This window comes from Hippichthys cyanospilos, chromosome 22 (genome assembly GCF_059441005.1).
Source record: "Hippichthys cyanospilos isolate Australia breed blue-spotted pipefish chromosome 22, RoL_Hcya_1.0, whole genome shotgun sequence".
Lineage (NCBI taxonomy): Eukaryota > Metazoa > Chordata > Actinopteri > Syngnathiformes > Syngnathidae > Hippichthys > Hippichthys cyanospilos.
In genome coordinates, this window is record NC_142390.1 from 3,706,255 (window position 1) to 3,850,433 (window position 144,179).

Genomic DNA, 144,179 nt, shown 5'->3' on the forward strand with positions numbered 1-144,179 from the left:
TGGCAAAAACATGGTTCCGGAGAGACTGGAGGCAGATTTTCAGTCCACCTATCTTAAAGTCAACTTACCCAAATGTTGGTCCTAGCCCAAAAAGACGCCTACAAATGTTCATCGACAGCTGTTGGGGCTCACAACGAGTTGTCGGTAAAGTTGTGGAATAGTTGTACGCATGCATTCGAAAGATTCCAATTCAGTTATTGTCAATTTGAGCCAATTTGGGCATTTGATCTCGTCAAAGACAAAGCATTCAAAGAAAAACACCGGAAAGCTAAAAACGTCTAAAACGGCACCATGCGTCCGTTTTATGTGAGGAACCGTGCAATCGCCGGGTTAAAGGAGCAGCATCCAGACCCCGATTATGCTGAAAACCGAATATTATACCTGTTGGCTCTGAGGCAGCTCCTCTTCATCTTAAGGCCGAGGCCGTCCTCCGGCACTTGTTGCTTGGCAGGACCTTTCTGGTGGCAGAACAGGACATAGTTCATCTCCCGGTTGTTAGCCCAAAAAGTGCCAAGCGACGTTTCGTAGCGCAGGCAAAACTCGACCCGGGTCCCCTCTTTCTCTAGTGGCGGAACCACCGTGTACTGGAAGGTAAACCGATCTGTTTTCCTATCACTCGATCCAGGTACGTAGTCAGCCAGCAGATCAAAGTAGCTCTTCCAGCTGTCCAGGGTTATCCGGGCGTAGACGGACTTGCTGAAGCAGAGGTTGAGGACCCGGACGCTCCCTCGGAGGGTACTGGTTCCCGGGAGGAGTTCCACCCTCTCCAGCTCCACCATCTGCGCCTCCAACCGCCGCACCAGCTCCTCCTCTGACGAGGGCACGGCAAAGAGGCGCGACAGGAAGAACTCTTCCTGGGGCGGAATCTCCCCGTCGGCGACCTCTTCGTCCTCGGCCGCTCTGGCGTCGTCGTATTCCTTGACGGACACCAGGTCCAGGCCGAAGGCGTCCGCAAAGGAGACTTTTCTCCGGACGACCGGATTGACTTCCCATTCGGGTTCTTCCTCATCCGCGGTGGAACCCCAAGTAGGGAAGGCCTCCATCCTGACGCCCTCCTGTGCACGTTGTCGCCTTCCTAAAGACAACCCGTCCTCTTCCGGGAGTCGAACGGACAGAGCCTCCATGCTGCGCGAGGGTCCGGGAGCCGGCCGCGGGCCCGTCCTGCCGTCCGTCCGTCCGTCCGTCCGTCCGCCTCGGAGGGTGGCGCGGCGCACAGTGCCCTCAGCCTGGCCGCGGGGACACTGGAGAAGGGGCGAGCAAGGGAGAGGGGACGTGACTGGACAGATGGAGTTGAGTTGCAGCTGAGTCCGGGCCAGGACTATTAATAGGCCACATGCAGCTCAAGCGAGGGCCCGCATTGGTCGTTCGCTCCTTTATCCATCCACAATGTGTTTTGCTCGCGACTAGAATAAATAAATCCAAACGCGGCTTATGTAACGCCACTCTGGACATGACAAAGCGCACGTCCGCAGGGCCGATGCAAGCGTTCCTCCGAAATCCAAACAAAAAGACATCTCCCAGTCCTATTATTAGCGAGACACGGGCAACTTTTGACCTCGAGCCCCCTCGAGTGACAGGATCCTACATTTCCCATGATTCCCCGAGTCTGATTGTTCTTCTGCTAGTGCCAATGTTTCACCTCATTCCTGGGGCAAAAAGGGGAGATTATTCTTTTCTTTGTGCAGCAGATTAAGCTCTGAATGTGTTCAACCATGTGAAGTTTAATTCACCTAATCCTTGATATGCAGTGCGACCATCATCCCCTTACGGTTACAGTAAATCTTGTCTGTAGACTTCAATGCGATTCGCACAATCCCTCGCAGGTGGCCTCAGTCCACAAAGAAGACTTTGTTCCCCAGCCAAGTATTTCTCTCTAATGAGACTTTTAATGGCGCGTTGGGACTTCGGCAATTATTGAGCATCGTTCCTTTTCTCTTGCGCGAATGGCTGCAAAAAGGTTTGCGATCAGTAATTGCGTCGTTTTAATAACGATGTGACGGCGTTTCTTTTCAAAACTTGTCGTTTTAACTTAACACCAAAAGATGGTGCTGTTTGATCACAAGAAAACTGTCGGGGGTTCTCGGATGGGTTGTTTATATTTGCGCTTGTTTATATCTGGTTTGTTTGTTTGTTTGTTTGCTTATTTATTTATACCTCCGATCATTTGAAGTTAAGTGTTTTCAAACTTTTGACTGGTACTATAGTCCATTCAATTTTCTGTGCGCCATATCGACGTAAACATAAAAATAGAGATGATCATGAATGAAAACTCGCGTAGTAGGGGTTGAGTTCTTTTTTTTTCTAATTATTTTGCTATTTTCGACTGGTCCCACATTAAAAGAAGAAAGTGCAGGAAAAATAACGGCGTAAACTTGAATTAGAAAAAGTTATGTTCTGCTATTCGACATATGAACACTTGGTGACAGCAAATCTCCACATAACTGCGTCTCGGGTGCACTTTTTCACTTTTTAAATAAAATAGTCCGCATCCCATTCAATATTTTAAACGAGCAAATATATACCGTACGTAGGACTTGCCGACAACATTAAAAGCAGAGTATAGTGGTTAATGCGGATTTTCAAACATGTTTATGATTACTTTTGACAAATAGCATATTTTTTTATCTATTTCTTTAGCAGTAAAACTATAAAAGATCGTCATGGTTTTTCCTAGAACGACAGTAAAAAAATGCTCACTGTATAGCTGTTATTTAAAAAAAAAAAAAAATATATATATATATATATATATATATATATATATATATATATATATATATATATATATATATATATATATATATATATATTAATATAATTTCGATAATTAGGTTAGTTGGTGAACAAATCAAATTTATCGTACCCGTGGTTCTAAACATGCATGAATTGCATCATGTCATTTCTTTATTTGTAAATATGTAAATAATAACGGTTTGTTCAGTCATCTGATCAATGTAAAAATATCCTTGTGCTTAAACGTAAATTATTCAACACGCCGAATCACCTGTGAAAATATGTGGATCGATTTATCTCACCAGGTGTTTTTCATTCTTTATTGCACTTATTTTGCAGCAATGTTATCCCTTTTTATCTCCTGTGTGTGTGATTCATTCGAAATAAAAATACGAACTCGGGGAAATATTTGTTGTCTTTTTTAAAGACATTTTGCTTCATATCGACTTGAAATCGTGATAGTTCGTTTTTAATTGACTTAATTTGCTGCAGGTTGTCCGTGACGTCACACGGGGTCGCAGCACGCCCAAAAATAACAACACACACCTCTGCGCTGAGAGAGCCACGAGGAAGATGATGATGAAGAGGAGGAGGTTAGTGTGTATGTGTGTTTCCGTCCCAAATTGCGTGGATACATCTTGATGTGTGTTTGAATGGAAACGCGCAGAAAACACACACGCACACAAGCAGTTTTTTTTTTTTCTTCCCGTATTGCGCGTCATTCAAACCGGACCGGAGTGTGCTAGTTTATCCCTGTGGTGGGTTGCACTAGTGAGCCTAATAGCGGCGTTGGCTGGAGACAGTCTTGCCCAGCGGAGGAATATTTGTGTACTTTATTTACCTTTCCGTCGTTTGTTTGCGATTTTCGTCATGCTCAACTCGGATTGTCAAATGTGACGAGTTTGATCACAGCAGAGGACTTCTTCACATCCCTTTTTTTTGTTTGTTTGTTTGTTGTACTAACTTCAGCTCGAGGAAAATAAACCTCACTCCTTTTTTGGGTAAGTTGCTTTACTTTGTTTTTATACGTGTGTTCTGAAATGGGAAAGTGGAACTAACTGCGTCCGACATGCGTCATGATTGTTTGCGTAAAGATACGTCACTTTTGTTATTGTTGCACACGTTAAAAAAAAAATGAAGTTAAGATCTCTCACATAAGTCGAGTCCGATTTCTGGAGGTTGAGCTAAAGTGTTTTTATATATCATTGTTTTCGTATTTTTAAAAAACTGTTTTCTTATCATTTTATGATTATTCAATTTACGTTTGACTTCACCATAAATTATATGGAAGAAAAAAACACGTCATGAGTAATAGTTTGCAAAAAACAACATTTATATTATTCATTAGGCAATTTAAACAATTATTACAGCGCATTTTATATTTAACTCCACACTGACATTTTTTTTTTTCTCACAAATCCTCACAATTTAAATAGTTCTTTTGAATTAAAAATTGGGTTCTTGTTTGACGTTTTGTTGTGAGTGTTTTGGCAAAACTTTTTGCAAGCAATGTTCCACATTGATTTAGTCATACTTAGAAAATGTTGTTCTTTTGAGGCATGCATGAAAACTCGCAATTAACACTAACATTTGCATGTGTCAATTTAAAACGTCGACGTTATTTCCACAGTTTGGGCTAAAATGGGGCAAAAGAAAATAAAAAACACAATAGTGCATTGTCTTGGATTTGAGTAACTCATGCCATGATAATTTTTCTTTTTTTTTGTGTGTGTGTATGATAACAATTAGGGGTGTGCCAAAATTTGATTCAAGGAGTAAAATTCCCAAAATCGATATTGTCGAAAAAATAGTTGCAACCTATTTTATACTGTAAAAGCTATGAATTTTATAACTAACTCCAAAGAGTAGCAGTATGTGCTCCATGTGTTTTTATTTATTTATTTATTTTTGGAAAGGTCACATTCTTTACAATCCAAAACTGAATAAATGTTAAAAAAAAAAAAAAAAAAAACAACACACGTTGCCTCTTGTTATTCTGTTTTGCAAAGCAGGCAAAAGCAGTATGACGATTCTTTGCACATCTATGTAATGATGTCAAAATCATCAATTGACAATCGATTGCACAATCGATTCCGAATTGAATTGCGGTCGCAAAAATCGGAATCGATTCGAATACCGGGACAGTGAAAGATTCCCACCCCTCATAAAAATAGTATCACATGCTGAACTGTGAAAAGAAATGTAACACAAGAGGAATCTAAAATTGTGGGGATATATCATGATATACGATACCCTGACCCCATTGCGTCGATACCGTATCGATACCGCCCCACCTCTAGCAAATCAATATTCCCCTTCGCGACTGTGTGCAGCTTGCCTCCTCGCGGGAGCCGCAGGGTGCACAGGTGTTCCTCTCCCGAGCTATGCAGGTGTGCACGGCGGCATTCCCGCCTCACTCAGCGGCTCGGGCGCTTCAAAGGCGCCAATAAACGACCCTCGTGAAATATGGCCGTGACACTGCACAATCAGCCTCTTTGTTGGAGTGTCCCTGTAATCGTTGTTTGAAACAGCCCTTGTTTATTATGCTCCGCTGTGCCATAAGAAAGGTCACTTCATTTTTTGTGCATATATATATATATATATATATATATATATATATGGAAAAAAAATACTGCCATTAGTCTCCCGACCATTGTTGGCAGCACTTATTAAAGGCACTTTCCTTGCTCGGCATCCATTTTTTGATTGCTGCATTCATCATGGGGTGGTCGTGCTCTACATTATGGTAATAGGAAAATGAATGTCCTCCACTGGATTAATGTGTGTAACCTGTCATAAGTTTCAATTATTTATCAAAATCAAGACCCTTGTGTGTGTGTGTGTGTGTTCATTTTTTTTTTCTTTTAACCTTCACATGTGGAAGTCTATGCTTCCGAAACAAGCCGAGGTAGAAAAGGCCCTGCAATTTATTTGTCGTTTCTGGAAAATTTTGCATGCGGAAGCTAGGACGGCGGACGCATTCTGCATGAAAAGTAGGAAGGTGGCCAAAAAATAAAATCAACAATTCTTGATTTGTAATCGATTTTAATTTAATTAAAAAAAAATCCTGCAGATAATATTCAATCAAATATAGTGAATAGTGATTTCAAATGTATTTATTCAAATTTAACATAGCTCTCATGAGAAAGTATTCAATTCCAGATTTTTTAATTTATTTGTTTTCAAACGAGGGTAAAGGAAAATGGCTGTCCCTGAATGAGTTAATTAGTCAGGAGCTGTTGAAAAAATGTCTTCCCACTCGAGTGCCACTCGTGCAAAAAATCAATTTCATGATTTAGCTCATAGCTTTAAAAATGACAAATTAATCAAATTAATTTGATGCCTTGCCCAGCCTTATCTGGACATTTAGGTGATGAAACGTTCAGTTTTGCTCATATGGTGACAAACTAACAATCTGTTTCACAATTAGACTCATTTTTAAATCTTTGATTTTTTTTTTTTTTAATGATGTATTCATGGAATTCATTCCATTTTTGCCAGCCTTATGAGACATTTAGATGATGAAACGTTTCAATTTTACTTCCATCCATCCATTATCTATTGTTTTATCCAAAAAAAATAACATTTTCAATCCCAACGTACTTTTCATCAGTCAAGGCATTCACCACTAGGTATTTATTTGTTTAATTTTTATTTTTAGTTAGAGTTACGGAGGGTCAGAAAATGCTTGTCACTGAATGTTGAGTAGTCAGTAACTATTGTTGTTTAAAAAAACAAAACAAGCATTTGTCCCTTTCTGCAAACCTCAATTTGACAGTTTGGCTCTTAAAAACTCATTCAATCCCAAAGACGTATTTTTCCGTAACATTTTTGAGTCTGAGCATTCCATTCTCTGTATTTATTTATCTACTAATCTTCAATTTAGGGTCAAGGAGGTTTGGTAATTAACATTAAATTGTGTGTACCATCCATCCAGCATTCTTTCACTTTTGCGAACATCTATCGTTTCGCTTAAAATAAATAAAAGAAAATCGTCCATCAGCCATAAAATACAAATAGTGTCTCCTCTAGTTTTATTTGTCATATGTCCATTCTCCACGTGTCCCTTCCCCAACGTCACATGCGCATTAGCGATGAAAAACGAGGGGGAAAAACAGGGGGCAACCTCCAGCCTGTTGCCCCGCCAAAACGGCGATTAAATGCAAAAATCTTCAGGTTTTATCCCCTTTAACTCGCCGGCGACGTTTCCATGACAACCTCCACGCACGCGAAGGCAAGCCGAAGTCATGGCGTCGACTCCCTCCCCCTCGTCCCCCTCCCCGAGTAAGAATGAAATCCGTGTTGACAGTTTTGGCCTTTAATGGCACTTTTGTGCCGCGCAAAAGTATTTGTTTACCGGGATCGCTGGCTGCGAGCTGTCAGCCTCGGAAAGATTGACTTCCCCAGATAAAAGAGTGTATTACGCGCTTAAGAGGCCACCCCTTTGCACCGTAATTACCCACATCACTGTAATGATGTTTTGTGTGGCCAGTTGCTAAGGGTCTTGGGACAACTCGGACTTTTTTACTTCTGCTCTGGGTCACTTAAGCCAAACCGGAGACCTGTTCCGGGTTAGGCGCTCAGGGTACGAGGATTAGGAAGATCTCGGACCCTTAGCCGCGATATGTTTTGGAGGTTGTCGCGCGGACCCTTCCGAGTCACGCCAACGTGTCGAAAGTGGACCGTAGCTTTGGGCAAACGCCTGACTTGGAGAAACAACATGGATGTGAGTCCAAAGTAGTTTTGACGTGAATTTTTTTTTTTTTTTTCGTGGGTCTTGGTTGAGCAGAGATGGAGGAGATGCCCCAAGTCTGTTTAGCCTCAGTAAAATACTTACATATGTGATTACAAATATGTCCCATGCCATCAAAATCCAATTGTCCGTTTTTGGCCAAAATACGTTTGTTTGATTCCAAAATGTGATAAAAGGCAGAGCGGATCATCGGGTTTTAATTAGCAAAGATTCTATTCTTATTGAGCGTTAGAGCTCATTCAATCCCAAAGACGAATTTGTACGTCTTCCCAGTTCAAACAGTTAATCCCAGTTTTTTCCAAATATAGAATGAATGACCCGTCGCATTTAATCGATTAATCAACAACAAATCCATTATCAAATTTTTCAACAACTCTTTTAATAACTGCAGTGTAAAAAAAAAAAAAAATGCTGTTTTTACCTTAAAATACCAGTCGCCAGAAAAGAACCGCTGAATTACGGTATCACAGTTTCTACAGCTACGTTAAGGAATTGTGTTTATTGTTGATTTTACACAGTACATTTTGTAATTGTAAGATCAACAGTAGCAATGCCATTTTTTAGCCTAAATGTAGAAAAAATTGTAGCGTAAAACTACATAGTGTTGACCGCTCTCTTGCAGCAGTTTTACGATTGCAAACTAGAAAGTGCAAGTTAGAATACTCAAAATTTGCCCTGACTTTCATGAAATAAGAAAATGACCTTGAATTTCATGACATTTTGCAGAAAATGCTGTATTGCAATAGATTATTTTATTCTCAAGTACAAGTGGTAATAGTGCAAACTAGTAAATTAGAATGATAGAAAACTGCCATGAATTTCACGTCATTTCAAAGCATTTTCAAAGTATTAATGGTATCAGCACCTGGTATCGGTATCTGTGACTACTTAAGAGTTGGACCCTTGTTCTGGTATTGGTCTAAAATGGTATTCAACATCCCTGAACATTGCATCGAGCGAGTTCATGAATCATCTAAAGGAGCAAGAAAAACCACATTGCGGGCATTTCCAGCCCAAATGATCTTCGGCACCTGATAAACGGACATTAGAAGAGTGGCAGGATTTCACAGGGATTGCGCCAAACGGCCTTGCCGCACTCGCTGGCCGGCCGCGTCCTCTTTCCAGTCAGCACCCTCAGTGACAGTCTGTTATCTTCCCCTTCCATTCATCTAGCAATCACTTGTTCATGTGCTGTGGTCACGGTCCAGTGGGAAAAAAAAAAAGAGAGCCAGAGTGTTGGTTTTGGGGTGTTTGTTCCGAATTAAAGATAAGAGGTCACTGGTGGCAAAAGGCAAGGTCATCTTGGAGCCCCTAACCACATGTGACGGCCAGCCTGTCACTTGCAGTTAGCACCGGAGGCTAACGGCCCATCGCGCCGGGCTTTGACGCGAAAGTTAGCTTCATTCGGATGCCGATTGAATCCGCTGTAAAAATACCGGGTTTGGGAAGGCCTGCAAACAAACTGTATGTAACTGGTACCTTTCCGCCCAGGACCCGAAAGGAAAGTATGTTGTGAGCGGAGCAAATAAAGCGAGAGCGAGCGGTAGAGGGTGTACGGGGGCTGCTTTGTGACGGTAACGCTTTTTGACAGGCACATTAGGCCGCAGAAAGAGCATCCAGCTCCGGGCTGAGGGCATATGGTGCCGCCTTCTGCCGGCGTCGCTCCGGACCAAGCTAGAACGCTCGCGCAGGGTCACGACTGTCTCAGGTTCGTTCCTTCTGTCTCGCTCGGCCAAATAAAACGGAACGGGGAGGATGGCTGCCGTGGGGGGAGGGGGGGTTGATGATGATGAGGAGGAGGAGGCTGTTTGTTGGTATGGAGTGCCGTACGGTGTTTTTTTGTCAAAGGACAAAAGGGATTTATTTATTTATTTTATTTATTTAGTATGTCCTCCCTTTTGGCTAAGATTCCTAGCAACGGGGACATTTGACATTCTCACAAATTAGGCATGTTTGAAAACACTTTTTTTTTTTTTTTCCCAGACCATCACCAGTATGAATATGCAGCGATAAAGAAGTCGCCAAGTACTTTTGATGCACAAAACTTCCTTCAAAATATAGCTTTTTTTTTTTTTGTTTTAAATACATTAAGTTCCATGAAATAAACCCATTCATTCCCTAAGACATATGCAGTAGTAAATCAATTATTTAGGTCATTAATTGCTCAAGTAATTTATAAATTTAGGTAAAGAAGTGCTAAAGTTTTGGGAATTATAAATAACTCATCCAATCCCAAAGACATATTTTTATCTTTTTTGTTTTAGGAGGCCAAACATTCAATCCCAGACGCTTTTTTTCCATCAAATTATGGCTGGAACTAAATGAAGTTTGCACTAAAGTAATTGAATACTTAAATCATGAAATCCATGTTTTCCTTAAGTGGCTAGTGGTTTACAATGGTTCCTAATTACTCAGTAGCAGCCATTTTCAGTCCCTCTTTACATCTTACACCGAGATAAAATAAAGCGACGCACTTTTGGCGGCGGTTTCGCACAAAACAACCCAGATTCGGTTCAAATGAACCCAAGGACCGCGCCGTTCTTTTTTGACCCATAATTGGCTTATTTTTCACCCAAATGTTTTCACAGTGTCGTACGGAAATCAAAATAAGGTGAGATATGGGCAATATTTGGGATGTCGGTTTTTAGCCGGCGTTTGCTTGCTAACATCCACCGTAGCGGAGGGATTTGATCTTCTTTCAGCATCTTGTGCTGTTGGACAACGTTCCCTAATCCTACTCTAAACAATGGCTGTGTTTCCACCACAGCGGCTTTGCCTTCATCCATGCAGGGAGCGTATAAAGTTTAAGATGACGCACGGCTCTGGTCTGAAGGCGGCGTATCGCCGGGAAGCTAATTACAGGCTACTAGTGGATCACAGCTTTAGGCTTTTCCGACACGCTTTTCGCAAATGGAGTGCTTGCATTGGAATAGAGGGGCCAAAACCGTGGTCCTGGGGCAATTTCTGTGCATACACTAGAGTTGCACGTGGCTTCAAGCAAGTGGGTTCGCGCCACCGTAAATTTCGGACTTAGCTTGACGTAAGGCACATTCAAATAGTTGGAGGTTACAAACTAATCCTTGCATTAAATATATTTTAATAATGTCATGAAAATTTGGCAGGTTCATGAGATTTACCTGCAGAAAATAAAATGCTCAATTTGTAAAAACGCTGCGCATGTAGATGATGTGCTCAAGTGGTTGATTCATTTTGACTGTATTTAGTAAGGAAAATAAAAATAACTTGGGCCTTGTACTATTTTTCTGTATTTGGTCCTCAGAGGAAAAAGTTTGGACACCCCTGTTTAAAACATAACTGGATGTGATAAGTCACTTCTGGCAGATGGTGCCATCTCGAGTGCCCATCGGAGCCTAAATACCTCCAACTTTCTCCTCCTTCCTGTTTTTTTTTTTTTCCCCCCTCTTTGGCGTCAAGTCAAACCTGTTACAACACCTGTTTCTGCATATGCAAATCTGTTGTTTTGTCATTTCATTAAACAAGGCGCCACGACAAGGGTCCCTCGTGGTTGCGAACGCGACTGGCGCCGAGCCCAGTTGGCATGCCGCTCACGAGATGCCGGAGGCGAGGGTGAGGAGAAAAAAATGGGGGGGGGTCGTCGGGGGCAACTCAGCCAGGAGATGCCCTTGTGAATCAATCTGGCCGGCTTCCTAAAATGTGGCTAATTATGAGCGCTCACGTGATTAGCCTCTCCTCTCTGGAAAGGAAGCAGCCCCCCCCCCAAAAAAAAACAAGAAAAAAAGTGGCACACACGTGTCTGGCACACGACCTGCCTACTCCTCCTCCTCTTACTCCTGCTGCTCCTCCCATCTTCATCCCTTCATCATCTGGCGCTCTCCTGCAGCGCTCGCCTCTTAACCACGTGCCAACACCGGGGCCCCGCTTTTGCTCCGGGGCTAATTGTTCGCCGGTAAACGCCGCGCTTGTCGGCGGGGGCCTCCACACGAAGAGGGATGGTGTCGGCAGTGATGATGATGATGATGATGACGACGATAGAGAGGGGGAGTGGAGATGATTGCGTCACTGTTTTCCCCGCCTTCATATCTGGCGATTGCCTCTTGTAATTCAGCCTGCATGAAGACAAAAACTTTCAAAGCTATTTCACCAGCATCTCATTTGTTCGCTCATTCAATCCCAAAGAGCTTTTTTTTTTTCAAACCCAGACATTCATAGCTTGGGAATTTCACGTTTCTTTTGATTGGCCTAAATGACGGTCGGCCGGTACTGAACGAATCAAGTACAAAAAGAATGAATTTAGTGGCGAACGTATTCAATTTCATGACAAAATCACCTCGGCGTTTTGAAAAATTCGGCGAGGACGGCCGCGGTTGGGCGATTTGCACTCTCCCCCCCTGCCCAGACGCGGGCCCCCGCGAGCCCCCTCTGATACGGGGAGAGTTCATTAGAGATGGGCCTTTGATGGGCAGCCTTTTCATGTGACTACCGGTTCCTCAAATACCTTGATGTAGAAGCTTAAGAAGCCATTGTGCAGTAAGCCCTCCTTTTGATGCCACTTATTTAGATCTGCATACTAAATCAGGGGGGAGTAAATAACCAGCCGGCAGATGGAAGCAAGGAGATAAGGCTGGGGCGAACAATCGCGTTTGTATTTTGTTATGATGTTGACAGCGGCTAAAATTCGCTAATCTGGAGCAGCTGATCTGCATTTCAAAGAAATCTCATTTAGAAGCGGCGAGGATAAAGTTCCTCTCATTGTGTCCATTTTATTGCATTCTTTACTAATTTATCTGGCCGCAGATTTAGCGAGCCGGCGCGGGCACGTAGCGCACGGAAGGGGTCTTAAATACTGTGAAAGCGGCCCGCGTCTAGACTGCGAGCTGAGGGTAATTACACGTCTGACCATGAATAGAATGGCTTCCCAGACTCATCTTTCCTTGAGAGGCCCTGAATCGCTTCGCCGGAACTGATAAGGCGCGTTTGGTCCCCGCAGAAATATTGCGGCCCGCTTTCCATAATGCCCGCCCCTCCTTTGCTTTTCCGACGCCGTATTTACTTTTAAGATAAACTTATTGTGTACTGTAATCTTGCTTGTTAGCATAATGTCCTCTTTCATCGATGGACCCTCCTTTTTCTTGCGGCGTGGAGGTATTTGTGGCGCCCCCTCTTCAATAGTTGATCTTCACTTAGCGCGCTTTATGGGGATATCAGCCCATAGTGTTATTAGGCCTTCGCGAATACTTTCACGCACTCGGATGTGCCGAACGGATTTACGTTTTGGGTATCCGACACGTGCGGTATTTGTAAATCCCCGCCAATCGGAGGTCATGCAGAATTAATGGTTCCTAATGCTTTTTTTTTTTGACGAAATAAAATACGACACGCCCGAGTGGCGTAGCCGCATTAAAGTCAACTTAACGGCAAATCGTTTCAAATCAGTAGCGCGCGCCAGCTTTTACCATCAAAGTCCACAAATTGATTACTTGTCAAGATTTTACTGCCCGACACGAAACATTCATGAGGGATTTTGATTTGAAAACAAAAACCTCCTATTTTTCTTCCCGCACGCACGCACGCCACAGAGCCTGGGTTTGAGGAGCAATCTGTGCAGCGTTTTCCGCAAACTCAAAACAGTGAGAAATTATAGCAGTTGGCATGTTTTGTTTTCAGCTGTGCTCTTTGAGCTCCGGGCTTTTTTTTTTTTTTTTTTTTTGGTACAGTTCACAGAGCACATTCCACAGGAATCAGCAGTTGCCGGTTGCCTGTAGGGGTCATTGGAATTCTGGGAGATTAAGAGAGAGAGAGAATCTCAGAGGAGAAGAGCAGGGGCCATTTTTGCCCCCCATGCCACCTCTGGCATGCTTCCATTAGGGGCCATTTTGCCCCTCATGCCAATTCTGGCATTCTTCCATCCTATAACTTGAATTTCTCTACAAATCCTGCACAGAAGAAGGAGACCATATTGTTCAGAAAATCGAGCGCTAAAACTGCCCAAAAATAAATTGAATAAACTCACAAATGGCTATGAAAAAACGTTTAAAAAATAAACAGGAAATAAAAACAAAAGCATATACAAAAATAAATACGTTAAAATTATTATAAAAAGATTTAAAAATATCAATAAATGTTTAAATGTCTGAGTTTTATATTACTCTTTCATAGATGGAAGATGAGCATTTTTATCCATTGATTTATACTTAATAAGAATAAAATAAATTAAAATACAATTCTAATAAAAACTATATATGTAATTCAACATTCAACAAAGTTTTGAACCTCGAGTGACTTAACAGAGTTTCTGCTAGTGTCAGCGAATCTGATTTAATGTTGTTGTTTTTTAAATGCTGAGCCATACGCTAATTGAAAGATGTAGCATTTCCATGCAAACTTGTTTTTGCAGGTTTTATGCCTTTATTTTGTTTTCTAAGTTTTCTATGGATGCACATTGTCGTTAGTGACTTGACTTTTCCAGCATATAAGACAAAAAAAGAAAATAAACTGATGATTTTCCACGATATAAACTATGCCTAGAGATAGCACTACTAATTTAATTCCGAAGTATATCCAACGTTTTTTTTTTTTCTTTTTCAAAACGTTTTTCCTCAGTCTGACTCGTGTACCTCCGCTAAATGAAAACCGACGAGGAATCAATTGTCTGTCAGAGTATCACCGTGATTTATACGGTGTTGAGTTTGTGTCCCTTCAGGCGTTGTTCCTTTTAACATCAGAGAGACTAATACGCGTGTGTTTGTGTGCGTCTGCCTATAAGCGCACTGGCATTCTCCCGTTTCACTGCGAAATCCAGGTGCGCTTTGTTGTGGCGCACTTTATTACCTTCTCCGACAAGCCGCACCGAAAGAAAATAGTTATGCATGACTCCATCCGGCCCGCACATGCCGGCGCCCGCACTGTAGAACGCACCTCGGGAAGCATTAAGAATAAATATGTGGTTAATATCTGCGGACTAATGATCTTCTTTGCGTTTTAGATTGCGTCATTCATGGGACCGGCGCCACCATTTTGACGAACAAGTTCTACCCCATAAAAGGTAAGTATCATTTCCTGTCCATCACTGGAAGTTTCTAATGTCCTTTTTCTGTCCACTCCGGCGCAGTTCTGTAAGTCCAGCAGAGTGATTGTAGTGGCTGGTGGAGGTCAAGAGGAGCCTATTATTACCCTCCCTCAAATGTAACAAATCTTGTCCACCTTGATAGAATTGCCCCTCCAGTTGGGCCTGTTTCACACCCCAAGGCTTTTCAATCTACTCTCGCTCGCAAGTTATGAGATGCGGACAAATGTGGGCGCGCGCTGCTGTCTTTTTATTTATTTTGTTGACGTCTCGATTGAGATTTGCAGGGGAACCGGATCATACGGGCTTTAAGTGATATTAGAGGAAATCGGAGGGCTGCGCGCCGAAACGCGAAGGCCAATTCGGTCTTGTTCGCCTAGCTGCGTAGCTGCGTTTTTGCTTTGAATCCAAACATCTATTCTCATTTCTTGTGTTTTTAGGCTGAAATATGCGTACTCTGCGCCTATAGAAACAACCTGCAAAGACGCACGCCGTGAAGTCCAAAGTGGTAAGTGAAAGACTTTTTATTTTATTGTCGTCGCATGTCGGCGTGTGTTGTGTTTATACGCGTACAATATAATGAGGCACATCAGTCATACGAAATGTGATGGCTTTGGCTCGGTCCAAGCTGCCGAAACCACAAAAGGGCGGGTTATAGTTGGAAAAACATTATATCTATTTTTTTTGCGACTTTACGCAGTCGGGAGCATGTTAGCTAACTTCAGAGTGAGAGACGTCAGAACAGAATAAATCCAAGACAGCAATTTGCAGCTATGCGCGGTTTAAATTTAAGTAAAAAAAATGTTGATTGTCAAATTTATAAGAGATGGTCAATTATAGTTAAGTGGAGATGTGTTATTTGAAGCGATGCAACTGGATTGCGGGATATGCTCCTGACACCCGGGCCTATTCATATGTCCGACGTTCTACGTTAATTGCACGCCCCATCAAACACACGAGACAACGCTAGAAATCCCCGAATGTCCTCGATTCAACTCACGAGGAGGACATAATAGCGTAGCTCAAATGAGTCAAACGATATTGACCAAAAACAAACGTCCACCGTCTTGGACACAAATAAAGTCTGTAAACTATGAAAGAACATCAAGTATCTAATTTGGTCACCAGTCCTAAGGTCCACTCCCCCAGGAGTCATATCTCTCCTGAGCAGAGTCCAGATGCTCTACCCGCCTTAAACAGATTTGAAAACCACTTCCTAATTTGTGAAGCGCTCGGTTATATCTTCAAAGACCGAGTCTTTACTTTTTCGGCCAACAGATATTCACTGACTGCTTGAAAACTCCTTTTAATCAGTGCAATAAAAATCCCAATTGCTGTACTTACAGTCATATAACAAAATCTCCAGCAATTAAGTATAACTTGGCGGCTTTAAAGCAACCGCGCTTCAGAGTGAGCCCTCCGCTCACATTTCCAGTCTGAAATTGATTTCTTGTCATAGATCAGAGAGCTCTTGTCATTTCATTTCCAATCCTCAAACGGTTTCTCTCAGCCGGCTAAGTGTCGGCCCTCTCGGTGGGCCAACCTCCGCGGATCTTTACCCCGGCCACTCAGACCCGTCGAGGGGGTAGAGGGAGAAATCAAAAGGACTCGGATGATTCCCCATTGGCAGTTTCCATTGTCTAGCTGATTTGGGATTGGTGCAGGAGGTGAAACTTGAAGGCTAGTGGGTGGGGGAGGATGGAGATCAGGCAAAGCGACCCCCCCCCCCCCCTTTTTTTTTTTTATCTTTATCCACTATTAACCCCAGTGCCCCGGTGTGTGGCTCAGATCAGGACCACTGGTCAATCCCCCATTCACCGCCACATGGAATATTTTAAAGTTAAGCTCCCTCGCCGAACAAAAAACTCTTACTCATCAAAGGTTTTTTCTCCATTCTTTCCTTTGCCCATTCCCGAGGACGTCCTGCCTCTTCTCCGTGGTCCGCTGTTTTGTCTTCACACTTTGAGTAGAGAACTTCTGTAAGTTCCGCAACTTCCCAACGGGGATTTTAATGAGGTTTTTGGCTGTGATAGCGTGAGCGAATCGGAGTCGATGACGATCCAATGACGTCCCATCCCGAGCTGATCTCAAGATCGAGGGCCGTCCCGGTTTGAAACGGGCCAGGTTTTTTTCGTGGGGGGAACGTCTTTCGCCAAACGGTACCATCAAACCAGATGTAAGCCGTCACACTGCCAACGTAGAGAGTCTTAGGAGTTGATTGCAGATTTCCTACCACTCCGCATGAACGTCTGTTATTCTTGTCTAGTCCATCGAGTTCATAAGCATTGTACAGTATTTACCCTGTTATAGGTCTGACGTCGTTTGGTTTCCTGAAGAGTACCCCTCCGATAATTTCCTCAAACAAGCGCGGCGTCTCGTCTTTCACGTGTTATTCTTTCCGTACAACTTAATTGGAGAAATTTTGGGCGCGGAAGCCGGCCTCGGAGCCCCAGATTATTGTGAAACTCAACCTGAGACAGGCATGACATCAGAGTGGCCTGACATTGGTTTGAACTCACCATTTCAGGTGGGAAGAATTACGAGTGGCTTCACTGGACCGCCGATCGTGTCCAATGAATCGGTCGCACGCAGTCGCACATTCTTTTCCCAAGGTCTAAATGCTGATTGTCCTGACAGATTGAACTGCTGTGTTATCACTAAACTGTCACGCTGCCTCATTTTTCAGCCTGCACGCGGGCTTTATGTAAGCCCTTCACAGTTCACTGTTCCGCCGGGACGTCGCCGTGACCTCAACTTAAATGTACACTATTTTTACCTGCCGATGAGTCGGAGTTAGGTCAGGTTCCCTGCAACCGTATGTAGAGTTGCTGTCCAAAAATGCACGAATTTGCCTATTGGAAGGCATTTTTTTAATTTTTAAAATTCCTTTAATCACAGTAAATAATGTATTGTGGTTTTCCTACTTGTTTTTTTTAAATTCTCACACTTTTTTAGCATGCATCTCCTTCCACAAAAAAAAAAAAAAAATCAATTATGTCATTAATTGGTTCCGCAAATTTTAAAAAATAATGCCTGGTATCAGCCCAATACAGATACCGCACCTGGTATTGGTCCTCCTTCAGCAACGTTGATTGCGTCCTACCCAAACACACGAAACATCCTTGGAAAAGCCAGGATGTCCTCTACTGAGCACACCAGGACTTAGTAGGGTAGCCACAATGACATGAATGGTCTTTAAATACTTCTCGGATCTGAATCCATTGTCGGTAATGATCATTTGATCACAGCTGGAAAAGCGATAAGCGCAAACCCAGACTGTGCTGCAGACTAGCTGCTCGGGAGTAGAATGGGCGTGTGTGTGCGCGCGCGTGAAAACACACAGCATGCCGGATTCGGGTCACAGAGCTGACAGACAGTGGAATGCGAATGTGTGTATGTTGACAAACTCCGCTGCACTCTGAATGGGGTTTGTGATTACACCTCATCATGCTTGCTGCACGGGCCCTGTCCATGCTAAAGCCCCCCCTCCTCCCATCATTCTCACTTCTCCCTGAGCTCTCTCTCTCTCTCCCCCCATTTCTCCATCTCTCACTGTAGTGCCTCTTGGGCAATCATGTGGTCACACTACCTGACTCCTTGCTACTCAAGAGTGCAGTTGACAAAAACAGCCCGAGGCCCGTCATGTGGAAAAGATTCAGTCGGCGAACTGCATATATCCCCCCCCCGCTTCCTCGCAGCGCCTCACTTTCTCCCCGTTCTCCCCATGTAAGCGATGCACAGGGGTGTTCCCTCCCGCTGCTCACCTGTGAAGGCAACTAGCCGTCCTTTTTTTTGAACAGCCAAACTCACCAAAATCCTCCTGGCTCGCTCACACCAAACGAAATCCACGCGCGCTTTTTCTTTGTCGGTCCCGCCAAGCTCCCCTCTGTCATGTAACACAAAAGCACGGAGGTCAGTCAGAGCGCTCGCTTGTCAGTCAACTCGGTGGTCCCGCGCTGTCGAGTTGCTCACCTGTATTTATTGGAAGAAACACGCTCTGCCATACTCGGGGGAAACCGTGCCGCCCCCCCTCTCTTTTCGCCCACTCTCACTTTTTCTTTCGAAGAAAATGCACTTTTGTACTTTGCTGTGATGCGCCAACGCTTTAGAGAGGATCCGTGTCGGAAAAACCTGCACGGGCATCCCTCACGGCACCGTATCGCGCTATCGTCGAAAGCAAGTCGAAGCAAGTAGCAGATTATAGGCTAATGAAATTACCTAAAAAATGCAGATGTACAGATACCGAGAGTACGTTGTTGTCACAGTTAAATCCCTGTTCTTTATTAAATATAAAAGACATTCCAAAGAAAAATGCAAAAGTACAACACCATCTGGCCTCCATTTTGCCCCTAAAGCAGAGTTGCCTTTGTTTGTATTATTTTGGAATCTTCTCTCCATCTGTGCGCTTTTATTTGGCGGCGCTGCGACCTCTTTGTTAGCGCTTCTGTTTAAAGCCACGCTAGCTCCGAGGCGGCCGCGTTCATCTCATCTCCCCACCTGACTGAGCACACGCGCCGGCGCGCGCGTTTCTCAACGGCTGATTGAAACCCGTGTCGCTAATGTTCAGCGAAGCATTATATTGTAGATAAAGTAAATAAACGGGCTCGGCGTTTGAGGGAGCGCTATAACGCTTTCTCGAATTGAATCGATAGCCGCTGCGAACGGAGGCCAAGATGTTGTCCGCGGCTCCGGAATTTCACAACTGAAATGTTTTTTTGAGCATCTCTCTAGAAAAGTAACACTTGCATTCGAGGTCTTGCGGGCAAGTGGCCGCTCGCGATGGAGTACGCCGACGTCGAGGCGTTTGCTTTTTCGTTTGCCGGCCGCGCTAAAAGCCACAACTGCCTGTTAAAGTCTATTAATGCGTGTTTCTTTCAACTCACCATTCACAGAGTTCTTTCAGACCGTTTAACTGGGACCCCTTTTTTTTTTTCTCTCCTCGGAAAGACTTATTCAGCAGCGAGTCAGCATATCGGTTCAATTCGCAAGCGGCCGGGCTTGAAAACCGGAATCTGCGGAATGATCCTTCGGTCGGACCCGGTGTCGAGTCGTAGATCCAAAGAAACCCTTGCTGATATTTTCACCTGGCATTATGTAAAGCTCGGCTTTGACCCGGACAGTTAAGTGGTCCAGGTGACATGGTAATACGTTTGCTTTGTACCCGCTGATAAATACTCAAGTGCTCCTTTCCCACTCGGCTGCTTCCCAATGTGTTTGGACAGCCTTTTTTATTGTGAAAAAGGGTCATTCAAAACTCCCCTCTGCCTTTTGTCCAATATTTTTGCGGCGGTGATAGTTTTTCCCCATTTATTTAGTGAATAGTCAGCGGGTGAATAAGAAGAAGAGCGTGTTTTACATTATGGAAATGATGACTTGGGTTATAATCTCACACATATTCATCGCGGCAGACGTTGGGCCTTTTGTGATACTTTGTTCCCGGTCCCCTCAATGGAGCGCGAGCTTGAATCCTATCTTTTTTTTTTTTCTTTTTTAAGAAGTGATAATGTTTACCATCGTTTTATTCGAAAGGACCGCAAAAGAATTCACAGCTGTGTGGTACTTTTATGCTAACCCCTAATATGTATCCCTTCTCAATTTCAAATCTGAGAATCACAGCAGCAGCAAATTTTGTTAATATGTGTTATTATGGTGCAACACGTTTACCCAACCTTTGCACATATTTCAGGTAAGCGCTCAATGAGATTCTGCCGGCGAGCGAGCTAAGCACATTGTGGAATCTCTGTAAGGTTGTTAATCATCACCTCCTTGGCGCTGAATAAGGTACACTTTTCACAAATATCTTTCTCAACCTGAATACGAGGAAAGACCGTTTAATGCTAAACACTAAGCGAATCTAAAACTGACAAGTGCATTTTAATGAAATCTGGCGTGTCATCTTTGAAAACAAAGTAGCATTGAAATGAATGCATGTTAATGTGGTGCAACGCGTTTTGCTAACCAGCAACTTCCAACATGTTTTGAACATAGCACAGAAATACGAGGATTGTTAGAATACCGCACCAAAACAACAGTACCGTGTCTGCTGTCGGTTAATGACAGATGGCTAGAAGGTAGCAGCATGAGACTCCACCCCCACAGGGCAAGGAAAGAAGATCTGCAATGCACAAATGAACACGAGGGGGAGACGAGATCAGAAAAACAAGACCAAAAACCAACAAATAAATAGGCTCTACGTGAAAGGAGTATATTATAATAGTACTGTATACTACTGGAAGTTATCACAAAAGGTGGGGGGAAATCTAGCGTTGCTTTGGATACAATAACTGGTTTGGGGGATGCCCACATTTTTCCAGATGGTACCAAAACACAGTGGCATGTCACTATTGGGCAATTATTAACGCTAAGTAGGGATTAGTGTTTTGGATGTTGACGGTAAATAAGCTCTCAGAGTGTATGTTAAACACACCTTTTGTGAATCCGACACGTTTTCCCCCGGACAGAAGGCCCCCCCCTCCCCTTTTCATGTATTTACAGTTCATATGATCGCAGAATGTCAACAGATGCAAATGTGTGCCAAAGAGATTTGCAGGAGGAAAAAAAAAAAAAAAGCACGGAAGCCAAGATGTTTGTTTTGCCTGCTTTTACTCCGCCTCCCCTTCGAATTGTTTTCCCTTCAACATCTTGACAGCATTCGGGATTAGTGCCATAGCTGCTAACAATCATTAGTGTGTTTTCACCATTGTGTCATGGACTGTTTTCCACCATCAACCCCCCCCCCCCCCCCCAACTGCTCATACCTCCTGTTTTCGTGGGCGAGCGAGAAATGAAAAACAAACGCGGCGACCCCCGGTGAACCCTCCTGACGCACAGTCAGTTAAATGGTTTGTAAGACGTTTAATTACCAAGCGGCGTTCTCGTGATTCATCTCATCATTAGATGTATGATATTAAGTGAATTGGCTCCCCTGGGCCTCCGTGTTTCACAGATCAATAGATTTAGATGAAGCTTGAAGGTGGTGGCGGGCCGGGTGGCCACTTCCAACACTTTGGAGTCCCCTGATTAAAACTCGCGCATTGTTACTGCCGCGCGCCGACTCATTTGCTTATACGATTCGATTATGGATACCGGCGAAGCTCTCTAAGTCTGTTTGCCGCTTTTTGAATGGATTTATGGCTCTTGGGTTCATTTGGTTGCTGAAAGGACACGAAACAATAGGCAAGGTTAGGACGGCGCGCGCTTGCTAGCGGCAGAGTGCTAGCGTTGGCACTTTGGGACACTTTGTTGCTCTGGAGCATTGTTTGGAGGCATTGTGGAGATTGCTCATGCGGCGTGTATACCTCGGAGGCCCGCGAGCCCGCAGCCTGATATTGCTCCTATTCCCAATGTGAATATGGTCGAGTGGTGATTGGGGACTTGCTGCACCACCAAGCCGCTATTCGCCGCACCCGCCGCTACTAGCCGGAGTTAATTGTCCATTATCTACCATTATCTGAGCTCTCTCCCCGGCTCCTGTCTTTTATTCTATCTCACTCGTCATTCTCGCCGTCACCGCCGGCTCATTCACTCGGCGCGGTACCCGACGCCGGCCGGAGTTAGGCCCTGGCGCCGGTAGTTCGCGTCGTAATGACCGTCTTTGTTCCTTTGCTTCTTCGGCGTCATGCGCGACTCAAGAAAAAAAAAGATGGATTCACCGGGTACTCTGTGCTTTAAATCTAAAAGCTAGTGCGTGTTTGCCCGTTTCGCTCGACAAAATAGCAGTTGATCAACATCCGCTAAACAGATGCTTCTGCAATATTCGCGCATATCCACATTCATCTGGTGAGGTGTTTGAGGAATCCTCGGAAATTTCACTTGATGGCACTGTTTTCCTTTTTTGCTTCGCTGGAGCAACGGGGCATGTTTTATGTATGCCCCGCACACGCTGTGGCATACATGTGCGAGGTCTACGCAGTCAGAAAGGGCCGAGTAGTATTCTCCTGAGTGTAGTTTTTCAAATTAAAAATTGAAGAGAAATTCTCGAAAAACCTAATTAATTGAATGTATTATTCACGTTGATAGTATACATATCTCTGTGAAAATATGTATGCTATATATGTATGTATATATATATATATATATATATATATATATATAATACTGTATGTATGCATTCAAAACTTTGATTAAATACATACACTATAGGTGCAATTATAATTATTCATCTGATATAAATGACAGGTTAAGCAATGAATAAAATAATCAATAGTTGCAGCTCTAGCACGTGGGTCAGCAAAAATGAAAATTGTCCGTCACTAAATGATCAGAAAAAACATTGAAATAAAACACGGTCCATCCTGTGGCTTTCTACATTAGCGTTTTTGTTGCTCATATAGCTGTGTGCTTTGCATTGATGTGGTAGGCTAAACTTGAGCTGCTTCATCTGTAAACAAAGAATGCATATTCCGCTTTTATCAAAGGTTTCAACTGGGCTTTTTAAAATAGGGACAACTGTCACATGCTCTTCCGTTTTCATGTCTTCCTTCTGCCCTCCCACACACAACAGGAGCCTATCAAAAGCATGCCGAACACAATGACAGCTAATCAGCGTCCACTTCAGGGTGTGATTGACTTTTCTTTCAATCCCCCGCCAGCTCAGTATCCCGCGATTAAAAATGAGATCAACTCAATTAAAAAAAAAACCAGTGCTTTAAATATGACTGTAATTGATGGCTCTCAATCCCTTATATATTTCTGTTGATTCTTTTTTTTAAAGGAAACATATTTGACTCCATCTATGACTCGCCGCTTGTCTAATGGAGAAAGCGAGGGAGTGAGAGCGAGCGAGCGAGAAAGAGGATAAAGGATTAAAGTGAGTGTAAATTAGGTTTGGATGGGTGCGTTAATAAGCCCTCGCGAAACAAAACGAAGGAAGTGTGGGTCCGGCGACCGTGCCAACGAAGACGCCGTACATCACAAGAAAAATCCCCACGCTTGTATTACAGCATTAAGCGCATCATAAATAAAAGGTGCGGCGCTCATAATTGAGGCTCCGGCGTGGAGAACCTCGGCTGGAGATGAGAAATGGAAATCTGTGTACTGGTAAATAGATAATCACACAAAAGTAATTGAGGTTTTCAAACCCCAATCTCCACTGCCAGCATGAGCTCGTTTGCATGTTAATCACGCCGGCGATTTGCCTTCATCGCCGGCCGGTCTCCGCGCACGCTTCCGTAACCGGCTTTTAATTGCATTTAAAATGTCACGGAGGTGGGACACGTGTAATTTAGCCCGGACTGTGTCCATATTAATGGATGCCGGCGTTTTTGTTGTACCGTTCGGAGCGTTTGGAGTTGTCCGTGTGAGTTCCGCATCTTCGGAAAATTCCATAATCCTTCATTTTCTTTTATTAGCAGCTGTTTTTTTGGCCTTATAACGATGAGAATGATCATCCCCGAATGCAGCTAGGGGCACTCGGGAGAGGGGAAAGCAGCAAAACAGGCCTCTTTAATTTTTCATAGAGGTGGACCGCGAGGAGCAATAAACCCATATCCCTCTTCCCCCTTTTTCCAGATGCCTTCTACGCCGCTGTATCTTACCAAAAGCAGGGGGAAAAAAGTTCTGCCGAGACTCACATGAAAGGAAGGAACTGTTGAAATGTTAATTTTACCATCTGCTGTCGAGACCTTCTACCTTGCGCGTGTTCCCCCCCCTCCCCTCCCCGCCCCGCCCGCTCTAATCCCTCAGTAGTTGTGTTGTGTTTCGGCAATGTGCTGCTATTTTGACCGTTTGAAGTCACGGGCGAGCTTGGCTGCAAAATGCAGAGGCCGCGTGGCGCACGGCGTCCCCGCTCGAATCGGCCTCCAAATTCAATCGGGATTTGGAGTTCGGCTTCTCTCAAACGACAAAAATAACGAGACGCCTCGTTCAGTTCATCGCGCCTGGGTTGCCCGAATCGGGTATCGATATCAGAAAGCTGGCAAAAAAAATGCAGTAAACGGGTCATTTTCTGAGACGTCTTCTTTTGAAAATAATCGATTGGGTTTGATTTGGAGTTCAAAACAACGGTTATTTCTTATTTTTTCCGTAATCGCCCAGCTCCCCTCGGGGGACTCGGCGAGTCCGTTTTGGATCGTAATCAAGGGTTTACAAGCGCCCCCCTTCCAGACCCTCCGGTTTTCCCGTAAGCTCCATAAAGCCCAAGAAAAATCCCGGCATACGCCTGGGCGATTTGTGTTTTTCATCTTGCGCTCGTCACAAAAAAGCTGACAGTTTTAAAGGTGAGAGCGTGGCGCCAAGTTTGAAGATGTTGCCAAATGGACGGATTCCATTGCGCGATTGGATCGTTTGGCAATTAGGGTGAGACATCCTGTGTGTGGAGTTGCTTAGCATTTTCCTTGGCCCGCGGAAGATTGTTTAGTCTGCTCTCATTGTGAGCTGTTTCTGAGCTGCAGTTGACGGTTGTTTGCAGAGCGCTGGGGGAAAATGTGAGAGGGGCCAGTGCCTTTCTCTATTTATTTATTTTTCCCCCCGTCCTTGGAGCTGGAATCTGATTTGTGTTCATGTTCCTCTATTCTCTATGAGCGTTTTTTAAGTGTGGCTGCTGAAATCTAGACTCTGTATGACCTCACCGCGCCGCCTGTGTTTCATTAATGACCAGCCCTGTGGTTTGGGGAGAAGAATATTTTTCATATGACACCGCCTTGCATTAGCGTGGCGCGGCAGCTGCGCAACCACAAAATCATCCAATTTTGTGGCTTTGGAAGGTGTGAAAAGTTCAGCTCCCTTTAGCAAGCCTTGCATTTATAATTACATCCCGCATGCACGCGTGAGTGCGCATATATGTGTCAAGGAGAGGAACTACCGAAGACTTGTAAAAAAAATCACCTGCTGATGAAACGTTTGTCTTTCGTTCTTCCTTTTGCGAGTGAGATTTATTTCAGACGGTTAAACTTAGAGCGTTTGACGCGCGAGAAGCCGCTGTAAATAACACCTTCGAGTCAAAGCTTTTTCTGACGTCCGTTTCACGAATGATGAGTGTTTATTTGCAGCATGCTTTCATGCTGTTTTGTAGGGAAGCGTGGCCGCCATTGTGGAGTCTTTGACTGGAATAAATGCTAAAAGCGGCGGGGTTTTTTTCCTCACAGTGCCGCAAGAATATCGACATGCAAAATTATTGAACATATTGTTGTAATATAGACCAAAAACTAGCCTATTTATTACTTGTGCTTTTAAATATTTTTGAATACGGTGGAGCCTAGCCTTTTTAGCACCATGGACCGCTTTGACAATTTTATCGCAGGGCTGGGGTGGGAAATCTCCAACATGCCTTTAAGGCCGTGGTCACTCGCCATCTCCAGCACGAGATGCACCCGGTTTGGCTGGAAAGTAGCACTCCAACGCCTTATCGCATTAAATCGTTGTTTCAAGTACTACTCCTGGTATTGCGTGTTAAAAACTTTGTTTTTCTTCAGTTGGATGCTTTTCGCCGACTCTTATCAAATACATTTTTCCAAAATGTCCTACTCTTTTTCTGTGGGCTTAACCTATTATTTGAAAAATCGAGTTTTTTTTTCCCCTAATACACTCAAATTCACTAGCAGTTGATCCACGGATCGGCACGGGTCTGCGGACCGGTGATTGGGGACCCCCGTTTTATCGCCCTTGCAATATATTCCAACGTACCCTATTTACCAGTCCGTTTGAACAAGTTTGCCAGTTCAGCTCACACGTCTGTCTTTTTGGACTCCAGGAAGAACGTCCCCCTAAAGATGTTTTTCGAGCAGACACATCTGGCACAGGAGGTATTTTCTATCCAGATTGATTGATTCCCCAGCCTTTGTTGGGAGTCTCTCACGTGAGCTACGCAGCAATTGAGTACGAGCAACACATAGCAAAGATTTGCAGCCCCCCCCCCCACGTGAAAGCCAGACACTAGACGAGCGTAACTCTGTTTGCTACCTTACTGGATATCAAATATCCAAAAGGAAACTTCAGATTTGTCCCAAAACAAAGGGGCTTTGTGGCGCCGCTACTTATTTCTGCTACCGTGATCGTAATTCAATCAACACAACAAATACATGACTTGACTTGACTTCATATGCTGAGTTCCTCTCCATTCATCACGCGTTAAAAGAACGGCAACGTGGGCTACGAAGCGAAAGGTGAAACCGGGAGATAGAAGCAAGTCGCCGGGGCTCAGGGAAAGCGCACAAAGGAGGAGATTACCTAATAGTTGTGCTATGTACGTATCTGTCGGTGCGGATAGATGTCTTGCAGGTGGCTGATGGGTGCGTTTAAGCCCGCCAGAAACACCCCCTCCGCGGAGCTGTCTTCCTGGTATATATGACGACTTGCTTTGATGGGGGCAAAAGCCAGCGCGGGGGGAAAGTTAACGATGTTGCCATATAGCTTGTAACTTCTTGAAGTTGGTTCCTGCGAGCGTAGATGCGTGCGCTTCTGTGTGTTTGTTAAACTTCGAGTTTAGGAGTTTCTCATGAAAGATTCTTATTGGATTTTGAAGGCTGTAAACCACTCGTGATTAGTTCAGAGATCATCCCCGACCGCGGTGGATTTCTTACATCCTGCTTGGTGTAATCTTTGCAGGTGATGCGTCCAAATGAAATTCTCACCCCCAAAATTATTCGATGAGATTAGAACGAAAACAACGGTCAAATAACGGCAGCGTATTGCGGAAAGACACGCTGTGATGCTTTCCTGTACCCTAGACAGACGTGGTAACTCTAAACGCACTTGCCGCGGTACACATATTTACTTAAATCTTAAATTATAATTGAATAAATCATTTTATGAATGAATAATTTAAGATTTAAGTATTATATGCGTACAGAACTGCTGCAATATTTGTCTTAAATAATAAATTAAGCGTGAAGACTTTCACATTTAAAAAAAAAAATCTTAAATTAAAAATGCTACTTAGCTACTTTTTGGGGTTCCGGTCCCAATCAACTGCAAAAAAAGAGTGACCACTGTATATATATGACATGTGCATGCCAATGCGGATAATATTGAGGCAAATTAATTTTGAAGTTATTTTTGGACACTCAAGCCCAAACTTCTGGACTAATATGTTTTTGATCAGCCCCAACCTTTATACTCACCGAAATCCCCGCTGGCCTTAAACGTTTTGATAAATTGTACATTTAGTCCTATTTTCAAAGTCATCAGCGATTGCTTTTTCGCCACTCGGCGCACTGAACACGGACAGCTTTTAAAGGCAGTGAGCAGCTCTGATAAGTGGCCCCATCTTTGTTGCCAGCCTTTTTTTTCTCAAGGTTTAATAGCCACTGTAAATTGAATTATAATGTATTTTCTCCAATTGAAATTTCCCTCTAATACGGTATAGTCCGCGAGGACTGTTGAGACCAGCTATTTAGGAATACAAATTAACTACTTGCATTTAAGCAGGGGGGCTTTTGCTGCAAATACCTCGCAAACGCTAAATGGAATAGCGAGTGTGTGTGTGTGGATGGCCCCAATGGCAAAGCAATTTTCAAAGTTGTGGCGTTTTTCCACGCGTCCGCCCAAGACGTTTGTCTGTTTGTGTCCCGCGGCGGCGCTCGCAAGCGTTCATTTGAGCCCGGTTGAAAAGCAAGGGGCTTCTCAATGGTTCTGGCCGCGGCCGACCTTTTGAGGGACGGCGTCGGCCGAGCAGCTCGTCGCGAGCCAAACTTTCGCTTAACTTGTTGCCGGAATAGTTTCTCGTTTTCGGGAGGAAAATTGCGGTGAACGATTGAATCGGGGAATCTCGCCTGAAGGAGAAATTGCCACTTGCGTACTTGTCTTTGACCAAAGTGAAGCCCCCGCGCCCACTCCGCGGGGAACATGCTGTTTAGGAAGATATAAAGGAGTAATTTTATTACTGGCTACATGTCTGCTCAGAAGCCATTTCATTTCTCCTTTCAGCCTCCGCGGACGCCTTTATTTGATCTCATATTCCAGAGTAGGACTGCCTCAAACCGGTCGGAGTCCGTTTATTTTCATTTGGAAAATACATTTCCAGTTAGAATGGAAGTATGGAGCGTGCGGAGTGGGGGGCGGGGGCTTGAACGGACGCGAGCGACTCGGTCTGTCTTGTCCTGCTGGAAATTTGGGCTAAACTTCGTGAAGTCCAACCTCTTCTCTGAGGGTCCTTCAATTTGCCTGCGTTTTGTGATATTACGGCACGAGTAAAGTAAAGAGAGAAAAAGACTCATTTAGGTTGGCGAGGGGAGGTATTGCAGATGCCTATTAATGTCGTACGGGAACGTTCAAATTGAGATTTCCTGCCCTGTGAAATACATACTTATAAGTTTTCATTTCAAAAAATACAACACGAATATTTTTTTCGGTTAAATGGGCCAGTAAATCTCACATAGCAATTTTATTCTGCCAAACGTCACAATGGGCTTCGCTTTAAAAAATATCCACAACGCTCTTGCAAAAATATGAAGAAAACTTGCAAAAAATAAATTCATGTTCACACATCAACACATAAATGCATTTTCCGCACTATAAGGCGCACCCAAAAGCCTTAATTTTTTTAAAAAGCTGATGGTGCGCCTTATAAAAGGGTGCGCCTTATGTATGGATCAATATTGAGATTCGTAGATGGGGGAAAGAACTGATAAATTAAGCTTTACCTGTTTCTTTTGTGTGTTCACAGTTGAACAATGTTGCTCAAATTGATTGAGTTTATTTATGGTTTGAGTTATTATTGTTATTACTTTGAGTATTACTATATTGTGATTGAAAACGTTTTCAAATACGTTATTAATTAAGGGTGCGCCTTATATATGGAAAAAGTTTGAAAACATGTCGTTATTGAGGGTGCGCCTTATGATCCGGTGCGCCTTATAGTGCGGAAAAAATTCTATTTATGCATACACTAATTATATTTAAACCGGTTTCATAACTTCCATTCATTTCTGCTTATCTTTTATCCCGTTCAGCGCGATGAAAAGAGGACGACTCTTTGGGAATAAGTGCTGAGTCGGTATACGTCCAGCGTAAACCGATCTCACCGGCCCGCACCGACCGCTTTGAAAGCCCTGGCTCATTGGGAAAGTGTGCCGTTTATTAGACAGCCCACTTAGACGGGCCAGATGTAGCCGGTCACTTGAGAGGTGCCCATAAACTCCCACGCACACCCAACTCCGGTGTCAAGAATGAAGCCGCGCACCCTCTTTTCTTTGTCTACTTCTTTGTCCCGGGACTAAATCCCCGAGTGGTGCAGCTGTGCCTGCTTATTTATCGCCACGGCTCTGTCTGGTTCCGCGACACTTATATCCACTCCTCGTGTCTGGTGACAGCGCAATGAAAACATTTTTATGTGTGTCATTTCAGCGGAAGTCCTAAAAAAAAGTTGAAGGGAGGGGGGATCGGAGGGTTATCGGCGGCCTCCAGTGGGCTGGCTTCCACATGGTGAATTACCTCCAGATGGAAACCCCGTAAAAATTAGGTTTGAATTAGCTGCGGCCGGAGAAAATTGAGCGTTTAAAACAACCGAATCATGACTATAAAATGTGCGTGTGTGTGTGTGTGTGTGTGTATATATATATATATATATATATATATATATATATATATATATATATATATATATATATATAAATTTATTTATTTTTCACTGTCTAGTTTTGCAAACTCTCCCCCCTCCGCCGATGCTAAAAGTTATTTAGAGCCTGTTGATTTATTAACAGTGTTTTAATGGCTGGTGCATGGAATTAGTTAGCTGCTCTCAAATGCATTGATTTGATGTTGACAGCATGATCACCAATTGCACATGCTTGACAGTAGTTTCATGCGCATTGCTGTGGTTGAAATCAGCCCTTGTCAACTTCAATTTTCAAGTTTGCCAGTTTGTAGTCCTGCTTGAATGTGAACTTGTGCACTAATGCGCCCTCAATTCATTTCAGTGGTCAATGAACTGTCAGTTAATAGAAAAGTAATTTACAGGATGATACGTTGCATTAAAATTAGAGCAGCAGCTTTGAAATGGGGGTACGACTTGTTTTTCTTTTGGCATTGTTGTTTCAATAAAATATATATATATTTTTTTACCAACAAATCATGTTTTATCATGTTTAGAGCTTTCACTATTGAATATTTTTAGAATCGATTATTCAATTGAGTTTTTCCATCAATCGAATCGTCTGATAGCATGAAAATGAATCACAAAACAGTTTTTCCCTATTTATTGCTTTATCAGCCAATTGTTGTTATTTATCCAGTATTATTGATAACTATGACATTTTTTACATTGTTTTTTTATGGTTTTTTTGTTACTTACACATAGAAAAGCAATGTGCCGAAAACCTGAAGTAGAAATGTTTTTTTTCTTTTTTTTTCCACAAACTTTTCAACTCCTATTTTGAGAGAAATGCAAAACAAACGTTTTCAACACAATAGTCCATATTTTCTGCTATAAACAGTACAGTATATTTCACAGAATTTACTGTGGAAAATGTCACTGTCTTCGACGTCACTTCTTGGTTTTTCTCGCTTACCTGTAAAATTTGTTTTCACCTAGTGATCCTCTCCCATTGACCCGTAGCTATTTTATGATGCAAAAAGAAACTAAACAATGAACAAATATCACACATGAGGCCTTCATGTTTTGATTAAATACAAGAGCGTATTAATAATGTTCACGAATGATTGCAACCGAGAATAATGACTCGCTGGGAGGCTAACAAAGCCTTTGCTTTATTTTCATTAAAAAAAAACCGCAATGACTTGATTTTCAAAATGATGGTCAATCAATTGGATCATGAATTAGTCGTCGATTAATTTGGACAGCCCTTGTTAGGCTCCATTATTAAAAAGCGCAATCCTCTCTACGCGGAATGGAACCTGGGTCCTGTGAGAACAGGTTTTGGGTTGAATCCGCAGGTGTTGTGCTCTTTTGACGGTCGATGGAGCGTATCCGGCTTCCATTCAGCCGCGCGGCGTATACTTCTGGGAATGATCATCCCGTCAGTGAAGGCCCCTTTTTGCTTTGGCTTCCTCAAACGCCACACATCGCCGACTCCTCTCGGATTCCGCGCCGGGACGACTTGAGCTGTTGTTGCACCCCGGGAAACAAAACAACGTCGGAAGTGGTCTCATTTGTGATCATATCTATTACTGTGGGAAAAGGGCGGGATTTTGTATTTCAAGCTGGGCTCTTTCAACTAATTCCAATGTGCCGTCGAGCAGGTAAACCGCTGTGAGCTTCGCTTGCTTTTATGTCAATTCCCCAAGCCCGACGGCGTCTTTAATTCGTATAAACGTTTAGATAAATTTCATTCAGACCCCCCTTTAGCCAAACACTTGAAAATAAAAGGAGTAATAAATAAATAAGGGATTGATTGGTTGCACTCCTGAAAAACGTAAAAAAACGTCTTTGGGACTGAATGAGTTTATATCAGGGGTGTCCTGTTGGCAAAAGTGACAAACGGAAGTCACACGCGGAGGCTTCTTCGAGGCGAGCGGCATCGTTTCTCCCCTTGTAATCATTTAAAGAAAAAAAAAAAATGCGGAGCACTTGTTTGGAGTGCGGTCATTCAAGTCGACTTCGCTCAGGTCCGATAATAACCGCTTTTGCAGTCAACAAACGGCGGCGAATCAGTCAAAATCCCGCCCTGCTTTCTTCACTCCATTGCTCCTGTTCCCCCCGCGAAATACGTATGCAAATATATTTGGATGCTGTCATTATCAGCCACTTAATAGGCATTTCATTAGGGGATTTCTGAATAGGGCAAAGCCGGTCGCCATGGATACGCCACCGCTTTAAGTACAGTAAATTAAAACGGCGCAGCCTGCCGAGCACTTATATAATCATCGCTCCTTAATGGTCTGTGCTCTCTGGCCATAAGCAACATATCATGTGATCAACACCGGCCAGGACTTAAAGAGCACTACCCCCTCATTATGCATTATTTGGCTCGGGACTAAGTGGCCCCTGAATTGTGCTTTGTGGAACATTCATGTGACAATGAATGAACATGGCTGATGTGTGTGTACTTCTTTTTTGTGTGAGTGTGTGTGTGTGTGTTCCTTTGGAAACATTTTGCTATCATTGTGTGAGTTGCCAAGGAGCTGTTCAGCATATTTGAGCAGACCACTTGAAGACTTTTTTTTTTAAATGTGAGGGTGGAGACAAATCAGAAGGACCCCCCCCCCCCCCCCCCCCCTCGCTACACCATCAAAGTGTCGGCGCTGATGTTTTTGAGCTCCTTGTTGGTTTTCTTTTGTGTATTCCAGGATATGGTTTGGGTAACTGAGAAGGGTGTTTAAAACATTTGAAAAGCACATAGCAGGCCTCATATTATTCATATATATATTCATGGTATCCACTTTATGCATTTGCGTTGACATTTTTTTGCTTTTGACTCTATGACAAGATAGTCCGGCCTTTCCAATGATGTCTCGTGCATTGTGCAGAATGTACTGTATTTTTTGCTGCTTTTTTCTCATGCTTTGAACCCTGTGGCCTATCCTCCAGTGTGTATTATCTGTAGCTTTTACTCACCATCTTTTTTTTTTCACAAGTATCTGATGTGCGTATTAGTAATGTCATGTTTTTCATCATTTTCTTTTCTTTTAGCTTAGACTTTCTTATAACACCCACAAAACAAAAGAGTATTCTCCATCTTTAGACAGTAGATACATGTTTCAATAGAATCGTTCCCAAATCAGTCAGTGAAGCAACAGCACCCCTGCTGGTTTCTACCGGGTATTGCACGGTATTTGGTGTCCATTGGAAACCATAGGAAGCAGTCGATGGGAGGAATCCTCACAGTGCTGTTGCTCTTGGCGGGCTTTATAGCCAGCTGCTGCCAAGACCCCCTCCTCCCTGTACCCACTTACACATGTCTGCACCCGCCACCACCATGCATGCCCCCCTCCCACTCTGCCTTTTTTTTTTTAAACTGTCTTTCTCCTCTCCCTATTGCGCTGCCATCACATCAAGACGCTGGTGGGCCTGTTTGTCTCTGTTGACCTTGGCAGCAGAAAAGCGCTGGAAGACGAGACAAAGGGAATAAATAACTGCGGGGGGGAAGCGCAATTGTCACAGATCTGTAGAAGTCGGCATAGCGTTCCCCTAGTGAAGTCGGCGGTTCTCAGGCCGGGGGCCTCTTGTTTGCCTTTTTGCAGGGCGCCGCTCATTTCAAAGTGTGAAACGGCATCATTTGAATCCTTAAAGCAATTACTGTAATTCTTTCACGTCAGCGCCCTTTTCACTTCTTCATTTCTTGCTTACTTACAGTTTAGCGCTTGCAGCCTCGGACGCGTTTTTTTTTTTTTTTTTTTTCCCCGCCGGCCTCATAATAATGATATCATGCGGCTGAAATATGCCGCCGCCGAGATAATGTGGCGCTCGGAGCCTGTTAAATCACGCTCGGAGCTGTGAGTTCAAGTGGTCTTTACCCCGATTCGGGGGCCGCATCTTCCTTTAAATAAATCTGCCATAGCTGCCCCGGATGCCTGTCGGGAAAAAAATAATAATAATAAAACACCTAATTTTTGGGGGCGTTCAAATAATAAAAAAAAATGTAAGAAATGTCTCGGTGAGCTGGTGGCAGATGGAGCGTCTTTCTGCATCTGCTGCGAGCAGACTGGGGGCTTTGTACTCATCTCTCCTGGGGGGGACCCGGCCTTTCTCCTTTTCCAGTAGATTCCTGTCTATCGCAGCAACTAAGGAAAACATCTGTGGCATGCAAGAGGGAGAAGGGGAGAGAAAGAGTGAGAATTCAAACAAAAAAAGACAACTCAAATAGCATTAGGTCCGTTTTTTGAGGAGCACGATTTCGATCAAATTCTGGTACCTTGTAAAATAATGCATACGTTCCATACATTTAAATTCATTTTTTTTTCAAGTGTCTTATTCAAGGAGGGTCTAAAATGGCTCTTACTAAATTACGTACTACAGTAATCTTTTAAAGTAGCTAAAGTAGCAGTGCATAAAGTAATGAATTACTTTAGTACTTAAGTTCCTTAAGTAACTGAGTAATTCATTGTCCTTTACCACTTAAGTGCCTCAAGTAATGGACTACTTTAGTACCTTAAATAGTTTATTACTTTACTGCTTAAATAATCACCTTAGTATTTGATCGGCTAAAAAAATAATTACTCCAAGTATGTAATTGCAGAGTAATCGATTACTTTTGTACAGCTTTAGCAACAGCTTTTTTAGGGCTCCTTTAGTCACCACTGCAAACAAACTTGAATGGCACGGTCTTTTTTGTTTTGTTTTCAATAATCCCAAAATATTTTGCATTGTTTAGGGTGTACTAGGCTAAAAAGAAATTACAGATGGGGTATGAGAACCTAGATGACTGGTATACATGCACGCTCTTTTTTTTTTCTTGACAGTTGAGGCTTTGTTTCATTCTATTTAGATGTAATATTATTTCAATGTCAGGGTTCACAGTGAGGGGAAAAGTAAAAGCCCCCCCCCCCCCCCCTTCCTATATACCCCCTTGTCCCAAACGTACACAATTCCTCTGCCAACTCCCCTCACCTCCCGCCCCCTCCTAGTCCCCCCCCCCCCCCGCACGATCAAGCCGCTGGTTTTTGTGTACTATTGGTCCTCGGGCGTCAAAACAATCCAGTGGGGCTGCCTGACTTGTTTTAATTAGGCGGCACTCAAACGGCAACTGTCTCTCCGAGGCGAGGCGCTCCGCTCTCCGCTCCTGCCGTAAATACATAACCCGCGATGCTCCTAACGGAACACCCCAGCTAGTTTCCGCTACTTTTTCAAAATCATTATTCTAGCTACTTTTGTCTCGCCGGCATCCCCCCCTCCCCACTTCTCGGCTTTGTTTTTGATGCTTCCAGGCATCAAATGTTTCCCTACCGGGGGGAGTGGATTTCTCCGGCACTCCTGTCTTAAACGGTAAGGTCGCAGCCTCTCGATCTTTGCGCGCTCACGTGTGATCTTGTGCAGGATGCGTCACAGCGAGCGGCGCTTTGTGCCGGCGAGGATGTCGGTCGTCGGAGCGCGGCTCGGTTAATTGTTGTTTCCAGAGCCGCCCCTCGGCTGAGTCCGCTCTTTCTCGCCCGCCGCGCGCGACCGCTATACAATCAAGACCGCACGTACCTCCGAGCAAAGAAAAAGCAGTTTCGGGGGTCCTCCGGAATGGTTTTTGGAGAGGCGAGCCGCGCGCCGGTCCCGGTGCGTGTGCGCACAATGAGCCGCGGTGAGAGAGTGCGCGATTAGAGCGAGGGAGAGTCGGGAGAGGGACGAGCGCCGGCTGGCCAAGGGGGAGAGCCGCCGACCGCCAACCCATACTTGTTTTAGTTAGCAATTTTGGAGAAAAAAAGTTTTTTTTTCATCATAAATTTGACTGACAAAAAAAAGGACTTTTTTTTTATTTCCAAGCGAGGTGAGAGAAAGAGCATCGAATTTCCATTTTATTCAAACATCCTCTGGCATCAAGTCCAGATTGGGGGAGGGGGGGGGGGGGGGGGGTAATTGCCCTGGTGACAACTGGAAATGACGGAATGATTGCCAGGAGAGGTCTGCTATGATTTTTTTTTTTTAATGGGGCAATGGTGATTTGCATGAATGGCATATCGGTGGTGAGAGAGAGAGAGTAGAAGAGAGAGAGGAGTTGGGGCGGGGGCTGGTTTGTGGTGGAGGAAGAGGGGGGGGGTTGTGGGGTTTGGAGCAGGGTTGTTTATGATGCCATCTCCCCCCATAAACACGGCTGGAGTGATGACACAGATAGTTTTGCCTCCCCGCACGCGGTGACACCGCTCGACTCGCTTTTGAGCCCTCGGCGGCCGAGGCGAGACCTCCGCTCTGCTCACTTTGAAGGTAAAAAAAAAAAAAAAAAGTCATCCATTCATCCATCCCTCACTGATCCATGCTGTCATCCACCATCTTTACTGCTTGCTGTGTAACTTTGCACTGCTGCTTAATTACTTTTGATGAATTGCCCCGTGTGTGTGTGTGTGTGTGTGCGCGTGTGGCTGTGTGTGTGTAAACGTGTCGACTTTTAAACTGTGCTAATTTCTGCTGCTGAGGGGGTGGGGGCAGGGGGTTGGGGGGGGTCACTTCCAGATGTGTTGGCTGCTACTTTTAATCCAACAAGATGCAACAAGACAATTAAAAGGCACACACACACACACACACGCAGATGTGTGTTTAGCTGGGACAAAGAAAATAAACTTGAGGAGCAGATGTTGAGTCTAAAGAGGTCACTACTCTGATGACAAGCAAAGCGCTAATTATTGTTATCAAAGACAAGTGTTGGATAATTTGTTTACTGAAATATTGATGAGGCTGAGCGCAGGCAGGCAGGCGATTGGGCGATCCCGGGCTCACGATTAACATTTCATGGCGCTTTGTGCAGGAATGCGAAAGGGGCTCCTCTTCATAATTTAATACCCTAATGCATAATGAGCTATGTGATTAGTTCACATGGAGAATTGGCCAAAGTCTATTTTGAAGGCAGATAATTTACATTGTTCTCCAGAGTCTCGCCTGTAATAGCTTCTCCAGCGCAATAAAATTAAATGCTACACATTTTTGAGTCACCAATCCCCCTGGTGATATTCACTTTTCAGCCTCCTCCCTTTGCCTTAGTTTGAAAAAAAAAAAAAGTATCTATATACATGAATATGTTGGGTATGATTTAACTAGAGGATGTGTTTACCTCCGTGTTTTATTTAGCATGCACGCTAGCCAATTAACACCGTTCATTAGCCGAGTATTTGTTTTGAAAGTTGAGCCAATCACTTTGTTATGCTAATTGTGATGTAATTTAATTTGAGTTGCCGTAATGATGATGCCGCTATTATCCACATAAATGATGCAGTTAAGCAGCACGGGCCTCATTTGCATGTGCTTGTTGGGAAAGAAAAAAAAAAAGGGGGGGGGGTGCTGAAAGGAATCGGCTCCCGTGTCACTCCCATTTTTGCACCTCTGCTCACTCCTGCTCGCTTGGCCATTCCTCGTCCGTCACTGGTCTTTGACAGAAAAATAATAATAATACCGTTATTAAAATAACGCCTTGGAGGTGATGATATTGCATGGAAAACTGATCATTTAAATCGGTGAATTTCAATTGTTTTTTTTTTTCTTTCTTTTTCAGTTTACTACCCCCAAATCAGTGCAAAGCATTTTTGTTAATTTAAAAGAAACACCTAAAACATGTGCCTTCGGTGTTTTATATATTAGATTTCAATTTGTAGGGTTCTATCCCATTTCTTGCTGAAAATTGGTGACAATCTATTCAAAACAAAACAAAATACGGGCAAAGAGTGTTTTGCTAAGGAGTCGTTACAAAACAATTAGACAATATGTTCCCTCATGCTCCAATTAGTTTGCTCTTATTTTGAAAAGAAAACACTTAACTCTCTAAATTCCGTTTGCTGATATCTGCACAAACTGTTTAGATTTCACATACCCGGTGCCTGCACATTTGAGAACCACTGATTTCACACACTGCGGCTGCATCTTTATTTTTTGTTTGATTTCTTTTTTTTTTGTACGTGAAAAACCAATTTGTTCATCTCAGGGGCGATGCGTCTCTCCTACGGTTCTAAAGTCCCCAGCCGAGCATGAAAGAAGTGTGACTAAGCCAGTCTCAAGTCCAGGACTGCCCACGTCCCGTTCGGATGTGAGTTTTCGCCTCGGAAAGATCATTTCCTTCCCTGCCCCCCCACCGCCTTTTTTTATGCCCCTAATTGCTTACATAAATCTTATCTGCTGTGAATGAGGAGAGTTGCGCTGTTGTCAAGCGCAATCTTCACCCTTATTTACCAATTCATTAAGATCTATCGATGCAGGACTGCCGAGGGGGAATGACGACATCAATCAGAGGGCGGCCACATAATGGCCCTAATCAAGCAGAACGTCACAATGAGATATGTCTCCGGCCGGCTGCGTCCCGGGCGCGCGTCCGCCAAGCGGCGCCGTGGCGGTTTCCGTCGCCGCCGCTTTTGCTCCCGCGTAAAAGTCCGTCCCGCCTTAAAGCGGCGAGTCGCTCGTCGCCAGTGGAACGCTGGCGAGCGTGCGGGACTTTTAAACGGAAGCGGTCGGCTCTCTCTGGCGCACCTCCTCTCCTCGTGGTAAAGATGATTGGACCAGACAATCGGGGACCCCCCCCCCCCCCCCCCCCCAACCTTACCCCCTCTTTTTATAGGTCAATTAGCTCTGATTAGGTGGGCCGAGTTAATTAATGCAATTGGCAAATATGCAAATGAGAGCTGACTGATGGGCTTTCGTCACTCGTCTCGCTCGCCCCCACTACGGCGGTGGCGGGGCTGTCTGTAAACGATACGGGGCGACCTCTCCGCCTGAGAAAAGTCAAAGCATATTTGAAAGAAATTCATTTCGTTCCCTTTCTGATTCTTTTCTTTCTTTTGGACCAGTAATTGGATAGCGAGGATACAATGGCATTTTTTTACATTTCTTTTTAGAATACATCTGCCTCATACGTTTAATTCAAAGGAGATATTGTGTTCTTTTCTTCCTACAAACACACACACACACACACGCACACTGGTTTATTCGCCCCGGCGGTCCATTCACGGACACCGTGGCCTTTTATCTGATTGCGTCTCATCTCCTTATTGTAAATAGAAGAGAATTAAGTTGGGAACGCTCTTGACTGAATGTCTGCTATCGCGCCGCTACAATTTATTGCCGGCTCAAATGAAGAATTGAAACACGGCGGCGGCGGCGGGTTTTGTCGACGTGGGGCTCATTGGACAGCAGATAACCGCGTTTGATTCTGTTGCTTTGAATAATCCCGGCAAAAAGTCCATTATTCATCGTCGTCTCCTTTCATTTGGAGCCATTTCTGATTTTGTAAATATGATTTCCTCACGCCTCCTCCTCCTCCTTCACACCTTTCTTTTTTTAATTCTCAATCTAAAGCACTTTTGAAATTCCTCTATCTGAGAGCAGAAGCCATTAGCACACACAGGTTTGGAAGAAGTAGTCATTAATGCTCTTTTATGGTGGCCCCGTAGTGCCAAAAAAGGAAGCTTTTAAGGCACGGCGGCCTGGTGTGCCTGACTTAATCCGGGGGTCCCCCCCCCCCCCCCCCCCCCCCCCCTCCTAAAAAGCCAAAATACAAGCCGACGTCGGATCATTACGTAGGATTTGTTCGCGGTCAATTGACACTTTCTTTTCGCCCTTTTTGATTTGTAGATTTCATATATCATTGCGACTCTTTTTCTGTCCGCTCATATGTGGCATTTTGATTTATAAGGCAATCTAAAGTATTGAATATAGACGTCTTTTGCCCTCGCCTGCTTTATTCGCTATGCGTAGTAACTTATGGCAATGATAAATTAATTTCACTCAAGCACACAATACGGTGATTTAAAATGGTAACCATATTTGCACTTGATGAGGAGCCACCAGAGTGTGAAATGTAATTTCTATTATTCCTTTTTTTTTTTTTTGGGAAGAGGGGGGGATCGCGTCCCCCACCTGGAACGTGAAGCGATAAGGAACGGACGTCTGGGATCACATATTTACCGGTCATTTCTCGTCTCCTTTTTTTTTTTTTGTGCGCCCTAATGAAAACATTTTTTTGCAAGCGATGCATACGCAATGAGATGAAGATGACAATGAATTGCCCAGAGACTGTGAACTGAACCCGTGTCAGCCTTGTTGTGCATTAACGGCGGCATAGAAGCGTGTGCGCGCTTGCGTGTGTATTGCGCGCGTTTGTGCGTGCGCGCAATTCACCGGTCGACAGCCGACAGCTGTGCGTGCCCGCCGGATGGATGGCCGGTGTCATAGTGTGTGTTTACCGCACATGATAGAGCGGCAGACAGGCCAGGTAATGAGGCTACATTAAGGGCTTTTAGAGCTGGCAAACAAAGATGGAGGAGCGCTCGGCTCACCTTTCACCACAGGCGGGGAATTCGCTGCCTATGTGTGTATTTTGTCAATTCTCGGTGAAGGCTCGGGGAAGATTCCAGCCCGACAAGATCAAGTGTTTGGTATGGAATGTAAAAAACTTACGTGAGTCATCGTTTGGCTTTGACGGGGTCACTTTTTGAGGGGCTTTAGTTCTCACTCAGTCATCCCAGGTCAACTTGCGCAGGATGACCTCTGGGCTCTGATTGGCTGAAAGATAATTCAACTTTTACTGTTTCAAACCCATTGTCTCAAAAGAATATGTAAATAAGAATATTTATATATAAATACTTGCAATAACCCGAAAAACTCACTCAAAAATGGGGTTGTTTTCTGGGCTATTTATTTGACACAACATTTTATGATGAATGAAAAATTCATAAAATAACCCTCCCCCCCAAAAATCCAAACATTTTGTAGGTTTTGGGGTTCTTCCTTTTGACCTAACAGAAATGACGTAACCCCCAAAAATCCAATTAGTCATTTGAACCAACTTTGTGGGCTAAAGGATTATTTCCCCTAAAATTTGTTGACAATGTTTCTTGGGTGTTATAATCCAGAAGCCACATCCAAAAACCGGCTAGGTTTGTGGGTTCTTCCTAATCGGTTTTTGGTGGCCCGCAATTTTATGGCTGTTTTGTAAACCAACCGTTTCTCGAGTGTCCAAACTCTCACATCCACACCCGAACGCGCGCGTGAGTTCCGCCCCCGCCTCCCGTAACCGTCGCCGGCCGAGCCGGATCGTCATGGCAGCCCGGCCGTGTTTCTAATTGACACTTTAATTGGCAGATTTGAATGCCGCCTTTTAGACGGCTAATTAATTTATCTCGCTGCTGTCATTAAGGTTAAAGCACCATCTGATCTCTTGGAATACACTTTGCATACATCTGCATTTTCACTCCCGACCATGTATTTTTATCCGGAAGGGAGGTGTTTGCTCTGTTTTTTACTTATTTCTTTGTCTGTTTTTGAGCGGGCCGAGGGGGGTGAAAGGATACGGGCTCCATTAGAATGTTCATAAAATGGTAGTAAAGGCAATCAGACAGTCTTTCTCTGAATATTTTAAACATCAGCCATGTAAAATTTATGCCTAATTTGAATACTTATTAGCCGGCCGATCTCGGCCGCCGCCTCCAGTTTGCTAGTCCGGGATCCATCTCCGGATCGGATGTCACGTCGTGCCGGTCTCGAACCCCCCGTCTTCCTCCGACTGCCACCTTGCCCCCCCCCCCCCCCCCCCCCCCCCCCCCCCCTTTGCGTCTTTCTTTCCTCCATGGCGGCGCCGTGTTAAACAGGGGCCTGTTTGTTCACAAGCGGGCCTCTTCCCTGTTTGCTTGTGTCCCGGGCAGCTGTCGCCCTGCTCTGTGTAACCGCTCAGTCCTGTTTGTTCTTTTCCGCCCGGATCCTGTTTATCCTGGCCGTGGACATCCTTTAAGACCTGTCCTCCATCAGCCTCTCGTCAAACACGCACACACACACGTACACTAAAGGACATTTGCACAGCGCCATTAAAACGGAATTTACAAGGCCCGGGAAGATCATGACGCAGGCATTGGCAGCACTCCTTCCTCCTTTCTTTGCTTTTATCGCTGCCTCGATTCTTTGTGCGCTTTTATTTGGAACTGGAGAGAATTACAAAATGCGCAATTACTGCAGAAACCCCGCGAATGACACTATTTTTTTTAAAGATCCCAAATCAAGGAGTTTAATATCATGCGTGCGTGGAAGAAAACGCATCTTCAAAAATACCTTGAAAACCTTAAACCCGAGAAGCATCGTTTCTAACCTTGATTTTAAAAACATTTGCATTATTTGAATCGTTATTAATGTGTCTTTTTTGCTTTGGTATTAATGCCTACCAGCAGCTATGCTGACTGTATTATACACAAGTTAACTGCTTTTTTTTGGGGAGGCATTATAACAAAGGGTGCATATTATTCACAGGAATTTATGTGTTTTGGGCTGCATATTTGAGCAAATATGTCTTTGCACTGAGACTGTTGAGTGATGTCCTCTGTGCGACTGCGAAGGTAGCGAGCAGTAAACGCAAAGGGGAAAAATGATAAAACATTTATTACTAGAGAGAGAAAGAGAGAGAGGAGCTAATATGCATAATTCATGCTGTTTTTAGCACAATCATTAATGATAGTCCTGATAAATTCATTTCCCATCTTTTCTTTCCTCCCTGCTTTTCAAATAGATGCTGATAAAATTCCGTCAAAATCTCATCTTGATTTGATGATTATTTTTGCAAAATGTGTTTATGCCTCTTAGGCACGAGTCGAATTGTGTTTGGCGGAGAGAATGTTTTAGTTTGTCTTATTAGATAAGATTCGGGCAAGTGTGTGGCTCCGCCTCCTTCTCCCAAGTTGTAATTGGGGCGTGATGAGCTGTTGCCTTCGTTTCTTTTATATATATATATATATATATATATATATATATATATATATATATAAGTGTCTATCCTTCAGGGTCAAGATGCAAAATATTTTCTGAGTGCCTGTCATAAAGACGATGGCAAAAACTGATGTATGTTTTAATCGTCATATAATTGCCCCGGGCATGTGTTTGCTTTTATTCCCACAAATGATTCTTTTTTATTTAGTGCGGCGGCGGCCGTATTAATGCAACTTCTTCAATCTTTAATTTATGCCGGGATTTTAGTGGATATAAAGCACATTTAGTTGCCCCCCCCCCCCCCCCCCCCCCCCCCCCCTCCCCACTCACTCCCTTGTCAAATCGGACCAGGACGCGCATCTCTTTGTACTGCTTCATTTACACAATGAATGCATAATTGCGCCTCCTGCATCCCCCGGCCCCTCCTCCTTCTTCTTTAAATGCTTTAATTTGCAGAGGGGGGCTGAGGATAATAGCCGCGTTAAAAAATATATAGGATGGGGTGGGGGGGTAGAACGGTAAGAAGAAGAAGAGCCCTAACCGGTGCCTCTTAATCACTTCTAGGTTTTAAATCATGATGATGCAGGAGTCGGCCACACAGACAATAAGCAACAGTTCAATGAGTCAAAATGGAATGAGCAGCCTAAGCAGCAGCCAATTAGAGGCTGGCGGTAGAGATGGCAGATCAAGCGCTGGTGACACCAGCGGCAGCGAAGTAAGCACAGTCGAGCTGCTGCATCTGCAACAACAGCAGGTAAGTTGTGTTCTCCCCCGCTCGCTCGCTCGCCCGCCTGCCCGCTCGCTCTCCTCCTTACCCCCCTCGCCATCACGCTCCTCCTCTCCGAAAGCCACATCTACACCGTTCGCTTTTCGGACTTCTTTTATACGCCTTGTGTCACTTTGATGGGATTCTTGTTAGTTTTATTCCCTTTTCCCCTCATTGATACTCGAATGTGTTGGCTTTGAGGAGGCTGCGTGTGTGTGTGTGTGTGTGTGTGAGCGGATGTTGGGGTACCACAGGGAGTGTTGCGCGTGTGTCATGGCGGCGCAGTGTCCACTAGAGGGCCTCCTGCTTCGACACTAGCTCAGAGAGAACCCAGACACCAGATTTTTCCATGCATAAACTAAGTCCATACGTGAGAGTATTTACATTTCATATATATATATATATATATATATATATATATATATATATATATATATATATATATTGTCATTAGAGGTGTTTAAGTGATTAAGCAAGTATCAAAGGAATTGACTGTGAATTTTGATGAGTGCTACCATTTAGCATAAACTATTCAGATTTTAGCCTCTCAAAACTAATTATCGTCTGATTTCTGAGGGCCTTCATAAAAGCACACTGTCTTTTGTGTAGAGTCAAAACAAGGCATTTGCAAACTTCTGCTTCTACTTAGATAAAGAATGATTCATATGTTTGACGTTTTACGGACCGCAAGAGTAACTGAATACCAACCAGATTTTGTGGAAAAAAATATTCAGTTTTCCATGTTCCAAAAATATTTGCATAGGTGTAGTCATTAAACAACAGAAAATAATAACCAACAATCATTGGTTAACAGCAAAGTAAGTAAAAGTAAGTAATGGGAAAGAAATGTTGACTTTTTATATGTATGTACGTGTATATATGTGCATGAATTGGCAGAGTATGTGTTGGGGGGGGTGGGGGGGTATTTTTGAAAGTCAGGAGCCGAGTCAAGTGCCTCTTGTGTCTTTTCATGGTGAATGATGGCTTTGACAGTTAGCCAAAAGAGCAGCAGCGGGAGATGAGGTCGCGGGGAGGCGTTTGAGGGACAACGCCGTGGGTCCGTGTCCTCTTTTGGTTCTCTGGTCATTGTCATGTGAGTTGTGTGTAAATATGTGTGTGTCTGTGTATTGTTGGAAGCAGCTGAAGCCCCGTGGTGGTGTATGTTTGCAGGGTGGTGGGGGTCACTCTAGCAAAATGAAGCATGTCCCGCAGGCCCCCCTTACTCCCACCCGTGACATCCCCTCGCCCCATCCTCCATGCGGCACCCCACCCGCAAGTCATATTTATCACCCGCGTCGTCGCTCTTTCGCTACACACACCTGATTGAGGTCGGACGAACTTTTGAGTAACAAATAGTTTTCAACGTCTTGTTAAGTCTTCATAATAAACTGTGAGCCGGTTCCGCCGTGTGGGTGCGCGTGAGACAGTGAGGATGGGAGGAGGAAAAAAAAAAAAAGGGCCAGGCCTTCTTCCAAGCCAGAAATGGACACATTGAAATGAGCAGTCTCGCTAACAGGTCTCTGGAGGCTTTTTAAAATCTTCACACACTTCCCGCTGCGGCACACGCGCAACGAGGTCCAGACAAAAAGATGGCGTCCGTTCGCTTGTACTTTTGCACTCTTTCATTGGGAGGATTTCACACGTGAGTGAATGACAGCAAGGGTTGAAGTGGGGGGGGGGGGGAAGAAAAGGCTCCCACTTCCATGCGTCTGTTTTTACAGAATTTTTGAACGGCCAACATATTTGTCTATTTTCAAAGAAGGCTGTTGGCTGTAATTTTGCTGGCAGATTTGCCGTGACATTGAGTGGTCCGCCGGGTGTAGGAAGCTGCAGTCTCTCATCACGCTGCTGGAGGGATGATTAATAATAAGCACTGATGAATTCTCCCCTCCCTCGTCCCTCTGGGTTGTGCCATTACCTAGCAGCTTCTCAAATACCACCTGCAGCTATAATTAGAAAAGCAGCATCCTAAGGTCTGGCGCCTTGGATTGGACCTTGCCTTGTTTGAATTATTCGTTTGTGTTTATGCCACAAAGAATGCGTGCGCTCCAAAAGGTGAGAAGAGAGCAAAATATGATCTTACTTTGTCCCGTTGGTTTATCGGTACACCAAAGGCATTTCGCATCAAAGGGAAAGCGTTAAAGAAGACCCCAGGGAGCTGAAATTTCACCCGGAATTTCATATCACAGCAGCTTTGGCCCAGATAATTGATTTGCAAACAGCTTGGCACATCTCTATGATACGGATGCATTTCTGGTATTGACTCTTAGATGGCTGTACTAATCTAGTCATCTTTGTAGTCGATATTAAAAAAGCCTTGTTATCTGTGGATCTTGAATAATAAGCACTGTGTCCGCAATCGAATTTGCCGCCGCTAATTTCTGCCGGGGGTTTCAGCGCCCCCCTCCCCCAAAGGTTGCCTAAATAGAGCTAATTTGATTTCAGATCAGCGATTAGATTCCTACTTTATCTGATTGCAATTTGCCGGCCGCGGAAAAGCATTGGCGCAAATGATGAATGTTGCTCGCCACTAATTGCCACGCGTAGTGATCACCGTGAAAGCACGAAAACTCTGATCGATTCATCATCGGACGTGCACGTTGTCATAATGCGGGGCCCCGTATGAATATGCGGGCATTGATCTTTGAATTTGGAGATCAAGATGAAGAGGCTGTTAGTTGATTACCTTTGTAATCAGGATTGATGAGCCAATACTGGATCGGGAAATACTGTTCCCTTGCCCCCCCCCGCTCCCTCTTAAGGATGGTCTGCACTTATTGATGTTCACAGCTCAATCTGGGCTTTGGCCCATATTGTGGTCAGTCGTTTGAGCCAAAGGCCTACTTAACGGATGGTAGAACCCAAATGCTACTTGTTTACCGTTGTTTACCGAACAAGACGAGAACAAAACCTTCGGAGGTTGAGACTGGTCTTGATCAAAGCCGGTAGAAGCCAAATTTAGACTTGTTTGCCGTTCAGACGAGAACAAGACTTTTGGAGATCGAAAGCTCGACAAGACCAAACGTTTTGAAGAAGATGGTCTCGATCGAAGGTTCAGCCGGACACCGGGACCAGACTCCCCTTGTTTCCCAGATGACCGGGGCCAAGACTTTTCTTGACAATCAAGTATTACTTCTTATTCTTGGTATTATCTGGCATCATTCCCGACCATTCCATACTGCCTGACTGGCTTTATTGCTCCAACAGCACTGAGGCAGTGGTCCAAGTTGGCGGTGACAGCAATTAACCTGGCGTCCCAGCTCTTTAGCTGGCGGGAAATGGTCAGGATGAGGAGTTTTGACAGCAGGTGACGGCTAATTTTGTCGTGTTTTGGGGGCAAATTCAAATCTGCCCCCGAAATGTAAAGTAATTGCAGCAAAAGCTTGAGCGTGTGCCACCCGTGGCGCATGGTTGTACGAGGATACTATTGTTTTTAAAACTGCTGACGCGCGTTGTTTAACTATTGTCACCTCTCACAAATAAGCCTGAAGCATCTTTCCCGTTTTGCCCTTCACCTGCCTTTCTTTCTTTTTCTCTTTCTTACCCGAACACATACACACACACACACACGCACAAGATGCAAATCTGTGCTTTGCCCTTGAGCATAATTTAAAGGCCTAATCACCCAGACCGTCCCCTTTGGATGCGAAAGGAACGGAAAGGCATGGGGGAAGGCTGGCGTCTCATTTGCACCCTTACACAAAGAAGCTCATTAGGTTTATCTTTAAGGCCTGAGATTGCCTCACTCCACTGTGTAAATAAGACAGGGTTGGCCCCGGCTTTGGTGCATCAATCAGCTCTCGGGACAGGAGAAAGACCTCCACCTGAAATATGTTCCATTTCATAAACGCGTGGCTTCACAAGCGCTGAAAAGGAAGCGTCATACGTCTTTGTAAAATTATTGCCCCGGTCGGGGAAAAGACAGCTTGTATGTCCGACTTATTTACAATGGCCGCCATCCTTCTTTCTCTTCCGAGGCGAGCTATCTGCAGACGGTCCCCGCAGGATAGTACATACGGGCCGGTGACATATACGCCTGTAGTTTCCCCATCCGCGATGACACTAAAGATATACGATGTGAATGACAGCAGGGCTTCTGTTTGCCCGCCCTTCCCCAGACAAAACACAGTATTATTCTATTATCTATATAGATGCCCGCCATCTCCTTTTCTTCGCCAGCTCCTTCCGACCTGGCCCGTCCGTCTCTGTTTAAGGCACATTACGCGTGGCCTCCTGAAATTTACAGTGGCGCTCTCCCAGTAACTCCATTTCGCGCCGGAGTCTCTGGAGAGCCCGGCGAAATGTCAGCCGCCGAGGCTTGAAAGGGAAAGAAGCGAGAAAGGGGGTGAGAGTGACGGAGGAATGAAGAAGAGGGCATTAAAAAGGAGAGAAGTGAAATCTGCTGGAAATAAACACTCGTGGGCATTTTATGCTCGAGCGGACGAGGGCTGATGCAAAGGCGACGCAGGTAGAGGGGGCGGGGGTGCGGAAAATGTTCGTTTCGGACACCCCGGATACACGCGCGCACATAAATATATATATTTGTATTTATATATATGTAAATTCCCCATAATTAATCACATCAGATTGCATTTTATTCGTTGTTATTGATTAATGCCTCGGTTAAACAAATTGGCTGTCTTGTCTGGTCGGTTCGGATTGGGACGCCTACTGTAGAGTAGAAGCAAATGGTTTTCTTTTTTTGTTTGTTTTTTTTTTCTCAGCCCTGAGGAACCCCAAGCGAACATAGCTTTAGGTTCAAAGACAATAGCAAATGTAGTAATTGAATCCCAGCAGGATACATTGGACTTGAAGTCATTAGTCTGCGTCCACTGCAGAGATGTTTTTGCATGCAGAACACAGGCCATAGGTTTCTATGAAACACTTGTACTCTGTTAAGAACACTCGCGGAGTTATCAACGCGGGATGTCCATTCGCTAGTTTTCAACAGCCGCGCGTGTTTCGTTAATTGGGTCCTTTTTGACCCAAAAGGAAAAAAAAAAAAAAAAAAAATCCTCGGCACTTCTTTCCCGTTTCTCCTGTTCGGCTGTTGACAAATGAACTCGGCCAGGGTTAACCACCCCCGTGTAAATAAAAGCCGGCCATCCAGCGGTCATATAGCCCAATAGTGGACTGCCAACCTGCACGGCGGGCGGGATCAATGGTCACTTCACAACTCATTTCCTTTTACGCCTCCCTAACTGCCCTGCTTTAGCGCTGGGAAATAAATGGCCGCTGGATCTATAAGTCCACTCACACAACACGCGCTTTGAAGGGACCGAGCTCAATACTCTCCGCGATAATTTATTTGCCCTGGTGGCAAATCGGAGAATCATCGTAAACGGGCATTCTGTCATTGTTTGTTGCTACTCCCCTCTTGTTGGCCACCGGTCGTTAATACGGCGGGACGGAGCGTTATTGTCACACAGACAGCCTCGGTATATCCTCCTGAGAGCCAGCTTTGTATTTTGTGTCCGCTGCCGCGTCCGTATTTGTCTCAACAAGAGACATCTCCATGAGTCTTCGCTGGAAAGGCCGGGATGTCAATCCACCAAGCGCGCTCGGACTGGGCTTGAATGAGTCACCGCGGTGGACACCGATGAATAGTTTGGGTCTCAAGAAGATGCGCGTAGATATCGCATTGTGTACGAAGTGGAAACGCCAGCTTTTCTCTGAATGGTTCCCATCCCCCCCACCTCCCGTACGCAACCCAAGTGGCTTACAGTCATTTGATAGGCCACGGCACCACTATCCATTTAACAGAGCTTAAAAAATCCTACATATGCATATGGCGGGGTGTCTTAAGCTGACAAGCAAAAGACAGGATTTGCTAGAAGGCAGCTTTGGAGTGTTGTGAATTTAACAAGCATGTCTAGTATTACAGTTCCTCTCCGCTTTAGCCATGAATAGTAACAAATCAGTCTCCGAAACGCTTGCCCGACGGTTTGTTGTGTATAACCCCGCCGCCCTCCCACCTCTCCTCTCCTGCTCCTCCAACAAATATGAAAATGACTTCTAATCTTGCCAAAAAAGGAGCGGGAGCATCTTTAATGACATTGCCGTCCTCGTTATCTAATGCGGCCAGGATCTCGACTAACAGATTCCAGGTATCAAGGTTTTTTTTTTTTTTTTTTTTTTTTTCTTCTCTGGTTCACTTGTTAGCATTTCCTGCTCCTCAGATTACCTTCTTTCCTGACCTATTTCTTGAATAGATAAAGAGCTCTCTGCCATCTCCCAAGATGTTTGTGCTTGTAATACGACCAGGGCGATTTTTTTTTTATGCATTGCTTCCAAACGCTGTGTGTGTGTACATATGGAAAAGAGCATATCGAGGCGCGTCTCCCTCATACAAATGCAGTAAATAAGTGCCACACCACGAGGAATTCAAGGCTCCAAAGCCAACTGACTGACGTGTTATTTTGCGTCGATTTTTCTCACCGAAGGTTGGGATAATGACAGCAACAACAGCAGGCATTGGAGAAAGTTTAGCATGTGTCTCATGTGTTAACTTTGCTGTTTTGCTGAGACAAAATGGACAGGATTTACAAGTCAAAAAGCACCGGGCTTCAAATCGAACCCTGGGGCACACCGCATATACACCTTAGAGAGGAAGGTATCCAAACTCATGAAACAATATTTTAAGAAAAATCCATTTGAGTCTTGGTTTTGTTTTACAACACCAAATGAGCGTAAGGAAATCAAGTTTTTGAAACCAATGTTTTTGTCCTCTTGAAGCCTTAACCCCTGCTTATTTCCCCACATACGAACAGTCAACCAGCCTCAATTGATCTGCGATAGCACCGTGGCACGCTTGTTCCGCCCCGATAAAAGTGAGCGTATGCAGAAAGACGCTTTGTGGGGGCTGGGGCCCGCACTTCAAGCTTGACTAGACACTAAGCCGATACCAAGTCTGCGCTGCTGATTCCCTCCGAGCTTTGATTGTCTCCGTCTGTGCATTGTTATCAGAGGTTTACACGATAAATATACATTAGCTTCGTGGAGCTATGGCATTCACGTCTTTGTTTTCATTATATTGTTCGTTCTGCGTTGGCCTGTTTGGCACACCTTTTTCTTCCTAGAAGAAGTTCTGCTACTCTAAGGTTTGGATTGTTTCTGACGTAAAATGATTACAGAGTACCTTTTCATACAACTTTCAACCAGTGGTTTTACTTTGGTAATGTAATTGTTCTGTCCTTGCATGGGGTACTATGATGGAGCGATCATGCTTTTGGCATATTCATCAAAGCTCAAGAACTGGGGGATTAAAAAGAAAAAAAAATCTAAAAGGAAGCCCGTTCCTTGCACAGTGTGCAACCGAGTGATACATTTTCTTGTTAGGAGAAATTACATCCACTAACTTGAGCTCCTTCAGCATGAAATTGAAAAAGTAGCATTTCTTGCAAATTTCCATTCTTGATTCAATGAGAGATGTAGATTAGCCCTTTGAAAAAGGGCGGGGAGTGGGGATGGAACAAGAAAAGTGGGACTGCGCTTGCTGTCGCTTGTTCTCACAAGCGTGATATGGCAGACTTTTGGCCTAATGCGCTGTTTATGACTCAGTCTGGCGGCTCATGAAAGCATCCGCGCTATAGTTTGATGTATTCGCACACCTATGCATTGTTACATTTTCATCACCGGGCCTTTAAAAAAAAAAAAGTCTATCCTCGACTCGTCATGCTCTGTACCCGCGACAGCTCCCCTTTTCTCTTCGTCTCCATCCCACCTTTAACACGCGCCTGCGCCGATGATGGATAGACGTTGGGCGTCAGAGTGGAAGGCGGATAACTGTATCATCTACAGCTCACTTAAAGGTCAAACGCACGCCGTTGTAATTGGAATATCTATGAGACGCCGAGCCAGGTACGACGGGAAGAAATAGATTGGGAGAAGATTAGAAATGAGATTAGCTCCGTACAGAATGAATATGCTCGGACGGCTTCATGGAAAATAAACACGACACTGCGAGCCTAATTTAGTGGCCCTCGCGGCTCCGGAGAGGTCATCCGGTTTAAGGTCAGGCAACTCTCTAATCGACCCCTCCAATCGGGTGACACGTTACACCTGCCATTTTAACCGAGATCCGCAAGACTAGACAGACTTGTAGTATTGACCCATCCTCAGCACACCCAAAACCACTTTGAGTCTTCCCCAGATACAAGATGGCGCTCCGATGATGATTAAGTGGCGTGTTTTGACAAGATTTGTGCAGCTCGATTTCTAGCTGCTTCTTGATGTTTTTTGAGCTTTTTGAGTTGATTTTGAATTGTTTTTATGTTCCTGCGTCTAGCTGGGCGTTCCTCTGATAATCCTACCCCTAACGGCTTCTAAATATGGCGAAATCAAGTCATGGGAAACTTCAAATAGATTATTTTGCACAATCAAAAGTCTATTACATCCTGGCCTTGGTATCAATGTCTCCTGTTGGAGACACTGATGTCTCGGTGAAACAAAATGGACACAAAAGTAGGTTGTGGTTTCTTCCTGATCATGCTCACTCTTTGGCCAAATTTTGATTTTCTGCCTTCCTATCCTAAAAATGACCTAAAATAAGCCACGGCCGGTCCGACGGCAACGTCTCGAATCGCGCGCCTTCAACAAGAGAACAATTGTACAAAAGAGAGCAACACTTGACCTTCAACACGCTGTCCATCACTCAAGCACGCACACAACACAAGCAGCTCTATTCTCCTCTCGTCTCTATTTTACTTCCTGCCTGTCTCTTTGTGATAGCACATTGTGGAAGCTCTCAGCTGTCGGGGCCTTCCAAAGGACTTTCCCTAAGAGCTGCGCTAGATAAAGAGTGCTTCTGAAAGGGCTTGCTGTCACCTTATCTGGAGGAATTGCGATAGAGGCCAGGTGAAAGTAAAGACTTTTGCTAAAGCCACCTGCAGAGTCGACGGGAAAAAAAATCGGATTTCAGAAGCTATAAGAACTGTTCAAAAAAAAAAAAAAAGTTCGACGGCCCGGCATCACGTTGTTTTACACGCCCGGTCGTCGTATAAACGTTACTCGCAGACCGGAAAAGTCGACCCTTGTTTTGAGGTAAAAAATGAAGTGTGAGGTTGGGCGCCCCGCCCCCGCCGTTCCCCTTCGCCTATACAGTCCTTGGCTTTCTTGCCTGTGTTTGAAGCGAGCAAATTCATCTTGTCAATCCTCCCGGGAGGGTGTAGCTATGCGGCTCTGTTTACTGTGGCAGAAAGTTAATATAAATTTTCATCAGTGGGGGAAGTTTACACATATGATTCTATTTGTCCTTCATTATTAGCACCTGAGTCTGGGGCCTGGGTAGGCATAATTGTCTACAGACGAAGGCCAAATAGATGCAAGGCAAAGGCAAATAAGCACAGCCCAAAATAATTTGATGCTTGTGTGTTACAATCCTCCACCCAAGGAATTCTTAATCTAGAGAATCAATAAACAAGCAGCGGCGGAGGAGATGAGAGGAAGAAACGAATAAGGTGAAATGTGGATATAAGGGGGAGGTGAGTGGAGAGAAAGTTGAGGACGCAAAGTGCAGTCGTCAAGCTGGGGGAATGACCTGCTACCCGTTTTGAGTCGTTCATCCTGTCACTGTGGTCTAATGCTTTACAGCGGTGGCCAGAACTGGCCCAAAATGGAGCCCCATTCCATATACTGGCTTTAAATTGTTTTCAAAGTAAACTAGAGATCCTCTGAAACTCAATTTGAGCTACCCTACCAAGTATTGGTTGACTGGTCTTTCCAAAAGCGTCTCGTGTTTGGGTGGGATGCACTTAACTTTGTTGTCTTCCTTCTGAGATCTCTCCATCAAAAAAAAGACAATTTGGAAGTTATATTACTGATAGTATTTACATAATAAGTATGAAGATTTTCTAATACATTAAGCTGAACCAACTTGTCAGTACTGTAATTGTGCCATTTCCTTCTGAGATCTATCTCCCATCAAAAAATGTACTTACTGTACATTACTTATAGTATGTACTTATTGCAAATTAAGTGTGAATATTTTTTAATACATTAAGCTGAACAAACTTGTCAGTCCTGTAAATGTGCATTTTTTTCTGTAATCTATTTCAACCAAAAAAAGAAGAATATTTGGTACGTATATTTCTTATCATATGTACGTATTACGGACAAAGATTTTTAAAATACATGGCTGAACAAATTTACTTTTAAGATCTATCTCAACCAAAAAAAAAGACGATTTGGGACGTATATTACTTTTAGTATGTATGTATGACGCATTACGTGCAAAGATTTTCTACAACCAAACAAACTTGTAATTACTGTAAATATGCCATTTTCTCTGAGATCAATCTCCACCAAAAAAAAAGGCAATTCGGTTCTTAAATTACTTTTTGTATGTACGTTTTACATCTTACGTCCTAAGATTTTCCAATACATATAGCTGAACAAACTTGTCAGCGCCGTAAATGAAAAAAAAAAAAAGATACGTCGGTACGTATTTTGCATTTTACGTACACATTTTCCAATCGGACTTGTTTTTGCTGACTTAAGAGGCTAAATTTTCTCTCACATGTGTTCACGCGGCCTTCTACGCGTTCAGCACTTGTCAAAACTGTCGGCGTGATTCCGGCCAGCGGCCCATCGTGTCCAACAGCAGCCTTTTCACCCCCCCCCCCCCCAAACACGGGTCAGGCACGCAAAACATCTGTTCCGGACAGTCTCCATCGGCGTGTTTACGGCTACTTTTCCAGAGCCCGGCGCCCGCCTGCGTCGCGCTTCCAATATCCACCACGTCCCGCTCATAACAACAACTCCCAACGTAGCGGCAGACAGGAAGTGATCTGCGCTGTCCAAACACAATGTCACAGCTCTTCAGACATATCCAATTCGGATGTCACGGCTGCATAAGGCGGCGGTCTCCAGGTGGATTTGAAAGAGTGACATTCTTAGCGGATGGCTTATTCCTTGTGTACACACGCACGCCTGGCCGATCCTCCACACACAATAAGCAAAGCAATCTGGAGATTTGTAATGCTTTCTGGGCCCGGTCCTGCCCGCTCTGCTAATGTGTTTCATGCTTGTTTAAGGTCTTTGCATGCTCCTTTACAAAGGTGCATTGTAATCGCCGTCCCTTATTACTTTGCTCTCTCTGGAGTCTAAACAGAGAAACTGAATGAAGGGATGATTTTTTTTCTTTTTTTTTTTTAAACCCTCCCACCTCACAGCCCTTCCCCACCCTTCACTCTCTCCCCGTGTTTTTCCTCTCCGGTGATCTGTGCATGCCTATTAATGTAGCCCAGGAATGCCTGTGTAAACATTCTTGTTTCTCCGTCCCTTTTTTTTTCGCATAATACTCGCCCGTATCGCCTTTCTCCCGACCTCGCTATCTGAAACCAATTACAGCAGTTCCATTTGGGCCGAATCTTATTTTCATTAGGATCCCCGTGTCACGGTCTCAGTCGCCCTGTTATTTTCCCCTCCTCTTATTTATTTTTTTCCCCCTATTTTCCAACCTCAGTGATAGATATCAACATCAAATATGCCTCTGAGTGCTTTGTTATTTATATAGCAGGCTCTCCCGTCCTCCCTCCCGGTCGAGTTCGCGTTCCCGTTCTCCAGAATGTGTCACATTGTGCCGTTTATACAATGTGTGCATTAATGGACCCGCGGATGTCAACTTTTTCGTGCATAGCAACCCGGTTTAAATAGAAGGCAGGTATGCGGCGTGCGACGTTTCTGTCGACTTCTGCTGCTCTTCAGCAAACTTTTGATGACTTCCCTCTCTGCGTTTGGTGCTGCTGTGTGAATTTTTTTTTTTTCTGTGGAGTAGGATGTGGGTGACAAAATTGGTGACTTCTACTGTACAAATATTCGGCGCAGTGACAGTGAGGGGACATTATTGCCTTTACTCGAAGGTTGACTCACATTCGCAAAAATGGCCGCCTCAAATATAGACAGTAGTATGGCTGTTTTGAGTTTTTGTGTCCAATTGAATAACTGTCTCACTGTGACCTCCCTGAGACCCACCCAGCCTATTATGTCCACTGTTTTTGGTCTAAATCTTTTGACTCATTCGAGCTACCTTGCCAAGTCCCAGTGCGCTCACTCGTGGACATTCTGGCCTTTCCGGTGATGATCCATGTTTGGGTGTTATGCAATTAACTCAATGCCAAAGACGTACACATTTCTTCTCAGTAGTCTAGACATTCAATTCTTCTGACACACACATAAACAGACATAAAAATATGTATTTGGAATTGAATTTAACTCACACAAACAAATCAATATGCTTTGTATCAGTAGATTTTTAAAAATTTGTTTAAAAACAGTTTTTTCAATGTAAAAATTCTATTATGCAAACTTATTGCTCCATCAAGGTCATCAACAATAGTGCATTTGATCTTTAAGCTCCTGTACTTGTCTCTTTTTTTTTTCCTGTTTCTGATTTGCCATTTTGAGATCCTCCACATTACCCCCGCCCCTTTACACACACACACACACACACACATTTGCATATGTCGCAGTGGCCACTGGGCCCCTCCTAGCAAGGAGACAGATCAATGCATTTAGAAGCCAGTTCCCGACTAAAGTGTTTGTTTACTCCAGTCTGGCTCCTCCTGTGCAGACACCCAACTCTGTCCTTCCATAATTGATCACGGTGACTACATTCCCTTGAGGTGCATAAGCATGGCAACTTTTTTTTTTTTTTTCCGGCGCCTTCTCAATCTCATCCCTCCGTCATGTTTGCTCGGGATCTCAATGTACTTGTTCAAACATTGTTCCCACCTGCTGGCAGAGCCGCGTCATATACACATCCTGTTGCCATGGATACCGACACGCAGCCATGTACAGTATATTCCCTAGAAGTTTTTTTTAAATTGTGCCCCCCCCCCCCCATTGTGCACAATGTTGTTTCATCCATCTGCTCCTGAAGAATGGCAGTGAAGCTGCAAACCAGCTGGCGGTGCTGCTTGGGCGTGCGATACGCAAACGCATCCCAACATAGTGTAAAACCTGCCTCGCTTGTTAATTCATTCAGAATCTGATGTTGATTTTTGTCAACTTTAATTACAGCTCTTGGGGACACTCCACATGGCGCTACTGCTACTTCAAGTTTATATGAATATGCAAATGCAGCATTAATGTGCAGTGAGAGAAGTGGGTATTTCAGTTGAGTACACACTAGACGGGTCAATTTGATGCCTCTTTGTTTTTTTAAACCACCACCCCCACATCCTGCTCTAGACCAGGGGTACTCAAACGAAGGCACTCGAGGTGTATGGGAGATTTTATCGGGGTTTCTGCAGTCATCTGCAAATCCAAATAACTTTTATTGCCGTGACAGAAACGCTGCATTTTTCTTTTCGAATGGAGAGCAAATTCATTGAAACACTGAGAGACATCTTGCTAAATTGGGTTCCGTTGTATGAGGCCTTGGCTGAAAAATATGTCACATCATTGAGAACCGCATAAAAAGCTGGAAAAACAGCCCCGCATTCTTCTTTGTGTTTTTCCAGGCCCTACAAGCAGCGAGGCAATTACTCTTGCAGCAGCCAGGCTGTGGCCTGAAATCTCCAAAGAGCCAGGACAAGCAGCGTCCACTGCAGGTAAAACAGTTCCCTTTCTAATCTCCTTAAGTCCATCCATAATACATGCCCCCCCCCACCTCCAAAAGATTGCCTCCGTTCCACAAGTGTGTTTGATTTGGCCCACGCAATCCCTCGGATCTGTCACGGAATCCGATAGCCGCACCAACGATATCCACAGTAAGCTCGGTGTTTGGTATCTGAAAAATACTTTTATACTGAATACTTTGTACATAACATGGTCAATATCATATCTTTTGCTTCAAAAATACAGCACAAAAAAAAAACTTAACAAAACGAAATAAGGTTTCGTATCCGGCTGGTTGCAGTGTATCGAGTTTTTGAAAGCTGCCGATACCAGTGGCAAATACCTAAAAGGAAAAAAATGTTTTTCCAATTTGAAATAATCTCTCCTACGTCTTTGGGGGTTGAATGAGTTGAGGTGCTGTACGATACATAGGCAAATAATCACACGCATCAAAACAAAAGTGTTTTCTCACAATTACGATTCTACTAATTGAAATCCGAGAAGTAATTGTGCTATTAATTGTACTGTTAAAAATGGAGTTTTGAAGTCAATGCAAAGGTGCCAAAGAAAGATAGAGCGCAAGGCATTTTTCCCTCCGTAGTGTTTTTGACAGCATGGTAGGAGGTTGCTAATTTTATCTGCATGTCAATTCCACTTGTCAAGGCTAATTTATCTGATTGACTTGGAGCTGTCCTCCCGTTGTCAGTGATTTGTTGTCACACTTGCGCGTCTGCATTAACACGTTGCAACGACACCTACCGCTACCTCGGCTCGTGTTAACACAATCCTCATTGTGCTCCACAAACTTCAATGTGCTCACCGCGCTTTTTATGACCTCCTTATTTAGATTTTTTTTTTTCCATTCGCTGCCGGCGACGGCTATAGACGTCAAAGATCCGCTTTGAAGCGGTTGAACAGAATTCAAGGGTGGAGCAGAAAATTTGGCTCATTGAAGGCCGCGCGCCATTAGCGAGCGGGAAAACGGCGTTTACCTTTCCGATGTTTTCGCAGAGTCGAGCAACGGCAAACACCTCGGATTGGTGTCGCGCCCCGCGTGCCTAATTACCAAAAGATGCGCTCGCTGAAGTCTCATTCGTGCCTCCGCACGTCAAGAGTGCGAACAATATGGCTTGATTATTTGGAAACACATCTTATTGTTGCTGTTGCACTTATTGTCGGGCTTCTTTCTTGAATGCGTGGCGGCAAGCGGGATCTCTGTGGACAAATACACACGTATGTAGAGACAATATTGAAAGGGAGCATCGCCGGCGCGCGATAACAGTCAGGCCGTGTGCAAGCCTCTAATAACAAGCCGAGAAGGTAAATATTGAATATTTACATTTGCTTACTCTATCCTTTCCTGGTGTTGGCGATAAGAATCAATAAGAATGGCTAGCTTGTCCTCCAACATCACTAATCCAACTGTTGAGCCCGCCTTTATTAACATCCCCACATCCCGCCTCCAAAAAGCCTACGTCAGAAAAAAAAAGAAAACACTCTTGCGACGGGACTCGTTCCAGGTGACATTTTACTTTTATTGTGGAAATGTCAGTTCAAAACTGGAGCAAAGTACCCCGCCCACTCAGGGAAAAGCAAAATCTTTTATTTCTGGCTGGTCTGCCGCAAAATTACGTCACCGATGACCAAAGTCATGCAATGTTTTATAAAAGAGCTACTAAAATGCAATCTAAGTTGCTTCACCTTCCAATTGATTTGCTCTTAGTTTGAAAAGAAAACTGTGCTGTTTGTCGTAACATAAATTAACATATTTTCCGTATTATTAGCTGCTATTTTATAACTTAACGCACATACCGTATTGAAAGATGCACGCTTAAATAAATGGTCGCACAAAAAGTTCTCTGAATGGTTTAACAGCATATGTACTGTACGTAATGTTACCTGATTGGTTCTTACCATTCCATCTTTGTGTGAGAGGGATAATATCCAACAGCGAAAGGCTTGTGAAATATCGATTGTATGGATTTTGGGACTACGTTTTTGAATGAGGCCTACAGAATTGCTGCCGAAATCTGACAGACTTGCTTGCATTATTGTTATAATCTCTAATAGATTTTATTTGTTTAAAAAAAAAAAACATGGGATGAGGACCTCGTATCAAATCACAAAAAGTTGCCATTAAACGAGCTTTCAAAGATTCACATCCTGAAGAAAACGCATATACAAGGAATTTCTAACGACTTGTTCGACAGGGCAATATTTTACGATCTCATTCTCTCCCGATGGCGGCAACATGCACGTTGATCCCCGTGTACGATGAACCCAGCAGAAAGCGGGGAAGGGATTAATATTACCATGACATCCCGCTTTACTGATAAATCCTCCGCCATCTCCCTCCTCCTTGTTGGCCAATCTTCGGTATTTAAAAGAGGGAAATGATCCATAGATCACGGCGTGTAAATTATTTAGTACACAAGCATCTAAGTGCCTCAGCTTGCAGTTTTAATTAGCCGTATTAGTGGCGAAAGTCGCTCTCGCCTGACTAATTCTATCTGGGAGTTGATGATGCGCGGGCAAGCCACAAAGAAACAAGTCACAAACACACATCCAAACACGCAAAGCTTGCCTCCTGCACATTTGCGTAATGTGACAGCTCTATTATTACACCGTAAGCCCAAGGGAGCGCTCAATAAACACCTATTTCTTCCCGTAAATCCCCCCCCCCCCGATGCCGCCGTGTTGCTTTCAACTTCTTCTTCTCGGACCGGTATCGCCCTCGCGAAAGGCGTTTATACACTGACATTTGAAACGCAAATAAAAAACGCAGACAACCACAAGCGGGGAGGATTACCCAGGCCGACGTTCATCCGCGTGGACGTAACGCATCCTCGCGCGGCACCAAACAAAATCCCCGTTCGCCGATGCCGGATTCCGTTTTGCGCTGGGTTGTCGCTAGCTCGCCGCCCTCGGGATGGAACTCCGCAGGAATTAATGACCCATTTCCGCAGCATCCTAAACAAACTGAAACAAACAAACGACGACATTGAGGAGTGATCAGTACATCGTAATATTTGCATGACATTATTCGAGTAATGTATTTCGAAAACTCAAAACCGATGGTGAATAACGGTTTGGAATCGTTCAAACTCCGCCGTAAAAGTCAGGATAAAAATACCTGCGCTTCAGATGCATATTTAATTGATTTTATGCATAAAGCATTTTAAAAATGGTTTCTACCTCCCTCGCAGCGATGAGTGCCATCTGCGGAAGCCCGAATATTAAAGAACAGATGCTTGTTTAATTTCAAGTTGTCCAATTAGCCCCACTCGCAGCCCGATAAAATCAACATCTTCTTTTAGGTCTTGCTCTATGATTTTTACACGTGATTAAAAAAAAAAAGGTGTTGATGAGAGCAGGTTAGCTGCTTAGCACCCCCACCCGCCCAGAAAAAATTTTACTTGTATGAATAGCCCTTAGTTGTGTCTCAAAATAGTGATCGCAGCTTAGGGCCATCGCAAGTGGGGAAAATATGATGTATTCATGAGCCAAACTTGTGTTGACTCTGCGAGCGGGGAAGCGTCAGCACATTTTAAGTTAAACACAACTGCTTTTATAACTAGAAAACAAGATTTTTTTTTCCCCCTGCCTCGTTCCTTTTTTTTGTACCTACAGGACAAGCTGGGTAAATTGCGAGGACAGAGCGAGTTCATCATTGTGATGCAAAAGGAGTTGAAATGCAACCCCAAGGCACTGTATAGCTGAGTTTGGAGAAAAAAAAAAGGGAGGGGGGGGTAAAAAGAAGTATCTCAGACCTTTGATGTAGCAGCAACAAATTTACCTTGTGACAGAAGATACATGGCCGCAATAAACGAGTTCTACCAGCACTTACACATGCAATCAGATGATTCTGGCCAGGGTGTTAATTGGATCCTAACCGCCAGATCTGATACGCCTGGGCCCCGCTGGTGACGGGTGTGTGTGTGTGGGGGGGGGCTTTCCGAGTGATGAACTGTAATTCAGTGAGCCGCTTGAAGCACTTGTAATTTACTGTGTGTCACTGATGAAGAGGCTGATCCAGTGGAAGGCCGTCTTACCTGCAACATCAGAGGGAAGTGCCACTAACAACTACCCCGCCCCCTCCCCCCACTCCGCCGCGCTCTATTTCAGCATCTTCTCTACTTCAGCGTTTTTCCCCAAAACCCCGCGGGGCGCCAGCGAAAGGCGCCACTTTAGCGATAGCGCTGCCGCTATTTGTACTGATAGCGTCACAAACAAGCGGGGTCGCGTTCAAAAGGCTTAATCAATGTCTATCTGCATGTCGAGATAAATCAAGGAGGGGAAACTCTCCTCGGGCTCTTTTTATTAGAAGCTTTTACATGATGCGTCTTTATGTTGTGATAAATGGAGCTTCCCTTGTAAGCGCCGAGCGCTTATGGAAATTGATTTGGAAAAACATTCCCTAATCTACTTAGCTTGAGTTGTGACAATCTACTGTATCGATCTCCCTTTTCCGCCGCGAGGCACTCCGAGCGCGCGCTTGAACTTCGGAGTCGCGCGGCCGCCTGGGCAGGTGCCCCCCTCAAAGGGCCTCCGCCCCCCCATGGCGCAAGTGGCGGCCATCAATAATTGCGTTGCCGCGTTTGGCAGTAATTGGATAGTAAATGAGCGGTGTCGTATTGAGGGGACAGAAAGGTCACAAGCGAGGAGGGTCGTCTTAAGTTTTGCAGCGCCCCTGCCCCCCTCCCCTCCGGGATGCTCACACTTAAGTTTTGCAGCACCCCTGCCCCCCTCCCCTCCGGGATGCTCACACTTGGACCCAAGTACCCTCGGAGTTACATGAAGGCACTTCAGGAAGCACGCGCATGTTTCTGCAGAAATCAGCAAGATGTAGGACAGTTTTCTTTTCAAAAGAAGAGCAAATGGATCGGAACATAAAGCAATGTATTGCTTAACCCTTGTGCAGTATTGTGTCCTTTTTTTGGAACAAAATAATCCACATTCTACTGTACAGTTTTTTAGGGGATGGCACAATCATAGGAGTGTGATAACTAAGTGGTCAGGTTGAACTTTGACATATTGCACTATACGGGTGAAATTTCAGCTCCTAGTGTCGTCTTTCAATGCTCTCTCTTTTACGTGAAGTGCTTCTGAATTAAAGATCAAGGGATTGGACAAAATACTGCACACGCCCCTTTGCAAAATACCGTTGACCTTTTTTTTGTAACATTTTACGCGGTTGCACATTTTCACTAGCTAAAAAAATCTGCCAGATGAGACGGAAATACAACATGGTTTTCTCTTGGAGTTGCCTAATAAACCACGCAGAGATACCTCTACAAATGTATTTACAAAGGTTATTAAATGATAAAATATTTCGTAGGTGGTACATCATTAGAAAAAGGTCAGGGATCATTAAAACACGTTAACTCCACTCCCGTACTTTTCGTATGTCCAAGCTCTTGGCTTAATTAGCTCATCCTGCCAAGGATCCGCAGTAATTACCAGCTCCAAGCCTTCCATTTCTCAGCGTGGCGCAACTCAGCCTGTCCGACGCTGCAGGACCGAGCTCTTGTCCTTGATAACCATCCCGCACCCCCCTTCCGCCCCCGCCATGTTTACGGCGGACATCTAATCACCGCTTCCTGCCACACGCGGCGAGTCGTCCGCTAATTGTTTAACTCGGATACGCCGGCTATCGCCCGGGTTCGTCCTCAAGATCCATTTATCTACACCGCGTAGTGGAAATGGTGTAATAGCCGAAAGATTTGAGTCAACGGCCGTCCCTTTGAAGTTAATTGCCCTCAATTTCATTTCTTGACAGCGGGGTGAGCGGTTACGTTTGCGTGAGAAGATTAGGGTTGGGATTATGTAATTGTCCGCAGCATCAAACTATTAATAGTCACCTGGCATCCACCCGATTTATTCGTGTCCATCCGTTTTGTCTCAACAAGACAGCAAAGTGAATTTCCATCACACCCACACACAAGACATCGATGGAAAGGCCAGGATGTCCTCAACTAAGCACGCCGGGCCTTAGTCGGGTAACCGTAATGAGTCAAAAGACATAAACCCAAAGCAAATGTCCACAATAGTGGACACAAATGAACAGAGTGGGCCTCAAGAGTCCCTACTTTGTCTTATTCCCGCATTGCGCCGATCACACTCTTCGGCCAGTTTCGTCTTTTGGCGTAAGCGGCGTTTGAAAAGTGCCATCGACGTATCTTTGCGGATTACGAAAGGACAGAGGCGCTTTTCAACGTCCCCTCTTCTGCGGCTTGCGGATGTTTGCGCCGGCGCCATCACCGTGGAGTAAACGCTCATTAATTTCACCCCTGCGTTGCAAAATCATTTCTCGGCGAAGCAATTCAGCTCCCTGTTCCTTTCAATTCGCCGCTCCCGTCAATCAAGCCCCGGTGCGGCATCTCGCCCAATGGAGGTGTTATATTCTCGCAATTATCATGTCATATACTCGAAAATGTAAATGAACGTGTGTGTAAAATTAAATTTATGGGTTGTCAGTGAAGAATGCGAACCAGGAGAGCAATTACTTATCCGCTTTCATCGGGTGGCCTCTGATACGGCGAGCGGAAAAGCGTGCCGTTAAATGTGGGAATTAGCATTGTGCTACTCTTGACAATGGACCAGTTCCATTTCCCTCCTCCCTTGTTTTTACCTCTTTTATTTGGGGGAAGAAACAAATTAGCTTAAGCGACACTTGAGTGTCTTCAACTAGTTCTTTGCGCTTTGTGTTCCTTATAAGATATTTGTATTCTTTACTGCATTTTTCCGCAGCTCATTCCAAAATCTTTGTAGCTATTGTAACGTACGCACTATACGTTTTCGATCGGGATAGATCTCGAAAAAAACGACGCATTCACAGTACTGGAAGCGTTGTATGTATTAGAAAATCTCAATATGTATTATTTTATACTTATGGGAAGAAATATGTGCACCACGTTGTATTTTCATGTGTGGGATAGAGCTCGGAAAAAACACACAAACAGTATACACGTATAAATACACCCACCATATTATATATGTATATATACACTATGTATACACCTATACATACATATAAATGTGTGTGTTCATATATGCAGTATATACAAATTAATAACTTCAAATGGCTGTATATACAAGATATCACATAGTGTGAATACACATTATAATGTGTGATTAATCTGGAAAGAGTCACAAGTTAACTGTGGAGAACATGATTAACTATGATTAAAAAAAAAAAGTGTGCCCTAATATATACTGCAGCATATGTATTATGTATATACGAATGTATGTGTGTTGTGGGACGCCGGCATTAAATTTGTTTTAAGTTGCATTAAAAACAGCATCCACTGAGATTTGCCGGTATCTGCAAAAACCCGGTTTTCAACGAATTTGACCATGAAGGCCTTTATTTTTTCCACTTAGAAAACACAGAAGCACTTTGAAGCGCGGCGCGGAATCGAAAGGCAATTTGATTTTATGTATGCATGCGCATACATTTCTGTTAAATCTAAAGCCTTGTCTGCTTTTGTGCGCCAAAACATCTCTGAGCCAGCATCCAATTAATAGCCTTAATGAGCGCATCTTTAATGTTGTTTCCGTGCCACTGTCACGGCGAGCCGACGCGGAGGCGGCCGTGACTGCGGGGTAATTACCTACCTTGCCAACGTACCTTTAAGGGTTAATAACGTGGAAGGTGTAAGCGCGGCATTTGCATAATTACACACGGGCTGTTTAATTTGCAACTTTTTGACGGCTTTTGTTCAGCCCCCCCCTCCCTCCCGCTTGTTGTGCGCGCGTTTCCTTGGAGGGGCTCCGACAACAAGCGCCTCCTCTTCCTCCCGCACCTCGGGCGGACCCCCTTCTCGCTAAGACCCTAATGAACAACGGAGGCAGGATTTGTTTGAATATGAATATGAATGTGCGGCGGGGGCCGGCTGCGAGTTGACCTTCAGCCGTGATTTTCGGTTCATCAGGATTAGTCAAGGCGGGCGATCAGGAGCCACTAATGCATAATGACTTCTAAAATGAAAAATGTGTAGTGACCATGCAAATGTCTCAGCTAATCAAAGAGGGGGGAGAACCCGGGCCCGGGTAGGGGAGAGGAGCTAAACAAGGACGTGTCAAGGCCTGACAGCCAGCGAGGGAGGCGGCCCGAAAGGGCTGGGGGAGGGGGGGCGCGCGTGGAAAGTAATCAAGCGCCTTGATTAGCCGCCGATGAGGACGGGGATGTCTTATTGGCCCCTTGACACGACGCGCGGGACGCCTACCGTCATGGCCGCCCGGACGACAAACGCCCTCGCAATTAGTGTCCGCTTGGGCGTGACTACACGTCGATATTCTAATTGGTTTTGTTGTGGAGATCCTTCGGCGAAAACCTGCCGCAAACGTCACCGGTGTTTGAACTACTTTGGAAGGATCTCATTTTGGGTTGAAGGGGAATCAAGAAACAACACTGGCGCTATTCAACGGGAAGTTTTAACGAGGTCCGGCAGATAATCTAATACTGCAGTTTGTTTTTCTTTTCAAATTAAGAGCAGATTAATTGGAACTAAAGCAATTTATTGTTAACTTGTGTTTGAGTGACTCCTTAACAAAATGTGAGGCTTTATTTTAAGTTGTAATCTAATGTAATCTAATCGTTCCATCCCAGAGGCAAGTCTAAAACATTCAATCCCCGTTACTTTATTTTTTATTAGTATGGAAACGGCCCGGCATTAAATGAATTAACTCCGTTTCGTTTTCGACCCTCTTTTTACATATTATTTGAGCAAAAAAGTGTAGTCGGTTTAAAAATTTCCAAAAGCTCTGCAATAACCACTGAGCAGTAAGCCACCGCTGTACGCTTTTAATCCACTTCCTGGCTCTTTCACATGAGCTCCACTGATAGGAAAAGCTAAAGTAGGCGAGTTCAGGGAACCTGCTAATTAAGGTCTATATCTTTTTAAATGGCTTACTTTTCCCAACGGGCATGGCGAGGACGGAAAAAATAAGGCGAGCAACACAAAAGCGCGGCGGCCACCTGTCCTTCAGCGTCTCCTCTAGCCTACGCCCTTCGCTTCATAAATACCCCCCGACCCGTTTGCGGGAAAAGGTCTCTTCCTCAACGCTCTGTTCCCATTGGTCTGCAGGTTCCAGTCTCAGTGGCCATGATGAGTCCCCAGGTGATCACGCCACAGCAGATGCAGCAGATCCTTCAGCAGCAGGTGCTTTCCCCCCAGCAGCTCCAGGCCCTCCTCCAGCAGCAGCAGGCGGTTATGCTGCAGCAGGTGCGTGCGTCTAAAGTCGGTGTTGAGACCTTCCGGGCAAAAATTCAAAGATGTCTCACTCCAAACTTTCACTGACTGCAACCGTTGTAGAATTACCATAATTCTCAGAGTACAAACCGTTGTATAATTACCGTATTTCTCAGAGTACAAGTCGAGTTTTTAGGAGAGCGTTTACACCCAACGTCGCAAAAATGCGTCAAGCGCCGCCTAATTGCCTCAAGGAGGATGCGCGGATATGTTTTGGGGCGCACTATGAATAGGAAAAGACAGAGTGACTTGTTTCCTTCGACCCTTGCTCGAACAAGCCGGCACAGATGTCGGCAGGTGGGAGGAGAAACGGTCACAACAGTCGTAACTTGGGTAAAGAAAGCTTGGGATAATATCCCAAGTAAGATGATCAGCAAATCATCTCCGAAGAACTCCATTTCAAAGCTGACATATTAGTGAAAACCTTTCAACGGACTTTACCTCCATGCTTTAAAAGCCGCCCAGCCCAGCGCATGCTAGCCGCCGGTCGCTCTGTACGTCCTTGACACGCTTTTGCTGAGAGGATTGGGAAATTGCCTCGCTTGTTCCACGTCGTCTCTAATTAAGCATCTCCCACGTGTCGCCGGTTCAATTCCCCCATGTGGGACTTGGGGCCATCGCGTGGTGCCGAGTGATACGGTAGGTGGCGGATGATGTAACATTTAGGACTGCGCCGGTGTCAAAGTGCGTTCTCATTTGTGGATTTGATTAAGGCAAAGAGAATTGTTTAATTAAGATTGCCACTTTTCACCATTCTTCTTTATTATGTGATGTCACATTTGGGTGCTGTAGACTTTGCCGCCGCGTCTGTCATGGCAACTTACCAAAAACACTGGTGCTTTTGATGCACATTTTCCTCCCCAAAAAGAATGACGGATCAAGTCAAGGACTGATACCTTGAAATAAGGCCCGTATCGACCTGATACCGATTTTTAGTATCGGTATTCAGCCTTGCCTAATATACACAGAATTTCATCGCACATTACAATAAGGACCCATCACTTGTTTTGTTTCTTTGACTTTGGCCAATGAAAAATTTCGAGGCATCATACCTGTGCAAAGGATCGTATCATCACTGGGGTTGTTGACCTCAGGTTGGGTCGAACTAAAACTTCAAGGCGACAAATTCGATTGACCGAGCTAAACGTCAACTCTAAGTAATAAGAACAGCAAAACTTTTTGCGTTGTTTTGCTAACGAACATGGCTGCAACCGAAATGACTTCAGACCAAAACAAATCCAACCGATTGCGTCGATTGCGTGGGTTTAGTCGAGCCCATTTGAAGAAAAGAACAGTGCATATGCAAATTCCAAAAGCTGTCAAAAACATTGCCAATAATGCGCAGCAGTTTTTGCATAATCAATGCGCAACTCTGCGCTGTAAATTTAGAAGAAAAAGCAAGCGTTTCCTTTTTACGGGAGGGCTCGTAAATGAATTCCAATGTTCCCTGTCCAATGCAATAAAGAGTAGCTACGCTAAAGCAAATGTGTCCTTCTATGGATTAACCCGCATGTTTGTTTGTGTGCAGCAACATCTGCAGGAGTTTTATAAGAAACAGCAGGAGCAGCTTCATCTTCAGCTTCTCCAGCAGCAACATCCTGGCAAACAGGCCAAAGAGGTATTTTTCTTCTTTTTTGTTTTCAGACGTCCCCCGCAAATCATTAATCCAAGCTACTTAATGCAGAGGATGCTGCGACTTTCTCGCTTAATGAAGTGTTTCCAGCAACAACAACAATTCATAGAAACGAGACGGAACGGGGGAAAAAGGCGACTCATTAGCGCATCGTCTTGACGGCTGCGCGCAAAGCTTCAAGTCGCGCCGTATGGCACTCATAAATCACCTTGACGGGCAGGCGGTCAACGCAACTAGATAGCGCTGTCTCATCAGCCGGCTATCATGGAGAAGGAAGAAGAAGCCGGCTTGACAGCCTCCAATCCAAATCCGGTCCAATTGATCGGAAAACACACGCGGCGTGCCTCACTCTTCCCTCGTCTCCTCGAGCAGCCCATTACGTTGGCCCCGTAGGAACCGCCGCGCGACCTCCCCGCGCGCGACCTCCCCGCGCGCGACCTCCCCGCGCGCGACCTCCCGGCGGCTTTGTTTCTGTTTGGATTTGTAATTTGTTTTATTTTTGCCGCCGCCGAATATGGAATAGAAATCGCTCCCTTATTTCTCCCGGGGAGGTGGGATGGGAATCGTGGGACGGAAGGGAAGAGGCATCGCGCATAAGGTTCCAGCTGTCATATGAGGAGTCCAAATTCCGATATTTTTGCCTTTCAAAACAAGCGCAATGCATTTGATTTCATTGTTTTGTTTGCGACCTAGGATCTAGGCTAGTTCTGTTCAATTCTACCCACGCAAAGCTGTCATTTTTAAACAAGGCGTCTCGTGTGATAGCTTTCTAGCGGAGACAAATGGATAGGATGTACAGTTAGAAAAGCTCTGGGCTTAAAAGCGAACCCTGGGGCACACCAAATGTTATGCGAGATATCTAAAGCGGGTACATACAGTACACTCACGTAAAAAAATGAGGTGGGACACGAACCATCTTTCCTAGACTCGGTTTCCAGGAGGACATCGCATTTTCGTTTGCATTTTGATCGCGTCTTCTTTCGCTATAGCAACAACAGCAGCAGCAGCAGCTGGCCGCCCAGCAGCTCGTCTTCCAGCAGCAGCTCCTGCAGATGCAGCAGCTCCAGCAGCAGCAACACCTGCTCAATATGCAGCGGCAAGGCCTCCTCTCGCTGCCCGGGCCCGCCCCCGGCCAGGCCGCCCTGCCCGGCCAGACCCTGCCCCCGCCGGGTAAGTCAACGCGGCGCCCGTCTTTTGTCCGCCGGTTTAAAGGTGCAAATGTTTGTCGGACGCTTTGTCTCCCTCATCGGTATGCACCTGCGGCCTCGCCGCGTTATCTCGCCGCACGTCTGTGTTTGCATTGCCCTCATTGGTATGCTCCTCCGCCGGCTACCTTGTCCCTATTTTTCCGCACGATCGTGCTCATTCCGTGTCCGTGTTTGCTGTTTGTCTGTTTCCCGGCACTCCATCACCTTCCCTCCTTGTTGTTGTTTACCTCCTTTGCTGACAAGGAGAGAGGAAAGGCGCGAGAAGCATCTTCCCCGGAATAAAATAAACTCCCTTGTTTGGAGTTTCACAAACGCTAGCGACGCGCCGAACGTCGCGTACCGAACGGGTGGGCCCACGGATTCATTGGCCAGTGAACTGGAAAGCTTGCTTCTTTCATAATTCCCTCAAGTTGATTCATTAAAATGTGTTAGTGAGTAGAATAGAACATTTTTACTAGGATTTAACAAAAAATCGTTTTATTTACCAGGATTTGCAGGAGATAGGGGGCCTGTCCCACCCACAAAGAATAAACATTTATATCCTAATATCAAATGCATACAAGGAAAAAAATTTAAAGTTAAACTACGTTATTTTTTTGAGAAAAAACATCCAATGTGAACTCCAAACATTTTTAACTATAAGATTTAATCATTTAAAAAAAAATTAACATTTTTTATCACCAGAAATATTTTTTTTTTGCATAAAATATGAAACAAAAACATTTGGATTATTCCTGGAATATTTTGCATTCTGTATGCCTTTTTCCCCCAAATAGTCATTAAAACATACAGTTATTCCTTCAAAATATTTATCAATTCATTTAAAATGTTCAACTCTGTTTTTAGAACACTTTAAAAAACTTTAAAACATCTGCAGAGCTAGAATGTCTGGACTGCAAAGACATAGATTGAATGAATGAGTTTTTACATGTGCATTTTAGCGTTTTATTTATTTATTTGGCCTCGTCCTTGTGTCCATTTTGCAAAGCACCTCTGTTATAATTTAAATCCGGTGATGGCATATTTTCCACATGTTCCACTCTAGCTGGCCTGAGCCCAGCAGAACTCCAGCAGTTATGGAAGGACGTGACCGGAAGCGGAGGTGGCGGCGGCGGCGCTGGCGCCGGCAGCCACGCCATGGAGGACAACGGCATCAAACATGGCGGCGGCGTCAATAACACCAGCGCGGGCGGCGGCACCGGCGGCTTGGACCTGTCCACCAACAACCACAACAGCAGCAGCAGCAGCAGCAATTCGTCAACTACCTCCTCCTCCAACCCCCCCAAAGCGTCCCCGCCCATCTCGCACCATTCCATCGCCAACGGGCAGTCCCCTGTCCTCAACCACAGACGAGAGCGGGAACGAGAGCGAGAGAGGTAAAAAAATGAGGCAACGCAACCGTTCCTTCACAAATTTTGATTGGCAGAAGCGTTTAAGTGATTAAGTGACATGTACTATTGTCTCAAGCATTTTCATATTAGTAATAAGAAAAGTTCGTTATGCTGGGAAATGTGCCAAAAAATTTACATATAATAACTTTTTTTTTGTCTTTACATCGGTGCAGAACATGCAGAACTCATTATATACATTGAATGTATCAAATTGAGCTTATTGCCATTGAAGGGCTTCTGCAGCTCCTCCGCTCCACCTTCCGTCCCTCTCCACTTGGTCCCTTTGTGACTTTTTTTTTTTTTCGGTTGCTCCAGAATTAAAAAAAAAAAAGAAACGGTGTATGGCGCTAACCCGGGTAAACATCCGCTCAAAAACTACAAGATAAAACAAAGGCACTCCCACCCGCGTTGTTTGTTCCCGTTCAAAGCGGCGCCCACGTTAACTACGGGGAGAAGGAGATGTTTTGTTTATTTGTTTAATAGTTGATCACTATTACGCGCGCCAAACAAGAGGTTTGTTCTCCCCCGAGGAACGCACTTAGCCGGCACGCAGATATCAAAAGCAAGCAAAGGAAAACATGCGGCGCGCACAACAAAACCTCCCCGGCAGACGAGAGGAGATAAAGCCCCTCGTAGCGTGCATTAAGTATTTAGTGCTTTCTGCCGCTTTTGAAAATTACCTTCCTTGCTTGCTTGTCATGTAAACAGAATACACGATGCCTTGAGTGGCGTTTCCAGGATGTTTATCCTTGTGAGGGCGTGTTTTATGAATGCACCCCTGCACCAAAACAGACTCTTCACATATCGCCCCATGCATTATTCATCGGCTTTACTTGGGCGATATTATAATAAGGCCGTACGGTGGCGCGGCTCGGAGGTGGAAGTGCCGTGTAATTGGTTTACGGTAGACGCTATCGCCGCCGTGCCGCTCCGAGGCGGGGAAAACCGCATCTGGAGGCGAAAAAAGACTTTATCTGCCCGTGTCCCGCGGGGTGTCCGCCGATGATCGAACAAGGAGTATTGTCGGGAGCGCTGCTTACCAACAGCGCGCCGATCGATGCGGGGTGAGCCCCTCGGAAAATGCCGGCGAGAGCGCGCGCGCGTGCGGCCGTTAGGTTAAACTGTCATCTTTAATGGGATTCGCTTTCAAGCCGGGCCTTCTGGAACGAATCTTGCAGTCGTTTTTTTGAATGACTTTGCAGTCAAATTTATTGATATTGTTAAGGGCTCGTCTAACTGGATATACTTTCGGCCCATGCACAAAGCGTTTTTGGATGGAAAAACAAAATCCATTGCTGCGTGTTCCAGTTGGTTTGCTCTCAATTTGAAAAGGTCGCCGCCGTTCCTGTCACGGCATGAAAAAAAGTATTAAACTAGACCTACTCGGGTACCTTCTAGTGTGCCTTCATGTGTCCCCGTTTCAGAACCGCAAGACTATACACTGTATGCCTTTGTGAATTAGAAGAGTAAAAATAATTTGGTTCTCCGCAAAATTGCGACTTTTGCATGTTTATCATGGTCTCTTATTTGTTGACCTATTTTTCTTACGTCTCCAATTGAGTGACCTTTTCTTTTGCGCTTTTCTACAGAGCGCGTCCGAGAAAAGTCAATCTGTGTCTTACCTCCACCTACTTTTATTTATGTATTTTCATCACACAGTTCGCAACACGAAGAAAATGGCGGCTCTCATCCCTTGTACGGCCACGGCGTGTGCAAGTGGCCCGGCTGCGAGAACATTTGCGAGGACTTCAGCCAGTTTTTGAAGTAAGATCTGCTAGCATGCTCACATTTTTATTTGAAATGAGCCGCTAGACTAAATATTGCTACTCAGTTATATATTCTTTATCCTCGGGGAAGGATTGCGCATTCTTACTGCTGATGGATGAATGGATGAATGGTAGAGAGTTAGATAGAGGGACAGATGCGTGTGTGCGTTAAAAAAAAAAAGTATGTTTAAAAAAATATCAGATTCCTCGAGAAGAAACAGATTATGCAGCCGCCCAAATGCGATCTAGCGAGCTTTGACCGCCGCGGCCACTTTGACCTTGCCGACAGCCCGAGTCGAGCTATAGCGGCCCCGGACCCAGCCAGTCGTGATCCATAACAAATCTCCTACGCGGCGTGGAAGCGCCTGATAGGCTTGTGGAGGAAGTCGTCAAAAGGCTAATGGCAACTCGCACGGCCGCACACTCGCCTCCACAACAAAAGGCAGCCATTCAGTTGTTGTCACGGTGCGCGGCAGCCGAGCCAATGAACTCTTCATGCTCCATCAACAATTTAGTTAATTAGCTCATTTGTAATTGGCCGGCTTTGTTGCCGGGGTGTCAGTGAGGGGACATCAAAGGAGGGAAGGTGTTTGCGGCGCCGACGATTACAGGTTATCACGCCGCCACTCACCCGCTCTCTCTCACTCGCTGAAGAAAAGCTTTCATTTGAATATTCTAATTAGATTTGTAATTAACTGTGAAATAACGATCTGGTGTGTATTTTCCGACGGGCTATAAACGGCCACGCGGATAGAGTCCTGAGACTGTTGACTTGTTTTTTTTTTTCCTCCCAGTCGCACGCGGAAAAACTCATCCAGCTCGTGAATGAACCGTAATAAACTCTGTGTTTATTGGGCGAAACAGCCAGACAGTATATTAAGCTGCATTTTCACGCACTATCAACTCATATTGTGAACTTTAATTGACACCGTTGCATGGGAATAAATCAAAGTAAATAACAGTGGCGCCCTGACAAGATTTTTTGCTTATTCCCTTTGCTGAAGATGCATCGCATTAAACCCAAGTCAGCGACAACTAGAGCTGGATAATATGGGCAATGTTTTTGTTGATTTTTTGGGGGGCTTTTACCGTCGATCTTATTCAATTTAATCGATGTTATAAGCCCAACAAATGCTTGATTTGATTTGTAATAGTTGATTTACTCAAAATGTAATCTGCGAGCTGTGAGTTAATACATTTCCTACTAACTAAAGTGTTCAATTTCTGTAAGTTCTAAAGTACTTAAGTCATCGATTCTTTTGAAGTAATCCCTCAATAACTGATCAGTGGTCACTGATAATCCAGCACGAATATACGAAATACGAAAAGTAATCGGAAATGAAGCCCAAATGGATCTTTTTTGGAAAACTCGGAGCAAATCTCCTCTCAAAAGTCGTTCAAAATGCTAGAAATCAAAAAAAGGCGAAAACAAATACCAAACTATAATGAAAAATCAAAAACGGGCACTATCCATTTTCCTCACATCCATCGGCATCATGTATGACTTGAGCCCGTTTCCGTGGCCCAGTGCAGGTAGAGGAGTTTGCCTTCCAGCTTGGGGACCAACGCACGCATGAGGAGGCAAGCTCTCGTCGGATTAGCACCTTTTTTTTTTTTTTTTTTTTTTTTCCCTGACGATATCTTTGCATCACCTCGGTACGCTTACTTAAAGACGGTCTGTATGCTCTAAGGATATAGCGGAGGTAGCTTAGTGGGTTATTTAGGAGCCGCTGTGCGCAAAAAAAAAAAAACACAGGTCAGACAGCGGAATAAGCTTGTAAAGTGATGCGACAGGGCGATGCGGAGGGGAGGTGAGGCAGGAAGTTGAAAGGTTGGCTGAGTATTTTTTTTTTTCCCATGCTTTCCACAACATCGCCTCCAACAAAACACAACAGCGTCTCGCTTGGCTTCTGCGCACGTACGCGCTCTTCGCGAGTCAGAGGCTGGTTCTTCTAGCGTAACCCAGCCGGCACATGAAAACAAGACGGCAACAAAGGAGGCGGGCTCGTCACCGCAACAAAGATGGCTGCTCGGCGGCGTGCCTCGGAGCGGTGATTGTCGGTGTCACGGGGAGGCCTTTCATGTCGGCGGAGATGCCAGTCGACTACACACAAGCGGCGTTTAAACAGGGTTACATAAAGCGGGTGTCAGATTTAGATGACAGTTTCCATGTCGCGAGATGGGTGTGGGTTACGGGTGTGACGGGGAGGGGGAGGAGGGACCCGCTCGGCGCCTGCCATGCGTTTAGTCATCTTTTGTTGTGTTGCGCCGGGGAAACTTGTCGCCGTCAGCGTTTAAACGCTCCTCTTGTGTTCTTTCAACCGCTCGCACCTGGAAAAGGTAGCTGCGAGGTGGCGAGCGAGCCCCGCGGGCTTCTCGCAAGCGCCCAATAAGATCGGATCCTCGCGTTTGGCTTGCGTCGACGTGTTCGCCACCTACGTGTGCGGGAACGCGTTTGGTGCTAGCCGTTTTCATGTCATATATAGTATTCTTTATCCTCTGGGAGGAATCGCTATATATATATATATATATATATATATATATATATATATATATTTTATATATATCAGGGGTCACCTACGTGGTAGCCCCGGAGTATCACATGAGTTGCCCGCAGACCTGTTCTGCAAATAGTTTACAAGTCATCGAACAACGTGGTTTTCTCTGAATTTTTCTAAGGATTATGCATATATCACATATACATTACATATTACGCTTGATTTGTATATCTACTACAGCTTCTTAATTATTGTGAGGGATCAATAACATGATCAGGGTCTTCGCATATATACAAACAAGATCGAGTATTAACAGGCTGTTAGACTGCTTCAGACGCTACATTAGGACTGAGGTTGGGATTGTTCCCGTTGATTGTTACTTCAATACATCCTATAGGCGCTGCTGCAAATTGTCATTTTGGGCGAAAAAAAACTCAAAGCACCAAAGCTGCAAAAAGGGAAGCGCAAAGTGGCAAGAGAACACCGCGTTGATGCGTAGAAAAAAATCAGTCTCCCATGAATCGATAATAACCGATAGAACGATCGATTCGAAAATTGGAAAACAGCTTGCTTGAACAGGTTGAATTAAAAAAAAAAAAAAGCAAAAACATGAAAATACGTCTTTGGTAGCTAAATCATCTACTGCGCGGCCTTATTAATGGCGCTGACGTTGAAATGGCAAGCCCACTAACCTGGCGTCTGTAACCCGACGCTAATTAAACCCACAAGGCTGCAGCCGAGTGTCTTCGCATAATACACGCACACACGTACGGACACGCGCACACACACACACACACACACACACACTCCCTTCCCCCGCAGCCCCTTGATAGTTGAGCTTCCCCTCTACCCTTCCACATGTCTGCCGCTCTGTGACAAGACCTTTAAAACGGAGGGCATTACTTATGCATCACCACCACGGGGAGAGTGTCTGTGTGCCGTATGTGCGCACGCATGCGAGTGGACATATGCTACACGCGTGTTTGGCTCACACACCGCCGTCTGTGGACAGCATGGTGCGGACCCTCGTGAGGAGCTTCGCTGCCAAACTCTGAGCCCATGACAATACTCCAGGACAATTATCCAAACCGCATCATAGTGTAGATTTATCACCGGGCCCTTAGTGGATGCTGATGGCCCACATACATATTCATATTGTGTACAGGGGGGGGGGAGCCTTTGAGATGTTTTGGACATGAGAGACTTGCAGGATGCATGAAAAAAATAGGCGGGGGAACTTAGTTGCGAAAGCGCTTGATTGTATTGTTTTTACGAAAGATACTAAACTTATTCGGCGTTTTTGTTTTATGGCCTACCTTATTATTTGCTCGATTATGAAATATAGTCTGCTCAGGGAAGTGGTATATGGTATTACTGTGCATGTGCGAAAAAAAACAAACAAACTCCTGAATCTTTTGACCAGTAAAAACATATCGTGTCTATAATTAGTTTCGTAGTGAACTTTTTTTTAAAGTTCAAACACGTTTTTTTCAGTTGCTGTGAAAACGAAATCACATTTGCTCAAGGCTCAAGTACAGACCAATCACAACTAAACTTGCGAACATCACGTGACCCAAGCCAGAAAATTACCTGGTCCGTGATCGGTCGTCACTCGAGCCTTAACAATTGAAAAAAAACAAATCTTTTCAAAGCTGTTAATTGTCTAAAAAAAATAGGTCACAAGATAACCATAGACAAAAAAAACTCAATTTTTCGGATATTTTTAACGAAATAACATGTTCTATATACCCCTGCCACTTGAAATGCTATTCTGTTTATTACTGCATTTGTGGAATTAGACATAAGCAAGGTTTTTGACCATAAATTTCCTGCCATATTTACATCTCAAATGAAGTTTTTGAACCCCCTTGAATATTCAAACACATTTATAATGACTTTCAATGATATCACGCAGGGTCCACTCTACTTCTGAACAAGCTGAGTAAACAAGGTGTATTTTTTAATGATTGTTTCCGTCCACCCTTCCCCGTCATTACTCTGTTCGTCATGCGGAATTATGAATGCACAGAGGGACATGCTGCCATATGAATATTTCATAATTGTAGTAATATTCCTTGTAATCGCCTCACTAACTGGCCAGTAGCAGAAGGTGTCTTTTGAATTCATGGCGAACATGCTGAATTTGGTTTAGAAAAAGAAAAAAAAAAGAAAAAACAAAACTTTGCGATTCCCTCCCCCTCCTGCTCGCGCCTCTTTTTTTTTTTTTTTTTTTTGTAATGAGGTATCTTTGGGGACGGCGAGCAGCGCGCGGCATGCTTTTGAAGCAGCTGTAATTCATGACACGCGCCATACATCAAATGCATAAGATAGCATTATGGGCAGTGAAATGAAAAGGGTATTTGCAACATTAGTTCCCTCATCCTTGGAGGGACGTGATTAAATGATTAATGAAATGCCCCCTCTTCTGCATGCACATCCTGAAACAGCAATTAGGCTGGGCTGCAGAAACACGCCGCTTCTTCCCACCCCTCACTCTCTCATCTCCCAAACGCTTCCTTATTCTGGGTTGCCAATGAAACATTTGTGAACAGGAGCGATCGGCGCCGACTGTTTGGGAGTTTGTGCTGTGAAATTCCACCTCTTTTTTTTCAGGCACTTTGATGCGTTTGGTTATTTTTTTCATGTTTAGACTAAGCTGTAACCCACTGTAAAAAATAATGAACTGTTGTGGAAAGTTGATTCATATTTCAGTTTTTTTCTTTTGTTAAAAAGGATACCGGTTTAGGTATACTTATACAATTTTATAAGACAATAGTTTTCTCTTTCCTGTCATTATTTTGGATGCCATGTGGCCCGGTACCAGTTGATCCACGTGCCGTGGACCTTCGGTTGGGGACGTCTGTATGATGCGCATTAGTGACGTGGTTTTCTGCCAGACGAGCCAACAAAAAAAAAACGAATTATACCACATGATCTTCTTATCTTCTGGAATTGTTGAATCGGACATTGATGCCATGGCACATTTTTTTTAATTCATCTAAAAATGCTTGGCGCTGGTTCGGGGCTGAAGAAATATTTCAGAGGGGATACCTCATTGAAAAAAGCTTGAGCTGTGCAGAACGCCTTAGATTCTTTCGGAAAACCTTAAAAGCCGAGAGGATGAACGGAGGACCCGCCATTTTCCAAAAAGCCAGTTGACGGTCCTAGCAGCCCGGCAATCTCTTTCTTCAAACACAGCACGTCGTTTTCGCGGCGGTTAGATGCTTTTGTGCGTCCAAATGTTGCCGTTGTTAAATGGCGTGTATTGTTTTGCGTAAACGAGGAGACAAAGGCGAGGCGCTGAGCCAGCTCCTTTTCCGCCGGCCCAAGTGGCGCGGGTTCCATTGTCATGTTAAACGCGGCGCCACGCGCCGTCACGCCGCTTCTAATTAGCTCGTTTGAGTTGGGAACAATGGCGGGATCCTATAGATGATTCCGCCGCTATAGACGAAATCACACTGAAGGTGATACCGATCGGGTGCCTAATAAGTGAATTTGTCCACCCGCAGGCACCTAAACAGCGAGCACGCCCTGGACGATCGCAGCACAGCCCAGTGCCGGGTGCAGATGCAGGTTGTACAGCAGCTGGAAATCCAAGTAAGTTCCTTCCGCGTGGTGGCTTTTTGCCTGACTAATTACGCCGTCACCACTCGCGATTTGTCAAACGAGGCCACGGCGAGGTCTAGCGCAAAAGCAGGACCTGCTGAATTAAACAAAGCCAGCAAACAATGGGATCCTTAGGCCTGGCAGCCAAAGCCATTATGGCTCTTTTAATTGAATTAAGCGTGCGCTTTATTTTCCCCGCTTTGCTTTTTTTTTTCCAATTAATAGCGAGCGCGTCTCTCCCAGTCTGCCGTGTTAATTAACTGCACTTTGCACCTGAAGAACGCTCAAAAGGAGGGAACTATTTTCAGTAGGTGGAGCGTGACCTTATTAAGAAGTCATGCTGGCTAGATAATGAGAGCGCTGATTGAGCGACATTATTGCTAAGCGCCGCTGACATCTGCTCGTCTTTCTATTTTGAAACAACCGGATGGATTCGGAAAATTGTTAGCGCCGCCTCGCTCCAGCTCTGTTTCTGCAACAGAAATAAAGAAAGGGCTGGAGAAAGATCCAGTGAGGCCCGTAAAGTTTAGGACGTGATTTTTGACTGTTAAAATGTTTTTTAAACCGTGATCAGCAACGCACTACTGTCCTGTTTAGAAACATTGGCATGTGACATCATGTGGTGGGCCGGATCTTGAATTTTGTATTAGAACAAAATTGGTTTTACCTCGGGCGATTTTTTTGAAGGTCTTTCCGTTCCGTCCTCTGATCTAAACCCTATTGAACATGCGTGGAAAGCAACGTGTTGTGTTTTTAGGGTTTTGTTGTCCTGTGTGAGGTGCAGCACTGTAACCGGCCTCTTGAGACCCATCCGATTCATTTGTGCCCGTAGTTGTACCCGTTTTTTTTTCTCAGCGGGACGACAGCTAGATGAAGATGGACATCCTTTATTGTGCGCACTAGGACTTATTAGGGTCGCTAGAATGTGTCAAAAGATATAGCTGGAAAAACAAACGTCCAGTACAGTGCGCGCAAATGAATAAGCTAGGTCCCAGGAGCTTATTACACTCGTTTTTTGCCTCTCAAGAGCCATCATTACTAATGAGGACCCAGTCCCTATTATGTGTGTGTTTTTTTATGAAGCTTTCCTTGAGGTCCAGTCCCTGTCACTCCCGCGCATGTATGAGATTGATGATAGTCCACCAAGGCCCAGAGAGGCAGGTCCGTCTCACGCCATGTTTTCTAGGACCCCTTCACCTCTTGCCAGCTGCAGGCTGAGCCTCCGTCTCCTTAACTGTGTCCACGGGACTTTGAGTCCACACTCAGGACCAGCTCATTACTCGCCCGGCCGCCTCGTTACCGTCAGGGCCCGGCTGACCTAAATTCCGCTGTTGACAAAAAATGAAAGGCTATTTGTTTTTCGCCCTACGTGTTTCTTTACTTTTGGACTCAATTCCCCTCTTCTCCTCCGCCTTTAACAGCTTTCCAAAGAACGCGAGCGTCTTCAGGCCATGATGACCCACTTGCACATGCGGCCCTCCGAACCCAAGTCATCTCCCAAACCAGTGAGTGCATATTGCGCCGTAAACACGCCGGCGATGAGCAACTGTTTGGAGCAGATGAAGATATAATGAGATCTGTATCACCTGCTTGTGGCGGGGGGGAAGACAAGTTTGGGAGTGTATTAGATGGCCGAAGGAGCGTGGAGAGCTCCCTGCGTCATTTCACCTTGATAGATATAATAGCCAAAACAAGCTGTTGGCTGGATGATTGAGCCCCTGCCTCCGAGACGTTGTCATTTTAGCAACAAACAGTGGAAAATGATAGCCGAGCTCCATGCTGATATAAACACAATTGTTGCTAAAATTGCCCCGACGGGATATGTGACTCTTGATAGCCATTTAACATTTTTTTTTCCCCCTCCAAATATTGTCTCCGATTTCGCACAGTCAAACATTTGAGCGTGTGTACGTAGTTTCGTAAGTGCCCGCTTTCATCGCGATCATTGAATGAAGATAATCACATGATAGCATAATCATCCCGTAATTCCGTCAGGAATCAAACTCCCCTTTTATTATTCCGTCTGTCGCGCCCTTTCTTCAAAACCTCAGCAGAACGATTCCATGTCATCCAATGACGAATCCGGAGCTTCTAATCCGACCTGAATATGAATGAATGACGTTAATGAAGTATTGCGTTACATAAAGCGCACATGAAAGAACGGCTAATTGCATTTGATGGCGCTAAAGAAAGGGGTGGGAGTCGGGGGTGCGTTCCGGCAGAATTCCTCAATGAACGTTTAGGATCGTAGTTTATTTAAGGCTCCCTCCGTTTTTGAGAGTAAATATCATTTAAGTCACTGTAAGGAGGTACTGGATGCGTTTTTCACAACCACTGTGTCTCTTTTTCTTGATATGTTTGTTTACAGGGAACAGAAATAATGTGCCTAGGTCATTTTGGCGCATTTAGTCCCGGAAAAGTGTCAGAAACGTGTAATCAAATGACGTTTTTTTTTTCTCTGCAATTTTAACGACATCCTGGGTCAATTGATCCGAGGTTATGCGAAAAAGTTTCAGATACTTCTGTGTGTAACCTTGCATGACCGCATGAATGAAAAATACTGGCTTGGTTGGCAAAAAAAGAAAAAAAAAAGTCCTCAAATAATCTTTGAAAATTGTCAACACATGCTAGGTTTCCATGATTGTAAATATTAGTAATAAATTGAGTACCGAGTGCCAAGTATCGGTATTGCGTATATAATATTAAGTGACCAATTTGAAACATTGTAACTTGCCAACACAAAGTTTTGCACTCATTTACTCGATTTTTTTAGATAAGTGTAGGTTTGTATTGATAAAAGTATCAACGTTTAACCTCTCAACTTTTATTCTTCTGTACTCATTACAGCCAAGCGGCGATTTAATTGTCATCAGAAAAGTCCGACAGCTGGCCAGACTATTTCCGACTTGACATTTCATCCTATTTATTAACAAAAACGGGCCGGACGATACCCTCTCTCCCGCCCATCTTTTTTAGTCGATGCCAAACTCCCACCACGGTTGCGTCCCACACTTGTCGACTCACAATTAGGACAATTTGGTTTGAATGTATAACGATGTCATTACCGTTCCCGGGCTGAAATTAGCAAGGCGCCTGAAAGGTCACTTTGGCGTTTTTCCAGTCGGTTGAAGGCTCTCACATGAGATTCGGAGGCAAAAAGTGAGGGGAACGATGGACAATTAGCGCAGTTAGCGTCTGGAGTGGCCCCGTGCTGTTCGCTGAGTGACACGTCAAGTAACCGAGTCACTCGCGATTATCGTAACAAAGTTTGGCCAAGAGATGTGAAATTTTGGGAAAAAAAACATGAATGTCTCAATGCACTCGTTTGCCTGCAGACATCCTGGACGCCTAAAAACTGCTGTCTTCAGGCCCTAAACAACGTCAACCCTGCAATTTATTTAGTCTCAGTGGCTAGTCAAAAAATACACAATCAGGTAACAATGAGTCACAAAGTAAAAAGCAGAAATGAAACACTTCGGAAGATCGAGAAGAGGAACGAAACAGAAATATTGAAGCTAAACAAACCAACGCTCAAAGTAAAAAGCTGACTTTTCAACCAAAATGGACAAAAGTTATACCGCATGCTATCAGACGAAAGTTCATTCTTTTATTTGACAAAATTTTACTGTAACATTTGCCAACATCTTACTTTTTTGGAACACCAAACATCGCTACTGGGATCCAACAGTTTTCGGAGGTAAAATGAACAGCGATGTCTTAAATACTCAGTGTACAAGACGGACTATCTGTACTAAGGGAGTGATAAATAGAGAGATAAAACGAGATGGCACTCGATAACACGGAGGCTGATCGTTGGCTAATCTTGAACAGCGTGCTCTAATTAGAAATCGCGTGATACAATTTGCCGCTTGTAATTAGCCGAGATGGGCTGGCTCCTTTCCACCAGCCTTGTTAGAGGAAACACGCGGCTGCGTCAGGGAGGGAGGGAGCGCATACATGCGGATCTCGGAGAAAGGGTGCCGAGTGACTCCGCAAGTTGGATTTAGGAGGGACAGAAAATGAAAAGCCGGTTTGAAATGTGCACTGCCTGGATATTTGATGCTCGTTTTGTATCTTTTTTTTGTGGCACTTTAAGGGCCAAATCAGTCATGGAATTGTTCCAAAAAAAACTGTCCACTTGAGGAGAAAATAAAGTATTTTGAAAAAGATTTTTGGGGCTAAAGGAATGTCCACTTAAGGTAATCAACAATAAGAGTAATCACTTACCTTAGGTCATGAATTATTAAAGTAATCCATTTCTTTATTGAGTGACGAGATTGAATGTGCGGACTATTTAAAAGAGTTAACAAGTCTTTCTTCCTTCCAGCTCAATTTGGTATCCAGCGTGACCATGTCCAAGAATTTGCCGTCGGCGTCACCCCCTAACTTACCGCAGACGCCCACCACTCCCACGGCGCCTATCACGCCCATGGCGGCCATGCCCCAGGTCCCCTCGGTGCTCGGGGGCGCCAACGTGCCAAGCATGGGAGCCATGCGCCGACGCCACTCCGACAAATACTCCATGCCGCTGTCGTCGGGTAGGTCGTTCGTTTGACTTCTGCGCTCCCGAGACCCAGCCTATTTATTTGTGTCCATTTTGTCATGGCGAGACCCGCCCAGAAACCAGACTTTAAAACACCACTCTCACGAGGCCAGATGTCCCGCAAGATGGCGTCCAGGAGACCAGATGAGACAAAAAATGTCCAAAATATTACGTATTGAGCAGTTTCCTGCACTGTGCAGGGTTTTAAGGTGCATTTTTGCCAGCAGTCAGTTTACTGCAGGCGAAATTTAAGGATTCTCAAATCAGTCGAAAGATATAAACCGAAACCAAATTGCCTCTACAGTGGACACCAATGAATAGGCCGGTTCGTGAGATGACGCGCTCATGAATGGTGTAAACAATTGATCTGTGACGTCTATCGCCGTCCCTGGAAATCAATGAGTTAATTTTTTTTAATCCGTTTTAATCATGATGCAACACACACACGCCCGCCGGCTTTGTAAAAAGCAAGCTTATGTTTAATCGCTTTATATGTAAATAGACGGGAAAGCTACGCCCGCGCATAAATATTACACAAGTGTTAATTAAGTTCAAATAATGGGCAAGTAAATACAATATTTATTGCGTTAGGACGTTTCTCACTTTTGCATTTTTAAACCGTCCGCCTTTGATGTTTGTATTTACTCGCCGCGTTTAACGTGAAGTCACATCAATTATTCAGCGTGGGGCTAACTAACTGCTCCGATCTCATTTTATGGATTTATTAGTGTTTAAGATCTCTCACGAGAGACATTAATTAAAAATGCATTTTGTTAGACATGGAAAATGCTGATTTGATGTGCACCCCCCCCCCCCCTTTTTCTCCCTCTCACCCCCCTCCCCCCCTCCCCACAGCCCCTCCTTTTAATTTGATGAAAGCGTGAGCCAATGCAATACCTGGAGGAATAAAAATTTACCAATTATTTCAGGTGGTGACACAGTATTTATTTTTCCAGAGATTGCCCCAAACTACGAGTTTTATAAGAACGCAGATGTCAGACCGCCGTTTACTTATGCAACCCTCATAAGACAGGTGAGTGGGAAATAAATTAACTTTGCATGATTAGATTAAAATTAATTGCGGCATGAATCACGGCGGCTTTCCGCTCTCGATCCGCGCAGTGAGTGTGTGCGGCGCGCCATCTCGTTAGTAAAGCATTATTTGATGTCATCTCATTCCAGGCTATCATGGACTCGTCCGACATGCAGTTAACACTTAATGAAATCTACAGCTGGTTCACGCGCACGTTTGCGTACTTCAGGCGCAACGCCGCCACCTGGAAGGTAGGCTTGGACTCCGTCTGGGATACTTGGAAAATTTGTTCCAAAAAATCCACTTCCAGAGATTCGGTTACGGGTTTTTAGTCCCATTAGTATTCTGTAATAATAATAATAATCATATAAATGTGCCAGATAAGTGAATATGATCACGGAACAATACGAAGTAATCGGTGTAATCTATGGTAACATTCATATATAGCTGGAAATTGTCCGACGCAAGTTACCTTGTTGACAGTGGGCAAAATCATATACATAAATACAAATACAGAAAAAAAAGCTTCTGCGGTGATTTTTAGGCGCGCGTTATTTCCACTTCCTCCTCTCCCGTCCCATCTCTGAGAGATCTTTTTATTTTTTTTTCCATCGGGCGCAATTAATTGCAAAAAGCTTGGCGTGGAGAGGGCTCCGACGCACTAATTATACAGCAGCCACTCCATCATCAGCACCTTTTGTTGAGCGAGACACCCACTCCCACCCCCTCCCCTCCCACCTCCTCCTCAAGCCGCCTTGCCTCTGCATATCATTGATTAATTAGGAAGAAAGATGGCCGTCAAGCCGGAGGGGAGGTCAAACCTCGTCCGGGTTACCAATTGGCCTGTCATGGAGGAGGAACTCTTTATTTACCGCCACAATAGGGCTCATTTGTATACATGTCGCCGCAACTTTATTGTCCTGTCTCCGTGCACAAAGATGGTTAAGAAAAAAAAAAGAAATCTTCCTCTGTCTTGCCGACGCTAAAGCGAATTCATTTGGATTCGGGACGCGGTGTCAGAAGCGGGCGCAATGCATTTGATGTTATTTTGAATTTTTTGCATGCGTGAGGGACAATAGTGCTGGCGTCACGCTGTGCTTACAACTATTTCCCACGCAAGGTCATCCCTTTCCGGGGGCGTTGGCGTGATGGCCTTTCCTTTGATGAATGGACAGAATTTGTTTGGGAGAAAAGAAAGGAATGAAAGCTTGTTTAATATCTGCTCTCTAACACCCCCCCTACACACACACACACACACACACACAGATCTGCTCTTCTTCTCCTCTCATCCAGAAGCTTATTAGTTCTAACTATATAGCATGCATAATAAAACTGCTCATTTGCTCATTAATATTAAAATTATCATATTCAGAGCCATGGGCATTAAGATCAATCAAATCCAGGGATTTTCAGGTCAGATGCGACGTTTGCTTATGAGGTTTTTTTTTTTTTTCTTCCTCCGAACCCTTTTTTCTTTGGCATACACACCAAGCGGAGGGAGGTGATAAATAAGAGAGGCAAGGATATTAAAGCTTATTGTTTAACTCGGATGCGCGTTTTAATTACGGGCGTAATATTTTTGCATCGGGCGCCGTGTAATTAATAAAATCTTTTACAGTATGGCTTTAATAGTGAAAAGACAAACACACGTTCGTTTGCCGTGTTTTTTTTTTTTTTTGAACAGGATGTCCATTAAGAAGAAGAGGGGGTTAGTGACATCATCATTATCAAGGGCGGCATTAGCACTTCTGTCACCACCATAAGCCATTCGCTATGCTGATTACCTCCTTTTAGCCTACTTACTCTGATTGATATGTACTGTGGGCCGGACTTGTAAGAGCATTCGCTTTCACTCATTTCTCTTCTTTTATTGCTAATTAAATCAATGGAGCGTGAATGTTCAGCATTCCTCAAAAATGCACACGGGTGGAAAAAAAAAAAAAATCACTTGTCAGTCTAACGCTCTTCCTGGCTGTCTTCCTCTGACCTGCAGAATGCCGTGCGCCACAACCTGAGCCTGCACAAGTGCTTTGTGCGCGTGGAGAACGTGAAAGGCGCCGTGTGGACGGTGGACGAAGTGGAGTACCAGAAACGCCGATCGCAGAAAATCACAGGGTACGAGGAATGACGGACCTGATATATATAAGTAAAACATAAGTGAATATCCATATCCAAAAGAATTTTATTGACATATGCATAATAATACCACACAATGAAATTCTTATTCTGTTCACTTCCTTCGTGCAGACTACATTACATAATCGAGCAAATTATAAGGTAGGCAATAAATAAACAAACAGTTATAGAGCAGTAGGCAGTAATCAGGAACCACTCATAAATGAATAGACTTACATAATACATAATATCATGTACACACATATATATACCTTATACCTTGACCATCTCTTTATTAGTCATTGAAATTGACCAGCGTTTTTGCCCTACCTCTCCAGAAGCCCATCACTCGTCAAGAACCTGCCCTCCAGTCTGGGATACGGATCTGCTCTCAACGCCAGCCTACAGGTAGGAACCCGAGCCCGCTGAATACGCGCCGGACCGAGAGATCGGGCCGCACCGAGAAGTCCCGGTTCCCCTCCATCCGAGAGCGGTCGGATGCGTGCGCAAATCGCAAGAGCGCGCGCATTAATATTTATCCGGGCTGTCATAAATGATTTGACTTCATTGTGTACGTCGGTAGGTTCTCATGGCAAAAAACTTTTGAAAATTTAATGGCGGTATCTAACTTTAATGCTCGGCAGGCAAAAGTGTCAGAGAGTTTTTATTATTTGGAGGTAAAGTTTTCAAGGAGGCAAGGGCGTCTGAATGGCAACTGGAGGTACACTTGTCACTTCCTGCCCCGATCTTTGCATCATTTATTCATCTCACTTCCTGTCACCCTTTTTAACCTCTCGTCTGATCAAACCGTGGAGGGGGGGCATTTGCAACACATTTTACATTTCTTTTATTGGCTCGCCGCATATTCCGACCAGGAAATTAAATGCCACTCCATTCTAAAGGTTACGAGGAAAGAAGTAAATTGTTGAAGGGCCGGCTACTATTTTCCACAAATAGGACCAAAAGAGAGCAAAAAATCGAACGTAACCCAAGCCGATCAATCGGGTCCCAATTTTGGGTACGGTAAGCGTAAACGTCTGCTGAAGGGTTCCCGCGTACGCTGAGGGTTGTCTTTTGCGCCGCAGGCCGCCCTGGCGGAGACCACCCTGCCTCTACTGGGCACCCCGGGCCTAATGAACAGCGGCTCCATGGGCGGCGGCTGCCACGGCCTCCTGGGGGGCGACCCGTCCGGACTGATGGGCGGAAGCCCGCCCGGGCTGCTGGGCGGCAGCCCGCCGGGCCTCCTCGGCATCAGCCCCCCCGGCACGCTGAGCTGTAGCCCCCCCGCCCTCCTGCAGTCCGTCCACGACGACCTCAACGGCTCACTGGATCACCTGGACGCCAACGGACACGGCAGCCCCGGCTACTCCCCGCCGGGACACATGTAGGTCCTCCGCACGTGCTCCCACTTAACATTTGACACCGAGTAGAAAGAAGTGGCGGGAAACTCCCCGTTTTCCGTTGCCCGTAAGAGCCGCTGTTTAGACTGACAGCCATCAAGGAGAGCTCATGCTTTTAATGGTCCAATTATTGTAGAATTTGCACGCCGTACGCTCACTCTTGGCACATTTTTATGAGTTTGAGAGGCTGTCTGGGAATGCGAGATGTGTTCAACCACCCACCTTGTGTCCTTGTGCCCTTTGTTAGTTTAATTGCCTGATATTTAACCCGCAGTACCACTATTGTTTTTATGATGTCACGACCCTGGAGCAAGGTTATATTTAGCACCCTCCCCCACACACGCACACCATCATCTTTTTCTAGTCAGCCCCATGCTTGCATGTCGTCTAGAAACGCACTCTTAAAAAAGAAATTAATGAATTAAAAATAACAATATAAAACAAAAGGGTCAAAACCCTAACCCAAACCCATTTTTACACCCATTTTTTTTCAAGTTTGTGTCTAAAATAACCCACATTTTATTTATTCATTTTTACAGTTTATTTTTACCTCTTTCAACTTTTGAGGTTATGCATTTAACCCGAGAATGAATGGATGAATGAATGGATTACCGGACAAACAAACCCAAAGTTGGGTCATTTTGAAAAACGTGTTTTTTCGAAAATTGCATGAAAGAGGGACTGAGCCCACTCTGTGGGTTATTCATTTAACACCCAAATAATGCTTCGACTGAATAATGACCCCAAAATATAACTTAAAAATGAATAAACCACCCAACAAAAATATTAAAGGACCCAAAAGGTTGGGCCAGTCCCAACCTTTGTTGTGTCCATTCATATAGGGCGGTAGAAGAAAAACGTATTTTTAGACAAATCTCTCTTTAATGGTACTGAAAGCGAGAAACCAAATGATAGTCTTCTGATTGACATGCCTGAGAATGTGGTTTGTCACGCACACACATGGACACGCGCGTAAATGCTCTTGCAATGTCCATCGGCCGTGTCACTTGGCATCTTCTTGGCGTGGAATGGACAAAAGATGCACTTTCTGAGTACGTCTAATAGGGGAGCGCTTGTTTCGTCCCGGCAGACCCCGCATGCAAGAATCCGTCCGGGCATGTTTACTACCCCCGCTCGGAAATGGAGTGTTAAGTGGGCCAAACCCGCCGCCGCCGTTCCCCACTCCCTCAGGTCATTTAACTTTTAATAACAGAAAGGAACTAATGTTTTTTCCTTTTCTTTTCTCCACACCGACATGAGACGCGGCGTCCCTCCGTATACGCTACCGGCAGAACCTCAAAATGGAAGAAATGTGTTTTTCGCCGCCATCTCTTCCAGGATCTCTTTTAAATAATAGAGTGGGCCGTAGCGCTAAACTAAATAGTACATCACCTCTTAAAGGCCTTCCTCGGGAGAGGACACCCTGGTCGGGCAATTAGACAAACCTCCGCTTCCCCTTTGGCGCCTAAAGGTTCGCGCTATCGACGCTAGCGCTAACCAGATGGCCCCGGGACATGCCTGCTGTGCGTGTGAGCAATACCCTCCCGCGCACCCTCGGGGATTTGCCTAAAGAAGCGCTTCCGATTAACCTTTGGCAATTTGAGTTTTCAAAATGCTAACTTAACCAGTATTTTAGCCCGGTGACATGTTGGCACCATCTGGGTGAAATTTCGGCTCCCTGGTGCCTTCTTTGACTTAAAATGCCTTAGATCAAAGGATTGGACGAAAGTCCTATGTTTGGGGGATGCGTGAGGCAGCAAAATGTTGTTGTCGGAATGTTTGCTTTGGAATACTTCAAGTGTACTTTTCAACAATTTGTTTGAAATTCAAAATGGCAGCCCCTGTATTGCAATGACGAGGGCGGCCCTGGAGAGAAGCTATGAGACGAGCCCTAATTTACTTGATAAGCCCTCCCCTCACCTCCACTTTTTCCGCGGGAGTCTGAGGGGAGTTTCTGACGCATCCGAAGTGTCAGAAATAATTAGGTTTTGTCAGATTTATCATGGTGGCGCAAAGCCCTCTCCCCAACTCAGATGATGTTTCCGCCTTGTTTGTGCGCGACAGCATTATTATTCTTGTCGGGCGAGCAACACCGGGCCGTTCGCCGCGCTTCCCTGGCCCCGGCCGCCACTTATCGAGCCGAGATGTCGGTCCATTTGGAGTTAAAAACATGTATCATGGCGTCCGAGCCGACTGCCAGGGTTGAAGTTGATTAATGGCGGAACCTCTGCGTGTTTTTTTTTTTTTTTTTCTCCCCCTCTTGAGGAGCGACAAGCGAAGCCCCTGCATATTAACGAGCGGCTGCGCTTTCTATTAACTAGATAAAAAAGCCTCTCCTCTTCTTTTGCTCCGGGGGGCTTAGGGATGAGAAATTCTCCATTATTTATCATGTGGCCTACCCCCCCCTCCATATCCGCCCCCCCTCCCTTTTCATGTATTTCAACCTGGTGTCATCAGTAAACTTTTAAATGCCAAACATGTCTGAGGCATCGCAGCCCATCGGCCGCGTTGCCCGCGTTCTTCCTTCCAGTGGACGCGGGGCATCGTGTCAAATTAGCGTCTGGCGAAAGGACGCGCTCGCGCGCCGTATAACGCGTGCCGCGGCCTACCCGACAAAATATGACGGTGAATGTGTGTCGCAGGCCACCCGTGCACGTCAAGGAGGAGCCTCCCAACATGGACGACGACGACTGCCCCATGTCGCTAGTGACGACGGCCAATCACAGTCCGGAGCTGGACGACGACCGGGAGCTGGAGGAAGGGAACTTATCGGAAGACCTGGAGTGATCTTTCTTTTCTATCCCTTTTGGTTTTTCCTCCAATGGCAGACTGGGAAAGGAGGCGCTCCGCAAAGTTCACGCAAAATGCCGCCCCCTCTCCTTTTGTTTCTTCCTCTCTCCCCCTCCCCCCTCTGTCTTTCTCACCACTGGGACTATTTATTGAGCATGCATCCGGACGCTCCCGAGGAACTTCTGCTGCAGCCCTTTCGGGATCGCTAACGTGGCAGGCATGAGATGCCCGCGGGGGGGGGGGGGGGGGGGGACGAAAAAATAACAAAGGTATTTGATCCAAGATGGCGTGGCCTCTACGGGATGATGGACTCGCGAATGGATATAAGGAGGACATCGATTCCGTCGTACTCTGCCAAAAAATTTGAAAGAAGGACCATTTTGTTTGTGAATAAGCCGAGCCACAGTAGTTGTTGATGTCTAGAGACGATTGCTGGTTCAAATCAAGTCTGTTGTGTCACCGCTCGTATGTCGCTATTATATATTTTCTTTCTTTGAGCCCATCCGTTTCCACGTATCATCCGCCAACTGTAAATGCCATACCCTTGATCACGACAAAAACTGCGGTACAGAGATGGTTTTTTTTAAAAAAAAAAAAAACGGATTTAAATGGCTACCAAGACAACGAAACCGCTTTTCTTTATCGCCGCCCCCGAAAGCTTTGTCTACTTTGCAAGCAGTCACAGGCAACAGCTGGAAACCAAAGCCCACGCTAGCTAGCTTACGACACAAGACGCCAAACTCAGCTACGCTGACCAAGAAGCTTTCTTTTCACAAAAATATAAAAACATAAAAATAATAATAACTACCTTCGACTAACCTCTGGGATTCTTTTCCTTAAAGGCCTCCTCAAAGACACTCCCAGGTGATCTAGCACGTGTACCGCAATTAAAAAAAAAAAAGCTGCAGGCCAGAGAGGAGCTAGATGTTAAAGTGGATCATAACCAAAATGTTTTATTTTTTTTTGCAAAATCATTTTGGGCCCTATTTTCCTGAACGGCATCCATCCAGCGATTTATGAACCGGCCTTTCAGATTTATAAGTCGGCGAGCTGCGCCACTGTGGGAGTGGTCACAACTTCTTAAGTGACTGACTCACAATGTTTTTCTTTAAAAAAAAATGTTAAAAACGTACATCGCTATTCTCTCACTTCATCAGGATCTGCTGGAATTTGCTCCGCTATGAAAATAGAGCCCATTGTATTCAACATCATCCTCTTTCTTTATTGTTGTTTTTTTTTTTACTATTATTTTTTAACCAAGCTGATGAATATCCAATGTTCTAAATGGCACTGTCGCATCACCACTGAAACCACCGAGGAACCAAACATGACAAAAATATCTAGCAAAGCCAAATAGTATTCGAGTGGAAACGGTGGCTTGTTTACCGCATGAAGAGCAACTGCTACTGCTACGAAAAAATATCAGTGATAATAACAGCCATGTCAGAAAGGTCAAAGGGAACCTTTTCTAGGTTATGTTTGCTATCTATTTCTTCTATAGCTCCAGTTATTTGCCGTCACTGAAAGTGTTGTTGCTTTAATAGAAACGCTTAAATCTGTTGTCAGGAAACCAAAGTTACACAAAACTGCGTGGAGGAAAAAAGAAATCTTATGAGAATTTTGTTGGAAGTGCGCGGTTAAAGAGTTTGCGGTTAGTGTGAAAAGAAGTCAAATTCAAATCTTTTAGCAGAATGTGTGACTCTCGCTTAGGGATGGGTTTAGAAAAATATGTCTCGCGAAGTTGTGTCCATCAGTCGGGATGGCTATCGAGGCTCGTATTAGTATCATACCAAAGCGTTCCTATAATATTTGATTTGTTAAGGTTTATATAGTTTATATAGTTCCGACTTCAGAGTCTCGTCCCATTCCTACTCTCTCGCCGCATTTTGACCATTTTGCGCTTGCTCCAGCAGGAAAATATCGTTTGTATGAAGTTTCAGGGACAAATTTCCAACAGAATTCTCACGAGATGATGGCAAGTAAACATCAAACCGGAGTTTGACAAATAAAAATGTTATCAAAGATCCGGCGCCGCGTCGGCCTGCCGCGACCAAAGCCGATATGAGCTGCAAACCAAGCAAGCGTTTAGCTTTGAGAACCAATACGTAGCACCGCTTCCACACAACAAGAAACTTGACTCAACACTTTGACTTTGTTTATAATCTTACCACACCAAATATAGACAATGTTATATCTTTAAAAACCAACAAAAAGGGTTCTCCCACTTGTTCCCAAAAACAACGCTTTGGGAAAAAAAAAAGAAAAAGCTTCTACCTCTGCTCATTCCGAACAACCGATCACGCACGAGCTGTTCCACTTTCCCCACATTTACATTTCCCCCCAGTGTGTCACGATACGCAAGATTTGCATTGTAATAGGTTGTCCTCAAACATTTGTAGAGTGCTGATGTATAGATTACCTGTAAGGGAATATCGTGTTTTGAAACATGCATGTCAAAAAAAAACAAAAAAAAAGATTTGATGGACAGAACAAGAGCTAATAATGAGAATTGAGCGGAGGAAGGCACAGCGAAACATTTAACAATGCATAGGAATGCATTACCTCAGCGTTTGAAGAGGGTCAGCCACAGAATGCATATTACCTGTAGATTTGCATGGGTTTTGTATAAATTCCGCAAAAAAATACAAAAAAAAAAGTTTAAAATAGTTGCTTGCACATAATACCAGAAAGACCTCCAGAAGTTGCTCCTCCACTAGATTTTAGGATTGTCTGGATTTTCTGGGGTTGATTTTTGTCTGTATTTTGATAACTGTGCATACTAATGTAAAGAAAAAAAAAATCGGTGGACCCATACGTTGAGCTGACTTTTTTCTAAAGAGGAAAAATCCAATCGTTTTTTTTCTTTGACCGGAATTTATACCAATTCACTCTCACCGCTTGCTCCGAGTAGCAAACCTGCTTTTTTTCTGCATCTGCTTTGCATAGCTGTAAGGCTTTAAACCTAATGTGTGTATTTATTGCTTGTACCTCTGTGCATACGTTATGAAGCATTCTGTCCGGCAGTTGACTCATGTATCCTTTCTACCGCTATCCTTCGCGAATAATTGGGCGTACGATCCGCCGATGTATAAGGTGAATTGGAACCGTAGCGAACATATGTTTATGTCATTGGTGAGAAAAAAAGAAGTATTTTTTTTTCCTTTCTTGACAAGATTCCGCTACTTTTTTGATACTTTTCATGACTGTGTACTGTGTTCATATAAAAAGGTTCTCTGACGTTAGAAGGTCATGGTGGAGAATTGTAACGTCATTATTTTCTGTATTTCATGGCATTTCACTGCTGAATAAAATAAAGGACCAAAAGTTGGAATTTAAAAAGTAACCTTGACTACCTCCAGCATGACGGACTGCTTCGTTTATTGACTTGCCTCTTCCCGCCTCGCCTACGCGGTTGTATTTTATCATGCAACGCCGGAGATTATTAAGAGCGCCAAACAGAGGCAAAAACGTCCACTGACGCGCTTAGAAAATCTTTTTCGGCATGGTCGAAATAGCGCACGAGGGTTAAAGTTCATCTGGAAATGGTTTGAAGGAAAAAGAAAAAGCATCTTCTAATTCCCTCCCATCTCGGTGTCACTTAAAGTCCAATTGGCCGCCATGATTGATGGCTGCTGAGCGGTCAAAGGCGCTAACAGGCTAACCGGAGCGAGCGCGCCGCACCTTGTCGGTCACGGGGCCCTCATTGCGATTCAAACGGGAAGCCACCGTGACCGATAGGGCCGGCCATTAGCCGGCGTTCCAAAGGGTGCTCGGAAACATGCTAACCTCGCCCGCCACTCCCCGGCGTCCCGAGAGAGGCGGGAAAACAAGCCTTTCTTTTTAGCCGTTATCTCCTCAGCAACGGCGTTCCGGAGCATTAGCGGCGCCTCCCGTCTCCTCCTGCTATTTATGCGGCGGCGAGTGTTTGTGAATTCAAGTGAGGGATGGCATACGGAGCGCAACAAGGGCCGCCGCCTGTGTACGACACAACATCAGAGGCATGAAAGCGCACGAGCGGCTCCTGGCCCGCCTCTCCGAGAGCATGAAATAATAATGGCTTGTGGTTAGAGAGGTATCTGTGAGTCACACTGGCTGCTTTTCATAAAGTGGAGTTATTTACAGTGCGATGAATAAAAGAAAGGCTAGCTGGTGAGGCGGGCCTTTTCCGCATGAGCGACGCGGCTGGAAAAGGGAGCTTGTAATGTACTGCGGCAGTTCGGTGTACTGCCAGAAGAAGAAAAAAACGCACCGGGAAGGGCGGCTGTTTTGTTTTCTTTTAGTTTTTCTTTTAAGTCGGCGTGTTGGTTTTTAGGATTGATATCACGACAAATGCTGACATGATCTAATTGATCGACTGTTACGCTGCAGAAGTGGAAAACGGGGGATGCAAAAAGTACAAACGCCCCTGTGGAAACGCTGAGTTAGAAAACTACGAGAAAGAATACGACGGAAAGTTGCAAAGCATAACGATGTCAGGGACAGCCTACTAGAACTTCATTTTTCTTTTATCAAAGGCTACATGCTCAGTTAGTATGTATGGACGCCTTTGCATAGATATAGATTGCATGGATATAGTATGACATGAAAAGAACAGAATACGGAGAATAATGTTAGGCCAGCAGAGAAAGCCTTGCTGGCCCTGCTATTTACCAACGCATGCATGTGTATATATATATATATATATATATATATATATATATATATATATATATATATATATATATATATATATATATATATATATATATATATATATTAGATAAACGTAGATATATACATATATATGTATAATCACACATATATATATGTATAGATATTCATGTTTATACAAGAATACATGTGGATATGTACAGTATACAGACAATTATGTATATTAATGTATATATGTATATGTATATATGTATAACATATTCATAGATAAGTGTATACTCATATATAAATGTATATATAGATATATACATGTTTTTACTGACTGTATATCAATACTATACATATACATGTGTATACATACATGTATATAAATTAATACGTATGTATACATATATGTATGTGCACATACATTTACATATAGACACAAAATATACAATGTAGAAGCTTCTTCATATGATGTCAAACACTTGAATAAAAAGAGCCTGCGGGCTGCTACATGTTTTTTTTTTTCTTTAATACTCAGTACTAGCTAAATTAAGTAGCGCATCCTCATCGCATCCATTTCATATCTAATGAAGACCAGTGGTGTCAACACGCGAGTCGTCCCTTAGCAGGACACTTCTCATCTCACGCTTTATTGATTAAAGAGTTCAGACTTTTTTGGCTCTCTTGCCCAATTCTGACCCAGCGATGCGTGGCGGCACCTTGGCCCCCCCGGGCTGCCAAATTGCCCACTAAATAGTCCGGCGGCAATGGCAACGCTAATTGAGATCATCATTATTATAATTGCGGTGCCTGAGAAGCGCGTCTTAAATAATTTTCATTGCTCTCAAGTTGATTTTGGACACAGTGCAAAGAATAATTGCATGGCTCCGAGGCACTCGCGCTCGCATTCGCTGCAAGAGAGTTTAATGCGAGTTGACCTCCGCCCCGCTGAGGGTGACGCACTTTTCGCCAAAGTTTATTTCAAGTGCTACTTTTTGAGGACCGTCGACAATTTCCACGCCGGTTTATTTGTGCGGTGCCTTTAGAGAACCCGTGCGGGCCCGGGGAGAACATGCAAACTCCACATGGGAAAGCAGGCGGACGTGCTAGTCGCTGCGCCAGCGAACCAGCCGTCCTCAGTCAGAAGCGTGCAAATGTTGAGCAAAAGAGGGCTTAGTAGTGATCCTTGTGGGACTCCGCAGGTGAAATTACAATACTCAGAGGTCGCATTCCCATGGAACAATGAAGATACAGTAGAACTTTTTTTTACGATGATTTCAATTACCTTGATCGCGGTCGCCAGTTCCAGCAATTAAATTAGCGTTCTCAAATCTCAATGTTTGTTTTGCAGGGCCGTTTTCTCTTTTTCATTTAAAATTCAAAACCTGGAGGCGGCGGTTGGCGACGGAGCAAAGAAGGATGTAGCATTAGCGAGGAACGGTGGGTTAAATCACTTACTGAAGATTTTTAATGACGTTTCAGTGTTCCCGGTATAATTACTCTTCATCCGAGATGGGCCGTAATGCTGTTGGACAGTCGCGGTTCAGGCTCGCTAGCTCGCTTCATTAGCGTGTCATTCCTATTTCACATCAGAGGCTTTAATTGTAATGCTGAATATGCACAGCTCCCCGCAGCAGCCTAATCAAAGTGGATCCACTTGTATTATTAATATCAGAAATCAGCCCGCTTGCTATTTTTTTTGTAATAAATAAAAGAATACAGACGCATAAATCAGCTGTCATTTATTAGCGCCGCAGTGGCATATCCGCCAGACATGCAAGGAGAAGGCGGCCCACCTCCTCGTCTTCCTCCCCTCATCACTCATCAACATTTAAAAAGTAGCAAAGACAGAGAGGAGCCGAAAAGAAGAAAAGGCGCCGCATTAAATATACATGCTAATTCCGCCGTGGAGAGATGCCATTACAAAGCAGGTGCTAAAGAAAGAAAGAAATGCATCAAACTCCAGTCGATCGCAAATGCGTGTGACGGAAAACAGAAAATACTTCCCGGATTTGGGATTGTGGTGTCGACGGATATTTGTTCTGGAGCGTTTCAAACGCGGGTCGCACCGAGTGAAACGTCCGCCGCGTGCAAACTTGCCATTCGGCTGCGTGAATGATTCATTAGACAATAACGGGCAGACAGACATTAATTAGGCATTAATGGGCCTCACCTTTCACGTTTACTTTTTAAGTGCGCCGCGACCCTCTCCCGAGTCCTCGCCTCCGACGCCGCCTCCCTGCCGGCGTGAATAAATAATTGCTTGAAAACATTCCGCAAACACGGCTGACAAACCGCAAATATGCTTACGTTACCCCTGGCCTTTGTCATCTTTATAAGTGATGTTCACGGTGGCCCCGAAGTGCAAATCGCCAGATCGAAGCGCACAAGAAAAAAAAGTGCGCAAGGAAAAAGAAGCAGACATTAAAAAAAGTTTGGAAACACCACTATCCAAAAGTCGCAGTTATAACTCCAGTGCTCAATTGTCTTAGTATTAAATAAGCACTAATCAAGTGTGTCAGCTACCCTCCATAAAAAACGACAAGCATTTAATTATTTTTTGATTACCATTTTAAAAGACGAGAATTCTCGTCCACGGCACTGAAAGAGTTAGCATTTTGAATGTTTCCTGGGAAGCAATCTGACAGGGCAGCGATTCTGATGATGGTAACAATGCTTGATCGCTGGTAGCACACACACACATATTTATATATGTACATACGTTTATGCTCTTTATGACTTGAAGCTCAAACACTGAAGAAACTCTGCCACCTATCTTCAATATGCATCATTGCAGCTTTCGATAAAGTAACGGTATGTTGTGCCAGGGGCTTTTGCTTTCTCTTTTTCTACTTTTATCTGGCCTACCCTCCCACTAATGTCAGTCGCTCGCTAACAAAATGCTTGTTAGCGTTAGCGCGGTTGCCTGGGAGCGCGCGCTTTGATATGTTGTCAGGCCAATATGGCGGCGCTTCCTGATTACCGCGCCGCCTCGCCGCCGCATGTTTATTGATTGCGAGTTAATAAAGCAAGAGATGCTGGAATGCATGGGCTCGGTGTCTTTTGATGTCAAAGCCAGACATTGTCAGGCAACCGGGACGCTGACGTTGCAACGCCGGCCTATTATTATTTTGCTTTGGCCACTCCGAGCCTTATTGTCACGGCGAGAAAACGATGTTAGCGGAAACAAACGGCGGCAATTACTTTCCGGCGAGCTGTCGAGGCAACTTTGTGTTGCCGCGCGTTATGCTGACGTGTCGTCGCGTACAAGGGCTGCTTTTCTTTACATGTTTGTGCTTTCATGCCGCTGCCTCGCTTGGATCTGACAATTTTCGCCTCCCCCACTCACATGTCCTATATGTATTTATAACAGTAAAGATTGCGATTTTATTTTTTAAAAAAAAGATTAAAAGTTGCCACGCTAAAATGGCAGAACTGAACCGTTTTTGAACTTGGGCAAGCAAATCATAAAACCAGATTTATTTGTGTTCTTCTTGTGTGCACAAGATGGGGATGATCACTTGACGGTATGGTTATTTATTGGTGGAAAATGCAGTTTTGTAAATATGGTTATATATTGTTGTAAAGATCAATTGCATGTACTGTGGAGATTTTGATGTATTTGGATTTTGCATTAAATTCTCTTTAAAATGATATATAATACATGAAGCTCCAAAAATGTAAACATTTGTGAAATACAATTTTGTGTACTATAACTATTGAATGACATTGCAGCACATAGTGGTTGAAATTTGATTGGACAAAAACCTCCAGAAATAGAAATCCCCCTTCTTTTTTTCCCTGTTATCCCCCCCCTCCCAAAAAAAAAAAAAATCACGTCAAATTGTATTATGAACATCAAAACATTTCTGTTTACAAGATCCAAGTAGTGTCAATTAAATATGATAAATTATTCAAACATTTATCTTCTCCCGCCGACGTGCCTTGGGAATTTTTAATCAAGCCTCGCTATTTGCTTTAAATTAGCACTGTCAAGCGTGCGTGTTGTGTAAAATCCCTCGTATCATTAAAGATTTATCAATCGGAAATCTGTTTGGGTTGATTTGCCTGTTAATTGGCTAGGAGGGACGGCGCAGCTCAGCGTGATGCGGCAACAAGTCGTCGCTGGCTTGCTTCCAAGCAGATGACAATTTATAGCAGTTTTGCTCTTCAGTTGAAAAAAAAAACTATAGTTAGCCGTATTATTTTACTTTTTTTGCTTCAATGTATCAAAACGGCTGCAGTAAAATAGGAGTAAGTAAATTTAGCTCTCCCAAAAGGTCAGACAGAGGTCAAAGATCAGTTTTTCCATCCCGCCGCTCATCCCCTGCCTCCATTTATTCCACGTTTTCCTTCATTTTGTCCCGCTGTCGTCACGTCACTCACGAGCAACTTTGGAAGTGATTTACATTCTATTAGCTCGCCGGCGTTTGACTGCTAGCGCTTTTATTTAGTGAACCTTTTTTGACACCTGAGCGGTGATGGCGTGCACATTTTTTTTTGTAATGCAAATGCGGTCCAGCGTGCGGGACCCGCGAGGAGACGTTTGGAAGTGTGGCGTTGAAGGCTCGTTTTAGGCCGCTCCATAAAACGTCTCCATCTGCAGCCGCTCAACATCTTGACGCCGCATAAGTGAAAACGGACGATTGCTGGCGAATATTTTCCAAGTCGGCTCCAAAGTCCATCCAGGTAGCAACGCTTCGAGCCCTCGAAAGAGACTTTGTGCCCGACCAATTAACGTATTCATGATATTTATATATTGAAATATATTTAGAAGGTCCAAAACCCTCAGGAACGAAATGGGGGGGTGTGTTCACGTGGCTTTACATTTTACTAATGACATGCAAATGGCTTGTGATGTTTTGTTCTCTCCCAAGCCCATTCCCAATGAGTTAGCCGCTCCGTTAGGAGAATTAATCACACGTCTGGATACGATGAGGTCACACGTCAAAGACCGATGAAATGTTTAGGAACAAAAGGAGCTTTTTTTTTTTGCGCTTGGACCGATTTAAAAAAGGCAAAGTGTGCAAAAACACTTTCAAAGATGCTTAAAAATCACGAGGCTCAAGTTACAGCGTGAAAATGTTCATCGGGGCTCACTCGCATTTTTTTCAATTGCTCACGCTTGCGCGGCGCCGATTCGCTCGAGCGTTTATTAAGATACAAACAACAACATTAATTTAATAGTCAACACTTAGCTGGAGGTCCCCTGGAGTTTGAAATTAAGTGTTGGAATTAGATTAGATAGATAGACGCTACCTCCCCACGAGGCTGAGCTTGCCGCGCGGACGCCACTGGATCAAATTAAGGAATCGGCGGCGGCCAAGGCTCCCGCTGTTAAAGATCTCATTATTGCAAACGCAATAAACAGCTTGATTGTTTTTCATGTCATCAAAGCAGGGCCGCGCCCACTTCTTCATCTTATTGCACGATGCTACAGCGTATTATATTTCGTACTTACTTTCATATGGCGTGCGTGTGCGAACGTTTGTTTTGTAATCGGAATAGCGAGCAAATTGCCATGTTCCCCACTTACGCTGCACTTTTTTAGGGGGGTTCTCCTGCGGCAACCAGGGGGTGGGGTCACGGACTGCACACCTGTGGCGCAACGCCATCATGAGCTTTTTAAGGCCAGCCGGTGCAGGAGAGCGACGCAGGGTTATATTTGGTGAGTAATTGTTACAGTATATTGTGGATTTTATGACCCCTCACGTGTTCCTGTTATACTTTAATTCAGTCGCTCTCCTTTGGACCCTGCACCCTCAATTGCCTAGCCTTCTCCTTTTTTGAGACTCTTGCCACGTTTGTCTCGTTTTGTTTCTGCACTTTGTGATTTCTGGTGCGCTTTGTCTTTTTGACTCTTTTTTTCTTAATAACCTGACTTTGATTGCGCTCACCTGCGGTCGGGGTTCTCATTCGCTCGCGGTTATCCCGTGACACATGAGTGAGGTCAGGCCCGAGAAAATATTTATCTAGCAACAAATTGATTCTTGATAATCACCCTTTGGAGTGTGATTTCAGTCAGTCTCTCTTGCAATTCCAACTTGAATTAATTAATATGAGGATGGCGTGGGGTCGAGAGTGGGGGTGAAATCCATCATCGTCGTTTAATGTGCTCCCTCTCCAAATCTCATCCTCCATCCGGCAACTATGACATTTGGAGAATTCTTTGATTAACATAATTAGACAAGTTTGATGGGAGATTTGCCAAAGCCTCCTTTTCTTGTTTCTGCGCTCTCCATCGGCGCGCTAATACAGTCAGGATTACCCGTGACATTTCTAAGGGCGCATTTAACCATAAGATGCACAGCAACTATGATGCGTTATTGTTGTTTGCCTGACAAGTTTGCAGAAGGTCGTTTGATAATTGCAGCTTGTCGAGCGCTAGAAGAATGTACTCGTGGCCTTTGAGGCATCTCGGATTGAGTGGCAGCTAAAATCAATCGAGCGTCCGCTCAAAGTGTTTTTATTGGTTCTCGGCCCTCTTAATTAACGAGACGTTAATATGCATTATGTATTGAACGCGAGGCGAAACTCGCCGAGGGTCGAGCGAGATGGCGGCCAGATGCTGATCGACTCTGGCGGCCTCTTTTTTCTCCGCCGAGAGCTCCAGCTGGGATTTTATTGATTTTGCCGACTGCGCTGCTCTTATCGTTATCCCGGCGTGCTGAGCGCCATTCATTGGACATGAGCGCCACCTGAGGCTGCGATCCCTGCCTGGGAACGCTCGCATTTGCGCAACAGGTGCCTCCAGCCATGCCGACGTCTCATGGTGGAGGGGGGCTCGCCGTCGGTTGTGATTTTCTGCCCCATCAGATCCCATAGGTGGCGCCGTTATAGCTTTGGGTATTTAAAGCGCGTGGTTAATTCATCTGTTACGCATTACTGAAGTACTGAAAACAATCAATTACTCTAGTACTTATAGATTGATGATTTTAAACTCATAAACGACACCAGTTTAACTAAACACTTGTAAAGAAAATCATTCAGGCGTCGTTTTTAGACCCCTTTAGCTTTAAGCACGTGATTAATGAAATATTTTGTTACTTGGTACTTAATTACCTCAGGTAATCGATTACTTTTGCACATTTTGAGCCACTTTCAGACACCCCTTTGGCCAAACGCTTGGAAAAAAATGTGAACAAGTAACCGATTGCTTGAAATCGGGGCCGATGCAGATGCTATTTAGGCGTGGGGTCACCGACCCAAAAGGTCGAATGTCGGACTCTGCCGTAGACACGCACTTGTGTAATTTATGTCAATCGTACTTTGCAATTGATCTTCTTTTATTACTTTGCACTTTCCCCTTTGCATGTCCACAGCATCTACTGTCATACGATGTGACGGCCACTCCTCACCTTTAGCTTCGGGTTTATCTTTAATTATTTTCCGGGAGGAACACACAGGCCAGCTCATCAACTGGATAAATATTTGACCGCTGTTCCATAAATTGGCAGAAAGAGGGGGAGTGCGACTATTTTTAACGACACGCCTGGTCCGATCCAGACATCAGGCATGAAGCGATGCGCCGCGAATTGGCTCTCTGCAGGTGACCGGCGCTCGCCTCGGCATGAGGTAAATTAAAACTCACATCTCTGCCGGGGAAATGAGAGATTTCAAACACTTCCCGAATTTGTCTTATTTAATTATTAGCCGTGTCAAAGCCTAATCTGGGAATCTTATGGGCCGGGCATCCAATTAACGGAGGCCCGTACAAGATAAACAGTTTTTGAGGTTCGGTTTGCGCGGAATTAACATTTTCCACTGTTGATTTTGGAAGAATTTTGTGTCGCCTAACAAGGGGGCGTCTAACGAGACTCCGGGGTACATGCCGGTGCCGCGGGGAGAAAGGACATACATGTGATGAGGCGTCACGCCTTCACAAATAAGGATCCCACTGTGACTTTAGCCAGTGTCGCTTTAGCTTGGCTTACGGTTTATGCTAATCACAAATCTGCCGAGGATCATAGAAATCCAAACAGCCCGACATCTTTTTGATTAGCGTTCCACGTCAGACAACAAAGGCGGGAAAAGGACAAAGAGGACATTAAAGTTTTAGTATTTACAGTATTTGCCATTTACGAGATCGTTCGGATTCAGAAACGGAGACGTTTGGTTGTAAAAGAAAGCGAATGTAACGCAGAGCGTACGCTACAAGGCGAAGCGTCAATCTGAAAACGGGGGCAATTTTTCATTGATTTTGATGACCCTCAATAAACAGATATGTCGTCACATGTTAATATTACAACATTGTTGTTAATGTCACACACGTTGCCATCCCGACGGAACAGAAAGGAAGGACGAGCGGCCTCCGTGCTTGAAGCTCAAACGCGCTTTCCTAAAAATGTTGTCGTCGTGCGGCCGGGCCTCTGGACACGCCCCCTCCCCCGCCCCCCGCGGTCAGCGTCGATAAGGTCGGATGGCGAACAGATGGGCGTCAGCTTCAATCTGGTCGGAATCTGGCGTCGTCCCCGCCGCCTGGAACCGTGGCGTGGTCTGGCCCCAGTTTTTGCAATAACCTTCTCCGTGAGCTCTTTTGTTTTTTAATGTCACTATTAATCATCAACCGCTGCTATTGTTTCTCGCAGGGATACATATTCATGAAGCGCGATGCTTTTGCGCGACCATTTGCTACCGATTACGTTTGCTCCTGCGCCAGATGTGCAAGTCCCGAGTCATTATTCAGGCCCGGTGAAATAAAACACGTTTATTTGCATTTGTCTTTCACCGAATTGATCAAATTATGCAGTTTATTCCTTTAGCCGCCGCAGCTACCCTAATACAAAGTCTGTGATTTTGATCAGGCGGCCTCAAATGACATCTTACTTGCAACGCGGATTTCAGATCGCGCCATTAATCGTGCGAGGGTGCCACGGTTCAGCCGGTGTCATGGTCAGCTTCAAAAATACTCACTCATTAAGTTCCATTCGGAACGGACTTTGAAAGGACTTTGAAGGTGTGATCGGGTACAGATGTCGCCTCTTAACGTTCAAAGCATCACCTCCACTTGATACAAGGAAGCGCGTTCGTATTTCTGGCGGTGGGAGAGAAAATAAGATCATTAAGGCAGGACTGATTGAAGGACGCTGCAAAAGTTTGGAGATTATTGAAAGTTTTCGCTTGGAAACAAGTATGAAAAACCCATTTGATGATCAGTGAAATCCAGAGACTAAAGCCCTATAAGGACATAGTTTTTCCAAAATGACCTACAGTATATAGGGACATGGTTTTGCAAACAAGCCCTACTGTCTCCCGTTGACTGCACGATCTCGAGAGATTTTGAAAACAGTCCCATAATTTCTTACATATTTAAAAAATGCTTTCGGTTGAGTGTGATTTTCAGAGATCAAAGACCTATACCGGGACCTAGTCTTACAGTTTCCTACATTTCAAGAACCCTTTTGACAAACTTGCAGTCAATCCAAAATGATCCAGCCCCTTCTACCTCGTCTCCGTTGACAATCACGCCATGTTTTTGTGGTTCAAACGTTAATGGCTCTGCTGGCACCTTTTGTGTCAGGTGATATTTTCTGCCATGTCTGTTTGTTCCAACTTGCAAGGGCGGGGTCGACTCGTCAGTTTGACGTCTACCTCGCACACTCCAGCAATCAGGCGGCGCGCCAAACAAACAGGCGACGCGAGCGACGAGAAACGCTTCCCCGTCGCGTCTTCCCAGATGTGACGCTACAACCGCGGCTTGACAAAGTGTGACAGAGAAGTGTGTGTATTTCGAGGGACGCCGCCGTAAGCGCACGCGAGATCGTGTTTGTCGGCAGCAGCAGCAGCGCTCTCGCCGTAAAGCCGCGGCGAAAAAAATAAAAACAGACAAGCGGGCCCGATTTCACGCCGCGGTCACGCGTAGCCGATCGGCGGGGAGCGGATGGGAAACCGAGATGAACTGCGCGCTACGAGGTCAAAATCCTATTAGTTAAATTGAATTGCGCCAATGATTTTGGTCCTATAGGCCCCATATCTCGAATCTACGACCGCCCGCATAGGCGGCGCGGCATGCCGGTTAACCGAGTTCTTAGCTTTGAGCAACTCCGGGGAATGGAGCGAGGGAGTATCCAGGTAATTACAGTCTGAGGGGGTACGGGGGGTCCTCCGTGATTACACATCAGCCCCGTAATGGATTCAACACTTTTCCGATGGCGCGGCGCGCCTCGGCTTCCCGCGGCCCAGGCGGGGGACGGCGGCCGACGCGGGAGCCGGCCGGGGCGGGGCCGGGTCGCTAGGTACATCTGCAAGATGGATTACGCGGGGTTTGCCGAGTTCAACATTGACACGGATTCATCGTAAATCATTATGCCGGGGACCTGGAGTGATTTCTGCATTAGGAGCAGAAAATGGAGTTCAGCCAGTCAATGAGGGAGGGCATATTTCACATCAATCACCTCCACGCTCTCATGTTACCCAGGCTTAAATCTCACTTACAATGTTACCAGTAGGGTTCAATGGCTATGATGGCAATCAGCAAGACGCCGCCCGCACTAACAATACCCTACTGACTCCGCAGAGGACATTTATTTCCAGCCAATGATACCAGAAACGAATCGGACAGAATTAAGCGCTCATATTGGATGTTTGGATTGCGGTTTGCCCAGAAACTTTGCGATTGATTCGGCCAACTTTTCAAGTTGACCTCTCGGGGAAGGCTAACTCGCCCGAGTCGTTTTGATATTACCCAGAGCCAATGCTCTCTTACGCGCTGCGCTTCCGAGTTACGGCTCGGATCCCCGCCCTTCCCTAAAAGTCCGTCGACTTGGCTCGTTTTCTCCCACATCGTCCTGCCGGTATTCTGGCCGAGGGACGGCACACTCCTGCCAGTGTGATAGCTAAGCGTTCGAGCCATGCTGGGCTTGGCATGACGTGGCCACCTGGGTGGAATTTCAGCTCCCTGTTCTCTACTGTAAATGCTTTGACGTGAAGCTCGATTGATGGATAAAACACTGCGAGGATCCCAGTTAAGTGAAAATAAATGGCCTGACACAACACTGAAAAGAGGGCTGTTAAGAATGCTATTTTAAATCATTAAAAAAACATCCAAATAAATAATAAATAAATTAAATAATAAAAGATTTTTATGGAAGACAGAAGTGTGAAAAAATGCTAATTTACATCATCACCTTTAACAGAAAGTCGGGATTTTTTTTTCAACTTTTTCTCTTAGGACAGCAGACAGAAACATTAAAAAAACGGCAACAGAAACTATTTTTTAACATATTAAACAAGGTAAAAATCAATAAAGAAAAAAATAAATGAATAAAAAGGAAATTGAAAAATGTAAAATTGCACTCGCCGTGCATTGCACTGAGGTTGCTATTGGGACTTGCGTGATGCAGCATCACGCACGTGAAAATCATTAGTCGTGATTTTGATCATTTTCAGCTTTTGTTTTGTTTGGCGATTTTTGTTTCTATAGACTTATGCTCTGTGAACAAAATGCACTTTATTTATTTGTGAGGAAACGTTGGATTTATTCCGTGGAGGCAGGGCAGGAAAGAAGCGCTGAAGAAATCCGGATATGATGAAAAGTTCTCGACTCCCCCCTCAAAAAAAAAAAGAAAAAAGTTCTGGACGTCAGACACATCTGCGCGAAGAAAAACTTTTGGACACCGCAACCCCCCGAAAACCTCCCGAAAAGTTTACGGTTATTAGTTACTGTTATTTTTCGCCTCTTTGCAGCATCCGCTAAAAAAGAAGGATGGGAGCATGTCGGATTCGAGCCGAGGGAAGTGACATGTTGTGAAAGGTAAGCGGCATCTTTCTAAACAATTTCAACAAGTTAGTCAGAGAAAAACTGTCCAAACGGGACATTTTCACACATTTTTCTGCAGCTCGTCGAACCGCGCTAACGAACTTCGTGTCTTCGAGCCAATGAGGCGAATTTCTGCTCTCTCAAGACCGAACATTTGACGGTCTCATGTCCACGGAGACTGAGCATCCTCGGCGTGGGCTAGCGGCTCCTGAAAGGAGCCCCCAGCCGGAGAGGAGCTCCTCTTTACCGCTCCTCGTTCAAGGTAAGGACGGGAGGATGTTCTAAAGTACACAATTGTCATTCGTGCATCATTATGTTTAGCGTTCCGCTCAACGCACTTTTGCATATTTGCTCTGTATTTATGCTGTTTTTTTTCTTCTAAATTCAACTGAAATTCCCAAGGGGACCTGCAGTTGCATGCCCTGATATAGTGTCAGAAAAAGTGCACTTACTGAAATAATGATCTTGTGCAATTAGTGTGTATAAACGCAGATTTCGGTGCTCAAACTCCATTTAATGCGATGATTCTCCATTATTTATTGCAAACTCGGATTTAAAAACATATTATCATCGAGACCCAGGTTATCGGTGTCCCCCTTTGTGTCCATTTTGTCTCAGCAGGACAGTAAAGCTAACATAAGACATCATTGGAACGTCCTCTGACGAGCATGCCGCTCCAATGAGTCCAAAAATATCGTCCAAAAACAAATGTTCACTATAGTGGACACAAATGAATAGACCGGCTCTCAGGAGGATGTGTGATTGTTGGACAAACACAACAGTAACATTGACATCATTCATCAAGAATGCCAGTCGTTTGTCCGGTGCGACGTCACAGGAAACAGTTTTGCAAAGCCCATTTGAAGGCTAAACGTGTCTTCAATCTTAACGCTTCATCACAATCGGAGGAATCCATTGACCAACACGCTCCTCTATTTTACTTACCGATAGTTTTCACTCAGTCATGCTGAGTCATGCGTGAAAGTTGACCCAAATTTATTTTGCTTAAAAACAAACACAAATATTCTAATAAATATTCTAATATTCCGGCCTCTGCTATTTTTTTTCTCTTCCCTCCCAGTAATGCCCACTGAAACGCGCTGGGAAAACCACATCCCAATTATACTTTTTAATTAACTTTCTAGTTAGATTATCACATGTAAAATAATCCACCCGCCCCGCTCCACACCCTCCCCAATTTTTTTTTTCTCCATTTTTCTTCAAACAAGCAATGAAGCGTTAACCACCCTATTTATACCGAGCATCATTACAGCACTGTCAAAAAATAGCAAAGTAGGACAAAGTAAGCAATCAGTCAGGCTGCTGGATTGCGAATGGATTTTCGCCGGCCCCTTCAAAGGCGCCCGCGCTTAAGACTGGATTTTCCCTCCCGGGGGAGCGGGGATGTAGCGGGAGTAGGCCAATTGCTTTCTAACCGTGATCGCTAAATACCGCGATGCATCACCACGTAGCGCCGCCGCCGCCATACATCATCTCCCAACCGCGAGCTACTGGATCTAACCCGGATCCACGGCGGGGTATCGCTCTTCGCCCAACGCGCTTGTGAGCATCGTTTGGAGAACAGCAAACATGACGCGAAGCCGGCTCCGGCCCGAGCCCGTAAAAGCCGACCGTTTCGGTCTCCGCCCCTCCCCAGACGACAAGTCCGAGGAGTTGAGCCGTTGACGCTTGCGTACTTTTTTCCACTTGAACATGAATGCCGCCTTCATGGCAGGTAGAGCCCAGCCGGGAGCGCCAGCGCTGCAAATGAGTTCCAGAACTCTGCAAAGGCCTTCACCTGAAGCACCTCCACCTCGCAGCGTTGCGCAAACGTTTGTCAGAACGTTTTTTGCTCTGAACGTTTTTGCAATTACATTTGAACCGACTTGTACCAGTTCCCAAGAATTCCACAGTTTTTTTTTTACCTACATGATTCCTAAGTGGTACATTTAAGTACAGTCGTTTGATAACGGCTTACAATTGTCTGCTTCTTCAGGAGTAAATTATGTGCGGAACAATATACTCCTTGGCATTATTGTTATCATTTTATTTGTTTTTTTTGGTCTTTTAGACTGTATGACATCTTGTTGTTCTGAAATTATTTATTTACATTTATGACGTACACCTTTTTTCAGTTTTAGACTAACCTGTAAACGTTAACAGTTTTTTAAAAGTTTATTTAAATCGCTTTTTTCTTTTGTTAATGATTAAAAGAATACAGTCAGCGTGGGGGGGGGCTTTTCTGCTCTGTTCCAAGCTAACGACCACTGTCTTTTCCAATAGATGCCCATGACTCCGACGCCTCAGGACCCTCCACCAGTCACATGATCCCTCACTCCGGCCCAATAAGAGGTATGTTTGAATACTGTTGGGAAATATTCAACTGTGCGGAAATATCTAAAGTGCATTTGGTTTTAGTATGAAAGCAAAACCCAAAAGCTTCCTTTACTACAATATGACCTTTCCCACAATGTATTCCGCATCAACAGCATGGCACAGACTGCCGGTTGAGTAATATCTTACCGAATAACAAAATAAGCTGTCAAGAACAGATGGATGTTTGGACAGTTTGACTGTGCGTGCGCGCGAGGTTTCGGGTTTGCCGGCCAACTGAAATACTACCTTCAGTGTTTCCACTTGCAATAATACCAAGATGGCACTTTGAGGCCTTTTTTTTTTTTAAACGCAAGCTAATGTTTACTGTCAGATTCCGTCCGAGTTCGGCCTTGCATTTCCATTGTCCTTCTGTTTCCTATCCAGGAGGAAATCCTGCTTGGGGTTTAGTGCATTGCAGCAACCGTATCGTTTTTATTCTTTTGCTAATCCATACAAACAAGTAGTAAAACGTTTTTTGAAATTGTATTTCAGCTATAGGCAGGGGGCTGATATCAGATTCTGACTGTCTGATAACCTTTCAGGGTTTCACTGAAACTGAAACTGTCTTTGGAGTTACGAGTCGCCGTTCCAAACCGAAGCTGTGAAATCGTGATTGTTTTGTTACGTTGGAGTTCTTTGTATGTTTGAACCTCGTCGGCTTGAAGACACTTCAAGTGAGCGTCAATGTCATTTCTGCGGCCTTTTTTTTTTCCCCCAAATGTGCTTGTTTACAAAGGAGAGGGAAAAATGTGTCAAGGCAGGCTAATAGCGGCTGATTGCTTCCATGACAGCGCGTGAGCTATAATAAGAAGCATGTTTGAATTTGACACAACTGTTCTTTTGTTTGGATCTTGTTAACTTTTCCGAGCCTCCTTTTTTCGATATGAAGTTTAATGACTTGCCAGGGGCTTGTTTACCTGAGTGGCAAGGGAGCGATTTGGTTGCAGAAAGAAAGAAAGGGGGGGGGGGGGGGGGGTCTCTTCTGTCAAGAGGTCTTGGAAGCTTGTCAGGTGCTCGACTGTTGTTCTCCTGAAGGGAGGCGCGCTTCCCTTTTATCGGAAAATAATCCCGCGTGACAACAGTTTGGCTTTGCGTTTGATCTGGTCGCTCCCCCACACAAACGAGAGCGTGTTGCGGGGAAGTGTGACTCAATCTCTTGAAAATCCAAACTTGGACTTTTCTTTGTTGTCTGAGGTGCTCCCGTTGGAAGCTATCAGCTCCCCGCGCTAATTGAGAGCCCTCGCTGGCCGCAGCAACAGGAAATCAATAAGAGATCATCTGCTTGGCTGCATCCTGCCCCCGAGCCCTCCCTCGCCGTCCGATTTAAAGATTATGTACGCTACGTCGGCGCTTCGTTCTCACAACACGAGGAAGTCGACTATATTGTCGTACTGACAGCTCATATCCTTTTTTGAGCTTTTTAAGTGGGCTGGCCTTACAACGGGAAGATAAACAGGCGCTTCGGAGAAGAAAACATGCCTTTGTGTCGCCCTTGGTGTCTTGATCCTCGCAAAGACCATCTACTTGGAATGATAGTAGATGTAAGAGCAAGGAATTGAAATCAATTTCAATTTCAAAATGCAGCAGTCAGGTGGCGGAATTCTTTCAGCTATTGATAGAATTACCGTATTCCTCAGAGTACAGGTCGAGTTTTGTTTTTTACCATTTATATTGAATCTGTATGGTAGTAAAAGAGAATTTTGATTCTTGGTCGATTTGTTTCGCAAATCTCTATGGAGTTAAAATCGATTTTTGTCAATGGCAACTCAATCATCACTCAATTCCTACAGAGATCTTGGCTTGTTTTGGTTCAGTTAGCCAGAAATTCAATGGCTTACTTGAAGACTTTGGAAAAGATTTTTCCAAAACGGACACACTTTGGAAGCTCAGCTGCCATTGGGGATTGTCAACGGTGATTTTTTTTTTTTTTTTTTTTTTCCCCGCGGTTAAGTACAAAATCTCCAGCGAGGACGTCGCCAGGGAAGTAGCTTCTCTCACCCCGAGGGGTTTGGGTTGCCGAAAGAGCGTCCTCGGGAGACGCTTTGGGCTTTTTCGGCGGCTCATATCTCCCGCGCGCAGGACCCCGACTCCTGCGGCTTCACCCCTGAATAAATTGCAACCGGTTTAATCGTCGCCATTATTCACCGGATTGTCAAATACTTTTTCATGCCCGATAAAGATGACCTTACTCGCCGCTTTTATCAGCGGCGCGAAAGGACCGTCAAATAACGCGACGGTGTTTTAAAGAAAGATGGCCTTTTGTCTGACTCTCTGATTGGACTTGAGCAGCACACCTTCAAGGTCATTACCTGCGCGTCGCTTCCACCTCTTCGGAAGTGGATTCGTGACCTCTAATAACTCCGGCGAAGTACGTTTCCAAATGGAAGATTGTCATTTTTGCCATTTACATACAAAACTGGTCAAAGGAGCCGAAATCACAAAGTTGCCAAAGTACTTTGAGACTTTTCAACCTCCTGTTAATTTTTCTTTTCTGCTTTGGGAACCGCGTGATTGTTGTTACGCCAGATCCATATCTTCTCTGTAGTCCTCCGAGCCCTGTCTGTGCCGAAACAATGCGTGGAAAGTACGGAGCCATTATGGACTCCCGGCATTATTTTCAAGTGATTACTTAGCGGTAGGTCACAGAATCCAAAACGGTATAAATAGGGTGAAATGCTAGCGAAGGGGTTGATTAAAATGGTCATTGTAATTCTACCTCTGTTGTAATTATTTTCTCATTGTCTTGCCGCAGATAGATTTCATACGGGAAATTTCAAGTGCCTTAATTAGCATATTTTACCCAAAGTGCCCGAGCATACTCATTTTTTTTTTAATAGTCCACATACTCAAGACACATGATTAGTTATGTATACCTCAATTGTCAAAGTATATGGGTTTTGATTGTGGATTACGAGTGTTGTTTAATTATTGCTGCGGACAGAGTTTTCTTTTTTCAGGAGAGTTTTCTCCCTGAAAGTTATGCTCACGCCAATTGACGTTTCATACCTGAAACAATTTGTAAGTTACGTTGCCGTCCGGCCGCTTTGCGAACCGAGTACAGAAGTGTCATTTTTAGGCTTTTATATAGATGACGTGTTGTCTTTATACGTGACATTCTTTTGGGTTTTAACTCTCCGATCAGCTCAAAATCAACAAAGTGAAAAGCCTAGTACTTTTATTGAAAAATTCATGAAAGGTAAGTGTTGTTCTGGTGTGTGGTTGTGCCTTACTTTTGAGAGCCCCCTCCTCACATTCAAGGCACTTTTGGTTTATGACTCAGTGTAAAACTAGACAGCTTGAGGTGAACCTCTAAAATGAAGTGTGTTATTTACCTCACTTGTTTATCTGCCACACACGACGGCGTTTTTTCCAGAGCCGCTCACGGAGAGGGATAGAGGGAGCGGGGGGTTGTGGGAGTGGAGTTGATAAAGGGTGGAAAGAGAAAAAAAACAACTCAGCCCGGTCTAAATGAGAGAGGCACAGAGGGGATTACGTGGCCTCTAACAGGGTTTTGGCTCCAACATTAAGGTTAAAACCTTTTTCTATTACGGAGGTCTGCGCTGGCGTCGCCCCCGCCGGCCCCCGAGCTTGCAGCTCCCTGACCCCCTCGTGTTTGTAGGTTCAGCGCCTCGCCGCGAGGTCATTCTGTCGGGGCCCCCCTGAGCAGCAGAGGGTGACCGGAGACCCGGAGGCTCGGCTCTGCTCGGCTCGGCTCGCTCTCCCCTCCTCCCGTTCCCCTTTTCAGGCGGGGGCCAAAATCGATAGGGGTGTCTCGGCCGTCCCCGAGTCTGATTCTCTCGGCTTAGGACTTTGATTGGCGTCGCCGAGATGCGAGGCGCTGACCCACAGCTGTCCCATTAGCGGCGGGTTAATGCAGAGATTGCTTCTGAGCAAATAAAGGAACTCTGCGTGGGGCTGTTTTGATAGAGTGCCAATCCTCGCGCTGACCCGCCGTCACACCTCAGATGCGTTGGGCCTTTTAGGGAGCTTCAATTGGTTAGTGGGCCACCGGGACGCTCGCTCGCTTTTACCGCGCCGAACTTCCCGTGGAACTCGAAGACCGAGCCGGAGGAATGTTTGAGTCATCGCTGACGCCCAGAATGCCCTCCCTCCGCCAGCTCGCTCCTGTAACGCGGGCCGTGTTTTTAGGAGGTTTCTGAGTCATATCCAGGCCCTGTTGCAACCCGAGCCTCCGTCGAGCGTTCGGTGCTCGCTCTTTGGGAGCGTGTGCGCTCAAAACGGGAAATTGCATCAATAGGTGACAAAAATACACGCAGGAGTGCTCTGCTACGGGAGAAATTCTCAAATTAACATCCTGCCAAGTTCCACAAAAGGGTTGAAAAATAGATTGCCGGAGGAGGCAAGGATTCTTTCAGCGCAAATACTCACCGCAATTGCTGCAAAAGCGAGTTTTGACTTCCTAGAAACCAGTCAGGCCTTTTACACAACCCTTGTTGCATCGAGGCAAACCGGTGATACTGTTTTGCTTTTACAGTGTCGCTTTGGTTTATGCTTAACCAATTCCTACGAAGGTTCATTTATAATACTCTTATGAGTTCTCACTTTGACCGGCAGTCTTTTAAACCCAAAACGGTTATTGCACGATAACAATTTTGCAGCAAAATCAGTCGAAACACAGCATTAAAATTAATATCAGGTTTTTAACCATCGAACAGAGGGGCCAATTTGTCGCTTGCCGTCGACTGAAAACAACATCATAGCTGCGCATTGCTCAGCTAGTGAATATTACATGAGCGATAAACGCATTTCTCGCAACAGCGCTTGTTTTGTGGCCGCGCATCTTTTGCGTATTTCAAAGAAAGTCCTTGTCTTGAAGTTAGGAAGGTCAAATGGTAAACACGGCTTTGATACGCCCAAGGAACATTTCAATCAGAGCCCTTTTGTAATAACATTCATCGCACTATATATTCCTCTCTCTTCCCCCACTCTGTCGTATAATTCCCCTGGTTTTGCGTCTATAAATATGGACGGGGAAGATGTATAATTTCTAATGAGAAAATATATCCCTTTGGATTGAAAGGCAGGGGCTATTCCGCACTCTGCTATTTGTTAGGAGGAGAGATGATACCTGGGGCTGTTTTGGCGCTGGTGGTGCTAGGGAGGACTCTGGCTAGGTCATTGCACATTTGACAAATTAGCATTTCAATCATGCAGGTACACGCGCAGCCGAGCGGAAAAGATACACGCTTTCCTCACGCCGCCTCGCAAACCATAAACAAAACACCCAATTAGCATATCCGGGCTACCCGCCGTTTGTTCCTTTTCGCGACTCGGCCGCCGCTCTAAACTCTTCGCCTTGTGTAATAATGGCAATTAGCCGATGAATAGCAGTTTATTCGCTCGCTGTGACGTGACGGTCGAACGGCCGCGTGCGTCGTGATGGCCGTCGCTTCCGATGCGTCTGGGCAAACACCTTTTCTAGGCTCCTTCCCCGCAGGGCATTAATATTAAAAATGCTTGCCGCTTGTTATTGGGCTCCCGGCCGCTCGCTATAGTGGCGATCTTCACACTGGCCCACGTGACCTCGTTGTTAAACTCATGTTCTTGCTTTTTTTCCCGTTTTTTAATTTGGAATTTCTGTTTGAACAGCTGCGTTACCGCCCACATCCGTTGCAAATTCGACACAGCCTTAAAAACTCATTCACTCATTTTATGTTTGTTTTTTTAAGATTCCATACATTAAATCTATATTTGATTTGAATCATTCAATTGTCTTCAAATGTTTGGCGAAAGGATGGTTTAAAATGGCTGCTGAATTAAAGTAATTGTACTAAAAAAATGGATTACTTAAGTACTTTTAATGACTTTCTTAGTTTAGCTGTTACATGAAAGGATTTCTTTTTTTTAAAAGTTTTCAAACGCTGTCTGAGCATGCCTGAATGTTTAGAAATAAGAGCAGCACCATATATATATATATATATATATATATATATATATATATTTATACACACACACACACACACGCCTCTTCTTGTGTCTTTTGGGTGCAATTTTCAAGTTTGTCCTGCAGGACCTATTTCTGTGCCACAAAGCAAGGTATCCGTTTTTCCGCACAGAGCGAGCCGCACGCTCTCGGGCGCTCCGTCCCCGCGCGGCGGCGGCGGCGGCGCTGAAGACTCGGTGACAAATGGCAATTATATTTGTGTGTTCTTCATGAATCCATCAAACACTGGCCTTTTAAAAATGCTCCCCAGATATGGCAGCCTGTCAACTACTGGTAGCGGCGACCAAATTGGGATGCTGCTTAGACAGTCAAGAAGCACTCACCCCGCGCTTTCCCCTGTGATGTGTGTGACAGCGTGTGCAGGGCAATACCATGTTTTATTCAGCTACAAATGTACACTCTCAACAGTTGTTGATGTGCTAGAAATAGGGCGGTTACAAGTCCAATTTGGTCCGCTGTGTACGGTACGTGTGTGTTTGTGTGTGCGTGTGCGCAGACTACATGTGGTTTTAATGCATCCTGTCAGGTTTGGTACATTCTCTTATTTCTAAAATGGTAAGGCAACAGGACAGCTTTTAAACTTTTTTTTTTTCCACGTTTCTCCACCTTGCTCTGAGAAATAAATGTTTTTTTTTTTTTTAATCCCATTGGTCAAAAATGTCAAATCCATAAGCAATTTGAACATTGGGACTCGAAGATTTTTTTTCAAGTATGTTGCCCGAGTTTGAATTTCTACAATGTCATTGAAAATCGGGGCATAGTTTGAAATAATTGCAAATAAAAGAGCCAATTCTTCTGAATAAATATTGATGAACTTAAAAATCAATTACCAGTAGTTATAAAAGTCAGCATATAAAGACACGCAAACTGCGAGTGTAATTTTGTAGTCTCGGCAAATGTTTATAATCGTGACATATGACCGTTCCTGTTAAAATCATGACTTATATGGGCCACATTTTCTTCCTTTTTAAACAAAAACTTTGCGCTGTCCAATTTCAGTTCGTCTTTCCACACATTTTTGGAGGGCGAGGGGTCTCATTATTTTTTCATTTGTCGAGTAGCGACTGCACACGTCCGTCATTGCCATCTCTGACAGTATCATCATTAGCGTGATCAATGGCTATGCATATTATATTCCGCGTCGTGTCCATTCATCTTCATAGAGATAAAAATAGAATGAAAAAGTTGCAGCCGCGCAAAACTTGAAGTGGGCCGAGTACACACCCTTGTAGAGTCGGGCAACGTCCCGACTAGCTAAACTGCCGCGGAACAAGCCCGCAGGGTCGGGATTGTCTGCGTGAGCATTTACGAGGAAATGTTTGCGAGCGTATGAGCGATGGAGGACGAAGATGGGCCGCATCTGCTCTGCCAAAGCGCCAAACCACAACATCTGTAGCCTCATCACCATTCTCTCGTTAATACACTTCACACTGCCGCCACATTGTCACACACGGTCTTTGCAGGGAAAAAAAAAAAAAAAAAATCCATCAAGTGGGTCGTAAATCAGCGCATACAAAATGCTAGGCCGCCCGCTCGCTACTTGTCTAATTCTGACGGCGAGGAATACCCGTCCCCGAAGTCCCTATTTGTTTATTGGAGCAGCTCGAGGAGTGCGTTTAATTGCTTGGCTTTTACGTCCACGTTCACATCCGGCCTCTCCCTGGGTGATGTGCAGTTAAAAAGCGCCAAGGCTCCATTCCCACACTCGCTCCTGTTTAACCGTAATTCTTGTTAGCTGGCAAGGGAAAAAAAAAGCCCTGAATCATATAAAGCAGCCCCCCCATCCCAAAAGGCAAAACACAGCAATGTGTACAGTATTACCAATGCTTTGTATTCCGATTAATTTGCTCGCAAATTGAAAAAAAAAAGCACCGTTCCTGTCACGGCATTAAATAGCATCCAATGAGATTTTCTGATACCTGCAGAAACACTCTTAAAATGCCACGCGCCCCCGAAGTGCCTTTACATACCCCGAGGGGTACTCGTACCCCCGTTTGAGAACCGGCGCGGCTCAATTAGGCCAGTTGAGGAAGACCGGAGGTAAAGAAAGTGTGGAACGGCAAACGGGAGTGAATAATTCGCCAAATTGGAAGTTGAGATGGCATCGGCGGGCTCTGATGTATTTGTTGGGCTTAGGGGGGGGCTCCCAGTAGAGCTGAATGTGCAGGTACTCCTTTTGGCGAGATGCCGTACCCTTCACTCCCTCTCATCCTTCGCCGCCTTTCTTATCAGACGGGTCGCAAGACTCGCTGAGGCCACCTGAGCGTTCAAGTGAAGGAGATCATTACCGTTTTGTATACGCGCACTATCGCAAGCGCTTTTATTTTCCCTGCTATTAATCTCACGTTCCCTCGCAGAACTCACCTGGGTACTGCTCCCATCCGCCGACTGAGGCGGCTTTTTGTGATCCTGTCACATGTGAGGTCCCTACATCTCTCCGCCTTTTTTCTGACATCCCCCCGCAGAAATGTTTGCCATCTGATCAATATCGCGCCGCGGCGTACTCGGAAGATTTGCGAAGAACCAACGGGGCGGATAAAGTTTTTCACCGAGTGCTGACAAAGTTCTCGCTCTCCTTTTCAATGAAGTTTCGCAGTTATCGAGCCTTTACCGCCGACGGGGTTAAAGGAAAGTTCTTTCCACGCAAATTGTATGGCGCTAGTCGTGGCTTACAAATAAAAGCGAGGTCCCCGTCATCTCCCTGCCAACATAACTCTTACTACGTCACTGAATATAGAACCGGGTTCATTCAATGTCAGCCGTTTTCCATATGTAGCGTTCCCTCGTTTATCGCTGGGGTCATATTTCAAAATCGCCAGTTGCCCGGCCTTATTATATTGTTTTTCCATTTATTTTTGCCTTTTTAACAACCTTTTTAACATATATATATATATATATATATATATATATATATATAAAAAGGTTGAGGACCACTGTTGTAAAGTACCTACTATTGAATTAAGACACTTGAAAGAAACGTAAAAAGGCGTCTTTGGCATTTAATGAGTTATTTGTGTTTTTTTTTTTCTTTCAGATCAACCGCAGATTGAAAAAGGGCAAAAAGACGTTGGCCTTTCTCGCCCTGACGCGCCCGTCAATCCCAACGGCATCCACGCCGGCACATGGACAACACGCAAATGTTCATGCGGCGCAGGAGGGCCGACCTCTGGCCCGAGAGCGGCCGTGACAGTGACCACCAGTGAGCCGCTCGCGCCGGTTTCGCAGAGGATGCAGCGGAAATTGAAGTCCAGCTTATCGGTCAACAGTGACGGAAGCCAACGCAGTAAAGTGAGCTCCACCGGGTCGCCAAAACCGCCTTTGCCGGAAGGTAAGTCTACGTCCACGTGCTAGAAACTAATTCAAGACTAAAACTTACTAACCACTAATTGCTAAGCTAAATGCTTCCTGCTTTTTTTTTTTAAATAATCAGAAAAATCCATATTCATTCCTTCATCATATGTTTAGAGTTTACTGGCAAAAAAAAAAAAAAATCATTAATATATGCTCTCAGAATACAGAGATAATTTCTTTTCATGCATAAATCAAAGCCAAATTATTTTAAAACAAGTAATTGCTGTCAGTATCTTTAAAATGCTAGCAAATTCATAAAGCGTTTTACATTTCTCCTCAAAACACTTTTTACAAATATATGATCTCGTTCAAATGCAATGTCTGTCCAAATGTTAAGATGTTTTTGTTTAAAAATTAAATGTTTTTAAATGGTTATGAATATATTAAAACACACACACACACACAAAACATTAATAATCTTAAAATTGTGTTAAGTGAAATTGCAATGAGAATGATTACTTTGTGGACCTACCTTTCAAGTCAGACGGAAAAAAAATATAATAGAGTACTATTAGGTACCATAGTCGATACCATCTTTTTCTTTGTGTTTAGAACGATACTCATACGAGTCACCGATACCAAGTATTGATACACTTATTTTTTTCCATTTTAGACTTTTTTTCTTTTCTTAATGTTAAAACAGATACAGGTTTAGGTTTAATTATTCCATTTTTATAGATAATAATCTTGCTTATAGTCAGTGCGTTGAGTTGGGGGCGCGAAAAGTTTTCTCTTTCCTCTGGGAGCTTGGCAAAATATCATTAAGAAGCACTGGCATATTCACACAATCATAAATATTCAGCATTCAACATTACAGCGTTCCCTAATCGCTCACAATGTTGTAAATCTGAAACACGCGGAACTGAACCTGCAACAAATATAGAACTTATGGTTAAGATTTCTTCTTTTTTGCTATGGTTTTTCCATTGTTGCCAGTGTTGGTGCGTCTTGGCCAGGGTGTCCACTTGGGTAGCTCCAATGAGTGGAAAGATGTAGAACAAAAACCAATGTCCACTCCAGTGGACACAAATGAACGCGTCTTGGTCCCGTCCCGCATCCGGTAACGGCGGCGCGCATTGCTATTCTCGTCAGGCGTGTGTTTTTATGCGCCTCGCACCAGCGCCGGTTCGAGGCCGTCACTTTGTCAGGTGGAGGTGGGTCGAGTAATGATCGTCGCCGCAGATACGGCGTAGGTGTGACCGCCTAACGAGGACCGAGAGTGCGGGGTGCCCATTAAAAGTCATGACCGGCGTTCGCCGGGCCCCTCGCACCTCTCGGGGCCTTCTCTCTTCGCCCGCCTCGCCACCGCGCCAAGCGGGGCCCTCATTAACTGGATAGACATCACCCGCGCCGGTCGGCGGCTTTTATCAAGCATTAGCGTCCGCATCCATCTGAAGGACGTTGATTTATAAGAGTCCGATCCAGATGCGTGTTTACATGAAGGAGAAAAGTAGGCGGCGTGAGCTTTATTTGATGATTCGCCGCGCTTGAATTATGCATCAGGTACAGTAAAGCGTCCTGCAGAGATGTCGCACGGCTCTTTTAATTGGTGTAGAGCGCATAGCCGGGGTGACGAGGATGGAAATTAAAAGAAATAATAAAAAAATCAGCAGCTCAACAAGTGGCTCTCATTATGGCTTTTGTGTTGACTGTTTTGCAAAAGGCAGCTCTCGAGTGTTTATTCCCCCGCGGAGGGGAAAAAAAGAAAAGCCAAGCTGTTGTGTTTGAGTGTTTACAAGGATTAGCATAATCTGTTTGCCTGTGAAATTAGCCTGCTAAACAGGCCCCTTCAATTTGAGAAATAAAAGGCGCGAGGGATTCCCCGTCTTCTTCGGCGCCGGAAGGAAAGGGCCGTAACGCGTTGGGGTTCCCCTTTTGACTCCCGCGTTTCGGATGCTGCCGTTTTGACTCTTTTTAGACATTTACGACCTGTTTTTCTACTTGATGGCGCTTTTGTGTGTCAAAAGTATGAGTGGTGTCAGTAATTGTGATCACTGACTTCTAGAAAATTGAGTTTTTTTCTTGGCATTTGTTTGGAGATGGGGGTTATCCCTATTTTTTTCTTTTCAGTATCCAATCAATGCATTGATTGGGATTGGGACTAGCTCGGCCCACAAATAGCTTCAAGCTGTAATGCTAGCAGCAATATCTTTAGTTCAATACGCGTAAAATGGAGAAGCGCCAATCAGAATCCTATTTTTCCCCTTTGAAGTGGTTATTTGGGCAAATTCGGCTTCAGTGTCTATTTCCAGTGTCCGCTTGTGTGGTGTATTTTCTGGCTCCTGCTCCTCTTCACTGGATCCAAACTAATGGCTGCTCCTCAAATATACATCCAAGTGAATCGCTGAGAAGCGCTTAATGTTTGTGTACTGTGTTTTTTATTTATCTTTTTTGCAGTTGGCTTTTTAGATTCTGAACGCCTGCGTGGCTCGTGGCTCTGCCCTCTGGGTCCTTCAGAGTTTGTTAGGCTGATCTTTGAGGTTTTTTTTTTTTTTAACCAGGTAGTTGCGGCCCAGCTTAGGAGTTTTGCGCTCTCCTTTGCACCTTGGGGTAGGACCATATGTTGAATAGTAAAGGCGTCTCACGTCTTCAGATCAGCATAATAAGATGCATTAAAAGTTCAACACACGCTTGCCGCATCTTGCTTATATCACAGCAAGCCCGTGCTCATGGTCAGCTCTGCACCCCCTTCGAGTATTAAAAAAAAAAAATTGACTTTGATTAATCAAACATGAGCATCCAGCAGTCGTCTGCTTGCCTTCCCGTGCCGTCCTCCGTACTCCCCTGCTTTCTCCTTCGCCTCTAACCCAATCAGCAACAGCCGCCTCCGACAGCTCTGGATGGGATGATGAAAGTTATGCAAATGTAGCCTGTTTGTAGTATTTTTTTTCCCTCCATATTTTTTGGTCATAAATCCGCATGACTTTTCAGTTGAGCTGAATTTCGCCTCAAAAGTTTCGACACTTACACGGAGGACTTTGTGACCTGTTGGGGACAGTGTGGGTCAGATGAGACCCTACGGTGGAATCACCTGCTTTATGATTTCATTTGTCTAAATAGTAGGCCTCAAACAACGGTCCTCGAGGGCCGGCATCCTGCATGTTTTTCTCTCCTCAACACACACGAATCGAACGCTTAGCTTATTAGCAAGCTCTGCCGGAGCTTGACAGTGATCCTAATCATTTAAATCAGGTGTTTTTGAGAGAAAGGGTCTGAAAACATGCAGGATACCGGCCCTCGAGGACTGCAGTTTGACACTTGCGTACGCATATTGGAATTTGACGTTTGATTTCCAATATATTGTGTATAGGTTTTGAAATGCCTTATTTTGGTAATATGTAGTTTTTTTTTAAATCAATCCGTTTGGAAGTGGCTTTCGTGTCATGTTTTTTGTCGTATTGTGAATCGTGGGTTACAAGCAAATCATTCCAAGCGCTTCAAAAACACCACATTAAATGTTACAATGCATGACCTTTCGAGTGAGGTCATGTTCCACACAGGAGACAAAAAATACTCACTGTACGTAATACTTGATGTTCTCTGATTGATTTCAGTCAGAGGGTTTACCGAATACATTTTTTGCAGATTTTCGGACTCTGTGCAAACACAAGGAGCATCCACCGAGCGCACTTTGAATCTTTGAGAAAATAGGCCTTCTTTCTTATCTAATTTCCTTACCCATTAACAAACTGCCGTCCGTGTACTAACCACCGCTTGTGTACGACTCGCCGCTGGAGGAGTCGCCTTTTTGTCATTCCATTGACTAATTCAACTTGATCTATAAACACCTTTGAGGCGGCTAATGAGCACATTAGCAATTTGTAATGGAAAATTCTGCAAAACTCGCCGGCGCCCTCATCAAAAGGGTCCGCGGAGGTTAAACGTTAATCAGAGGTGTACAGCATGACTAACGCTAATCGGCGCCTTTACCCGGGACGTCGCCAATAATCTTCCGGGTGATCAAGGCGGCGGTGTGCATCACAATGCTGCAATTATTTCACGATCTGTTAATCAAAAGCAATGGTGAGGAATCCGTATTCCTCGCATTTCCTCGCATGCGAAAACTCACCCGCCCGCGTACTCATTTTCAACTGCGTTTGGGAGCGAATTATTATTTGATAAAACCCCCCTCCCACAAGACTGCTGCGTCCACTGCATCCTGGCGTGCCTCTTCTGCGAATTCCTGACGCTTTGCAACCTGCTGGTGGCGCCGGCGCGGTGCGGCCCGTGCGCGGCCGAGTCCTGCTGCTGCTGCTGCCGCTGCGTCGCCGAGGACGTGGGCGACGACTGCGACTGCCCCTGCGACATGGACTGCGGCATCATGGACGCCTGCTGCGAGTCGTCGGACTGCTTGGAAATCTGCATGGAGTGCTGCGGCATCTGCTTCCCCTCGTAGGAGAGCTGGAGCGAACCGATTTTTTTTTTTTTTGTGCGATGTCTCCTGAGTGTTGTATGTTTTCCGACGCTTACTGACACTGGCGACCTTCATTGAAACTGTAAATGACTCTGTTTAAACTTTTTATAATGACTTTTGATGTTTGAAGACAATTATTTCGCTCGCTGTGTTTCGTGTGGTTTAATATGCCTCAAAAATTAAAACATTTTTGCTTCACAGTGTTCCCCAATTCATCTCAAAGGTTAGGTTCCCTCAAAAATAGTTATTTTTTAGTTATTTTTAGTCCTGTAGTCAACCTTTCTTCTGGCCCTCATTAGCAACACTTGCTAACAGTTAGCAGTTAACAGTTTAGTCCTTGCTTGATCTAAATTCCTTGATTTTCCTCCTGTGGGTCATCCAGTTTCTTTAGGCCAGTGCTTCTCTATTATATTTCGCCAACCTCCCCAGGAAAGAAAAAAAATGTTGCTGACTATAAATAAGAATATTATCCATAAATTGTATAGTTGTATCTAAACCTGTATCATTTTTAACATTAACAAACGTGAAATGCAACATAAGTCAACTTTTAACATCTGTGTATTTTTTAGACATTTTTTATACGGGTTACACCTTAGTCTAAAACTGAAAAAAATAACCAAGCGCACCAAAATAAAGAACTCTGTACTCTGAGGACTACGGTAAATGAAAAACAAAATTGTGTAAAAAGTGACTTGATATGCATTTATAAAGAATATTAGTCTATCTTCACTTTCGGGCAGGGCTGACCCTATTATTTTTTTATGTCCCTCCCCCCTTTCTCCCCTGGTCACCAATTTACATATTCTCCTGATTTTTTTCAAGGACGCTATCTATATATGAAGTTATCTTCTTCCACCATAATAATTGTCCTGATAAGTATCAGCTTCCAGCTCCGTAACTGCACAAAGTTTTCTTTCACTCCCCCCAAGTAAAAAAAAAAAACGTCAGGTGGTGTGAGTTTACAACGAGCTTTTCACGAAGTCAGCCATCTTTTCCATCAATACTCCTCCAATTGCAGCTGTAATGCAACAATTAGATCGGGCCCCTTTATTTGAGTTTTCCGCCAGGAAGCGACTAAATCGTCACCTTTCTGATGCCAAACTCATTTCTCTGTCGATAGTAATGAATAAATGACCGTGCTGCCGGTTTTATTTCTTTTTTTTTTTTTTTTAAAGAAAATGAGTCCTGTTTTTGCTACGCAAACAAATAGCTGCCGCTTTTTACTTATAATTACACTTAAAATGATAATTGGCACACTGAGAGGTGGCAGTAAGGATTTCCTGATGGAACATTTGTTTTCATAAATATGAGTGCGATTCTTTATTTTTTTTTTGCGGTTGTCTGAAGGCATAATAGCTGTCATTACCTGCTTGTTAGCATGGGCGTAATTTGCGTCGATAACGTCCAGATCGCCGTGTTGAGTCATTAAAGGTAATACTCGTGTTGCACATGGGCCAAAAGCTGTCCCGGCTTTCTCTCTCTCTCTCTTATAGGCATATGACATGAAACTCGAAATGAAACTTTTTGTTGAACTTTATATCTTTACTGAACAGTGAAATAAAAAACAAAACATTTACAGATTATAATCAAAATATATCATGTAAAGAATAATGAAAAAACGCTCCTAAAGCCTTTAGATTAATCATATTAATTGTAGCAGTTGACCATATGAATGCAGTTCACTTGTTTGCCTTGAGATGGTGCTGATGTGTTGGTGATGAGTGCAGACGGGCACACATTTTGACATTTCCAGCGATCCAGGAATCATTTACTGCAGAGGATTAATACTATTTATTTTTGGGATTACTTAACTTACTTAAGTTTCGTTTGGGGACATGCGAAGTGCTTCCTGTGTGATGTCATTGCTAAAGTGCTAACGACGTGCTAACAACGCTATCGTCAGCTCAAACTGTTATACATGTGTTTTTTATGTGAATATGTACAATGTTAGCCATAGTTTATGTCAATTCAGGGTTTCAAAGCGTTTTATCAGCTGAATTTTTCGTAACAAGGTGTTGGGAAGTAGAAGTACCACTGAGTGAAAAGAGGACAAATGGCTCCTACATTACACACAAATAAATAGGCTGCATCTCAGGAAGATCATCAAAAAAATCTGACCTCGGGTGACCTGAAGTAAATAATAAATCTCAAACAGTATCGGTGTATATTAACAAAGTCACTCACTCACTTTTTACACAGCTTGCTCCTTTCAATTTTTCGGGGGGTTTGATAGCATCTCAAACGAGTTCAAGTTGCGTCTCTTTCAATGACGCTCATCATGCATCGGCTCGGTTGGCTGTCTCGCATGCAAATAGGGTCATTACCTGACGCGCAAATTGATTTTGACAAGAGGCTGCGAAAGCTTCTCACTCACTCGCTTGTTGTTTGTTTGTTTATTCATGTATTTCTTCTTCCGCAAAGCCCGCTTATGAAAAGCTTGTAGAATGTCATAAGAAGTGACAGATTTGTTTATTGTCATTTATCGCGGCATTCTTGATGACGTTCCCATATTTTTTCGCGTACCGTGTTGACGTGGAGCGGCGCCGATGAAATGTAAATGATTTTCCGAGCGAAAGCCTTGTATGCTTTGTTCCTTCTTCTTAGAGTAACAATGCGTGATGGTGCTCCAACCTTAAATATTTAAAGACCCCCTTTTGCTAAAGCTTTGCTGCTGTACAAGGGCCTCTGACTGCTTCTAATCTCCTTGATACCTGGAGGCGCCGCCACGGCAATGCAAAGATAACATGGAATGGGGGGGGGGGGCGTGTTCAAAGATTCTGCTGTGCCCTGGCGAGGTGCGCAACCATCTACCTACAAGAAGGAAAGTGAAATCAAAACATGGAAACCTGGAGCTGCTAATGAGTACACGGTTTTGGAAGGAAAATTCATTCGAAAGTACTCGTAGGGCGAAGGCTAAAAGGAAAGCGATTTTTTTTTTCATTGTATCATGTGTTATTGACATCAATTGTGGGGACATATTTGGTTGGTGCACTCTTATAAACTGGGTAAAAAATAACCCAATTATTGGTCAAAAAAGGACCCACTCAGTATTTGGATTAGACTTGGCTAAATTCTCAAAAGATCAAGCTTTTGACTGGAACTATTCTCATTTCTTCAGTACTGTAAGAAAAGTGTCTCGTTGAAGCAAAATGACATTTGCATAATTTTGTGCCTGAAAACAACGATTGACATTTTTACCCGTTTTCTGTCATGTTCCGGACCAAAACATTTTAGTTTCCTGTAATGTGGAGTGAGATGGAATGCACGTCTTTTATTTGATTTTTCTTTTTTCGGCAGCTTTGAAAGGGAGAAAGCCAAGCCTTGGCGTCGTTGAATAAGTCATCATCTCTTTCAACTTTTCTCACTTTCCTGGCAAGCCCGCCGTCTGAAAGGCAGTGTAGCGCGGGCGAGGCAAATTGAGGAAGACGCGGCGAGCGGGGGTGCCTGTTTATTTGCTTGTACGCGCTCCTTGAGCTATAAATTAGATGTCAGCATTGTTACATGTCACGGGCCGATTTGGACGTGTCGCCGTCTCCCGAGCGGCACTTTTGATTGTTTGTTCTTAACATCACTTAAATGAAGCGGGCCTCCCAATGGCCTCCAGTCATTTGCATCTCACGGGTGATTGGCAGGTTGTTTAGCGGGGCGTGCGTGCCGGCTTCATCATTGTTTACTTGAGCGTTTACTGTCGCATGCAGAGTGGGCTTGTTAATTAGGGCGCGAGGTGCATCGCAAAGTTGACGCGCAAGAGTTGCCAAACACCCCAAGATACAACGCCAGTCAAATGTTTGAAAGCACCGGCGGATTTCGGTCCTCAAAGTGGGCAGCTTTTGACCCGATGGGATTCGCACTTGGTCTTTTTTTTAGTCGGCTTTTTGATCGAGGTAATGGGTCATTCACAATCGGAGGGCTTTTTACATCCCTGCCAAATTGTAAATAGTTCAAATAAAAAATACGAAAACATGCAGTTTCTCTGAGGCCAAATCTTTTATAAAAGTCCTTTGAATAGTTTTAAAAACACCAAATAGGTCTGGAGTAACCCATAACCCTGTTATGCATATATTCAGAATATACCACCTATTTTTACATTTTTTTTTTTTAGTTTTTCTTTATTATTTACACAAGAAAGATTATCCTCTTGGTCAGCAGAAACAGCTAGCTGCACAGATTGTGTCTACCCCTGAAAAAAAGCTGATATTAGTGCAGAAAAATGTTCAACCCCGTTACTATACTATTAGAGTACATGTGTTTACATTTGGATCTGTAAGATGAACTCACCAAGCTGCTTGATTACCTATTATTAATGAATATGTGGCAGAAAAGTGACGATTTATTTTCAAATGTCCAATTCTGGAAAGACCCTAATTCAATGATTGATTTTTGTGACCAGTTTTGACTGTTTTGAAAGGGATAAATATTTGGTCAACTTTTTATCGAGCTCATTTGTACAGTAGAAAGATGCTAATTGTGATTTATCCACGGCTTATCCTCACAAGGGTCGCAGGCTTGCTGGTGCAAGTCCCAGGCTGACCTCTAATTGTGATTTATATCTTGAAAATGATTATTGATTATAGAAATGAATATTGCCATGAAAGCCAGCCTATTTACAGTATGTGTTTTTGCTGTATGTTTTTCTAAATCGGAGCTAGCCAACTCTGTCATAGCGCCCTCAGCAGAGGATATCTAGGACTTTCCAATGACGTACGATGTCTCGCGTTGGCTGGGCCGGATTGCGTGTTTGCAGCCTCCAGCCGCCACACCCGGACTTGCCGGCTCGCTTTTGCCTCCTTTCATGCAGAAAGGCAACACAAGCGCAAGATCTTAACAACACCGGCCATTGTGGCAAATATATAGGACTCAACCTTGCGCTTGAAACCCTCTCTTCGCATTCACTTAACATGAGTGACAGCCTCGCGCACAACATGCTACTCTCACGTTTTTGCTTCCACATACACGATATACTTCAGCATGATTATACTATAAGCCACGCATCAGCAATTTTGATACTTGGAACTGGAAGACAGTCACACCTCTGCTCTTTTCATCTCATTTATTCCTCTTTTATTTGTCGCCTCTGAAGGCGGTAGGTGTCAGCTAGGCGTACGATCCTCGACATTTGATGCGAAGGTGGGAGTCGGAGGTGTGACTTTTCAACGTACCTGTTGTAGTCCTCATTGTCTGCCGAGTGATTAATTTCGATTGACTGGGTGTGTGATTATACGCTTGTTATTTTTTTTTCACCGTGTTTGGAATATAATGAGAATTATACCAACTTTTAAAACATATTTCAAACATCCCTTAGGGCATACATTGTTGTATTCTGTCTAGTGCAGTGGTTCTCAACTTTTTTTTTCAATGCGTTTGTTATTTTGAGTTTGTTTACCGGAAAATTGCATCACGAATAACATTGTGAATCCGCATAAAACATATTAAAGTTAAATAACGTTTTGCAAAGGAGTGACTTAAACACAATTTCACACACCATTGCTACATGTTGTAATTACTTTGCTCTTAATTTGAAATACAAAAAAAAAGAACTCCCGCTATGGCATTAGATAACTTCCAACATTAAAAGTGCCTTCACGTACCCCCGTTTGCCGGTCTATTTCACGGTAACCAAATATGAATATTTGATCCGAAGGCATGAACACTACATTTTTTAAAGTGCTCGGGTGCCGTCTAAACAAGAAGCCCGTTTTTGAACACGTTTTTACCGTTGGGCCTCTTGAGGAAGAGTGAGCTTTCAAATCCGAGATGCCAGCGCTCGTATGTTGCGAGGTGATGAAGGCCTGCCCTTAAAGAAGAAATGTCCCGCGGTCACGCGCGAGATTTATCCCCCCTCGTCGACATTGTTCAAAATTCAAACATGCGGCACAGCAGAGGGGAGTTTGAAATATTCTCCGCCCCTCCTCACAGCACCACCCTGAAAGAATATTGGAGACAATTGCAGGTTAAAAATGTATATGCAAATGCGGGCTACATTAGAGCATGCACAGGTTGTTAATAAATTAACACGTGGCAGGAATAATTCAGTTTAGCGTGATAATTCTTGGGTGCGAGCTGTCAGCTGTCGCATTGTTCTGGATCCGACGTGACGGCGAGATGGCAACACGGGCAGTGAACTGTGATGTTTTAGCGTTCCTTGCTCTTCAGACCTCGCCACGCTGACACAATAACAGCCCTCTGTTCTCCTGCCTCTCATTTTGCGCCGTTTTGGAAGAACAAAAGCTTTAATTAAGGGCGTCCTCCCATCATTGCTTTAATGTTATGCCCGTGCACACATTTTGTTAAGTGTTGTGGAATTTGATGTTCTTTGGAGGCAGCCCTAAAACGTGGCCGTGCCGCAGTGTGGAGTCAACGTTTGTGTCTGCTAAACTTGTTTGGATTTTCTTGCAAATACGTTTGAACATATTTACGTGTATTTTTGAACGTATTCAAAAATGACGGTGAATGCTAGTATGTTAGACTGTAGATACAAGCGCGGTAGACAGTATATGCAAGCATGTTGCTCCGTATATGCAAATACGTTAGATCGTACTGTATATAGACCTTACATGCATGCATTTAGACCTTATATGCAATCACCTAAGGTTGTATATGCAGTTACGTTAGACTAAATATTCGATTATGTTAGACCGTACATCCAATACATTTGAACATATATTTGAACTGTATTTGTCTTACTCCCAAGATTCACTCCTTTTGTCTTCAAAAACATCAAGGATCTCAATTACGGGGTAAAATCTGGGACGGAAGGTGAGATGTTTAATCCGCGTGACTGTGGGAGAGAATCTTGGCGTTCCGGGCGGGGAACGTTCCTCCCCAAGATTTGCATAGCAAGAACCCGGGGAGCCCGAAGTCTGTTTATGTAGTTCAAGGTGCACGGGGGATTGCGAGAGGTGTCAAGTGACTCGCTGTAAAGTTTTTAATAAGTGCCATTTGTTCAATCTGCTGTTTAAACACTCCCGTCGCCTCTTTGTATCCTTAAAGACTGCTTGGCCGCCGCTATCTTTTAATTAAGTCCCGGGCTAATGTGGCACTTAATTGACTAATCTGAAAGATTTTGTTTTCTGTAATTTACTTGGTGGGGAAAAAAGCATCAGCAGCTGAGCTTTTTAATATTGCCGTGATAGGGAAGGAGATGGGGCGAATGCATCAAAGTAGCGCTAACTCCCTCTAATTCCTACTCAGCGTGACAGAAGAAGCGATTGGCTAACTAGGCCTTCATGTCACTCTTGTCGAAATGTTTTTCCAGGTAAGCTTGCTGGGCTAATGAGCGGTTTTGTGATTGCGCGGTTGTGTAAAGGGAGCTTGTTTTGGGTAGACGCCGATGAGAAGGATGAGGAGAAAGTTTAGCCTGGTTTGGATCGGGATTCAAGTTCTCACTTTGGTAACTTTTGTGACACGTTTGTTTGGTGGCGACGAAGGCTCAGAAACGGCAGGTCATGTGACCTTGCCACACCGAGACCACGATCAAATGGAAAATGACGGGACGGCCCAACGAAAGCCTTATAAACAATGAGTCACCCGGCACCCAAGCGAAGGAAGGAAAGAGGGAAGGCTTGCTTCTGTTCAGGAAGTTCTGGCACACATTAAGCCGATGGACGCTCACAAATACAAAGATTTCCCATTATGGCGCCAGGCCCAGTGACACAAATTAAACACTCCGCCTTATTTATGCGTGCATCACATATACACAGCAAAGCCCGATAAATAATTTAATCTCCAGCGACCGCGCTCACGGTTGCAGTGATACATTAATTTGGCATGAATTAAAGCTAATTCGTGCATCATGTAATTTATTACTTATCAAGCGTAGTTTAGCAGAGAAAGTATCCGATTTCCCCGAAGATTGCTTTAACAGCTATAATGCATTTCTTAATTTACTAGCTGGAAAATCAATTTTTTTCAGAGTTCATTAGGCACCAATATGTTACAATGCCGCTCCCCTGAGCACGCAGCTAAAAAAAAAAAAAACATTATGCAAATGCCGCCAGTGCATCTGTATGTAAATAGCAAGCAAGGCCGCATTCAATTCTCCACGGGAAGCTTTGTTAGTGAAGCCTTTGTTTCCAAGCCCCGCGCCTTGTTCATGATAGTCTGGAAATTAGGAGATGTCTGTAATTGGCAGGTGAACGCCGCGTGACAGATGACTGACGCGTTGGTCATTTGGCCCAAGTTTGTTGCGGTCAAGCCGATCCGCGCTTGGGTCCGGGTTTCGCTTTGAGCTCCGCGCAACTTGATTTGTTTTCAGCCGTTGTTTTGGTCCGCCTTAAAAGCGACCCTGAGACGAGAGTCAACAGTATCAGTTTTCATATTTGGGCTTGGTGTTTTTCCAATCGTTCCTTGGTATAATGTCTCTTTGTGAAACAAATTCTTTTCTCCCCATCTGGCGGATTGAACTTTGCGTGTCCCTCTCCTTCTATAAACGGCCATTTGTGCAACCGCAAGCAAAACATTGCTTCACCTGCTCGCCTTGGACGGTCTCAAAGAAGCAATTCGCGCAAAGCCCAAAGGCCGCGTCGACCATATGGCGCTGCGTCGTCTCGATAGCTTGTAGAACATAGCCGACATTCATGCCGGTGACTCCAACAGGAACTAATTAGTACGCTCTCTGGTAAGTCAGCTTCATTTAAATTACAGTTAATTGACTTGTGTAAATTAGGACCGTTTGAAAGAAATTCTCCCTCTCTCGCTTTGGGTCACCATAATCATTGAGTGGGGTGTGAATAGAATATAGCAGGAGGCAGAATACAACTTTTGTCCTGTTTTCCTGTGGCCGGCAATTTCCCTCAGTCGGTGTTTATTATTTACCTTCTCGTAATGCGCTATTAGTTCAGTAATTAGGTGTCACATCGATCTGCGATGAGGGCGCGGTCTCCAAGCAACCCCCGGTGTTCACACAAACAGCCCCGATTGAACGTTTTCACCCCTCGCCGTGTTGAAAGGCAAGACATGTGACGGGAAACGCGTGCAAACCACCGTGGCAGTTTTTTAGTTGTTGATAAAACCGGACAAAATGTGAAGAATCAACAGGTGATGGCGTGCAACATTTCCGATTCGGCAACAAACTTTGATTAATGCTGATGTGAAAAAGGACGTTTGTACATTTTCAATACAGAAAAAAGTTTTCACAACTGATTGCGCCTTGTATTGTCCGTCATCAAAAACAGCATTAGATCCTGCGACTAAAATGCACCCATGTTAAATACGCTCAAATAAATGCGATTAAAAGCATTTTTTTCCCTCCGTTCTTCTGTATCAGACGTTCCGCCCAGTGGATAATGCTTAAAGATTTCATTTAAATCACAGTTTTTTTGTTGTTGCTGTTTTTTGGCAGTTGTAAAGTAACGACAAAATTGTCAGCTTTGAGGACGACGAGCATGGGAGACAACCGAGTCACTGTCCTACTTTGCGTCCCCGCCGGCCCGAGTCTGGCACGCTCAACTCACAGAGCGCCGTGTTTGTTTCTAGTCGCATTTGTAAATCATAAGTCATTGTTTGAATTAGAGGCGCACGCTGGCGTTCCCGCTGGGAAACATCAAGTATTAAATGCCATTTCCCCCCGCATGCTTGTTTGAGTAATTTACGCTCAAACGAATGTCAGTCCTCGTCTCCAGGTGATGGCGTCTCGGTGTACGAGCCGCCGCCGCTTTTTGATGGCTCCACCTGAGAGATTTGCCCAAATGCGTCTGCTTTTTCCCCAAAGTGGTTCCCGGAGTTTCTGCTGTGGGCTTGTTTACCGCGCGATGTTTTTTTGGTGATTTCCCCCAAGCAATTTCAGAGGCGCTGTGTCTTTTTAATTTTTCGGCAGAGAGCGGCGCATTCGTTATTTGGTTTTTCCGTCCGCGCCGTAAAAAGGCCGCCCTGGCTGTCGGTAAACAAAGTCCCGTTCCCATTAACCTCTGATTCCCTCTGAGAAATCCACAAACAGCACACAACAAGCCACGAGCGCGTACACACACGCGTACACGCCGACGATATGGAAATATTTGTCCTCGCTCCCCTTGCCGCGCTCGGAGCCGGCACCGGAGCTGTCTGTTTTGCCTAATTGCTTTAACACTAGCCCCGCATGCTAATTGCACGAGCCCCCCTGTCACCACATCATTTACATGGCCTGCTTGATTTGAAATTTAATCTGCTTGAAGGGGTTGTGTTTCATGCTCACTTTAAATCCTAATGCTCTATGGGATTGAAAGCGGTTCATATTATTGAGCCCGTAAAATAAATCCATATGTGTTTTTGCGGGAAACTTTTGCTCCGGCGCGGGGGAAGGGAAACTTCGCGCCACCGTTTTGCGTGGCTTCAAAGGGGAACGTTGACGAGCGCGAGCGAACGGCGGGCGCGTGCGCGTGCCCCTAGACTGCAGATGACCTTTTTGATGTGGACCTGAAAGAGGAAGACAGACACGGCGGACTGGACTTCACATGGTCATACTCAATCAAAGGCCAAATTGAAATTTCTTGGAGGCTGGCCACACCTTGTTCTCCTCTGGAGAATGCCTTCACTCCGCCCGGTTGGAGCTTGGCTCCCACAACTGAATTTGAATTTACCTTGCTGTGACCTAAAGCTGCGCTGCTGAAATCGGAACGAAAAAAATATATTTATTGCTAGTTTCAGCAGTAATGATATATTTCCGAAGTTTAATGCATTAGACATGAATGAACGCATACATCTTCAACAATTTGACTTGATTTGACTCTGGTTTACTGCTTCCAACTTGGAGCTCAGAGGCAGTGTTGGGTTTAGTTACATTACAAAATGACTGCATCTGAAATGTAATGCATTACACTAATATTGCATTACTTTTATATTACTCTTATCACCATAACTGGATATATTGATTTGCCATTCTAAATGTAGCTCATTACACATCCAGTGAAAGGTTGGTTTAAACCTAAAAAGAGTACAAATCATTTCATCTGTACTGTAAACCTTTAACGACAAGATACAACACTTTTCGTTTAAATCTCTTCATGACTTAGCTTCGCAGGATAGCGATGGATTGTTTACGCTGCAGGCGAAAACAGTGCATTTCATAATTTAAGTGTTAATATTCAAATTCGGTCGACTGGGTTAAGGACAGACTTTTGAAAAATAGATGCTTTCGGGCGGGCTTCCGTTAGCAGCTAGCCTACGTCGTCTGTTTAACGTGAGTTTTTGTATGCTTCATCTTGATGCGCGTTGACCACAACTATTTCTAGGCTGTTATTAATAACAATTGTACAGTGAAAAGTGTTTTATTGCTAGTTGCGACAGGACAAGGTTTCCAAATGCTGCTGAGTCCACTGCGGAAAGCGCCAGCCTATCTTCTACGTACGCCACCAATCTCTTAACCTCTTGACGTTCCTCGGCGAAGAAGGAACAGCGAGCATTATTTTCACATGCAGACACAATGCGGGCGCGGAGGGGGAAAGGATTATTTATGTGACGAGGGAGTTCAAGATGAACTGGATTGTGCTGTTTTGCCTCTGTGAGGGGAAGAGAAAGTTTTTTTCTCTTTTCTCCCTTGTTTTTCCAACAAAAAGAGAGAATACAGTCAATATTAAGTCAATTATAAATATTTATAATCTACACGTTTTAAAAATGCTGTCAATCAACGCAGACATGCGGGGGATAAGCTGCGTGTCCGCATGCGATTTGCATGCCGCGGAAAAGCCTCGGCTTGCCATCCCAGTTTTGTTTTTGACTTTGCGGGCCCGCTCGTTCTCGGCGCAGATTAAAAATAGAAGTTTTGTTCCGGTTGAGGATAGATGTTTTTATGCCCCCCAACACACACAAAGAAACAGACGAGGCGGTATTGACGCCCGATGCTGATGGCGATTCATTATTGAAGAGGAAATCTTCTCAATATGACTGGAGTTTGTTATGGGGAGCTTTGTTCCCGTCATCTATATTGCAGGGCATCTTTGTCAGTCAGCACTGAGAGATCTTTTTCTTCTCTTTTGTGTTTGTGTATGCGCGTCTGTGTGAAGCGGCGGAAAGACTTCTGCGCTCTCTGTAGTGTTTGTCAGCGTTGCTGTCCTAATAACTTGACTGCCTTGTTTTTGCTCCACTCCAGTTCCGCCTCTCTGATGCCGCGCGCTCGGTCTGTTTGGCTATGCGACCTCGAAAATAAACTTTTTTTTGGGGAGGGGTGGTATAATGTCCTGTCAGTTCGTTTCAGCTTCTTGCTTTTCGGTAAAATTAGAAAGTTGAGAACTTCTATTTTTCTCTGCTGCTAATTAGTACAGCCCGGAGTTATAAGCAAGCATGGTGCATCGGCATTTCGCTGTTATGCTGCACGCAAATGGGATAAACCGCATGCGCAAAACACACTAAGTTCAGGTAACAGTGCCAAGCGTTATCGGAAAAGGAAACATCTGGAAGGCCGGTATATCTAGGACTTTTACTCGTATTTCAAGGCCGACAGAATATTGCGTGCCAAGTCTGTGGAAATCTGGGTGCTATCATATAAAAGATTGACCTCCATTCCTTACTTAGAATCGCACGAAGGTGATATCCATGTTCTTGTTTTAGCACTTACTTGGACTTAGTTTGGACACCAGGCTGAATCAGTTAAAAACATTGAATGTGGTCTACGGTATAACTTGTATGAATGAATTAAAATAAAATCGGGGACCATATTATCTACGATTACAGAAAAAAATCATGCCTTTTACCAGCTGTTTTGGGGAGCGTGTCTTACATGAGTGCATGTTTTAGTAATCTAATTACTCTGCAGCATTCGTAGTACCGAAGAACACACAGAGAAGGGAATTTGATGAAATCGGCTGCAATAAATGTGCAAATCATCCCTCAAAGTCACATTTGAGCGCTCATCAAAAAAGCTTCTGATTGTCACTTTAGCTCAGCATCCACTCCGCTTCCTAATTTATTCCGAAATTTCGGTGTTTGTATCCTTGGGCGGGTGCGTGGGCGGGCGAGCCGGCCAAGTGTCCTCCTCCTTAAGAGTGCTTGTTGTGTGGCATTCTCCCTTGATTTCATGCTTTGCTGATGGAAAATTAGGGCCCGGCGCATCTCTGCATGAAGAGGAGGTGTAGGAGGAGGAGGCGGGCGGGCGGATGGTTGGGTTTATTGCCTCAGGACACTCTTCCCTGACAACAAGAAAACTGGAGCGGTGAAGAAGAGTAGGAGAGGCTGTGTCATTGGCTGCTAATGCACTCCAAACAAGATGATGAGACGCACGGAATCCCCAACAGTACAGAAGACATGCCCCCATCCGCTTCACACCCCCCCCCCCCCCCCCATATTGTTGGGGGAGCCCGGCATTCGACATTGTGTTTTGGGGGAGTGACTTCATTTGCATATTTTTGTCTTGTTTCGTTTTCTCTTGCCTGTCTGTTGCCCAATGAAGCTCTGAGGATAAAGTGCTTAGAGTACTGCAGGCACTTCACTTGACTTGTTTGCTTGTTCAAAGATACGCCACAGTACACCGCTAGTTGAAATGCCGGCACGGAGGCTCACTGTCAGACGTGCGAGGAGCATTTTGAAGGCGGAAAAGGGAACCGGCGACGATAATCCCCCAATGTTATGTAAGGGGGAGATTGTTGGATGCCTGTGTTCGTTTTGTCACAAAGATGAAACCGAAAACGCGAAAGCTTCTCTTTGATTGGTGTACAAAAAACAAAACGTGTCCGATTCAGAAAGGGTTGACGGAACTTAGTCTGATTGATTTGCGTGTGTGTACCGGATATGTAGAAAGAGGTTGGAAAAAAAGCAAAACGAAACAGCAGTACCAAGGCCTTCCCTATCCAAATAGCATCTGGGTATCAAGTCTTGGTTTGCTTTTATTTTTCAATACCAACAAAAACAACACTACGTTGTCCAAAAATCCAATTCGCGTGCTAATTATGCTGATTAAGGACGTCTAAAAATGACCCAATTACGCCAACTCGGTTGATGGTTGAACCAATCAACCATGTTGTTGTTTTTGTTACAGCTAGGTAAGCTACGCTTGCTAGCTAAGTGCGCATTGGTGGTCGAAACCAACAACAAAAAATATGGAAAAATGAAATGGTGAAAACAGTAAGAATGAAATCTCTGATTTCAGCTCACTGAAAAAGGCTCCATATTATCGTAGAACTAAGAATGGAAACGTCGATACGTGACCCATCCGTAGCGTATGTGTTTGTGCATCCATCTGTGCGCTAACCCTTCAACCTGACCTCTGGTATTATGCCGCAATTTGTGATTTGTTGGACTAGAAATCCCCTGCCTCGTGCTTAATTTGTTCTCAAGTCTTTTGAGACTTTGCGGCTATTGTCACACTGTCACATTACCGAGCCCCATCTGAGCTTCCAGGTATTGATAAGTTGATGCTGATTGCTCATTTGCTCACACCAGTAGCATCCTGTCAGTAAATTAGGGCCTACATATCTCTGATGAGACACTTAATCAATAGCATTAAGAAAACTGATCAATGCATTATTTGACAGCCATATTTAAATGGGGACTGCGAATGGGGAACGCTCGGAAAGTACCAATTATTACGACACCTGTACCGGTTCAGATCCTAATGAGCTAAGCGGAAAATTGAGTCCAATAGTGCCACACAAGTGCTTTTAATTTTCAGTTTCGCGTTCTTCCTTTAAGGTCATAGCAAGTTTTGCATCCTCGGTCCTGTGTGTTTAATCAGCTTTTCCCATCTCCAGCCATCGCAGAAGCTCTAATATTCCATTTCCACAAAGCAATCACCCAGGAAAGTTTGGGGGAATCAAACTCATTCCAAGTCATCGGACTGCCCGGACAAATCAATATTCACACAACGAGCTTAACGTTAGTGAAGCAAACGGCGAAGGAAGTGAATGTGATGAGGATAAGGGAGAAAGACATTTGAAGCTGAAAGGCACGACCTGCCGCTGCGAGCCGAGACTTAATTACGACGACCTTACAAAAGGGCCGTAGCCCAAAGCCGCGCGGCCGAGCTCGGCGTGTACCCCCTGCCGGAGCGTAATGCTTCCTCCGCCGCCGTCGGGCCGCACGACCGGGCTTTGACTCCCGGACTGGAACATCAGGCGCTCGCTTGGAAGAAAAAGCCAAAGTGGCCGAGTAGTTCAAACGCGCCGATGTTCGAAGTCGCTGCGCCAACGCCGCGGGCATCGTCGCATGCCCCAAATGACCTCAAAGTCTAACGACTTCGGCTTTAATTGATTTCGGCCTTTTTTTTCTCAAATTTGCTAGGATGTGCACCAGCTCTCGCTCCGGTTAGTGTTCATTTGTTGAAAAATATTTGATCGTTTCTCATTTTCCTTGTTTGGTGTCGTTTGAGCTATGCGTCCCTGGAGTGGAGTCCGATTGGCTGTCATTGTGTTTGTCGTGACCTAATAGGCTCCGATTGTGGGCGGGACAGCAGAAGGAAGACGTGAAAATGGAAGAGCGTGTGAGAGTTGTCGGTCCGATGAATGGTAAATTTAACTTTAAAAAAAGTGCCCCCATGGCACCTTGGATAAAGGGACATTGATGCATGTTATGCATGCTTAGCAACTCAAGTTTAGCCTACAACATCAATGCAAAGCACCCAACTGTGACTGCACTCTCAGAAAACGGTAGCGACAAAGGCGCCGAATTTGAAGAATTTAAAATTTTAGACAATTTTTAGAGAATATTGGCTTGAATTTTACTTGTGCATATTTCACAAGTATAATGCAGGTTTTGGCTGTTTTTTATGCGCTTTGAACTTCAAAATGGCACCAATCAAAGCCCCGACTAATCAGCGGACACACGGTTATTCCGACAGACTTTCTGCAATTTGCATTCCACGTCTTTCTGCTTCGAAGAGTCACCGACTGCTACAAGTTGAACTTGGTTTTTGATTAAGTGTTTGTAGGTAGCGCCTTAGGGCCCGTCTCTCGTAGATAAGCAGTAATCCTGCTGTGTGTGTGCGTCATTGTGTGCGTTCCGCAAGATTCTTGCATCCGCGTGCCGCAGGGCGGAAAAACGGTTTAAAATGCAAGAATTTAATTTTGCCGTTATTTTCCCTCGCCGAAAATGAAGTGTCATTAACTCTCCATCCTCCTCTTTTATTCCCCGAATTAGCTTTTAAAATGAGCTCCTTTTCTCTTAAGTCGATTGCGCTGTCAGATTTTTTTCTTTTTTTTTCTTTCCGCTGTGACAAAACAAATCAGAAAGCAGCCCGGGCGCCTAATCTCGTTCATCATCTCCGTTTAACATCAAAACACGCGATGAGTCGATGATTATCAAAGAGGATTCCTCCTCCCCCCCCAAAAAAAAAGAAGTCTTTTAGGGAGGAAGCCTCGCCATGTTTGACAGCATGCCAGTCTTAACCAATGAGAAATGCGGCGCTCCCTTTAATAGATCTATATTCATTTTCAAATGAGTTGATTAGCCAGCACAATGTCATTGGATTCAGGGGCCCATTACACATTTATGATGGTAAATTACTGAACATTTACAATCCAAATGAAATTTCATGAGGGGGGGGGGGGGTATTGAAAAAATGGAAGGGAGAGATGCTTGCCGTTCATCCCTTGTAGCCTTGCCTCATAGAATCCATCTTCCTCCCTCCTCTTCTCTCACCCCCCCTTCTCTGTTTAACGCTGCATATCACATCAGCGCCCCCTGTGGTTGAGTTGGGTATTTCAACTTTGAAAGCTTTGTCCACTCTGCCTGCTGCAAACTTAATGAAAAAGTGTTGTTGACGTCTTTTTTTTTTTTTTTTTTTTGGAGAGGGAGGGTGTTCTTTCCAGTGCAGTCGCTCCATCAGCATCAATATTTTATTCTGGCAAATTTGCAGTGACATGCATTAGTACAATTATGGCAAGTTTTTACTCGGATTTCTGTCTTTAAAAAAAAAAATGAGAGAGTGATGATTAAGGGATGGTGAACCTGCTCTCTCTCCTCCTCCTCCTCTTTCCAGTGTGGCGGCTTCGTCCTCGGCCCTCCACCTCTAAATAATTCATCATCCAATCAATCATTTTCTCTTTGTTTTGGGCCCCAGTGCCTGAGATGAAACGGCCCGCTGCCAAAGCTGCTTTGCCTCATCTGAGGCCTGGAAAACATGATCTGCTGCTGAGATTACAACACACACTCACAGTAGCGCCGGGCGGGTTCACAAGAATGCGCATTCACGCACACACACACAAACAAGCGCACAAAAACCAGGATCCTGTTAACTCATTCACTACCAATGACAGCTATAGACATCAAAATCCATTTTTACCCTGTTGGCAGTGCATAAGTTTCATCAACAGCTATTTTATTCAAAAAAGTCTGGATTACAACAGCATCTCTATGAAGCTAACACTGAGGGAAAAAAATGCCAAATGAATATCATAGCCAAGCGCGTGATTCTCTTGACTGATATTTTTTTTTAAATACACGCCAAAGAGTTCTAAGGCGGTGTGCGATCTCTCGGCTGTAACAGCCAGTTAGCCCGCTTAGCTTATTTAACAGGCCTGGCCTTAAAGCCGCCTTAATAGGGAGAAATGTCTTGGACAAGCGATTTGAAGCCGTTTGGCCCCATCCCTTTGGAGAGCTCGGCAGGTGTTGCCGTGGAATGTCTGCCTGCTTTTTGATGTGGGAACAACAGAGATCCCCGCCGCCGCCGCCGTCGAGCGAGCGAGCGAGCGAGACCCTACCTGCTGCTCCAGCTACATCACAGCCGGCACACGTCTGTTATGGTAAAGGCGAGCGTTTGGAACATTCAAGTGCTGTTGAACCGTTCGTATGCCGACAACTGTTCACCCCCCCCCTTTTTTTTTTTTTGTTAATAAGGGGCTTTTCTATATGAACTCAGTTGGATAGAGCATGAAAGGTGGTATTTTAGCCCCTGAGAAATATTCCCTTGTGTCCTTCTAACAAGGGGAGATAAACCCTCTGCAGACTATGAGCTCAAATTCGACCGGCTAGCTTTTCTCTAACAAGGATGCTTCGGTATTGTTATCCGTGTGCCTTTGCGCTAATGTGCATGTAATGCTTTGCAAATGCACTAGGAGGGGGACGATTGATCAGACGCTTAATTCACATCGTGCGGTTTGTTCCAATATATGGCGGCCTATTTGTTTTTGATCATTTGACTCTTTTGAGCGACCCAACAAAGTCCTCATTTGATGACACCCTTCAGATTTCATGTTCACTTTGCTGTCTTGCTCTCTGGTACAAATAATTTGCGGAAAAATTGGTAGATTGGCCACTATTTTCTGTCTGTCTGGTTCCAGTTAAATGTAATTGTTATTCTATTAGCAAAAGTACAGTTATATTTCCCACGAAAAGCATAAAAACATTCGCCCGCTAAAGCTTTATCCTGCGCGTAAAAATGTTACCAACGTACCGCAGGGGCCTCCCAAACACTCGTGGTAAACACATGTCAGAGGCCTGATAAACAGCGCAGCTCAGTCTCCATAAAGAGATAAGCATCTTTATTTCTTGGATTTACAGTGTGGCAAATGGAAAAAGAATAATATATAGGGAGAAGATTAAAGAGGGGGATAGAATGGGGCAGGCAGCGAGTATCTGAAGGATCACCCGGGGCCTTGTAACTACGCCCCCCAGGGGCTCCACGTCAAGCGGCCTCGGCGCCAATGAGCGATCGTGTTTGCGCCTCCCTTTCCCGCGCACCCCTCGGCGTTCTCCACAACAGCGCAATATCTGGCCCACTTCAGGAAATAAATTGGCCACCCACGTCAAGACGGCGAGAGTCAGATTACGTCCGGTGAGAAGTCGGCAGTGGCAATTATCGTTCCAGAAATGACGAGGATCTGTGAAAATATGTCATTCTCAACCGCCCCCTCACGCGGTTAAATTGTCACATATTTATTAACAATTGAGCATTCAAATATTTGGTGTAATTTAGACGGCAAAACGTGTTCTTGGGTTTTATTGCGAACGTCGTTAACCATCATGTAATTAACCTCATTCAAAATTAACCCGTGTTATCAAGCCAAATAAATGATTGAAGCGAAGGCGTGATTCACAATTTTGCAATTTTATGTCTTTCTTTCAATAAAGTAGAGAAAAGCATTTCACAACAAGCGAGAACATAAACGTGTTGAGAGAGTCGCACTTGACTACTACACAACTGAGTTTATGGGTCGTTCCATACAGTGGATATAAAAAGTATACGCACCCCTGTTCAAATGTTTTTCTGATATCTTCCCCGTGTCTTTTGACTAACAGGAGTAACCTGATGAAGTCCTAGTGTTTTTCCAATGACAGTGGACCCCCGGTTTACAGCATCCCGAGCTTCTGTTTTTTTTCACATTAATAATTGGAATACGATGTTTATAGGTCCCCTTGTTATGGTATTTAATTTTTCCTCTGTGTATTTTTTATTTCTGATGTTATTTAATTATATACATGTACATTTTATATACGTACCAAGTAGTACTGACTATACTGTTTTGTTACTCATTTTTAATATGTATATAAAATGTTTTTTACCTGGTTTTGCACGCACTAGCTAATTACCGTATGACGACTTACGCCTTACGATCCAAACTTCGGAACGTATTAATGTCGTATGGCGGGGGGCCACTGTACTTGAAATGTTGTATCACTCAATCTAGTGAGCGAGGTTTGCATTTGATATTTTTAAACTCGTTATTTGGATGCCCATGCTGTTGTAGATAAATTTGATTTCAGAAATATGGCTGATACGCCGGTCAGAAATTGTTTGGTGATGCTACCGTTTCATTGGGGCTTAGGTTTTGAGTTATCGGATATAAAAAGTAAAAACTTCGGTTGTAAATTCAGTTTCAGTCGGGCAAGATTGGCCCTCCAAACTTGAATGTGCCATCAAAGACTTTTGCGACCGCCAAGTCTGCCCCGTCGGTGACCCTCGGCAGGGCATCCCGCCGCTTCTACGAGGCCCTTGGGGGGGAGGGCGTTAAAGTGCCATCCGAACGTCCACGGCTCGCTGCCTATTCAATCGCTCATGTGATAGTTAACGGCCCTTCGGTGGCTAATGATTTCCTGTCATGTTCCGGTTGGCGTCGCGGAACTCGGGATTAAATCGGCGCTGATGATGAAACACATCAAATATACGCAACGGCCGCCGTTCATCTTTGCGATATTATACATTATATGGAATTGAAATCGTCCAGACAGAGGTGACAATCTTTTGTTCGGATAAAGTAGGGAGTGTTTTTTTTTTTTTTTTTTTAAATCCTGTTGGGATTTTTCTCAACTATTTTTTTTTTTTGCTTACACTGCAGTTGCTCCCGCCCTTCCAAAGGAATGTTAGATGTCTTTGTGTACACAGAGATGTTGGAAGTTTGAGGTAGGTAGCACTCGCTTCGGAACATCCCCAGCACCACCTGCTCGGGTCCTGTGTTGCGTGTGATCATGTATCCTGTATTCACCCGGGCTTGCCTCCATGGCTACAACATCAACATTGTTTGCCGGACGGGCATCTCGGGCCGGGCGCCATGTGGAAACTTTGGGCGTATTTATTATTCAAAGGCCTTGTTTCCAATGCTGTTTCAGTAAGGGAGAGCTAAGGTTTGTGTGTGTTTTTGGAAGACAGAGATAGCAGGCTGACACGGTGTCACTGACAGGGAGTTCTTCAAAACCCCACGGTCGACTTTGCCCCCATTATTTGTTCCAGACGCCGGCGGGATCACACAGGTGTAGCGCTCGTGTGCATGTGTGTCGCTGCTTGGCATTTGGATGTCTGTGTGGACTGGGCCAACGAAATTCCAGCCGTATGTATAATACAAATATAATATATATATATATATATATATATATATATATATATATATATATATATATATATATATATATATATATATATATATATATCTCTTCGGGGGGTTTCTGCACGTATAACCAAATCATATATATACTTAATTTAATACCATGGTAGGAACAGTGCATTTTTGTTTTCAATTTAAGAGCAAATGCATTGGAACAGAGATGGGCATTGTCAATATTGATGTAATTTTCCAGCAGACAAGCCAGAAATACGATTGTTACGCACCATGGTTTGTAGTTGCTGGTTAAAATCCGCCTAGAACTCCAAATGTAGTTCCAAAATACGGGTTTAAGGTGTGTCAGTACCTGCAATGTGAAAATGGTTCTATGTATGGGTTTGCAATACACTGAAAATAATTAAAATGTTATGGATAGCTACAAATAGGTAGTTAAACATAGTATTTTTATTCACCATTTATTGTTTGGAATGTGGTGTGTAGTATTTTTTTTTCATGTCCATCTGAGACATAGCTTCATCATTTGGAGCTCAAACATGAATTATGAGACCTGTGTCCGAATTTGAACTTTGACAAATTGTTTATGTTTTCCGTCCCTCTGTGGTGACGTTTTTTTCGACCCTGGCAGCATCAGAGAGCGTTTATTGAGCCAGACGGCATTCGGCGCCATTGATTGGTTGAATTCTGTAGCGGTTCGCACCTTTTCCATATTT

General features: G+C 44.4%; 3 protein-coding genes across 11 annotated transcripts in view; 2 read left to right on the top strand and 1 right to left on the bottom strand.

Moving 5' to 3' along the window:
• ppp1r3aa (protein phosphatase 1, regulatory subunit 3Aa) overlaps positions 1–1,293 on the bottom strand; it is a 4,632-nt gene extending 3,339 nt beyond the window's left edge. Inside the window, exon 1 of the mRNA XM_088405794.1 lies at positions 382–1,293. Coding sequence (XP_088261920.1) covers positions 382–1,124 — 743 coding nt within the window. The 5' untranslated portion in view covers positions 1,125–1,293. The remainder of the gene's footprint in view (positions 1–381) is intronic.
• A 2,029-nt stretch (positions 1,294–3,322) lies between these two features.
• On the top strand, positions 3,323–90,539 carry foxp2 (forkhead box P2). 9 transcript variants are annotated; one of them, XM_088406597.1, is made up of 20 exons: positions 3,323–3,731; positions 9,075–9,191; positions 14,448–14,507; positions 14,969–15,036; positions 43,297–43,486; positions 56,962–57,051; positions 66,148–66,285; positions 67,841–67,930; positions 68,935–69,115; positions 70,199–70,529; positions 72,204–72,308; positions 78,318–78,405; positions 79,836–79,919; positions 82,742–82,952; positions 83,887–83,990; positions 84,140–84,241; positions 85,984–86,105; positions 86,444–86,513; positions 87,191–87,489; positions 90,148–90,539. In XM_088406597.1, exons 5-20 carry the CDS (start codon positions 43,307–43,309, stop codon positions 90,290–90,292), a joined length of 2,340 nt encoding a protein of 779 aa, XP_088262723.1. In that variant the 5' UTR covers positions 3,323–3,731; positions 9,075–9,191; positions 14,448–14,507; positions 14,969–15,036; positions 43,297–43,306; the 3' UTR covers positions 90,293–90,539. The 9 variants fall into 9 exon arrangements, with proteins under 9 accessions (XP_088262723.1, XP_088262722.1, XP_088262728.1 ...); XM_088406596.1 differs by lacking the exon at positions 9,075–9,191; XM_088406602.1 differs by lacking the exon at positions 9,075–9,191 and having other exon boundaries at positions 83,914–83,990.
• A 15,970-nt stretch (positions 90,540–106,509) lies between these two features.
• mdfic (MyoD family inhibitor domain containing) lies at positions 106,510–123,152 on the top strand. Its single transcript, XM_088406345.1, has 5 exons — positions 106,510–106,682; positions 106,768–106,950; positions 108,972–109,040; positions 118,064–118,357; positions 122,520–123,152. The coding sequence occupies exons 2-5, from the start codon at positions 106,854–106,856 to the stop codon at positions 122,774–122,776; spliced, it is 717 nt and encodes a 238-aa protein (XP_088262471.1). The 5' UTR covers positions 106,510–106,682; positions 106,768–106,853; the 3' UTR covers positions 122,777–123,152.
• Positions 123,153–144,179: the final 21,027 nt, after the last annotated feature.

Coding starts and splice junctions, on each gene's coding strand:
- foxp2 (XM_088406597.1), top strand. CDS start 43,307: ATGATGATGCAGGAGTCGGCCACACAGACAATAAGCAACAGTTCAATG. Junction 69,116..70,198: donor CCAGACCCTGCCCCCGCCGG/GTAAGTCAACGC, acceptor GTTCCACTCTAG/CTGGCCTGAGCCCAGCAGAA. Junction 82,953..83,886: donor CTCCATGCCGCTGTCGTCGG/GTAGGTCGTTCG, acceptor CAATTATTTCAG/GTGGTGACACAGTATTTATT.
- mdfic (XM_088406345.1), top strand. CDS start 106,854: ATGTCCACGGAGACTGAGCATCCTCGGCGTGGGCTAGCGGCTCCTGAA. Junction 109,041..118,063: donor TCACTCCGGCCCAATAAGAG/GTATGTTTGAAT, acceptor TTTTTCTTTCAG/ATCAACCGCAGATTGAAAAA. Junction 118,358..122,519: donor AAAACCGCCTTTGCCGGAAG/GTAAGTCTACGT, acceptor CCCTCCCACAAG/ACTGCTGCGTCCACTGCATC.